This window comes from Gymnoscopelus braueri (assembly GCF_963280865.1).
Source record: "Gymnoscopelus braueri genome assembly, chromosome: 6".
NCBI classification, from domain to species: Eukaryota; Metazoa; Chordata; class Actinopteri; order Myctophiformes; family Myctophidae; genus Gymnoscopelus; species Gymnoscopelus braueri.
This window is the reverse complement of record NC_137607.1, coordinates 16066441-16209365: the sequence shown is the minus strand read 5'-3', so window position 1 is coordinate 16209365 and position 142925 is coordinate 16066441. Positions and strand designations below refer to the sequence as shown.

The 142925-nt window shown below is 41.2% G+C and overlaps 5 protein-coding genes across 7 annotated transcripts in view; 3 read left to right on the top strand and 2 right to left on the bottom strand.

Moving 5' to 3' along the window:
* Positions 1-3227: 3227 nt before the first annotated feature.
* On the top strand, positions 3228-17184 carry LOC308087330 (DEP domain-containing protein 1A-like). The gene is made up of 12 exons (XM_080431108.1): positions 3228-3417; positions 5243-5508; positions 6818-6962; positions 7752-7876; positions 8235-8365; positions 8483-8530; positions 9673-9810; positions 11100-12200; positions 14956-15128; positions 15422-15598; positions 16249-16449; positions 16832-17184. The coding sequence occupies exons 1-12, from the start codon at positions 3367-3369 to the stop codon at positions 16967-16969; spliced, it is 2694 nt and encodes an 897-aa protein (XP_080287234.1). The 5' UTR covers positions 3228-3366; the 3' UTR covers positions 16970-17184.
* A 6439-nt stretch (positions 17185-23623) lies between these two features.
* Positions 23624-37949, top strand: LOC308087600 (all-trans-retinyl ester 13-cis isomerohydrolase-like). The gene is made up of 14 exons (XM_080431568.1): positions 23624-24013; positions 24981-25063; positions 25788-25938; positions 28845-28952; positions 29691-29832; positions 30495-30642; positions 31699-31780; positions 32447-32579; positions 32838-32980; positions 33417-33546; positions 35646-35760; positions 35919-36013; positions 36916-37027; positions 37632-37949. Exons 1-14 carry the CDS (start codon positions 24003-24005, stop codon positions 37775-37777), a joined length of 1599 nt encoding a protein of 532 aa, XP_080287694.1. The 5' UTR covers positions 23624-24002; the 3' UTR covers positions 37778-37949.
* A 1133-nt stretch (positions 37950-39082) lies between these two features.
* On the bottom strand, positions 39083-50587 carry LOC308087596 (methylcrotonoyl-CoA carboxylase beta chain, mitochondrial-like). Of its 2 annotated transcripts, none has more exons than XM_080431560.1 (13): positions 50510-50587; positions 49563-49664; positions 48643-48816; positions 47403-47599; positions 46933-47111; positions 46158-46238; positions 45840-46018; positions 44664-44865; positions 44034-44125; positions 42928-43084; positions 40733-40855; positions 40294-40524; positions 39083-39504 (listed from the first exon to the last, which is right to left on the bottom strand). In XM_080431560.1, exons 1-13 carry the CDS (start codon positions 50527-50529, stop codon positions 39418-39420), a joined length of 1824 nt encoding a protein of 607 aa, XP_080287686.1. In that variant the 5' UTR covers positions 50530-50587; the 3' UTR covers positions 39083-39417. The 2 variants fall into 2 exon arrangements, with proteins under 2 accessions (XP_080287686.1, XP_080287687.1); XM_080431561.1 differs by having other exon boundaries at positions 48643-48813.
* Positions 50588-53146: 2559 nt separating this feature from the next.
* On the top strand, positions 53147-118446 carry LOC308087598 (formin-binding protein 1-like). 2 transcript variants are annotated; one of them, XM_080431565.1, is made up of 16 exons: positions 53147-53283; positions 88689-88804; positions 89874-89924; positions 92437-92584; positions 96067-96129; positions 97792-97896; positions 98811-98939; positions 100753-100899; positions 101458-101697; positions 108132-108241; positions 108779-108911; positions 109891-109985; positions 111398-111558; positions 114149-114186; positions 114693-114813; positions 118398-118446. In XM_080431565.1, the coding sequence occupies exons 1-16, from the start codon at positions 53257-53259 to the stop codon at positions 118403-118405; spliced, it is 1692 nt and encodes a 563-aa protein (XP_080287691.1). In that variant the 5' UTR covers positions 53147-53256; the 3' UTR covers positions 118406-118446. The 2 variants fall into 2 exon arrangements, with proteins under 2 accessions (XP_080287691.1, XP_080287690.1); XM_080431564.1 differs by lacking the exon at positions 118398-118446 and having other exon boundaries at positions 114693-115328.
* Positions 118447-125943: 7497 nt separating this feature from the next.
* The window catches only part of LOC308087595 (breast cancer anti-estrogen resistance protein 3 homolog), a 19044-nt gene continuing 2062 nt past the window's right edge, over positions 125944-142925 (bottom strand). The window contains exons 3-15 of the mRNA XM_080431559.1: positions 141991-142116; positions 141405-141521; positions 140299-140519; positions 139566-139666; positions 139186-139317; positions 137615-137806; positions 137052-137297; positions 136136-136572; positions 134105-134220; positions 132379-132550; positions 130746-130857; positions 129551-129754; positions 125944-128749 (exon numbers count right to left, since the gene is read on the bottom strand). Coding sequence (XP_080287685.1) covers positions 128571-128749; positions 129551-129754; positions 130746-130857; positions 132379-132550; positions 134105-134220; positions 136136-136572; positions 137052-137297; positions 137615-137806; positions 139186-139317; positions 139566-139666; positions 140299-140519; positions 141405-141521; positions 141991-142116 — 2355 coding nt within the window. The 3' untranslated portion in view covers positions 125944-128570. The remainder of the gene's footprint in view (positions 128750-129550; positions 129755-130745; positions 130858-132378; positions 132551-134104; positions 134221-136135; positions 136573-137051; positions 137298-137614; positions 137807-139185; positions 139318-139565; positions 139667-140298; positions 140520-141404; positions 141522-141990; positions 142117-142925) is intronic.

Genomic DNA, 142925 nt, shown 5'->3' with positions numbered 1-142925 from the left:
CCACTTCAGTACATTAATCTAATCTAAAAACATAGCTATGGTCCCATAATAATCTACTGTAATGTGTTGTTGAGCTGACTTTCTACTCATGACCAGCTGAGGGCAGCATTGTTCAGAAGAAGTACAGAGCTGAGTGACAGGGATGTGTGGTGTTGGTGTTGGTAGGATTTATTTAGCTAGTTGCATCTGGCATAAAGTAGGACTACATTATTATGATTAGTAGTAGTATTACTACTAGGCTACTATAGCCTACTACTATTACAATTATGATGTTTTAAAAATGTCATACTATACCTTTAATGTCCCAACTTTCTTATACATCTTGAGGCCTCCCTTCCTGTGCTTTTTTCTATTCCTTTTTTTGTGGTTAAATATCTCCCTTTCCTACCTGATCTAGGTCATTATTGTTCCAATGCATTTTGTGCACTGTTGTATACTGCTCACCTGTGGAGTAACTACAGGGCTAGCAGCATGCAAAAACTAAAGGTTGCATTATACAATGATGCTTTGTGGTTGCTGGTGAGGGTACCAAGAAGACACAGTGCCAGCCAGCTGTTTGTTAACTTGGGGGTGCAGGTGCCTATATCTGTAAAGCCCTTTTAAGAAATGTAATGTACAAAATCATGTGTCGTTTGGAAGAGTCTGACAACTGTGTTATTGTGATTTTAATCAACCCTGTGAAGAGTTCTAATCGGTTCTCTTCCATGATTTGGAGACATTGGACAGACTATGACTGTGAGCATATTATGTGGGCTAGCTGTAGGTTGGACTGATTTTATGTTTTTCATGTTTCGTTTCGTTATTTATTGGTTGTGTAGTTTGTCATTTGGTATAGTGATATGGACCTTGAGTCTGAAATAAAGATGGAATTGAATTGTACATTTATACTGTGTAATGCGTATGTTTTAATAGGTTGCTAATTAATATTGGGGTTTTTGGGGGTTTTTTCTGACTACTTTTCTATTTGTATTGAATTTTTGTTATGAATTAAGATGAGTGTAGAGAACATTCAGAGCATACTCATATAGGGGAGACCTATTCAGTCCCGACCTTTAGTGACCTATTCAATCTCAACCTTCCCATATATGGATATCCCCATGTATGGAGACAACCGGCCTACCCAAGTCTGACATCACATCATAGACTTCTATATATGGAGATAACTAACATACCCCTCCTGGAGGCCCATATATGGAGACTACCGAAACATCCAAGACTGACATCATAGAGTCTATGATGTCAGTCTTGGATGTTTCTGCTTTTACATTTTGTAATATGATTAAGTAAGTAGTTTATATAGGTAATATTCAGTGTAGAACCGTACGCCTGGGCGTAGCTCGCCGTGATAGTATAGGGGTAGTACTCTGCGTTGTGGCCGCAGGAGCCCCGGTTCGAGTCCGGGTCACGGCAGTTTATAAAGGGGCACTTTATGCTGCATTGACAGTCGATTACGAATAGTCAAATACATGTGTAATAAAACAATATTGGGTCTGTATTGAAAGGAAAATGTTTCACAAAACTCCTGTTAAATTGCAATATTCATAATATAGAATACGCTAAATGTTGGGACAAAGTGAGTCTATGACATAGACCCTATCTTTGGGCATAACTGACATCGCTTGCTCCATAATTATATGGATATGACTGACATCACCATAATGACACTAGCACTGCAACCACAAGTTTCCTAGGGAATTATGAGAATCACTTCCTGTCGTCAGGCATTCAATTCCATTCAACAGGAAGTGTTGACCCCATAGGGTTTGTCAATCTCAGCTGCACAGTCAGTTTTTATCACGTTGTTGCTGACTATGTTGCTTTGCTGCTGCTATTTGTGCAAATAAATAAAACAAAACCCAAAAACAAAATAGTAGGCTATGTACTGTCTTGCCTTGTTTGTGTCTTCTATTTATTTATTTTTCCATGAATCTTATTATTTTTCTTACATCAATGCCACTGACTTTGAGGCCCAATCTTGGCATGCATCCATCTGCTCTCTCAACAGGACTACTAGTACAGGACAATGCTATTGTTAAAGCAGTCAATCACTCTCCTCTGTGTGCATTTGCATGTCTATGGCAGTAGGCCTGGGATACCCATCCTTCCCCTCTTCTACTCTCATGATCCCCGTACTCATCCCTCTATCCCTCTTCTATCCCCCACCGTGGTTCCTTTCTCCATGCTCTCCTCTCCTCTGCTGTGCGCCTTTCTGGTTTTACAAGAATGCCCTCCTCCCACATTCCTGTGACTGTCCCCAAGTATTGGTATCAAAATGTACTTAAAGTACAAAAGTAAAAGTACTCATTTTGCAGAATGGCCCATTTCACAAGTTATCATAGGTCTAAAATGTATTTAAAAAATAGCAGATCTACACTACAAGCTTACATCGCAACGCATTGTGAGCTTGTAGATCTGCTATTTCCAAATGGCCGAAATGTATATGGCTGAAGTGGTTAATGTATGCTATGTAATAATAATCACAATCTACAAAGTAACTAGTAACTAACGTTTTCAAATACTTTTTGTTGAGTAAAAGTATAATAAAAGTATCCTAATATTTGCCTCTGAGAGTAGAAGAAAAAGTACTGAAATTTGGAAATACTCCAGTAAAGCAAAAAATACCCCAACATTTTACTTAAGTACAGTACTTTAGCCTTTAGGTTGCAGAATTAGACATTCTCATGTATCTTATGGAAGAACTGTTTTTGGCTGCATGCAAAGTTATATATATATTTAAAAAAAAAATATATATATATATATATATATATATATATATATATTTTTTTTTATACTACTTTTATACTATTTAAAATACTGCTTTTAAAAGTACAAATCTACTATTAGCCTAAAGGCCACATGTCGCACAAACGGATGTTTTGTTTGCCTCCCCCCTTCCCCCTTCCCCCCCCCCCCCCGACTGTGCTCTGAAAGCCCGGTTTATACTTCGTCGATCGACGGTTTCGCGGGCTGAAAACAGCCCGACCTACAAGCTCACACCGCGGCCTGGAGGCGACGCACTGTGAGCTTATAGGTCTGCTGTTGCTATTTCGTGCGACGACGCATAAATTACCAGCCACGTAAAGACTGGTGACGCAAGGTTACCAGTCACGTGATTCGCGCACCGTCCAATCATGTGGCAGAAAAACACACGGCTGGTAATTTTGAACAGAAGAACGCAGAGCATTCAGCATTCAGCATTGGGGTAGAGACTGGACTAAAGACTGAAGGCGGATCCATCCATGTGTAAAGTTAGTTTGTACAGTAAGAAGAGACTCTCAGTCTTTATGGATCGACCAGACACTCAGACAGTGGTAGGGTCAGATGATTCACATTTATAAATCATAACTTCATGTTGTTTTGATAAGCATGATGAGTTCCCATGTTATCACCCCGGGCCCCTACAGAGCCACTAAACTGGTAAGTTATAACTTTACATCAATGGCGAGCTGTAAACTAACGTAAGAAGTAACTGAACTTAGCGGCTAACACCCAATCTAGGTGATATTAACGGAACTACATGTTTGATTGACTGTGATTAGTAGTATCTTTTGTGTTAAACCGAAGCTTTTGCTGCTTTTAACGTTGGTGTGAATTCTAACAGTGGTGTAAAGTAACTTAAGTACATTTACTCAAGTACTCTACTTAAGTACAATTTTAAGGTATTTATTTGATTTTTAATGGTCAATACTTTTACTGTTTTCAAAAGATTTTTGATACATTACATTTTGAACATGTGAAATGGGATATTCTGCATAATGTGTACTTTCACTTTTGGTACTTTAAGTAGATTTTGATACTTTTGTTCTTTTACTCAAGTACATTTTGCATACGGGACTTCTACTTGTAACAGAGTATTTCTACATTGCAGTATTGATACTTTTACTTAAGTAGAACATGTGAGTACTTCTTCCATCACTGAATTCTAAGCTATAGACTAGAACACTACACCACAGCTGAGGGCATTTTGCTTTGAAGACTTTGGAGAATTATATTTTTTATTATTATGATTTAGTGGGATGCACAGAATTCTACATGAAGATGGATTAAGTAATAAATTGTGCCCAAATCCACATTGAGGATAAAGCAAAAATGTGTTCTCGCTCAAAGCTGTACTACAGTTGACATGGAAAGAATGCTACACCCCCACAAATACTGTGTGTGTGTGTGTGTGTGTGTGTGTGTGTGTGTGTGTGTGTGTGTGTGTGTGTGTGTGTGTGTGTGTGTGGACAGACACATTCAAGTAATTGTGAGATTTACCTTACTTACTTATTAGGATTATCATGAACCGGGGGCCTACATGCTAAAATCAAGAGATTGGTATTTATGTATTTCCTTTGGGGTCGGTGCTAAAAAACGTTTTAAGAAAGAACCCCCACAGTGAACATGAGCAGAATTATATCATTGGCTCCTAGCTAGGTCACACAGTCTGAACTTTCTGATGCACTATAAAATCCTGACTGTTAATTGAACACACATAAGGGTCCATTTGGTTTCCATTTGTAGACTTAAATTGACTGCTGGCTGTTTTCTTGTTCTCGTAACACTTAGACCATTCAATCCGGGAACATATCTGTGTCATTTTAGATTTCTTTGGCTATTCAAAAATAGCAGATATACAAGACTTGTGCAAATCTTTGAATATATATATATATATATATATATATATATATATAATTATTTTTTTAAAGCGAACATTTGTAACTAAAATCTTTGCTTCTGGGGGTTCCTGGAACAAAACATTTTTAGATGGGGATCCGTGGCCAAATATATATCTAAAAAATGTTTTCTAAATCCTAACAGTATGTTGCTATATCAGTGGTGCTCCAACCTTTCATTGTCAAGGACCCCCAAAATGATATGTATTTGGCCGCAGACCCCCACCTCAAAATATGTTGTTCCAGGGACCCCCAGAAGCACAGATCGGAGTTAGAAATGTTCGCTTTAAAAAATGTATATATATATTCAGATTTGCCAAAAGAAATTATGATTTTTCAAAAAAATGCATATCTACAAGCTCATAGGGCTTCACTCGGTGCAGCGCTATGAGCTTGTACATCTGCTATTTTTTAATAGCCACAGAAATCTTATAATGACACAGATGCGTTCCCGGTCTCAATGGATTAAATGAACACTAATGGTTTTACTGTGTGTAGGTAGGGAGATGGTTGCACTGAATCACAAAGTCCTGAGGTTCCTTGTTGTGCATAATTTACTTTGATAAAACTCTTTTGTTTCCCTCCAGTGGAATGAGGTGACCAGGCTGTTCCGGTCAGGCATGCCCCTGAGGAAGCACCGTCTGCATTTCCGGGTCCACGCCGCCTGCTTCACCGCCACTGCTGCCGTGGACTGGTTACACCAGCTGCTCTGTAGTAACAGTAACTTTGGCCCGGACGTTACCAGGCAACAGACGGTGCAACTCCTGAAGAAGTTTCTCAAGAACCATGTGATTGAGGACGTGAAGGGGCGCTGGGGAACAGACGATTTTGAGGAGAACACCATATTGTACAGGTATACGAAGCAGACAGGCGTCAGTAATGGATCTCATTGACCACTTGAACCCTAGCACCTGCAGGCGTGTCGTGAGCTTGCAGATTGGCTATTTTTGGTAAAGAGATTTATTTTCTGTAGAGGGAAAAAAAGAGTGCAGAGCCAACTCAGGTCGAGTTTACTAAGTATAGATGGTTTAATATATATCCAGGAAAGCATCTGTGTCATTTGTATATTTCTTTGGCTATTCAAAGATAATAGATATACAAGCTCATATGAGCTATGAGCTTGGTCGCGGACCCCCACCTCAAAATATGTTGTTCCAGGGACTCCCCAGAAGCAAAGATTTGAGTTACAAATGTTCGCTTTAGAAAATATATATATTCAAAGATTTGCACAAATGTTCATGATTTTTGAATAGCCAAAGTATAAAATAAATAATAATGGCTATAGCTAAAATCCAAAATGACACAGATGCGTTCCCGGATTGAGTGAGTTAGCAGGGGACTCCCTGAGGGGAGGGGAGAAGTTGAACCACTGTTCTAGCAGAAGGATAATGATGTGTTTGACAAAGCTGCAGGGCTAACTAGTGACGGTTGTCAAGGTTTTATTGTTGAGAAAATAATGGGGCCATTGTTTATTGACTCTTCCAGCAAGGCATTTCACAAACTAGTTACACTAGCAACTTAGTGTGAAATCAACGCTGTGTCTGCTCAGCTGTAATGTGCTACTCTGCAAACACTGGAGCCACAGCAAGCAAACTATACAACCTTTTCTGCATTATGTACTCGCAACTCAAATACTTTTTTCATATCAAACTTATATGCCAGTGGTTTTCAACCCTTTACATATCAAGGTCCATTATTTATTTGTCATTTGAGCCACGGACCACCGTTTGATGAGCCTCTGCAAGACTTAAGATATTTTATTTTGTTGTTGTTGGATAACATTTTATCCACAATTCCATGCTGTATTGATGTTGGTACCATTAGGAGAGATGATAGGCAAACGTTGATCAAAATAACTATCCTTCTACATTCTCTAATTGTGTAGACTTCTTGTAAATTAACTAGTATGTTTAACAATCATTTAACTATAAAGAGTGTAAAATGAAACCAAATCATTTTACACTCTTAAGAGTTAAAGATCTATAAGGGTCCATTTGGTTACCAACTCTCCATCATGGGGACCACCTGGAACTCCCCGGACCACTGGTTGAGATTGAGAACCACTGTTATACGCCAATAGTTTTAGATGGCGGTTCCATTGGTGATGCCACAATCTAGGCACTTTTCTGTCCTGTTTCCATTCCTTTTCTTTCTTATCCCAGGTTTCCAACCACCTCTCCTTTGAAACCCATTCCATGCCCGGCCCCAACCGCAGCCACTAGCTCTATTAAGAAGAGGTCTTCCTTCAGGGACAAGGATGGCTTCTTCAGGTTCAAGAGCATTAAGAAGCACGATAAAGAGACACAGGTGAGCCTGACTGGACCAACACAATGTCTAAAACATATATGTAACACTCCATTTGAAGATTTTCATGTATTCTTCTAACTGCTTACTCGTTTACCTGCCTACATAGTGCCTATCCACTTACAATGTTCATCTAAGAGCCAGGAGCCTCTAGTTTGAAGGTGGTAACGCTAATATTTATTAGGAATTTTGACACAGCAGCTCTGCCGGTACAGCGGGCACTAACGGACTATACTGTAGGTGGGCCAAATCAAGAGGGAGAACCCACCACAGGAACAATGGCTTTTTTACAGTTTGTCTGCCCTAGTATCCAGTCTATGCGGTTCGAGTAAATAAAGCAGAATAGGGGTGTAGTATTTGTTTACCATCTAGTAATATGGCTGCCACTAATGTGGCCACTAATGCATTAGTCAAACTTGCTCATTATCAGTGGAATATTGCCTCCAAAACCCACATCAGAACGCCACACCTATGGTGACTGTTTAAGACAGCGCGATGCGTTGTGAGCTTGTAGATTGGCTATTTTCGAGTACGCCTTATGTGGTTATATGTGTTTATTATTATTTTGTTTGCTTATAAGTTAATTCTTCTCGAATAGAAACTTTGATCAAATCTAAGTTTTTCAAATTGATTAGAAAATGTTTGCAAAATATCGGTCAAAACATCAGTAATTGGCGGTCTAGGAGTCTCCAAAATCGGGATTAGCATCGGACCCAAAAATGCTGGCAGTGGTCGGGCTAAAAATGTTTTATCTGGGCTTAATTTGACTTTGGCTATTGCTTACTTTTTCAGGAAAATGTAGATCCTGCAGTCCAGGCACAGGAAGAGGAAGTGAGTCAGCCAGAGAAGCCAGCCCAACAACGAGCACTGACCGAGGAGGATGAACAGGAGCTCTGGAGAGACATTACCCTGACACAGTACGAGCACACACACACACACACATCGTGTATTACATAAATATGATTTGAGCATGTCGAAACTGTAAAGGGAAGGGTTTTGTATTGCGCATTTCATGCACAAAAGCCATTCAGGGTGATTTACAATAGGCGTTTACAATGTAGTTACAATAGTCTGGAGTAGTCAGAGTTCAGTTGGCGCAAACCTGAGATTCTTTCGACGTTTGCCTTAGCCTTAGGTTTTGATAGTCTGTTTGGCAATATCATACCAAGAGATTTAAGCATTACAATGTATGGAGATTAAAATACATAAAGGGGTGTAAAATATGTTTTTAAATGACTTGCTGTGTGTGTGTGTGTGTGTGTGTGTGTGTTTCAGTCTACAGAAGATTCTGGGTCTGGCGTCACTAGATGAGGTTTTAGATCAGCGTCATGTTAACCCACAGAACATCATCCATAACGTGACCAGAGTCAATAAGCATGGAGTAGTCACACTGGACGACAAGACCAGTAAGTGTAATAATGGCTGGCTGACTGCTTGCCTGCAAATTACCTATAAATTACTTTAGTTTAGTTCTGTCGTTTACCCGTTCTACCAGTCTGACCTGTCAATCATCTGTCTTCTAGACGACCTCCCCCACTGGGTTCTGTCTGCCATGAAGAGTCTGGCCAACTGTAAGTTGCAGGAAGCACATTATACTCTTAATGTATCTTTATTTGTGTATATCAAAATTGTTATTAACCCATTAAAACCAGGAACGCATCTGTGTAACCACTTTAACCACTATTTTATACTAGGCTATTCAAAAATAGCAGATATACAAATGTCCTTGACATGAAAAAGTTTGAGAACATTTGATATTATAGCAACATAGGTTTAAAAAAAAAAACGGATTTAGAAGACATTTGTAGAATCCCCAGAAGCAAAGATTTGAGTTACAAATTTTAAAAAAAATGTATAAAATGTATATTCAAAGATTTGCACACGTTTGCAATGTTGCCGTATACAGTATGTAGCAACATTATTTTTTTGTAATTTATTTGAATAAAAAGTTAGATTTTTCAGAAAAGGTAGGTCAGGATTTAGAAGGCTTTTTTAGAATCGGCCTCAGGTCTAAATGGGTTAAGTACGGTAAATATCGGCAGCTACATACATCATGCTTGTTTGACCCATAACCTGAGGCTGATTCTACAAATCGTTAGCCTCCTAGCATAATTGCCTAACTCACTTTTTGGTCAAATTGACATTTTTGCCTTGCTCAATAAGGCCGGATGAATCAGCAGTTTTAGGAGAGTAGAGTTTAGGCAGATATAAATAAAGGCAGATAAACATGACTTAGGCAAGTCATCTAGGTGACTTAGGCAGAAAGTGATTTTTGTTTGTTTTATCTCTCCTGAAAACCTCAAAAATATGTGCTATGAGGCTAACGAAATGCTTTCTAAACCAGTAGTTCTCAAACTTTTTCGAGCAAAGACACCCAACATAATATGTATTTGGCGCCGGACCCCAATCTGAAAATGCTTTGTGCCAGGGACCCCCAGAAGAGACGATCTGTGTTAAAAAATATATATCCAATATTTTTGTTTTTAATGTTCAAAAATGGCAGATGTACAAGCTGTTGTATGACCTGCTATTTACCACTGTTCTACTGTTTACGTTGCTATATATATATATATATATATATAGATATATATATAGATATATATAGCTAAAATCTAAAATTACACGGATGCTTTCCCAGTTTTAATGGGTTAATAAATGTAATAATAATCTGTCTATTCCGGTATTATTGCTTTAACCTGTAGTTGCCTTTCAGGGCCGAAGTATGACAGCGGACAGCCGTCCTATCCGGGCTTTGAGAGAGATGTCTTCAAAACGGTGTCTGATTACTTCTACAGCTTACCACAGCCATTACTCACATACCAGCTCTATGAACTGTTTATCAACATACTAGGTAGGTACTTATGGGGGAGGGGGGCGTGTGTATTTGGACTCCTACAGAATTAGGTGCCAGGTGGAGTGTCAATCAAATGGTTGACTATTGATCCTCTACTCAGCGGGGATTTTATTGTATCCAATTACTGCTCATGATGGAACAATACAAACAATGCCTTAACAGTCCTGATTAGTCGTTGAGGACAGAGGATGGAGTGCACTAGGACTTCACTGAAGGCAACTGAAGTGTTTGTCCTTTTGGTAAAATTCTAGGCTTAGACAACACACACACAGCCTATTAGAACATGTTCGCACCCCTACTCCAAGCAGTTCAGTTTCAGAAGTGTTATATGCAAGAAAACGGTGTAAAGGAATTGCCAAGTTGCATTGGAAGCTCAGAACTTTCATGCTGCTCTTTAGTGAGAAATAAATCAATTAGATTTGCCAGCCAATTTTAAAGACGGAAAGACAAATGCAAAAGAAAAAAACCTGAATCATTCTCACATTAACTCTGGTGTAAGTGTTGTCCTGACATTAACACTTTGTCTTCACCCTGCTATCATTTACTCCCTGTTTTCCCTTGTAAAATAAATATACAGTATATGGCTGTTAACGCCTGGCATCAAAAGAGACTTCTAGCTGTCAATTAGGTACACGTTGCCACGACAATGGGAAGAATTTCAGCTTGAAATTAGTTTTAGTCTGCTACATCCAGTGGTTGCAGATTGAAGTTCCACCCTTGAAGATGCTACCTTTACAGATAATATTACAGTTTAACGTATCACTGACTAGAGCTCTCTTAAAATGCCAGTTGAATTTTCTTTTTAATCATAACCACTGTGTACTCTATGGTGGGGTGAGAAGGCAATATACAATTCTAGTTCTATATGGCCTTCAAAATAGATGGGTTGATAACTCGGACACACTTTTCCTACAGGGTTCTGGAGCACAAATACTCTAGATGTGCTATGTTGATGTTGTCACTGTATGTGCATTGACCTAACAGTGCCTGCTGTTCGTTTTTGTTGTTATTTATATCCTAACAAAGATTTGGGTTATTTTTCTCATTGAGCCTTAACAGTATTCTATGTGTGGGCCTGCTGTGTCTGTGTCTGTCTGACCAGTGATGATCCTGTATGTACTCAGTACATACTGTATGTATGTATGTTCGTCTGGTTTGAAATGACTAACGCTGCTCCTCTGTCCGCCACTGACATTCTGCCTGCAAACCCTCTCTCTCCCTCTTTTTTCCCCCCCTCTTATCTCGCTCCACCTCGGTCTATTTCCCCCCTCTATGTCACGTACCAGTGCTATGTGGGTACGTGGCAGCGCCCCCTAGACACCAGCGGGGCAAGCGCAAATTGTCTGACCCCCCTTCCTTCCCCCCTCCCGCCAAGACGCCCTTCCACTCCACAGAGTGTCTCCTGCTGTCACTGCTCAGGCAGGGCTCGTGCGACGAGACCGACTCGCCAATGAAAGAGGTTTTCAGCACCCGGGTCCGGTCGCGACTGCACGCTCTGAAAGGCGAGGCCGGCGCCGACAACCGCCAGTTCGGAGGCAGCTGTCTGAGCCTGAGCCAGTCACAACAACAACAACAACAACGCTCGGCCGGTCCCGCCAAGCGTCGCCCCAGGAGCTGCTCATTGGTGGACACGGTCCTGGATGACTCCGCCCCTTTCTCCCAGCAGCTGCTTCTGTCGAATGACAGCCTGGCGGTCGTTAGAGACTTAAAAGGCAGTCTGGATGATGATGCTGCTGCTGCTGCTGCTGCTGCCGCCCTGACGATCCGTAACGGTCCAGAGTCTGCATCGATCTCCTCCTCTACTAACGTACCAGAAGATCCCACCGGAAACCACGGTTTTGTCAATTCCACGGCAGCGATGTCATTCAAACAGAAGTCCCGCCTCCTGCGGCCGCGCAGCATGGGCAGCTGCCTGGACATCGTCGAGGAGACCAGGGAGGAGCCGGTTGCCATGGAGATCAGGGGCCAGTGCCGTGCGGCCAGCTGTTTGAACGTAAACATTCCTGAAGACCAGCCACGTTCCTCCTCCTCATCTTCCCATCCTCCTTCCTCTTCCTCTCGTCCATCCTCATCGTCTTTGTCTTCCTCCCGTACATCCTCCTCCTCCTCCTCCTATCCTGCCTCTGTTCTCTCCCGCCCATCCTCCTGTTCCCCGCCGTCTGCCGTGGCCAGAGCACCTCCTAGGTGTAGACCTCTCTCCACGACCTCCAGTCTGTGGACCCTCCACAATGCTGCAGCGCCTAGCTCTGGCGCTGCTCTTCTAGCCGCCCGGCGCACCCGCAGCTCTCTGGACGTGACTAAGCTGTCCCGGCCCGTTTCACTGTTCAAACCGGCCGCATGTCTGTCCGCCAGCTCCTCTCAGCTCACACAGCCCCACACTGAAAACAGTAAGACACCTCCACCACTGCCTGCCTCTGTTTGCCTGTCTGTGTGTCGTTAATGTCGATGCTGTCTGTGTTGTTGTTAATGTTGATGCATGTCTAACATCATCTAACATCTAACCCACTCTTGCTAGTTAAGTTGCTCAAGATTACTCAAAAAACCTCCTTTGAAAAAATACAATATACAATTTTTAAAACACGGTCAGGGGGTTGAATTGGAGAAGTGGAACAAGGAGTAACTGAGGATTTTCTAAAGCCTAATTTATACTCCATTGCACGACGGCATCACTTAAAAAATCACGTCAAAAATAACAGATTTATAAATAATAGATTAATAACAATTTGACTCGTCATTAGCTTCAGACATAGTGTTATAGTACAGTGGTTCTCAACCTTTTCAAGCGGTGAAAAGGTTGAGAAATAATCATATTTGAACTGGGGACCCCACATTTGGTTTGACTTCGTTCCACAGATAAATATTGTGAAAATAGACGATCTACAAGCTCTCAATGCCTGTGAGCTTGTAGATCTATTTTCTTAAAAGTCCTAAATTGTCACTTCACTATCATCTGTGGACCCCACTGGGGGTCCCGAACCACAGGTTGAGAACCACCGTTATAGTAGATAATATACTATAAATCCATTATTTTCGTCAAACGAGTAACACTGTAGTAGTCGAGCGTCAGATTATAAATGAAGCTTCAGGGTTCCCATGTAAGGTTTTGAATTGAGACATGAATGAAAACATTCCACTGCCAATCTGCCATTTTGGGGTTTTGTGATTATTGGTGCCATACAGCTGTAGGGTGAGATTACAGGCTACTAGCTAAAAGTCATTTCGAGCTGTCATTGTTGTTGGCATACATTTTAGTGAACACTAGTAGCCAACATCCTCTTCTTATGTAGTGAAGAATATAGCTTGTAAAAATGTATACAATTTTAACGTGTCGTGAAGTTTGTTGAAAACATGGTTCCTCTGGTGGTTTTAATGTATTGTGTCTCTAAGGATAATTTTTCCAAATATAAGAAATTCGATCTAAAAAATCTATTTACTCCAGCTATAAAGATGTAGCTTAATTAGGGTGGAGATGTCCAGTGAAAATGTTACAGAATCAAAGGAAAATACGTAGGTGAAAGTGCTGGTCATTCCTTTATAAGCTCAGTGAAACGGCACATTATAACTACCTTAACTTAGTTAGTTATAAAGTGTCTTTGTTATAAGTTGTTATGCATGATATTATTATTATGAGACGCATTATGATGCATTATTTATAATGCATTATAAATGTGATTATAATGCATTATAGACCCAACCTTTAAGTAAAGTGTTACCTCGTAATTAATAATGTGTTAATGATGTGTTGTTCCACTCAGTTTATAATGCATTATGACCAGCACTTATAAATCATATTATAAGTTATAATACTTCATAAACCTTGTTATAAGTTGTTATGCATAATTATGAACATTTATAACAAGCGTTATAATGCATTTAAGTGCATTATAAATTATGCATTACAAATGTGGTTATAACGCATGATAGACCTGACCTTAATATGAAGTCTTACCCATTAGATTGTCATCACAGCTACTCTAATTGACAACACGGATACTGTCATATGTATAAGAGAGACAATCCTATTAGGGCTACTACACTGCAAGATATTTGCTCCGATTATGCTGTCGGGGACCTTTTTTGGCGCTCGCCGTCAAAACCCCCGAGCGGACGCAAGATCGGACTCCGCTCGCCGCCGAGGTTTTGCTCGCTGTGTGTGAAAGGCTATGCGAGACGAACCCGGACGCGATTCCAGTGCTTGCCGATATTTGGCTTTGTCGCCGACTGGAAATCATACAGTATGAATGGAGTTGCACTCACTACCCGAGTAGATCCGTGCTACAGCCAATGAGAGCTCATTACAGCCAGGTGGCTAGGGGAGGGCCGCTCCTGCTCGCAACTAAAAATGTCTTGCCATTTAGTCCCGCATATTACCGTCCAGTCCTGTATAAGCCTGCAATATTTCCATTCAGATCCAAAAACATTACAAAACAGAATGAGAGAGTTAGCGAGGGTGGGGGGTTGTTTATTTGAGTGGAATTGTACACGCAGAGAAATGGTTTGTTTATTTTGCGACGAGCTGCTGCGCACTTAGAATTGGAACACATACGAGAGAGAGAGAAAGGGGGCAAGAGGCTGAGAGAGAAAGAGAGTCTCCGCTCCGCTGTACCCACCCAGTAGGGGAAATTATGTTCTCTGATTGAATGTAGACATAATATTCATATCTTGCTAAGTAAAGCACAGTGGGCGATTTTGCAGGGCCTTTTCCCGACTGCAAATAGCAAAATATCTGTGAAATATCTTCCGATCAATCGTATAGTGTGACAGCCGATTTCAAAAAGAGATTTGTGTAGTGTGAAATACATCTGATGACTCCCCGACGACTTTAAAAGTCGTACAGTGTGTAGCCGCCTTTATGTATTGTTGTTAACTGTAGTCTTAGTGATTAACTATAACATGAATTCATCCATTCATCCATCCATGCCTATAGTGAATGCGATGCAGCAGTGATGGATGAATGTGACTTTGAAGAGTGAATCAGTGTTACTCTTCTGATACTGTGTGTGCGTGCGCGCACATGCTTGTGGTGTGTGTGTGTGTGCGCATGTGGTGTGTGTGCTGTGCGGGAGAAAGAGGGCGCACACACCAGTGCCTATATCTGTGTCAATCTCATTAACCTGTCTTGGTCTGTGTGTGTGCGCGTAGGACTTCTCAAACCACAGTGCGAACGTGTGGCCATTGAGGCCCTGCAGTTGTGCACCCTCCTCCTCCCCCCTTCTTCCCGCAGGAAGCTACAGCTCCTCATGAGGATGATGTCACGGATCAGTCAGAACGTGGACATGCCCCGCCTACACCACGCCATCGGAACACGCACACTGGTGAGGGTGGCTCTCGTTCTTGTTTGAACTCTGAAATATGCATGCACACACATTTTTCTGTATATACACAATCAAAGAAGTTCAGAACCGTTTATATAATCCACTATGTATATTATTTTATGCCTTGCTTTTGTTTACTTTCGCCAAAACATGTCAGATGGTTGAGATTTCAGACTACAAAAAAATATGTGTTTTGTTTGGTTTTCTGATAGTATGCGTCTTCCTTAGTCTGCCACTGTCTGTGTAGTATTATCTATCATGTTTCCATCTAATCTGTTCTCCCTGTATTGCAGATGGTGCATACATTTTCAGCCTGTGTGCTGGGCAGTTCTGAGGAGTGTGATCTGGATGAGTTGTTGGCCACCAGACTAGTGTCCTTCCTCATGGACCATCAGCAGAGCATCCTGTCTGTCCCCGACTACCTGGTCCGTGCCGTCACTGAGCATGTGCAGTACCTCCGCACAGCACAGGTATATTCACGCCATGTAGGCTTCTCAAAGTCCTTGGGGGGGTTCCAGGGGGTCCCCAGCAAAGTGTGTTAATACAGCATCACAATCAGTTTAACCACTTCATCCATTTACATGTTGGCTATTCAAAAATAGCAGATCTACAAGCTCACAGCGCGTCACTTCATGCCGCGCTGCAAGCTTGTACATCTGCTTTTTTTGAACATTTTTTTTTAAATCCCGAAAAGTAACTGTTTTGGAGGCACACACACACACACGAGGCATTATATAGATAGATACTATTCTTCTTCACTTGTGTGACATACAGATTTGATCATTTGATTAACCACTTAAACTCTATATACTTCATTGTATGTCAAATAGCGAAAATAGCCAATCTACAAGCTCACTATGCAACATTGTACAAAAATGTATTTCACCCAATGTTTACACCTGTAAAGCTGTGATGTGAGAAGCTGTGGATAGGCTATTTTTTGCCAAATGTTCACCTATTTTTGCAGAAATGTTGCCTTTATTCTCAGAAGGTTCGCCTATTATGAAATCCCAGAATAGGGATGCTAATTTTGGGCAAAACAGGTCTCACAACACAAACACCTCCCCAGTGACACCACACCACCCTAGGGTTCTTTTCTGACTCTCCTCTCGCCCCATAGCTCCCAGCTGGTAGAGATATGAACGAGAGAGATCTCTGTGGCGGCCCGATGCTTCTCCACGCGTTCTGCAAGCAGATCAGCACCGCCGAGTTTGAAGAGCAAAGAGTGACGTCTTCCCAGAAGGCAATGGCGGAGCTGCTGGAGATCTTGCTGACTGACCAAAACATCACTGAAAAGGAGAGGCGCAAGAAACTCAAGCAGGTACCGTAACCCAGATGCTCTTTTATGTTTGGTCGACAAATTTTAGCAGTAGAGAATTCACAAATATTGAGCACAGGCAGCCATTGTGACTGTCTTAGTGACAAGACACTAGTGTGTGTGTGTGTGTGTGTGTGTGTGTGTGTGTGTGTGTGTGTGTGTGTGTGTGTGTGTGTGTGTGTGTGTGTGTGTGTGTGTGTGTGTGTGTGTGTGTGTGTGTGTGTGTGTGTGTGTGTGTGTGTGTGTGTGTGTGTGTGTGTGTGTCAGATCTACAAATATCTGCTATTTTTGAATAGCCAAAGAAATCTAAAATGACACAAGATGCTATCCCGGTCTAAATGGTGTTAAGTCGGGGGACTTATGGTGATGTTTTGTTTACCCACAGTTCCAGAAACAATACCCAGACATCTACAGCCGTCGGTTCCCTTGTTCAGACAGAGACGACAAGCAGGACGGGAAACCAAAGATCAAACCGCCCCTCCTCAGCATAAAAAAGACCAAAGTGTTCAGCATAAGGAACTGAGTGGTAATTTAAACCCAGAGTTAAACTATATACACTGGAGCTGTTAGTGGAGCGTGTATGAAGACCAAAGTACTTTCTGAACTGCGTCCAGATTCTTAGAGCATGCACGTTTGCAACCTTTTTACAGAGACCATCGATGGGCTTCAGCAACCTGGCTGAAGACAATCTTCCACTGGGATTTTATTCTTTACGTACAGTATTAGGGCATGGCAGTGGCGGCCATTTTCTGGTTCCATCATCGTTCCAAACCCCATTCATTTTTCCCATAGAGATTTCCAAAAATATGTATATCAATCATTGTGTGAAAATAAATTATTGAAAACCGCAAAACAAAAGGTATTTATTAAATATAGTATATCATATAATTAAATATAAAACAAAACTTTTTTCACAGAATAAAATGTTTTATGGTCATGATTCACCAGGATCCTGGATGGCTTGATTCTAGGCTTGAAATAATTGATATAAATATTTTTGGAAATCTCTATGGGAAAAATGAAGGGGGTCTGGAACGATGGAATGGCCAATGCTATGCCCTATACAGGTGGAACTATTGCAGACGTGTCACTGTTGATTGCATGTGTTACAGTAAGTTTGAGAAATCAGTCAGTTGGCGGACTTTATGAAGGAAAAAATGTAATTGCTTGTTTACGCAAAGGCGGGGAAATCAAGCTAACTAAAGCCTTTCTCTTCCTGAAATGGTAGCCACGGTTGTTGCGTGGATAAAAAAATTAAAGGTTGAAATTCATGCTGATGTCATCAGCAGGAAAACGTTCGAGCTATCCACACAGCCCACGTCTGAGACAGTAGACTGATTTATTATTCTTTTTACGTTATACAAATATGCAGCTGCTGTATAACGGGGAGGTGCTAAATTTAACACTGTGTGAATTTGGATGGGATACTTACATTGTGTGTGTGTGTGTGTGTTGAGGTGGGGGGGTTATGTGTCAGCATGTGGTTAGAGCAGTTTGTGACCACAGTTCAGCTCCCATCATTTACAGCCACCTGTATTGGATTCTCTCAGGTGTATTTGTATGATATTGTCATATTGTGAAATCATTGTTTTTACTAACAGTGTCTATGCACACGTGTTCTCTGGGATCCACATTTACAGTATGTTTCTCACAACCACCATTTTCTCATTTATATCCTTGCAACACAGTACATTCTTCAGTGTTAATTAGAATCTAACAAAATGGTTACATTTGTACATTCAGAGTTACAAATGGATAAATGATCACTGAGGATTTTACTGTGTAGCACGTCGGTATGTGTTGCCATGTGTGTTCGCACGATGTTTGGGATAGGATTTTAAAGGTATCACTGGGAAAGATTTGATGATAGCTTTCTTTAATTAGATAAATTATATTGGGAGCCATGCTAGACTATCATTACTTGCTTTACATGTTTACTAAACAATTTTTTTACATTTTTGTTTTGCATTTAATTTATTTTCTTAGACGGTGCTCACTCTAGACCAGAGCATCTGTTTCACATTTGGCACTGAACTTTTTCTTCTTTTGAAAATATTAGTTTTACACCATTTACACACCATTGCGTCATCTCTGTACGCCAAACGTTTCAGTGCAATTTTTTAACTGTTGGGTAGACATTTTACTCTTTCGGTTCAATTAAAACTCCAGATTTTCTTGTGTATCGGTTTTAATGGGATGTGGTTTATGTCTTGTGGCCTATTCAGACCTAGACTCTTCAGTTTTCTCAGTCTCAGTCCCCCCTTTCAGTTTGTGTTTCTGTTGTCTTGATCACATAACCCCGCTTACAGTAGTTCAGTGCTTCTCGACCTGTGGACTGCGAGGGTATTGCAAGTGGGCCCCCTAATTGGCAAAAATCTTAAAGGACGACTTCACCCATTTTCAACCTATCTTCATCCTCACTAATAGTCATGATAAAATGGTACCCTTTTTTTTTGTACCTGGTCTGTGTCTCCAGTAGGGCTGTGGACACTTTAAAAAAAAAACTACCAGTGACATCATTATTTGGCAGATTTTTTTTTTCGAACAAGATTTAAGATTTGTATTAACGTGAGAACAATGGCCTCCATTATAGCATGCTAACTTTCCAGGAATAGATAGCCTGCAGTTTCTAGTAGCTTGGATTCCCCATTGATGATGTCACTGGTAGGCGGGTTTCTGAACTGTCCACAGCCATCCTCTGAGACACAGACGAAGTAGACAAAAATGTTACCATGTTCTGAGGATTAGTGAGGACCTATTATATGAAGATGGGTTGAAAATGGGTGAAGTCGTCCTTTAATAATTTAAAGATTATTAAATATTGTTATATAATCAATTATATTATATTTTCAAGTGGGCCTTAATCCAGAAAAGGTTGAGAACCACTGCCGTTAGTTCATTGTTGCACTATATGAATGACCAGCATGCTTACACTTGTGTGCGTTTTACATGAATACACACAAGAAATTGATACTATAACTTTTTGTTTGTTTTAATCTGACGTGTTTCTTTACCAGGCACCTGTCAATTATCATCTTTATTATCCTATTGTATTGTCTACCTCAAAAGATGCGCACCAAGCAAGTTTGTTCTAATGAAAGAGGATTTGGACCATAATAAGCCATAGTGAAGAATGCCAACAGGTTAATTGGTTAACCAATATGCCATTACAAAAAGAAAAAAAATCCCATAATATTATGACGGTGTTTGCTGAAGAAATGTACCAGGCTATTATTTTTCTATTTATTTTGAGCTTTATGAAGTATTAGTTCTCTGATGCATGTACCTCTGTTCTTCAGATGGACTGTGTACTGTGTGTGTGCATGTGGCGCAGCATGTTAGCCCTTAATGGGTCCGTGTTTTCTTAGCTATTCATTGGATGATTGTACAATGAATATGATGTATACTCTATGCAACAATCTTGGGAAATAGTCTAAAGTAAAGTCGTTTTTATTATTAATGCCTCATCTCTTTTGTTGGCCATTTAGCTGCATGTCGGATACCACTCATGATGATCTTCTATTCTATGGTATACTGTATAGATTGATCATTGTTGGGAGAAAGAACACTGATTTGAATATAGATACAGTATATACTGTATATAAAATAAATGGAGAGAGCGATAGACCCTTTGACATTGTGTCACAGAACTAAGTATTATTGGGATGTGTCTCCTAGCAGAGATTTGCGCTCCACTGAGCACCCCTTTCTAGTGTTTAAATGTGCCAGGAAATAACTGCAAAATAAAATCATTCGGCCAGGCAATTTTATTTGTATAGCACATTTCAACAAGGCAATTCAATGTGCTTTACATAGAACATCAAGCAAAGGAAACAACGACATTAGGATGCTTAAAACAAAAGAAGTAAAAACTAACACATACAAGTACAGTGCAGAAGAGAAGGAAAAAAGTAACTCGAAGGCAATGGCACACAGAAAGGCCTTTAGTTGTGTTTTAAAAGAAATAAGAGACGCAGCAGTTTTCTGGGAGTTTGTTCCAGATATGTGGTGCATAAACTAAATGCTGCTGTACATTTGTGGTTTTAGTGACAGAAAGCAGACCCTTTCCCAGATTACCCTGATTGATGCGGTATCTACAGTACCGTTTACTTGCCCATATAAACCTGTATCTTAACTGCTGTGTTGTCTTCAGCGACAGAATTTCCCTTTGGATCAGTAAAGGTCATTCACACACACACACACACACACACACACACACACACACACACACACACACACACACACACACACACACACACACACACACACACACACACACACACACACAGGGAGAAAACAACCACCCCTGAATGTCTGCAGGTCAGTGACCCTGTCCTCCCTGAAGTCCTTTGAGAAACTGATGAAACAAGAACCTCGACACTCTTCTTGATCCGTTTCAGTTGACATAGGGCTTGGCGTACAGGATGCTACTGCCTCCTTCCTTGACTTATTATTCAAACACCTTGGTCAGTAAATCTTAAAACTGATATAACTACTTTGGTGTTGACCCTAGTTTGGTAGGTTGGATCCTTAACCTCTCCAACAGAACCAAGGGTGAGGGTGAATGAGTTCATCTCTCTCTCTTTCTAATGAGGGCAAAAGGGCAGGGGCTCAAGCCCCCCTTGGGCCCTATCTGTGCACATGTCTGCCTACACTCCTGCCAAACACACAGCCACAGATATAGATATTTGTGGTTTTTCGGTTCTTGGAAACTTTTGGTCTGATTGCCACTCTGCACTGGCACACTGAACCCCCGGGCCTTATGGGACACACGCCAAGTCTGAGGCCTTTCGGCCGTACGGTGTCGGACACACAGACAGACGCACAGACAAAGATACCCTGAATGAATAGATAGATGATAGATACAGCCTATTTCAGTCATTAAAATGTAGTGACATACGATAATTGTCTAACAGAACAGAACAGTAGCTCACAGTATGTCATCACAAACAGGATGCTTACATGTGGGCATGTGGCCAAATGGGGGTCAAGTTATGTTGTTATTTAAGTCATTCTTTCTTACGCTATTTTTGTTTTTAACAGCAACTTAGAGATCAAATTTAAAATGCATACTAGGCATCAAAACTTTACACAACAGAAGAAAAAAATACTGGGTCTGTAAAAAACTACTTTGATAACTCCAAATCTTTTTATTTTCTTTTGTAAAAATATTTTTTTTAAAAGGTGAAATGATTGCATTTATTTTCCTCAGACAAAGAGAGAATCCTACTGAGCATGTGCAGAGAGTAACCGTCATCACTCTTATCTTTGTGATTGGACGAACCTATGTTACAATTACCGCATTAAAGACTGAATGAAAAATATGTTTCTATACACTTTTAGAGCATATCCGTAGTCATAATTAACAATAGATGCCTAAATTGAATGTGTAAATAACTAACGTAAATCCAAAAGTAGCTCTCTCTTTATAAGGTTTTGAAGGTGAGACCCATGCACTAGAACCAGATTTGTGGCGTCTTTCACTTCAGCCACTCTCTGGAGCCAACCTCTGACTGTGAAAGGGTGAGAGAAGGTCAATTCGATTCATGTGCTGGCCATATTCTCTGCAAGAAGACCCTGGCTTCCCAACCAAAGTTCACCCCCCACGCCACACATGTTTACATATTTTACCCAAAGTAACTTCAAGTTCAACCTCAACTTCAATGTCACTTTTTTGTCACAAGTTTACAGGCTTAAAAAGAGTGGGTGAAATGAAGAGAAGAGAATCATAAACACTGGACATCATCACAGTACAGGACATGTCACAGCACAAACAGATGTAATCACAGCAGCTATGCAGACATGCAAAAGTGTCACTTTTCAGCTACAGTCACCTTTTTGAACCCAAATAGGGCAATTGTGTGACACCTGACCCGAAAGAAAACAACATGTTGTCACCTTTTTCACCTCTGGGCTGTTTGCATGCCTGGCTATGTAAAAGCCTGTTTGAACAGGTGAGTCTTTAACAGTCTTTCAAAAATGTCCACTAAGGTCACAGACCTTAGGTCTAAAGAAACATTATTGCATAGCCTTGGGGCAAAACTAGCCAAGCTCAATCACCCTTAGTCTTTAATCTTGTGGAGAGGCACAAGATAGGATGAGGATCTCAGAGTCCTTCTGTGCACATATGGGTTCTAATATTTACATGGGAGCCAATGCAAGGAGGTCAGAATGGGGGTTATTATGTGGCAGGATATCCTGCAGTTAGCCCTGCTATATGCAGTGAAAGTTCCCAGCAACAGGGCCTAGAATGATACATTACGGTTCTGCCTAAACTTTATTAATAAAACATTCATCTGCAGGACCCTTGTGCTTTCATCCATTCATCATTCTGTTCATGCGTCCATTTATCTATAGATCACAGAAGACAATACGTGTCATTAATGATTAATCTCTCCCCCCCCCCCCCCCTGTGTGTGTGTGTGTGTGTGTGTGTGTGTCTGTCCAGGTTTTCTCTCTCTCTCTCTCTCTCTCTCTCTCTCTCTCTCTCTCTCTCTCTCTCTCTCTCTCTCTCTCTCTCTCTCTCTCTCTCTCTCTCTCTCTCTCTCTCTCTCGTTGCTGGCCAATTAAAGTGGATTGTTGGGGTTTGTCTGTCTGGAACTGATTAGCTAGTCTTTGGGCTGTGGGCTCTGACTAGAGTCTCCCTCCACATACCATACATACAGCATACACACTGCACTGGCAACTTTACTAGCATGACCTAAGTGTTACGTGCGTGCATCTCTGCATATGTATGTGTGTGTGTGTGCGTGTGTGCGTGTGTGCGTGTGCGTGTGTGTGTGTGTTTGTGTTGTGTGTGTGTGTGTGTGTGTGTGTGTGTGTGTGTGTGTGTGTGTGTGTGTGTGTGTGTGTGTGTGTGTGTGTGTGTGTGCGTGCGTGCGTGTGTGTCCAGGTTAGCAAGTACCTTGTTCAGGGCCTGGAAAACATTGTGGAGGTAGCCAAGGGCCAGACGACTGAAAGGAGAGGAGACAAAAGACAGGCTGTTCTAACGGGCTAACAGGACCAGAAAGGGGAGGAGAGAGAGAGGGAGCAAGGGGAAGGAGAAAGTGGGGGTCAATGGACAGGAAAACATACAGTTGGATATGGGAAAGGGAGGGAGGAGATGGATAGATGGAAAGAAAGAAAGAGGAGAAGGCTGGGTGGAGAGGACGTGTTGGGGAAAAGGAGAGTGAGGGAAAGTAGGTAGAGGGCATAAAAGATGGATGATGATGAAGTGAGAAACTAAAGGAGAGGAGATGGACAGCCCAAAGACAGAAATGGTGAAAGTGATAAATGACAGAAAAGGGGAGCACAAGGAGTGGAGAGTTTAGAATAACACTGGGGAGGGAGAGAGACATTGAGAGGCAACAGAAAAGGAGGAGGAGAGAGAGGGGGAGGTGACGAGAACAGGGGGACTTTAGCTTCCATCTCTCTGCACAGGAAACTACACTGTGGTCTGAGAACAACACCAATACCAAACAGTCAGCTGCTCAGTGTGTGTTTGTTTGTTACTCTCACAAGTTATTATTTGTGAATGTAGAGGGTGTGTGTGGCGTGCATCTTTTTGGGGAAGCAAGATGGTCAGTCGGTGAGTAACTTTTGCCTTTTTTCCTTTCCATCAACATTGCCAGTAAAAGCAAAGAGCTACTTCAGCATTTTCTTCTAAAACTAAAAAACAGGAGAAAACTCAGACACAGAAATGTACCGCAGTATTCCTTCCCATGGATTATTCTAGATGTTTCTAGATAAATGCCAGGATTAGAGCCAGTTTGGATGAAGATATAACGGTCCTTTTTCCAGTTGTTTCTTTTTTCTTTCTTTTTTTAATCATTAGCACATTCTGTCTTCTACATGTTGTTGTTGATGTTGTTGTTTTGTAACTGCTAGAACAGTGGTTCTCAAAGTGGGGTGCAGGGACCCCCAGGGGTCCTTGAGGGAGTTCCAGGGGGTCCCCAGCTAAATGATAGATAGTTAGGAACCAAATGGACCCTTATGGGTCTGTAACTCTGAGAGTGTACAAATGGAACCAAATGGACCCACATTCCATTTGTACACTCTCAGAGTTAAATCAACATTGATTTTACAACATAAATTGGGCTCCCAGAGATAGAAATATAGGGGTCCGTACATAGCCTAATGCATGTCAAACTGGGGGTCCTTGAATAAAAATGGTTGAGAATCACTGCTAGAGCTGTACAAATCTTCTCTTATGGGGTCCCTGGCATATCTTTTCAAATGGGGGTCCACGGGCTAATACGTGTCCATTTGGGTGTCCTTGACATGAAACAGTTTGGGGAGTTGACATTAGGTAGAGAGGGATCCCCAAAAACTGTTGATATCACAGACCCTCAAATAGATTGACTTTGACACATAGTCCCACTAGTTACAATGTAATCCGTATTTTGGGCATGTCATTATTATAGGTGAACATTTTCAAAAACTTGTCAAAAGAATTCTAAAGTTCTCCGAAACACCTTCAGAGGTGAGGATGTCATCATCATGGGGTCGTCCCGGTCGTGAGATAAAAACTGACCCCATGCATTCTGTGTGTCCAGGATAGAGCATCCCGCTGGGGGCTACAGGAAGATATTCGAGACGGTGGAGGAGCTGAACGAACCCATATCTGCTGAAGTCACTGGTAGGCAACAACGTGTGTGTGACGGTTCTACCAATGGCTGCCGATTAAATGTGTAGGCACTGGCAGTGGTGGAAAGTAAATAAAGTACATTTACTATTGTTTTACTGTAGTGTACTTAAGTACAATTTTGAGGTATTTTTTACTTTACTGGAGTATTTCCATTTTTCAGTACTTCTACTTCTACTCCACTACATCTCGGAGGCAAATATTGTACTTTTTACTCTACAGTTTAACTACAGTTATTTGAAAACTTTAGGTATTATAGTTACTTTGTAGATTTTGATTATTATCACAAAACATACATTAACCACTTCAGCCCTATATGCATTTTGGCCATTTGAAAATAGCCGATCTACAAGCTCACAATGCGTCGGGATGCGACACATTGTGAGCTTGTAGATCTGCTATTTTCAAAAGATTTAAATACTTTTCGTACATTTGAAAACTTGTGAAATGGGACATTCTGCATAATGAGTACTTTAAACTTTTGGTACTTTAAGTACATTTTCATACCAATACTTTTGTACTTTTACTCAAGTAAATTTAGAATTCCGGACTTTTACATTGCAGTAGGCCTATTGATACTTTTATTGCGAGGAAGTAAAAATCTCTGAGTGCCTTGCACTTTTCTTCTCTTCACATTTTTATAAATGTTTACATACTCAAAATGCTCTCAAAACAGGTTATGTTTACATTGTTTTGTTTGTGTGTGTTTATTGTGTAGGTACTATACCGTCATGGCTTGGAGGCAGTGTGCTGCGGATGGGGCCGGGTCTCTTTGAGATAGGCTCAGAACCATTAAACCACGTGTTTGATGGACAGGCTCTTATACACAAGTTTGACCTGAAGGACGGCCATGTGACCTACTACAGGAGGTAAGCACACCGCTCACTACTGAATGCAGTTTGAAAGTTTCTTTAAAACATAGTTTCCCCATTATGTGGGATTCTGTGTGTAATTAGACCATAACAACATGGAACATAGGGTTAATTATTAATTATTGTAATTAAACAAAACTATGAGAAAGTAAAAGTCTACACATAGGTCACAAAATCGGTCCCGGCCACAAATCTTTGAAGTCTATAGATGGGTTTCCCGTTTGTAAACAAGAGAGGATGATGCGCGCGCAGTGGAGGGAAGAGCCTGTAGAGGGCGCTATTACCCGCAGCAGCTCTGGCCAAAGTACATTGATAAAATAAATGGTCTTCACCGGGTTTAATGAAAGTAGATTAAATGATGCAGTTTGTAATATCTTCTTTACTCAATAAAAATGATTTGTCGGAAGTTGGATCTGTCTGTATATAATAGCAGCATTATGCCTATTATGCCTATAATAGCAGCATTATGCCTATCTAAATCCCGAAAATAACAATAGAGTGAATGGCACTTCCGGGTCGTTCTACCTCCCGCATGCGCAGATTGCACACTCTGCTCTGTGATGACGTCGCGCGGAAACCCATCTATAGGCTCTATGCACAGCAGCCATATTATCACTTCCTTCACAGGTGTTACCAATGATACTAATGAAGGCTCTGTTCCATTTAGTGTAGCACAGTGGTTCTCAGATTTTTCAATTTCCACGACCACCATAACTCTGAGAGTGTACAAATGAAACGTGTGCATACGTGTGTGTGCATGCGTGTGCTCGGTGTGCACCCTTACGGGTCCAATTGGTTCTTTTGTACACTCTCAGAGTTACACACCTGTAAGGGGCCATTTGGAAACCCCTTAAGGAACCACGAGGGTCCCTGGACCCAAATGTTAGACCCACTGGTGTAGCAGAGTGTTTCCAGTGAGCCAACATGCACAATATCAGCACCCTGACTCTGTTTGACCAGAATGGAACAGAGCCTTCATTAGTATCATTGGTAACACCTGTGAATGTCTTCACAATATGGCTGCTGTGCATAGAGCCTATTACAGGTAAACAGAATGGGATATTAAAACCCTGTTTGACAGTCATTATCACATGACTCACAAGACCATTTGACCACTTAATTTTGTGCAACAAACAGTGACATTTGTAACATTTGCGGTGCCCCCTATTGGTGGAAGTGAAATTGCTTTTGGCTCTGTGTTGTTTAGAGGCCCTCTCTATGTGTGATTAAAATTTGGCGCAGATCGGAAACTGCATTCAGCACTTGTGTCGGGCCCCTAGCTCAAACTTTGGGAGCCAATCGGAGTGGAATCTGAAATTTTAGAATGCCAATCTGTTCACAAATAATTTCTGTTCTATTTAATTGTATTTGAACCCCATAGCTCTTTGACTGCAGCTGTCACTCCAACAGCTGACTCCCCCCCATGGGTTGGACTCCTACACCCTGTCAGCGGAATGTGTTTTAGTATGAACGTACATGGACGTTCTTAACTTATATGACCATTTAGGACATCTCTGGGACCTGTATAACAGGTGTCCAATATGACACCTCAGGAGGCTTCTGCCCCGAGGGGCTGCCCAGGACAGGCCAGGAGGTCTGATGCTATGATCCGTAATGCATGGTTCTCTGCTTGAATATTCTTCAATTAATTGTCAACACTTCACCCTGAGACTGGATATTAATTTTAATAATTTCCATAATGTTACGACCTAAGGTTCAATAGTTATAGGCCAAAACACGAAGCGCTATAGCACCACCATGAGGCAGATTTGAAAAATCCTTTGCCCACTGGGAGTCTGCGTGCAAAGTTTCATGCCTATCGGTCAAGCAGGGCCTGTAGCTGTTCACAGGACACAGACACACACTTTCTGGTGATGTGTTCTGGCACATCCATATATTCTGTTGCACAGCACCTAGAAAGTATCAAAAGAAAGAACAAGTCTGCACAACAGTATCACTAAGACCAGACTTGATTGATACATTGTTTGCTGATTGCATTAGAAATGCACTGCCCACTGCATCAGATTATTTCTAAGGAATGTGAAACACTTTAACGTTGCAAATGAAATAACCTGCTGTGAAAACAAATCAAATATACAATTTTCAAAAGTTTGGTTGTTGTTTTTTAGCCACAGTGTATAGACCAAAACTCCAAAACTCCAAAACTACACACACGCACACGCACACGCACACACACACACACACACACACACACACACACACACACACACACACACACACACACACACACACACACACACACACACACACACTCCTATCCCCACATTGCTTGCCTCTCACAGACTTTCTTTCCTATTCTGTGAATGCCCAGCGGATTTGTGTTACCGATGGTAGGATAAGTTGTTTAGCTGACAAGAAACTTACTAGAACTGGAATGTTGCTGGTTTAAAACCACCAATCTCTCACACACACACACACACGCACACGCACACGCACACACACACACACACACACACACACACACACACACCCCCACACACACACACACACACACACACACACGCACACGCACATTGTAGCTGTTGGCCACAAAAATTCCTTTTCCAATTCCTTCTGGAATAAAGTGGTTTGTTACATTGCAGGATTGGCTGTGTTGACGGATCCAAGCTGCATTCTAACAGAATAATGCTTAACCACAGAATTTGGATTGCAAGATCTTCTTCCTGCTGGGCATTCATTCATGGTGTGTGTGTGTGTGTGTGTGTGTGTGTGTGTGTGTGTGTGTGTGTGTGTGTGTGTGTGTGTGTGTGTGTGTGTGTGTGTGTGTGTGTGTGTGTGTGTGTGTGTGTGTGTGTGTGTGTGTGTGTGTGTGTGTGTGTGTGTGTGTGTGTGTGTGTGTGTGTGTGTCTGTGTCTGTGTGTGTGTGTGCTCTATGTGTGTAGGTTTCTACAGTCTGATGCATATGTGCGGGCCATGACAGAGAAGAGACTGGTCATCACTGAGTTTGGGACAGCAGCGTACCCAGACCCATGCAAAAACATATTTTCCAGGTAAGCCCCCAAACCCCAAACAATAGTCCAACACACTGTATGCAGTAGGTCAGTGGTTCTCAACCTTTTCAGGCCGTGACCCCACAAAAATAATCATATTTGAATTGGGTAGATGAATGTTGCGAAAATAGCAGATCTAACACGAGGCGTTGTGAGCTTGTAGATCGGCTATTTTCAAATGTTTTGCCTCTTTCTTATATCCTTAGTACAGTTTGTTGATTACTTTTGATGCTGTAATGGTAATTGTTTTTAGGTATTAAAAAGGTCTTAAAGGTCTTAAAGGTCTAAAGTCCTTAAATTGTCACTTCACTGTCATCATGGGGACCCCCCAAACATCATGTGGGGTCCCCCCTGGGGGTCCCGACCCAAAGGTTGAGAACCACTGCAGTAGGTAACCGTTTTGATGGGTCAAAAAGGTTTGCCAACCAATTTGACCGACACTTTATAAAATGAGGCACTGTACACCAAGTGTTAGGTTAACTATGCAGTTAATATGTATTTTTATGTCCAATTTAACTCATACACATATGACATCGGGAACATAATAACCAGTTTTTTACTTTGACTTTTTATATGAACATCTTTAGTGATTAGGGAGACTACATTTGATTTCGGACCACATAACATTGAATATAGAATGCCTTTAATGTTTCTCAATAGGTACTGTTTTGTAGAGAAAATCTGTCTCCCTTGTGCATTTGTATGTGTGTGACTGTGTGCATCTACGTGTGTTTGTAGATTCTTTACCTACTTTAAGGGGATTGAGGTGACCGACAACTGCGTTGTGAACATCTATCCGGTTGGTGAAGACTTTTATGCTGTCACAGAGACCAACTTCATCACCAAGGTGGATCCAGAAACACTGCAGACCCTGAAGAAGGTGAGAGCACATTGGCAGATTGGTATATGCACATTGTGATGAAACCTATTAGCTGACTTATGCACAAAATGCAGTGGTGGAAAGTAACTAAGTACATTTACTCAAGTACCATTTTGATGTATTTTCACTTGACTGGAGTATTTTAAATTTTAAATGATTTTACTTCTACTCCACTACAATTATTTGAAAACATTAGTTACTAGTTGCTTTGTAGATTTTTAGTATTATTACAAAACATACATTAACCACTTCAGCCCTATACATTTCAGCCATTTGAAAATAGCCATTCCACAAGCTCACAATGCGTCGCATGAGCTTGTAGATCGGCTATTTTCAAAAGATTTGTATACATTTTATACATTTGAAAACATGTGAAATGGGACATTCTGCATTATGAGTACTCAATCCTTTTGGTACTTTAAGAACAATTTTGTACCAATGCTTTTGTACTTTTACTCAAGTAAATGTTGAATTCCGGACTTTTGCTTGTAACAGAGTATTTCTACATTGCAGCATTGATACTTTTACTTAAGTAAGAAATGTGAGTAATATTTCCACCACTGACAAAATTCCATTCCCATTCCATGATAATTATAATGGACTTTTCAGGATTTTGTATTTTCTGACGCAACATTCACATGCACTCTGTGTGTCTGTGACAGGTGGACCTGTGTAATTACATCTCAGTGAACGGGGTGACTGCCCACCCCCACATAGAGGCAGACGGCACTGTCTATAATATCGGCAACTGCTTTGGGAAGAACATGAGTCTGGCCTACAACATAGTTAAGATCCCTCCCATCCAGGAAGGTGGGTCAATTAAGTGATTAAGCTGTTTATTAATTGATGATTATTTACTGATAAGCTTGTGACACCTTTATACTCATTATTTATATTTATTTTGTTATCAATAATTGTGCAAATCAGTTATATGTGAGGGTGAGCAATGTTGCCTTGTGAAGTGAATCAGAAAATATAATCTAAGACAGGGGTGGGCAACTTTGATGATGGAGAGGGCCACTATATTTCCACACTCACTCCAGAGGGCCACATTGCATATACTGTCTCTCCGTACTTTAACTTTTTTCGCCATTCTATGTCACACAAAAGCAGCAAAAAATTGCTATTTTTGAAATTTACTAATTTTTTTGTTGCTATTTTTTAATTGGAATCCTGAAAAGTGACATTTTTATTTTATTTCAAATGCATTTAGTTATACGTATGTTAACTTTATGAACTTAAATACAAATACATTGGACATAAAAAAGACAATAGAATTTTAATACTAGTCATTAATATTCACCGCCAAAGTTTTTTCATAATAAAATCACCCACTGCCAGGGTTTTTAATTTTTTTTTATAGAAACAATGTGAATTATTTGTCCGTTTATTTTTTAACATTGAAGTGAATGGATTTTTTTTTATTTTAATTTTTTTTATTTATTAATTCGTTAGGGTTAGGGTTATAAATGTATACTAAAAAATTAGAGAAACATTTTAGGAATTCAAAAACAGAATAATAAAAAAAAATTAAAAGGGGAGAATTCTCCCCTTTGGCGGTAAACACCATTGACTGAAAAGGGGAGAATGCGGTGAGTGTGTTAAGCTACTAATATAGACTGAAGTAATTAAAGCAGGTCATGTTTGCATGTTTGGAATTGTAACAGCTATTGCTGTAATATATATAATAATAATATATCAGTAATATTAGTTGCCCATGTACGATCTAAGAAAAACAAAGATAATATACATTTTATTAGACAGGGTCTAGTCTTGGATGATGTCTAATGTTATGTGTTGGTCTCTTTATTCTTTGTGAAATCAAGATCATGTTGAGTCCCTGTTTACCTTGTGTGTGTGATCCAGACAGGTCAGATCCCATAGAGAAAGCCCAGGTTGTGGTACAACTACCCAGCAATGAGAGATTCAAACCCTCCTATATACACAGGTAGGTTGCTAATTCTAAAAAAAACATCCTACATTCACATAATTCCGTTATGAATTCTAAAGCTTCCTCACTAGACCGGTTTTAGTGATCATTGCAAACTCTCCACCATAAACAGTCTGGGTACGAGTTACAAACCCTGATATACATGTTGGTCACTTTTGAGCTGAGCAGGATTTCTGAACCCTTCAACAAAGGATTGTCAGGAATAAAAAATAAACATTTTTTAACAGGTTGATTATTTCTCAACAATGAGAAATAATTGAATGTTTTATTTATAGTACATAGTGCATTTAGTAAAAGATAGAATATACACTGTATCAACACATCTTTGACACATATTTCATCACAAGTAATAGCCTACATGTGTGTGTTATCTCTGACAAAAGATGGATATGTTGATAATGAGAGCTGATCATGTTGATGATGACACCAATACTACATGGTACTGTAGTGCATCAGGATCATAGAATCTGACAAATACTGCAAAGACACTTAGAATTACAGGCGTTTTGTCTGACTTCATAAATGGATGATAAACTAATTGTCTGCTTGTCTGTGTGTTTCTACCAATCTGTCTGTCTCTTTCAATGTGTCTGTCATACATGTGTCCGCCTCTTGGTTTGCATGTCTGTCTGTCTGTCTGTCTGTCTGTCTGTCTGTCTGTAGTTTTGGTATGACAGAGAACCACTTTGTGTTTGTGGAGCAGCCAATAAAGATCAACTTGCTGAAGTTCCTGACTGCCTGGACCATCAGGGGAACCAGCTATATGGACTGCTTTGAGTCCAACGACACCATAGGGGTAGGAGAGGAGTGTGTGTGTGTGTGTGTGTGTGTGTGTGTGTGTGTGTGTGTGTGTGTGTGTGTGTGTGTGTGTGTGTGTGTGTGTGTGTGTGTGTGTGTGTGTGTGTGTGTGTGTGTGTGTGTGTGTGTGTGTGTGTGTGTGTGTGTGTGTGTGCGTGTGTGGTGCCGCGTGCCTTTGTTCTTGCATGTTCCTGACATTTATACACACACACACACACACACACACACACATATATATATATCGTATATATTACAGACATGGATCCACCTGGCCACAAAAGATCCGGCAGAATATCTGAGCAGCCACAGGTTCAGAACCTCAGCCTTCAACCTGTTCCACCATATTAACACCTACGAAGACCAGGGATTCATTGTCGTTGACCTCTGCACATGGAAAGGGTGCGTATATGTCATGCATGCACATGCATTTATGTATAAGTAAATAGTGAGCGACAGACTTGCAACTACACAGCAAAATCTGTAGAGTTAATTTAACATCTACACTCATGTTTATTGTGTATTACACACAATTAACTACATTAATACTAACCACTCAGTGTGTATGCCTGTAGTTTTCTAATGAAACAGTTGCAAATGACTTCCAGTGACTAACCCTTTTCTCTCTCTTTGTCTGTCTGTCTGTCTGTCTGTCTGTCTGTCTGTCTGTCTGTCTGTCTGTCTGTCTGTGTGTGTGTGTGTGTGTGTGTGTGTGTGTGTGTGTGTGTGTGTGTGTGTGTGTGCGTGCGTGCGTGCGTGCGTGCGTGCGTGCGTGCGTGCGTGCGTGCGTGCGTGCGTGCGTGCGTGCGTGCGTGTGTGTCTCTCTCTCTCTCTCTAGGTATGAGTTTGTGTTTAACTACTTGTACTTAGCGAACCTGAAGCAGGAGTGGGAAGAAGTGAAGAAATCAGCAATGACAGCCCCACAACCTGAGGTCAGACGATACGTTCTGCCTCTGGATATACACAGGGTAAGCACGCACACACACGCGCACGCACGCACGCACGCACGCACGCACGCACGCACGCACGCACGCACGCACGCACGCACGCACGCACGCACGCACGCACGCACGCACGCACGCACGCACGCACGCACGCACGCACGCACGCACGCACGCACGCACACACCAGCCTGATCTCCAGAGAATACCGTAACATTGCACGGAACGAGTGCACTTCATTCCGTGGATAGTCGCCTCGGAACTCCCAAATTGCGTGCATATGTACGGCGAGTCCCACAGTGGGCGTAACCAGTCGCAACACGGAAAAACCCGGAAGCAGAGCAGTCCGCACAATAAAATTTACGATTCTGTGCCTATCGGTACATAACTCAAACGGCGCTGAGTAGGCACAGGCGAATGTCACACCGTTCAGGACGGCAACTCGGTCGCCTTAGCTCCCTCGGTGGTCCTTCACGGGGTGACAATTCGCCTGTGACTGCGCGCCTCCGAAATGGTTTTGTCACAAAGGCAGCGCCGTACCATATGCACGCAATTCGGGAGTTCCGAGGCGGCTATCCACGGAATGAAGTGCACTCGTTCCGTGCAATGTTACGGTAATCTCTGGAGATCAGGTTGCACACACACACACACACACACACACACACACACACACACACACACACACACACACACACACACACACACACACACACACACACACACACACACACACACACACACACACACACACACACACACACACACACACACACACACACACACACACACACACACACACTTCTTGTATTGTTATTCGTATGGAGAGGCCAGAAGCATTTGCATTTTATTAGGTGCTGTCTAAGTGATGATAGTGAAAACAAAAGCTTTTGTTAAAAGGTTACAGCTCTACTACCCCTCCCTTCAGCTATTTAACAAACAGAAAATACGTTTTAGGTGGGTTGCCAATTATATCCAATCAGTAGCTGGAACATTTATCAGCTTTAATTTTATAGTGTACCAGTTCCAGTTCTTTATTTTTTTGTTTTGTTTGTTTAATCAGTTCCTATTTCAACTGTTTATCCTGTATGAGTTCTCTGTCCTGATTGGATGAAATTGGTATCCCGACCTGAATATGTATTTTCCGTTTACTAAAGAGCTGGAGAGACAGGGAGAACAAACACTCTATATAACAATGATTACTGTACTGAATATAGAGCTATTTAACCCTTTTCTTTTACACCACCCTTAAACCTAAGCCTAATCTTAACCTCAAAAGTCCTATCCCTAACCCCAACCAGAATCTTTTCCCTAACTGTAAGCCTAATATTTCGTAACCATAAAAATGTCCTGTTCCCTCATAGGGATCCATAAGGTCAATTTGGATTGATATTCCTATCCTTGTGAGGATTTTGGGTCCCTATACGAGGATAGTAATACATGGTACCACACACCACTACCAGTGGTGGAAAGTAACTAAGTACATTTACTCAAGTACTGTACTTAAATACAGTTGTGAGGTATTTTTACTTTACTGGAGTATTTCCAATTTTCAATACTTTTACTTCTACTCCACTGCATCTCAGAGGCAAATATTGTACAAAGTGAATGGCTCGGCGCTCGGGTGGCGCAGTGGTAAAGTGCCTGCCCACCACTGCAGAGGTTGTGGGTTTGAATCCACAGTGGTGCATCTGGCTTTGTCGAGCGTCTACACGAACACAATTGGGCCGTGTTCTGGGGAGGGAAGCCGGGGCGGGGAGGAGGGTGATATTTGTCACTGCACGTAACCGTACAGGCTGGCTGGGGCGGCACCTGTCAGCAGGGAGTGTTGGCGGGAGGAGTAGAACGAAGGCTCTATGGCCTCCCGGTAGGGGCTCCTCACTGGCAGATGAGTCAGTAGGATACAACAAATAGTGTGCGGAGGAATTAATTGTCAAAATGACTAAATTGGGGAGAAAAAGGTGTAAAAAGAAACAAAAAGAAAAAAGTGACTGGCTGTTTTCAAATGTATATATTGTGTGTGTGTGTGTGTGTGTGTGTGTGTGTGTGTGTGTGTGTGTGTGTGTGTGTGTGTGTGTGTGTGTGTGTGTGTGTGTGTGTGTGTGTGTGTGTGTGTGTGTGTGTGTTAGGAAGAGCAGGGGAAAAATCTGATCTCCCTGCCATACACCACGGCAACAGCTGTTCTCTGTAGTGATGGAACAGTCTGGCTGGAACCCGAAGTCCTATTCTCTGGACCCCGACAGGGTGAGACACACACACACACACACACACACACACAGTGCATCTTATTATGACACAGTATGCGTAAATCTTCAATGTCTCTCCCTTTCCATCTCATGGTTTCTCTTGCTGTCTGTCTGTCTGTCTGTCTGTCTGTCTGACTGACTCTCTCTTTCTCTCAGCCTTTGAATTTCCCCAGATCAACTATTCACGGTGCAATGGCAAGAACTATCAGTTTGCCTACGGCCTGGGACTCAACCACTTCATACCAGACAGGGTACAAGCATGTTCATTGTATAGCTTGGTTCTGCTTGACTTGTTATGAATGATTAAAATAAAACTATAAATAGTATACAAGAACATAACCTGGAAAATCAATGTGGTTTCCTTCGTTCCAATACATCTTTGTACTGGATTTAGCCATTTTAAGTTTTTTAAGGGGTGCAGGAAATGTCTGGAAATTTCGGATTAAAATTATTATTTGATTGATTATTATTACAACTACAATGGGAGAAATCTTTCTCAATTTCTCTGCAGTAAATTAAGTTAGCATAACTTAGTTCTTGTGAGGGGAAAATGTATACAAATTATACTTTTTTGATCTCAGTTCATAAATGTCCACCTCCTGGCTAAATAAGTTGGCAGCTGCCCTAACATGGCTTTCTCACAAGCAAATAAAAATGTGATTATCTTAAAGGCCAAACCGCACCAATGCAACTAGTCACAACTCCTTGCAACAAAACAGTTTTAAGGTCAACCGCACCAATGCATCTCCTTGTAACTGCCATTGGGGATACTGGTTGCAAGTGGTTGCAAGTAGTTGCATGTTGCAAGGAGTTGCATGGCGAATCATTGGTGTGGAGTGGCCTTTATAGCCAGGAATGGAAGACCTAACAAATAATACAGTACACAGTCATGTGTAAAGGCCAAACTGCACCAATGCAACTAGTCGCAACTCCTTGCAACAAAACAGTTTTAAGGCCATGTCACACCAATGCAACTCCTTGCAACTGCCATTGGGGATAATGGTTGCGAGTAGTTGCATGTTGCAAGGAGTTGCATTGGTGTGGACTGGCCTTTAGGAGACGGCTATTTGTAATGAATCGTAAAAAGTCATTAAAAATAAAAACAAAAACCACACACACACACAAGTACTGACATGGTTGCCTGTCATTGTAGATTGTTAAGCTGAATGTGCGGACCAAAGAGACATGGGTGTGGCAGGAAGAGAACTCCTACCCGTCAGAACCACTGTTCATACCGACACCGGCAGCTACAGAAGAGGACGATGGTAAGAGACAGTCACACAGTACGATTTGGTTCCATTTGTACACTCTTCAGAGTTAAATTAACACTAAGGATCAGTGTTGGGCAGCAACAAGTTACTTTTAATATATTACTGTAATATTATTAATTTACCCAGTAACGAGTGTGTAAGGTATTACTTTGCCAAAACAGTAATATTATACCAGTCCATTACTATGTAAAAATAGTACATATTACTCAGGCTTTATTTCATAGCCTTTTTGGCTAATTGGTGACTCTTATTATTATTCCAAAAAATATGATTCAGTTCTAAAAAGAGCTGGCTAAACAGATTGTGTTGTTGTACATCTCTCTTTTTCTTTTTCTTTTGCAGGGGGCAAAAGTAATATGTAATACAATATGTAATATAAGATATTACTCTTGATTCCAAGTATTAAGTAATATAATATTATTACTTTTTTAAGGAGTAATATGTAATAAGCAACATGTTACTCTCCTGAGTAATATTGCCCAACACTGCTAAGGATTTCACTGTGTACAGAGACACACACATGGACAAACATAGTTTGACACACAGGCTCGTATTACACAGGCACACACTCTCTGACCATGCGTTTCTGTGTCTCCAGGTGTGCTGCTGACCATCTTGGTAAAGCCGGGGGCAGAGAGACCAGGCTGCCTGTTGGTGCTGGACGCCAAGGAACTGAAAGAGCTAGCCAGAGCAGAGGTCAACACTATGATACCGATGACCCTCCACGGGCTGTACAAACCATGATCCTAAAACCCTGAACCACATCCTTCAGTCCAATTAATGGCCTTAGAGACACAGGCCAGAACGAGGAAGGTGTTGGGAAGGTCATGCATGGCACCACCATCTTTTGGCCTTAAAACTTTTACCCTATTTCAGTGGTGGAAAGTAAATAAGTACATTTACTTAAGCATTTCACACAGAAAGTTTGTCACTGCTTGTATTCGTGTACACATGACATATGGAATGGTAAAGAACCATTCTGTAACAACTATGTTTATGTAATGTATGTATAATGTATGTCTTTTCCTTCTAAAATGGAAGACTTGTTATAGGGTTAGTATGAAATATATAGTAGTTTTTCCGTGTTTACCAGGTATTTACTACATGTTTCAGAGAACTGTGGCATTGTCAAAACAAATTAAGAGTTGTTATCTTGGTATTAAAACCCCCTTCAACCTATGAATCAATATATCACTAATAAAAACACAGGCACATTAGCTATGTGATAGACTGCTTAAATAGCGGTCCAGAATTTATTTACAAACATGTTCTTTGTATTTTTATACAAATAAAAAACAATTGCATAACAAAGATTTTGTTATTGTTACAATACATTCGTCAAAAAGGCATGGACATAACGTCTCCACAGATATACAATTTGAAAAACACACCATTTGTTCAAGTTAGGATTTTCTCTGTACATCAGAGCGAAATATTAACAAATATTAGTGCTACGCTCCATAGCGCCAATGAACAGGCAACGTCCTTGCAGCAATTAATTATTTCTCCTCTACAGTGTTGTGTGATTTACTAATTCAAATTTACACAGACTTTATAGGGAATTGGAAATGAAAAGATTTAACCAAATTAACATAAACATTTTGTTTAAATTAGATTGTAATCACAAGTTACTTTAAAATGTAGAGAAAATCCCACTTGTAAACAGTCCCACCAAGCGCAGTGTTTTTCTAACCATCTTCACAAATATGGTGGGAATTGGCTGAATTTACATTAATTACTGCAGTATCCAAATCACGAATTACTGGAGGGGCTGTTAAAGATCCAGGACACACTTACCACTGGCCAAGGCATTGTTTTATACAGTTTGTCTTATACAACCCAGATCAGCCCAAAACGAGGTAGTCATTGGTTTCTGTGGACAAAACCCCACAAAAAGGCACCAAGCGTATGATTCCTGGAAGTAATGGATGTGGTGCAAAGTCAACCAAAACAAAATAGGCAATAACTGGCCACGAAGCAAGAAATGAATGGAAATTAATGAGATCATTGAGTGCAAGACTGAAATAATGAAATGTTACATTTCTGTGAAAGGATCTGTTACAAGTCAAATACCTTCTCATCATTCTTCAGTGATTCATTCCACTTTAAAAAATAAAAAATAGTGGAGAGAGAGACATACAGGGCACATTAGTGTTGATTTTGCAAAATAATAATAGTAAAATAACATGTATTTCCGAATTTGTTTCACTTCACAGCAGTAGGGTTACACCACATCCTGTGTATTAGTATACTGTTATATAAAATAAATAACAAATCAGGCAGATACCATCCTCTTCCAACAGGCGTTCGAACCATTCGTGCTTGACGAGAAATGATCCATGATAGACGTTTCTAGCCTGTGGATGAAAAGGAGTAGGAGGGTTCTAGAAGCGAAGTAGTGGAGTTCGCAGCCTCTCTATGGACAGCTGATACTGCTGCTGTTTGATGATATCCAGGCAGTCTCTGAGAACCTACAGACAGAGGGGTGGACATATAGACGAGCATAAACAAAACGGAAAGAACACAGAGAGATAGACGGACAGGCAGACAACATAAAGGCAACAAGATACTGTATAGCCACATCAGTACTAGTTTCCAAGTCTCGAGTCTGTTTCAGTGTGTGTGTGTGTGTGTGTGTGTGTGTGTGTGTGTGTGTGTGTGTGTGTGTGTGTGTGTGTGTGTGTGTGTGTGTGTGTGTGTGTGCTAGTAAATGCATCACTACAGCATAACAGCAGAAAGGCAGGAGGATGTTTTGTACATAGTAGTTATAAAGTACTATATCCTTCATGTACTTTCATATTTAATGTGCAGTGGTGTAAAGTAACTAAGTACATTTACTCAAGTACTGTACTTAAGTACAATTTTGAGGTACTTTTACTTTACTGGAGTATTTCCAATTGTCTATACTTTTACTTCTACTCCACTACACCTCAGAGGCAAATATTGTACTTTTACTCCACTACAATTATTTGAAAACTTTAGTTACTAGTTACTTTGCAGATTATTACATTATAAAACATACATTAACCACTTTAGCCCTATTTTATATACCGACGCGTTGTGAGCTTGTAGATCTGCTATTTTTCAAACATTTTAGTACTTTTACTTTCGGTACTTTTTAAATTCTGGACTTTTACTTGTAACCGAGTACTTCTACATTGCAGTACTGATACTTTCACTAAAGTAAAACATTTGAGTACTTTTTCCATAGAGTGGCATAGAGTGAAGAGATATATAAGTGTATAATCGTTCTACATTACCTTCCTGGTGTCCTGAGGCAGAATGACTCCGTCGTCCCAGAGTCGACCAGAGGAGAAGAACGCTGAGCTTTCCTTCTCCAGTCGTCTGTTCAACTCAAGCTCCTTCTTCGCCTGTTGTTCCTCTTCCTCTGTGCCAGGGGGCAGCAGCGAGTCACAATGACCCGGGGCCACCATAGACACTCTGGCATTGGGCCACAGGAACAAGAAGTTGGGGTCAAACGCTCGCCCGCACTGGAGAAAGACAGGCAGTGGGATTCAACTTCAGGCCGAACAAAGTTGAACTTTGGTAGAACCTTGGGTTGCAACCTGTGCATGATATAAGTCCAGAAATCTGTCTGGCATTAAAGAGCCTATGTGGAATGCACCCTAACCATTAGGTTAACTAGTGGCGCCAAGTCCAGATATTGTCGATCGTACTTATTTTGTTGGTGCCACTCACCATGGCATAACTGTCAGCACCGTGGCACCCTCCAATCACTATGGTGATTTTGGGGACAGAGGCGCACGCCACTGCCGACATCATTGAACCTTGTGCCTTAAGACGGTTGCTGTTGATTTCTGCCTGAAGGACACACACACGGACACACACACACACACGCGCGAGCACACACACACACACAAACACACACACACACACACACACACACACACACACACACACACACACACACACACACACACACACACACACACACACATTAAAGGGCCATTTCACCCCTGGAAGAAGTTTTCGGTCTTTTAATGAAGTTTAGGAGTCAAGAAACAAGATCCTGGGTTTTTTTTGTGAATAATCTGTGTTTTTAGATATCTAGTAATCTTCGCAATATTCGTGACGTTATTTGCATCATGAGAGATTGGTCTCATTCCTTTCCGCACTACATGTCTCGGCGTGTCTCAGTCAGACCATCTCAAAAGACAGCCCCAATGGGGTGTCCGTAACACTTTGTTCAACCTTCTTTCGCCACTCGGCCACTCCCATTAGCTGCGGCCAGCGGCCCTTGCAGAGTGAGGCATTACTTTACCTGAGTTATCTTCTGATAGTTGTACTTGAATGTTGACATGAAATAATAATCCTGTGTAGTGTTTCATAAGCGCAAGCTTGAAAAAAAAAATACAGCGTGGAGTAGCAGCGCTGGTAAACAAACACCGTCACGAAAGGCTAGGATCATAATACCAAGGATGTGACAGTGATGTCAATACTATGCGACACGGAAGTGAAACTGCATGAAGATACTTATATGTCCCAGTGATATGACATCACTAACGAATCCTTGGACATAATATGTAACTAGATGAACGTTTGCGAGGACAGCCAGTGTTGCCAGATATTGTGAGAGAAATAAGCAGCCAGGTCTATGAAAACAAGCCCAAAAGAAAAATAACTATGCCAAGAGCACTTTACCTAGACATGGGATATTATATATTTGAAAATTGCTGATCTACAAGCTCACAACGCTTCGCAACCCATTGTGAGCTTGTAGATCTGCTATTTACAAAAAGATCTTGAGGGGGAAAAAGTCCAAAATGTGGATTTTTTGCAAAATATTTTTATTTGCTTTTCAAAATGTGGAATATTTTTGACACATATTTGTTAGGGGCTCCCTGCCACAAATTATAATTTCAGATGGGGGTCTGTGGAAAAATACATGAACATGTTTGAGAACCACTGGTTTAAACAGCAATCAAAACATTTGGAAACAAGCCCAAATATCAACTACATTTTAGAAAGAAGCCGCTTATAATAAGCAGACATGGCGACACTGGCATGCTGTTTGGATGTTATTGTTGGAGATCACACCCACATGGAACCTCCCCTGCCACAAGGCACCAAAGCATTCTGGGAGTTGAAGTTATAGGCAGTGATACGCTGTGGTCCCCCCTGTGGTCCCCCCTGTGGTCACCCCTGGAACTTCTTCCAGGGGTGAAATGCTCCTTTAAGGTCACATTTTAAATTAAACACAAATCTGTAGAAGAGACATTTCTGCTGCAATGACCGCAAAACTCAGTCAGACATCAATGTTATTGTATTTGTTAAGCCAATTTACTTACATTTTATTGGAAGATTTCCCGACTTTCTAAACATATGAACACCGAGTAACAGACCTGCTACAAAATGGCATTATGCTAGATTTATAGCCCTCAACATTATCCCTTGCTGGTTGTGCTGTGTGTCTTTTTGAGACAGTATAATACCTGTGGTTGGTGTAGATCAATGGTTTTCAACCCTTTTCATATCAAGGTCCATTATTTATTCGGCATGTGAGCCACAGACCACCGTTTGATGAGATTTAGACTCTCACACCCAAAACCTAGAATATTTTGTTATCGTTGGATAAGGTTTTGTCCACATTTCCATGCTGTATTGATGTTGGTACCATAGGAGAGATAACATGCAAACGTTGATCAAAATAACAATTCTTTAATTAAGTAATGCAGATGTTTAACAATAATGTAACCCATGAGAGTGTCATTTTACACTCTTAAGAGTTAAAGATCTATAAGGGTCCATTTGGTTACAACTCTTCCCATCATTTAGCTGGGGACCACCTGGAACCCCCTCAAGGACCACTGGTGGTCCCCGGACCACCAGGTTGAGAACCATGGTATGGGTGCTGTGTTGAGACAGAATAATACCTGAGGTGTAGAGAGAGTGAGCCCTGGTGTGGGTGCCGTGTTCTGCAGGAAGATAAGAGGGATGTCTCTCTGGTCGCACAGCTGGACAAAATGGCAGCCCTTCAGGCATGCCTGGTTCGACAGCTCCCCGTTACTTGCCACTATGCCCACCTGGTGGCTAGCACAGCACATATGGTACACACACATACATTTAGCACACACAAGTATAAGTACAAGTATACACACATGTACACAACACAGACACAATCAAATTGCAATTATTGTGTGACCAAAGACCATTACCACAGTTGCTGTGGGTATCGAGGGATCAAGGGGACATTTTAAGTTAACTGGCCGTTAACCCAGTCAGTTAAGGTTTGGATTGGTTGCTGACATCAGTATGATAATCTGATTAGTAGTTAAGTCGGATGGCGGCTTCCTAATCTCATTAGGGTGTGGGTGGGTGGTCACTGGTTTTGTAGGTGTGGGCCAGGGTAGGACTGCAGCCTTCATCCAAGGTTTTACAGGCTGTTTACAGGGTCCAGTGAGGTTCATAACATAAGCTGATTTCATTCTAAAGCCTATACAGGATAGTCTGTTACTACACATTACCAAATGAGTCCTCTTTATTGTCTTGCAATCTTTTCCACCATAGATAAGACTCTGTCTAGTCCCTGTGTGTCAGTAAATCCATGTCACAAATTGATGTGCATGACACCAGTTTCACAGAGACAAATTATTGTTAATTGCTTGTTGTTTTGCTTCCAATTTATTCATATAGATTTTTACCATTTATCAGACAAATCATTAGCATAACTTATTATCTCAAGGTGTAAATACAGAAGAATAAATAATAACGAAAGACGTCAAAGTCAACGTCAAAGCACAAACAAAGTTAGTGTGTGTACATGTTTACCTATTTGTGTCTATGTACTGTATGTGTGCATTCCTGGAGTGTGTGTGTGTGTGTGTGTGTGTGTGTGTGTGTGTGTGTGTGTGTGTGTGTGTGTGTGTGTGTGTGTGTGTGTGTGTGTGTGTGTGTGTGTGTGTGTGTGTGTGTGTGTGTGTGTGTGTGTGTGTGTGTGTGTGTGTGTGTGTGTGTGTGTATGTGGTTGTGTGTCCTTTACCCATGTATTTTAGCGAAGCCAGTCACCAGTGTGGTTCCGTAGCGAGCTTTAAACTCTTGGAATCGACTCCCGTCCGTCAGCCGGCTTACTACCTGGACGGACAGAAACAATAACACGTCATCATCACTGTACAGGCAAGTGGGGAGATGATGAGACGCATTGTGAGCTTGTAAATCTGCTATTTTCAAACGATTGTTCATACAATTTGAACTTGTGAAATGGGACATTCTGCACAATGAGTACTTTTACTTTTGGCACTTTAAGTATATTTTGATGCCGATACTTTTGTACTTTTACTCAAGTACATTTTGAAAAATGTACTTCTACTTGTAACAGAGTATATCTACATTCCAGTATTGATACTTTTACTTAAGTAAAGACATTTAGTACTTTTTCCACCACTGAGTGAAAGGAGTAAAGTCTGTCTGTGGGTTTTATAAATATTGAACCACAGTGGAAAGTATTAACAACAGCTTTGAGACTAAAGAATAACTACACTGGATCTATTGGAACACAGGTTCTTTTTTCCATTTTCTGAAAAGTAATCGTTTTGGACCAGACAGCAACATTATGCAACAACCTTTTTCACCAGCCAGACACATGTATTCTCTGTAGTGTGTTATAATGTACCATTTTCACATCCATGCTATGGTTATAGTTTAGAGGAGCCAGTCCCATCAGCTCTTCTGAACTATTAACAGGCTCCTCCTTCCTTAGCGACTCCTCCTCCTCCTCCTCAGGGAGCTCGTAGTTGAGGGTGGATATGATGTTTCTGGTGTACTCATACGCCTCCTTCTCTTCCCAGGCAAAATGGTCCACACAACCACTCACCCTGAAACACAGAGACAAGGCGATAAGACAGACAGGCTTTTTCAAAAGATGCATCTGGATGTCATAAGGTCTTTAAAAGTCCAGATGCATCTTTTGAAAAGCCAAGCATACAATAAACAACCATCAGACATCAGTTGATTGTTTATCGCAATCAAGTGTGTTTTATTGCAATGGTTCAGGTCTTCCATTATCAGAGGAAATCACATCAATTCTGCCCTCCATAGGTTAAAAAAGGTTGTGCACCATCACCATGTCGTTACATTGACAAACTGGTTTGTGGAGCTTGCACTACATTTAAAATAGGGCTTCAGCCTCAGTGGGAAGCAGCCTTTTGAACCAAACTATGACAGAGGACCGGCCCGGACCGCTACCCGGGCACCCACGCAATGTAGACTGACAGCGTGTCGCGGGTTCGAGTCCTGATCCCGACGGCCTTTTCTGCATGACATTTCCTGTCAGCCTACTATCCTATGAATAATAAAAGGCATAAAAGCCCCAAAATAAATCTTTAAAAAAAAACAATAACTACTACAGAGGACCAATCAAATTGGTAAACAGAGACAGGTCTGTTTTGCCACTGCTATATGGACTCATTATTACACTTTACTGGATGAACGTAAACACATTCCTTTGCCTTCTCGGCTCATCATGTGACCAGGGGGGCTCGCTGGGTTCCTTAACCACTTTTAACCTGCCGTTCTCTATTTTTGGGCATATCATTATTGGTGGACATTGTCCGAAATTGTCAATAAAAGCAAAAATCTACAAGATCAACAAGCTTGCGTGAGCTTGCAGTTTGACTATTTTCACTGTTTGCCGTACAACAACGTATATAGGGGTAAAGTGGTTAAGCAAGGCAAGTCTGACGCATTCCTCATAATGCATTTTTTTGTTCAAGCTAAAACTGAGTATTTTGTTCTTTAAGGTGTTTTTTTTAAATATTGTATTATTATATCTTATTATTGACCTACTTACTCAGCATGAAGTGTGGCTCCTCCTAGGTCCTCAGGTGTGACTTCCTCCCCGGTAGCAGCCTTGACGAGAGGTGGCCCACCCAGGAATATGGTCCCTATCCGGTGGACCATAACGGTCTCCTCAGCCATGGTGGGGATGTAAGCTCCACCGGCTGTGCATGACCCGCACACTACTGCCACCTGCAGGACACAGTGAGAATAGTCACTAGCAGTGCCTGAACAGCTTTATGTGTACACTAAGCACTTTAGGCCTGTATCACACAACTATGCTGTGTTTGCTGTGCTGTTGTAGCATCCTACATTATTGTTATTATTTTACCTGAGGGATCTTCATGCCAGACAAGATGGCCTCGTTGTAGAACGTCCTCCCTCCCTGGTTCTTGTCGGGGAAGATCTCTGACTGGACACACAGACACACAAGTAGAATTCATTGAAAAGATTGCCAGTATGAATCAAACTCAAGCTGTAGATAACTACAAATGTATATCAATTGAACCATGCAGAAAAGAGTGGATATCTAAATGGAATTTGATGAGATGTTTGATATTTGTAACTCTGAGAGTTTACAAATGTTATTATCAAAAGTTTAAATAGAGGCGTAACCTAGGGCTGGTAAACGAATATTCGATATTTGAATATTATTCGAATATTGTATAAAAAAATATATATAAATATATATATATATAGACAATACAAATAACAATGTATCAAGTTATAAAAACTAACAAGATATATGTTTTATTGGATCCGAGCACTTGATACATTGTTTTTTGTATTGTTCCTGTCAAATAAACATAAAAAAACAATATTATTATATATATGTTTGTATAATAATAATAATAATATTCGAATATATTTGAATATCTGCAAATTTTTAAGACCAATATTCGAATATCATTTCTGAGGAAAGTTACCAGACCTAGGCTGGTAATCCAGCCTGACAGCGTGTTGCGGGTTCGACTCCCGATACCGATGACCTTTGCTGCGTGTTTGTGTGTGTGTGTGTGTGTGTGTGTGTGTGTGTGTGTGTGTGTGTGTGTGTGTGTGTGTGTGTGTGTGTGTGTGTGTGTGTGTGTGTGTGTGTGTGTGTGTACCTGGAGTGGTAAGAAGGCCCCTCCAGAGTCGACCAGGTAGACGCAGGGGAGTCGGTTCTGCATTGCCACATCCTGTGCCCGCAGCTGCTTCTTCACTGTGATTGGATAAGCCGTGCCACCTTTCACTGTGGCATCATTGGCAATGAAGACACACCACAGACCATTGATCCTGCCTATGCCTGGACACACACACACACACACACACACACACACACACACACACACACACACACACACACACACACACACACACACACACACACACACACACACACACACACACACACACACACACACACACACACACACACACACACACACACACACACACTTACTTTGAGGCAGTCCATATACTGTATTTGGCTACACACTCCCTTAACCCCATGGCTGGTTGTGATTCCCAAACACTGTATTTTTATTTAGCTTGTCGGTTGGTACTGTATGTATATCATCAGTAGTGGGTTACTGACCAGTCAGACAGCCAGCTGAAGGGATGTCTCCATAGGGCAGTCCCAGACCGGCGAACGGAGACAGCTCCAGGTAGTCTTCATCGTCCAACAGGAGGCGGAGGCGCTCCTTGACCAGCAGCTTCTTGTTTCTCTGAGTGTGTCTCACTATGGCACTTTCCCCACCGCCTTTCTGGATTTGCTCCCTTAACTCCACGTACCTGTGCGTGGGTATTTGAGAGAGAGACAGAGAGAGAGAGAGAGAGAGAGAGAGAGAGAGACAGACACAGAGAGAGAGACAGAGACAGAGACAGAGAGACAGAGAGACAGAGAGACAGAGAGACAGAGAGAGAGAGAGAGAGAGAGAGAGAGAGACAGACACAGAGAGAGAGACAGAGACAGAGACAGAGAGACAGAGAGAGAGAGAGAGAACAGTAAAATCCTCAGTGGTAATTTATCCAATTGGTTAGAGTGCACTCTCAGAGTTTAAAGGGATAGTTCACCCCCCAAATGACTTTTTTTTTCTCTATGGATTAGTCACCCCATGGAGACTTGAATGCATGGATATTGTTTTGTTTTTGTCGCATTCCTAAGCCAATAATTTGATGAACGGCAGCGGTTCCGGTAGGAGACACAAAGAGTCTCCTTTGTGTCTCCTACCGGAACCGCTGCCTACCGGTCCTCTGGTCATCTTATTATTGGCTTAGGAATGCGAAACAAAAACTAAAACATATCCATTAATTCAAGTCTCCATGGGGTGACTAATCCATAGAAAAAAAGTATTTTTTTGGGGTGAACTATCCCTTTAATCAACGTTGAAGATTTTACGGCGTAATAACAAAATGACAACATGATAACAGTCATCATATATTTCAAGGGCTTAACTATTGGCCTGCAACACTTGAAAGGATTCAAGCCAATTACTATACATTAGTGCTCTCCTACTTACTGTCACTATTCATGTTTCCCAGTGTAGTAGACTGCCCTCCGCTGTTGACATGTTCTGCTAAGTTTACACCAGGCTACTGTTATATCCAATTATCCATGGTTACTATTTGAACTAGAAAGTTAACTTAACCTATGTTAGCTTGGCACTGCCAGTTGGTACATGAAACCGGTCATACTGTATATCCCACAGAAGGTTCAGGGATGTGAATTTTTGATAAACTGGGGCTAAATCAGCATGTTTATGAAAAAAAGAACCGAGTAGAAAAAATTAGAATAATATACAGCATAAAACAGAGCTGGGAGGGACAGAACGTACTTGTTTTGGCAGGCAATACTGTTTCGGAGGTTAGCTTCATAGACATGTTGCTGTATAGGCTGGAGGGGTTGTTCCAGCACTGGGAAGGCACTGGGCAGAGCTCTCCCTCTCTTCCTCCTGGCTACAGAGCCCATAGAGCGGACCACACACTGGCCCTGCCCTTGACCTAACCTGCTTCATAGAGGGGAACACAAAAAAAGAAGCAATGTCATTATGTCACCAGCACAGATGTAACAATATGTATTAACCCATTAAGACCGGGAACGCATCTGTGTCATTTTAAGATTTGAGCTAAAAAAGCATTATTTTACACTTTGGCTATTAAAAAATAGCAGATGTAAGCTCATAGTGCGGCACCGAGTGCCGCACTATGAGCTTATAGATCTGCTATTTTGGAAAAATTATGAAAAGCTTCAGCTTCAGGTCTTAATAGGTTAAGCATAACTGGACTATAATATAGAATATGAAACTTCTGTTTTACTCTAGTGCGTCTCCTGCATGGTGAGTGTGGTTTGCCACTTAAGATGCTCCAATGATTGCCAGACAAAAACAGATTCTGCCAGTATATAAGACTCCAGGTATGTAGTTTTCTTTGCGTGTATTTCACTTACTAGCATTATTGTCATCACTCATCGTAAAAACCATTTCACCCTGGTTTGATATTGAAAAATTAACAGACTTTCTCCATGAGTGGTAAATGTCTGGTTAATGTCTATTTTATTTTAACCTGAATAAGAGGAGCTGGGACAGGGATGCCCTGTCGAGCTGGGCAGGGTGGGCAGTCTGGGGACAGGTGGAATGGACGTAGTGCTTTTTTTAATGCTGATGTTTCCAGAGCTATTTCAACCTTTTGTACACACACACACACACACACACGCACGCACGCACGCACGCACGCACGCACGCGCGCACACACTTACCAATTTTGCGTTTGGTCTCTTGTGATTCTTTCCCTCCATGATAGAGGCTGACAGTGAGGCGATAGCAAGGCAGGACACACTCTCCCTCTGCTGCATAGATTCCTGACAGGGAGAGGCATAGACAGGTGGTTATGGTAGGTATTCATTAATGGGCATGGCTGATACATGTATGCTATCATAGGTAAGGCTCAGTTTGTATGTAGTGTTACACGAAGTCAAAAGACATAAAAGAAAGTGGTGTCCAAATATATTATGATCACAACACGTGCAGAGGCAATGCAGGCAAGCATGTATGCACAGGCAGTGGTGTAAAGTAACAAAGTACATTTACTCAAGTACTCGCGACACATCGAGACGCATTGTGAGCTTGTAGATCTGCTATTTTCATTTTAGATTAGATTTTAGATTAGGTCGACTCTTAGATTTTTTTATACATTTGAAAGCTTGTGAAATGGGACATTATGCATAAGGAGTACCTTCTACTTTTGATTCTTTAAGTACATTTTGATACCAATACCTTTGTACATTTACTCAAGTAAAACAATGTATTCAGGACATTTACTTGTAACTGAGTATTCCTACGTAGCAGTATTGATACTTTTACTTAAGTACAAAATGTGAGTACTTTTCCCACCACTGTGACAGGTCATGTGGGGTAACTGTCACCAGGGCTCACTTGACTATATATATGAAAATGTTAAAGTGAACAGATTATTACAGTCCTATTGATGCAAACTAAATGCAGAAGCTGATGTTACAGCTACTTTATACACCAACTTGTTTGCCTATAATTACAACCATGGCTCAAAACAGCATAATGTAAAGAAAGTAAATCTATGCCAAAGGTCATGAGGATTTTAAAGGCGAGTGTATACGTTCCAGTGAAATAAAAGCGATCATTACATAAGTGCATGACTGTGTAATAACATACGTGTAATAGCTCTTACCTTGATATGCAGCTGTACATGGCAGTGATCTTTAAGAACTGCACGAATAGGAAATTCACAACAACACAAAACACTACATATCAGTGTTGCCAGGTTTTGCGAGAGAAACAAGCATCCACGTCTATGAAAGCAAGCCCAAAAAAAGAAGCAACTATGGTGCGACTATGGCACTTTGAACATTGGCTATTTGAAAATATATTTTAGATCTGCTATTTATTTATTTTTTAACTTTAAGTCATTTTAAAAATGTTGAATATTTTGTGTGTGTGTGTGTGTGTGTGTGTGTGTGTGTGTGTGTGTGTGTGTGTGTGTGTGTGTGTGTGTGTGTGTGTGTGTGTGTGTGTGTGTGTGTGTGTGTGTGTGTGTGTGTGTGTGTCCAGACTAGTGCCCACCCTGCCCAGCTCAACAGGGTATCCCTGTTCCAGCTCCTCTTATTCAGGTTGAAATAAAAGAGACATTAACCAGACATTTTATACCACTCATGGAGAAAGTCTGTTATTCTTTTTGCGTTTGGTGTTAATATCAGACCAGGGTGAAAGTTCTTACGATGAGTGATGACAATAATGCTAGTGAAATACAGGGAACTACCAATATTTACAAGCAACTTTACAGAAAAACAAGCCCAAAGTCACTTATAATACGCGGACATGGCAACACTGCTACATATTCAATAGGTGTCACACCGAATACTGCCGGTACGGAAACAACGGTGGGCGTAGAAGTTCCATCCACCACAGAACTGTAGAGAGAGGTTTTCGCCACTAGAGGGGGGTGTTCACTAATTAACGGGTCCGTCTTCTTTTCGGGAGTTGGTCGAGTTGACGGTTCAAGGGAAAATATCAATTTGCCAAGAAAAGGGATTATTTCAAACGATTAAAATTGTTCTGATTTGAAAGAATCAGAGGCAACCTTATCCATTCTGCAGAAACAAATTATCCAGTTATGTATCTCTACAAACACCTTTTCGAGAGACACTTGTGCCAGACTTAAATTAGGCTATAGATATTTTATGTTCTAATGTAAAAGTCACAAGTATATATTTTAACATTTCATTGAAAATACTTTCATATCGGAGTTGTCCCAGAAAGTGCAATTTATCATATTAATTTAGATAACAATTTCGTTTCCCTCCTTTTGATTTGGGGGGCCTTTAAGAGTTTCAGCCTCAGGGGTCAACAATAACACAATAGCCTTAGAACACAGTCAAATATTCAGTGTTAATTTATCCAGATTTCGGGGGACTTTAAGAGCTTCAGGGTTCATTTTCTGACCTTTGTTAACCTACAATAAAATCCAGGGGCCCTGGATGCTGTTCCAGGGGCCCTGGGTGATATGGCTGCATCTGGGAGGGGTTGAGAGGTGTGTGTTTGTGTGTATGTACTTACATCTCTGAGGCAGGGAGGAGGGAGCTGAGGTGTGTGTATTTGTCACAGTACGATTGGAAACCCAGTCAGATTGTATAAGGTGCACTCGGTTTCACGACGGAGGCGCGCCGCCTGAAGGTGACTTGAGCCACGAGAGGCACCGCCGTGCGAGCTTAGGTGAGCAAGTCGCCATGCCGAGCGTTGCGAAGTCACCTTCAGTCGACTCAGCGCCGTCCGAGTTGTGTATCGATAGGGACAGAATCTTAAATCATCGCCCCCCCCCCTAATCTCGGTACCTCCGGCTCCGAGACGTCATTTTTGTTTTTGACAGGGGGCCTTCCCCGCCGCGGGGGAGTGCGGGAGGTGAAGTCGAAGATACCAAGCACTCCTTTTTCAATCTTACTGGTTTTTCAATCATACTGTAACATACATCTCTGGTTGAAGGCAGGGAGGAGAGAGCTGAGAGGTTTGATTTGCATATACATGTACATCTCTGGGAGGGAGATGAGAGGTACTGAGGTACTAGTTTATGTACATCTCTGACCACTGACCAGGGCCACCCCGCCCAAGTCCCAACTCAACTGTAAACATTACGTTTATCTTCCCGGCGATTGGTTCGGGGCCCCCTCCTTTCAAGACAATAATAATAATTATTATTATTATCCTTATTATTATTACTACTTATCCATACCCGGGCCGGGATGTAGTAGAGGTAAAGAGGTAGGGGTGCAACAGTTAATCGGAAAATATTTTCATTATAGGCGTGGCGGAAAGCTTAAACACATTTTTAAAAGAATAATGAATTAGATCATTGAAAAAATAATTAAAATAGCCACAAACTCACGTGACAGATTGTGACCTTGTAGATCTGCTATTTTAACTTTTTTTGCACAATACTTGTGCGATGAAGTAGTAGGCTATAAAATAAGCCTAATGCTTAAATGGTTCATCATTCTTAAACTTTTTTTTTTTTTTTTTTTACAAAATAATAAAATAAAAAAACAAAAAAAAGCTTCACGGTTATTCGATTAATCGAAAAAGTCATCCCTAATCGCCAAGAAAATAAATAACCAATGTATTGCAGCCCTAAGGAGCGCCTGGGCCCCATTAATTAGACTTTCCGACTTTTTGTCAATGGCCCCCAAAAACTTGGGCCGGGGGCCCCGAGGGCACGGGGTCTCTGACTGGGAGGCCAGGAGGAGGAGGAGGAGGAGGAGGAGAGCGGAGCTTGTGGCCAAGGAAGTGACACACACACACACACACACACACACACACACTGGACTGGGAGAAGCCAAGCCAAAGCCAAGCGGCAGCCGAGGCGAGTTTGAGCGGGGAGTACGGCGTCAAATCTGGGGAGAACTTATCTTCTAAGTGGAAGCCGCGATGGGGCAATGGGGAACAGAGCTCTGGGTATGTATTATTAACACTGTATTAACCTGTGTGTGTGTGTGTGTGTGTGTGTGTGACTAAACTGCTGCGTTGTGTTCTGTGTTGACGTTCATGTTTGTTGTTCAGGCTTTTTTTTTTTGCAGACTTGGGATCCAGGGGAAGGAACTGGAAGGTGCTGTGTTACCTTTAGCTTTGTGTGGAGCGGCGGGGCTAACGTTAGCCAGCTAGCCCACTGACTACTTTGGCGCATGTTTGTTATATTTATGCACATGGTCACGTATTTCCCCTCTGAAATTACACTTTACTGTTGAAAATACGGGTTTTTTCTCCCCCCACGGCCGTGGGACGAAGTCTTAAAACGAAGCCAACGCACCGTGGGGACCATGGTGGTGACAGCGAATACCAAAAGACTCGCCCCGAAACACAGTCGCCCCCCGCGGCAAAACCGGCGACCGTAGCTATCCTTATTTTTAAACGTAACATCAGTAAAACTATGCCTAACTCCTAAACTTATTCCTTAACTTAATTAAACTATGCCTAACCCTAACCTCATTCCTAAACGTAACCTCAGTAAAACTATGGAAATGTATTCCTAAACGTAACCTCAGTAAACTATGCCTAAACCTAACCCTATTCCTTAATTTAACCTCACTAAACTATGCCTAAACCTGACCTTATTCCTAAACGTAACCTTAGTAAAACTATGTCTAAACGTAACCTTAGTCCTTAACGTAACCTCACTAAACTATGTCTAAACCTAACCTTATTCCTAAACATAACCTCAGTAACTATGCCTAAACCTAACCCTATACCTTAATTTAACCTCACTAAACTATGTCTAAACCTAACCTTATTCCTAAACGTAACCTCAGTAACTATGCCTAAACCTAACCCTATACCTTAATTTAACCTCACTAAACTATGTCTAAACCTAACCTTATTCCTAAACGTAACCTCAGTAACTATGCCTAAACCTAACCCTATTCCTTAATTTAACCTCACTAAACTATGCCTAAACCTAACCTTATTCCTAAACGTAACCTTAGTAAAACTATGTCTAAACCTAACCTTATTCCTAAACTTAACCTCAGTAAAACTATGCTTAAACCTAACCTTATTCCTAACCTTAACCTGAGTAAACTATGCCTAAACCTAACCTTATTCCTAAACCTAACCTCAGTAAAACAAATACAAGAACCGCTGGTGGCGAGCGGTCGGCGAAAAGAAAAATGGGGGTGACTGTGTTTTGGGGCGAGTCTTCCGGTTACCGGCTGAACAATAGACAAACGTCCTGCACACTGAAATGTCAAGTCAAGTGTGGCGAATCTTTTTGGCTTCTTTCTCAGGTTAGCTTATTGTTGTCTTTAGATAAAAAAGGCGTTGCAGTGATTTTGTTGGCTGATAGAGAGAGCAGCAGCATGTGTGTATTTATGGAGTATTATGTCCTAAGGCGGATTGGTGGATGTCACACCCTGTTTCAGCGATGGGGACTCAGGACAAGACAGACAGAAAGAATACCGTTAACGTGTGCAGATTGGAGAGAGAGAGAGAGAGAGAGAGAGACCCCCCAGTCCTTTAACCACTTAAACCCCTTAAATGGTTGAGTGGAGTCCCTCAGGGCTCAAATTCAGTATAGTAGCTAGTATATTTAGTTTTCTGTTATTGTACGGATGCATGGGGTTTAAGTGGTTATAACATCCACAATGGAAAATGCATCGGTATATTCTTTATGGATTTATTGACTGTGTGTGTGTGTGTGTGTGTGTGTGTGTGTGTGTGTGTGTGTGTGTGTGTGTGTGTGTGTGTGTGTGTGTGTGTGTGTGTGTGTTGTGGTCTGGTCTTGTCCCATGTTTTTTCCCCCCCCTACAACTTAAAATGTTAAAGCAGGGAATGGGTGGAATGGATGATATTCAAACTGTGAAGCAGCCGAATCATCCGACCCCTCATAATGCATATCCTATACCCCCACACACCCCCCACCCCTTTATAAGCAGATTACTGATCATTGATCAGATGGTGTTTTCTCACTCGACTAGACCAGAGTCACAGTCTCTGCTCTTGGTCAGATTCAGTAGATCTCAGGCTGTGTGTCAGTGTCTCACTTTTCATCCCGACTTACATCAGCCGGCTCCTTATTGGGTTGACATCATGTTTAAAAGAAAAATCGAAATATGTGCTAGTAGGTGACGTTGCCATTCTGGATATTTGTGAATGGACTAGTAGAATTGTATTTCACTTTAAAGGACAGTGTAGTAAGTATGACAGCCTGTGTGCTGCTGGGGTGTTGGCTATCAAAAGCTGTGGTCAGCTGTGGCAACCAGGCAGCACTCTCCTAAATCTGAGGTGTGTGTGTGTGTGTGCGCGAGTGTGTAGCGTGTGTGAAGCGTATGTGTGAGAGAGAGAGACAACTCTTCCATGTGCAATGGGAGCAGTGGTGTAAAGTACTGTAACTAAGTACAAGTACTTAAGTACAATTTTGAGGTATTTTTACTTTACTGGAGTATTTCCAATTTTCAGTACTTTTACTTGTAGTCCACTACATCTCAAAGGCAAATATTGTACTTTTACTCCACTACAATTATTAGAACATATTTTATACATAGGCTATTTGAAAATAGCCGATCTACAAGCGTTGTGAACTTGTAGATCTGCTATTTTCAAACATTTTAGTACTTTTACTTTTGGTACTTTTAAGTACATTTTGATACCAATACTTTTGTACTTTTACTCAAGTGAATTTTGAATTCCGGACTTTTACTTGTAAAATATATTTTTCCACCACTGAATGGGAGCTTACTTCATTTTCGTGTCCTTGGTTGTGGAATATGAGGATAGAGTAGTTATTAGTTGTTAGGCTGAGACAGACTGAGAGGGTACCAGAGGAATGAGGCCAGAAGATTAGCTTTCAACTTCCTTTCCCTCATATTGTAGCGAAGCTTGTGAGTTCATTCAGTTCATTTTATCTGAAAGTAATTGGATTTACTTTTTAACTTTTCCTGGACCCCAGGCTTCAGAAAGAATATCTTAGCAGTTAGGCTAATAGTATCTTCAGACATACAGTAAATGTAAAAATATTGGGTTCGGTTGGATGATACAGTATCATGTAGCACATTTATAACACTTTACTAGAATACTTTATATAGAGAAAAGTGCTCAAATTAGAGCTCTACTACTTTGAAGATGTCTATATTTGTTCTCATACCTAAAACAGGATTACTGTCCAACAGTGCCCCTAGGCTTCAATGAAAAAAGCTAAACCATAAACAAAAATAAACCAAAGGCAAAGTGAAGAAACTTTTTCCACACAAGACGTTACTCTAAATGTATCCCATGATGACATGATAGTTGGCATCAGTGGTGGAAATCACCATCATCTCACATACAACTCTTATCATCCATCTTAAAAGTCATTTGCAGGTTGTTCAGTGTCAGAATTTACTAATGATTGTCAATCCTATCTATAATTTACCCATTAAAACCTGAAGCCGATTCAAAAAATGTCTTCTAAATCCTAACCTATGTTTCTATGTCAGTGGTTCTCAATCTTTTTCATGTCAAGGACCCCCAAAATTATATGTATTTGGCCGCGGACCCCCATCTCAAAATATGTTTTTCCAGGGACCCCCCAGAAGCAAAGATTTGAGTTACAAATGTTCACTTAAAATATATATATTCAAAGATTTGCAAAATTTCTCAAAAATAGCGTATCTACAAGCTCATAGCGCGGCACTCGGTGCCGCTCTATGAGCTTGTATATGTGCTATTTTTGAATAGCCAAAGAAATCTTAAAATGACACAGATGCGTCCCCGGTCTTAATGGGTTAAGATTACAGACTGCTATATCATTCAGTCTAATACGAATATTATTTCCATAATTACATAATTTGCACGATAAAACGGATTCCAGTACTGAAACAGAGTTCTGACAATGGGTAGACTTCATAAACCCCAATAATCTGATTTGAATCTGACGCAAATGCTGTTGTTATGTAAACACTTTTATCTGTTCGTCCTAATCAGATTAAACTAATGATTGGTTAAATCATAGCCCGGTCAACACACCTAGATTCATGTTCTAGCCTTTAAGCTGTGTAAAAACATTGATCTGATTTCTCTCTCAGCTTGTTAAATGTGTGCATACTGTATGTCAAAAAAAGTTGAGATAGACCTGTTATTGGGGTATATGGCTTCATTTTGAACCCAAGTACACTGAAGATAATTGTGTCGTGTGCAACGGTGCACGTGGACATCAGCACTGAATTGGAGATTTATTTCAGGGACTCGGAAAGTGTTTTTTTTTGTTGTAAATGATTCACACTTGTGGAATATGATTATAAAATATGCCCCAGCCCATATCTTTGGAGCACCACTTCACACGTTTACAAAAGACATTGTCAATAGATGGGTATTATGTTTTAATGTAATTTCAAAACAATTTTAAGATGTTGGAATGGAATAAAATCACAGGAATTGGCACATGGGTGAATTTTAGTTTTACAGTGGATTCTCTTACCTTTGGTAGCATGGCCTACAACCTGCTAGTGTGTTTGTTCTGCTTAGTGTCGGAAGTACTGTAGCGTCTTAGTGTGTGCCAGGCATGTTGCCAATGAGGAACATCCTATTACTGGGCTGGCTTCCTGCCGCCTAACACACACACACACACCACACAGACACATGCACGCACGCATGCACAGAGGGAGGGTGTCTGCCTGAATGAAAGCTGTGTGTGCTGTGTGCTGCCACTGAGATGCTGCCATGCTGTGACCTGGTCTGTCTGTCTGCTTGAGGTGAGTTGTGGGCCATTGAAGTGAAGTATGGCTGTCTGACTGTCTGTCTGACTGAAAGACAAGAGACAGACAGGGGGTCCACTCTACCGACTGACTGGTCAAACTGAAAGACGAGGAGAGAGTATGAGCAGAGAGTCCAAAACTCAAACGTTTGATTTGCCACAGTCGCTGTTTCAGTCTCTCATTAACTACTTAAGCCCTATTTTATGCTTTGTTATACGATGTCATCGCACAGCGAAAATAGCCGATCTGCTTGAAGACCTTGTAAATTCCTTTAAAAAATTTGAAAAACTGATAGTGGTTGAAATGCACTAAGTAAATAAGACTAGTAAGTTAAGTTATCTTTTAGTTCTAGAAAATGGCAGGGCAAGCTTTTGTATAGCATAACAAAGGCAATTCTAAGTGCTTTACATAAGGCATAAAACTGCATTTAAAGTCCCATATTGGCCATATATTGTACATAAACACACTGTAGACCATTTTAACATTAATGGCATAATGTGTAGACTTATTGTTTGTTTACATTTCTCCAGAGTTATTAAAGCGTTACCAGATGCTACGAAATGTTAGTCAAACATAACTGCAGTCAATAAATCATGGCATTTTGTTATTACATCTTTTCTCCAGGGGTCTGTTTTCAGTTAGACAAAAACTTACTACACAGTTATATTTAGTGTGTTGGATTACATATCTCGAGCAAGTTTCAAAACTCTGCATGTTGATTTTCATACCGAATGGCTTCCTTGAAAATCAAACAAACCCAACTATGCCTTGGAAAACGGTCGGCGGTAATGTCAGTGTACCGTGAGTCAGTCAATGAGATAAACATGCCAGACAGGCAGTAGAGAAGGTTTCTGTGTGGTTAGTAGGGCAAGAGCTTAGTTTCTTAACAGGTTGAAGAGGGTGTGTGAAGTCACATGCAATGTAAGGGCATGGTTGCCCTTACATGCATTGGCATGCTGTTAACCCATTAATTCAGGGAAAGCTTCTCTCTCATTTTAGATTTCTTTAGCTATTCACAAATAGCAGATCTACAAGCTCATAGCGCGGCAATGAGCTTGTACATCTGCTATTTTTGAATAGTTAAAAAAATTGTGAAAGTATAAAATAATACATTATTATAGCTCAAATCTAAAATGTGTGTGTGTGTGTGTGTGTGTGTGTGTGTGTGTGTGTGTGTGTGTGTGTGTGTGTGTGTGTGTGTGTGTGTGTGTGTGTGTGTGTGTGTGTGTGTGTGTGTGTGTGTGTGTGTGTGTGTGTGTGTGTGTGTGTGTGTGTGTGTGTGTGTGTGTGTGTGTGTGTGTGTGTGTTTCTTGTATGATTGCAAGTGTGCCACTGCAAAGAATATGTTAAACAGTGAAATAAAGATGGAGTCTGATGGAGCAAGGGCATGTGTGTGCGCTAGCGTGTCTATGTGTGAGGGTGGATGTCTTTCTTAATTAAGGATGTTGTGTTAACAAAATGCCTTGTGGGCACATGGAGGGAGAGAGAGAAGGGGGAGGGGGGGGTGTAGATTGAGAAAGAACACAGGGAAGGAGAGACGATAAATAATGGAGAGACAGAAAAGTGCTGAAACAAGAGTGAAGGACAGAGGAACAGGTGTCTGTAACTCTGTATTGATGAATGGAGAAAGTGAATTCTGAAAGAGAACAGGCTTGTTCTTGTGGAATCATAAATGGGCATTCAAATAGTAAAAATCACCTGACCACATGTTTTGCATTGCAAAAGCACAATTTACTGTTAGGCATTCAGTATTTCTTAGAGATCTTCACACATTGCATGCTGAGTGAGCATGAAACCAAACAGACATAATAGCAGCTTGCATTGGATGGATTGCATGTGCTTGCAACATCAAGTTCTATTCAGCCTCCTTAACCTTGTTTCTGGTCGCTCACCCCCCCCCCCCCCCCCAATCCCACCCTTTTCTTTCTCCCTTGTCCGTTTCTCCCTCCTCCTCCTCCCACCCCCTGAAAACACAGCTGCCTGTCTTTTCCTGTTGACTCCTCTTCTAGAATGTGTTCCCCTCTTCTCCTCCTCCTCTTCTTCTACCCCTCATCTCCCTCTTTCCCTCTCTTCCTCTCCCTCGCATCCCCTTGTCCTCCCCTGGTTGCAGTCAAAGCTGGGTCAAACGACCCCGGCCAGCTGTTTGGCCATCATCGAATGTCCAATACTTACATTCTAAGAAACAGACGCAATCCCCCAAATACTCCAGCAGTTCAAGTCCTAACGGCGAGGCCAAAGTGTAGCTGATATATAGAGTTTGTAAATTACAAATTGTAATGAATTGCAACAAAATGCACATGGATGGATATTAACATTAATTTGTGTAATCCCCTGAGTCTCATCCATTGTCAGTGGATCAAAACCTTGGCTATTAAAAAATAAAATAAAATAGCAGATGTACGAGCTTGCGGTGCTTGTACATCTGCTATTTTTGAACATTTTTGAAAAATCTTGAAAGTGTGAAAACTGCCGATTTTAGAAGGCCTTTGTAGAATCGGCCTCGGGTCTTTAAGGGGTTAAGTAGGGCTGAGCGATATGACTTTTAATCAATGTCACGATTACCGACCAGGCGACCACCGTATGTGAACTTTTATTTTATTGAAAATGTTTTTTTTTTTCTCCCATGGATTTAATGATGACTTCACCATGATGTCAGACGTTCGAAAATTCATTTGGCAACCTCAGTAGATGCTTTGAATGTCAAGAAATGACATTCGGTTCAGCCTTAATTGCTGAGTATGAGTAACAAGCTTTCTTTCCAGGAAGTACAGATTGAATCACAGACCTTTTTCTCAGCACAAACAGCCACTCTAGACACACAAGACTCATTTACTGCAGGTATATCCACTGTTATCTGTCTGTCTCTCTTTTTGTCTGTAGTCTACTAGGCAGTCAGACTGTCTTCATGTCTGCCATCTGTTTATCAGTCCGTTTTTGTTTTATTAGACAGTGTATAAAAATGCAGGCTTTGGGGTGCATTGGAAAGTTGGAAGATGGCGTGATTTCCTTTTTTTTCTGCTGAATTTTCCCTGGATTTCCAAACCAGTCATTATGCTAAAACCTCTGCTGGATGGTGATCCTCGTGCATACTGTAGTGGTGTAACATGCTTACACACAATAACCTCACCATCTCCCTGGCAATACGTCGGTAACCATACAAATAGGGCCTGTAGGTAAAGATGATGATATCCTTTTTTTTGGATGGCATAATCTCTTTGCAGCACAGTATGCTCAAGGGGTTAAACATAGCCGTGATCAAGCTACACCAGGTACAAGCTGATGAGTATCTTTTCATCTTGTGGACTTGCAGCGAAAGCTAACCTACACACCTGCATTAACCCATTGAATCCGGGAACGCATCTGTGTCATTTTTAGATTTCTTTGGGCTATTCAAAATGAGCAGATCTACAAGCTCATAGCGCGGCACCGAGTGCCGCGCTACGAGCTTGTAGATCTGCTAATTTTGAAAAACCGTGAAACTTTGTGCAAATCTTTGAATATATATATATATTCTTTTTTTAAAGCGATTTCTTTTTACTCAAATCTTTGCTTCTTGGGGGTCCACAAAATGTTCACGATAAAAAAACAGATCTACAAGCTTATAGCGCGGCACTCGGTGCCACGCTGTGAGCTTGTAGATCTGCTATTTTTGAATAGCCAAAGAAATCTAAAATGACACAGATGCCTTCCGGGTCTTAATGGATTCAAACTGTGATACCGGTTGAGAATAGGTAAATGGCATTGCCCCCCCCCTTCCAGATTATTTTGGATTGTTGTGTTTTTTTTTGGTTAATTTTATATGCCTTTTATTTGTCTACTATAGGTTCTGTGCTGTACCAAAATTGCCTCTCGGAGGACTTTAAAGTTTTAAAGAACACACAGCAACTGAAACTATTAGATAAATTCACCGTCTCACTTCAGAAACCTTGACCCTGTCCCTGAAGAACACAGGTTGTACGTCGTCCAGTATGTGTATCATATTGTAAATGCGGAGGTGTGGGGGACATCAGCTGATGTCCTTGTGTTTCTGAGTGTGTACTAAACACATCAGCTGCCTGACGAACCTGCTGAGCTCCGCTGTTTTGATGGCTATCTGCTGCGTAGGCAGACCATACAAAATTACAGATTGACAGACCAGTGTAAAATGACCAACAGGGACCGACACTCGTATAAACACTCGTATAAATTGGCGTCAGAACTGGCTGACTGACACATGATCGATTGACTGGCTCACTTAGTGACTACAAAGGGCCTGATACGTGGACACAGTAAAAGGGTAAAAAAATCTGCTTAGTCATTCAGTCAAATTCTCATAGAAATCCAGTAAAAACCAACCAGGCAGTTACTTTGTGCTGCTTTCATGATTTAGCTACATTCTGGGTTACGTTCCAGCATTGTGTGAGCGAGGGTCACTGCGGCTGTGTGTGTACACTTCCCCTAGCTACCATTGTACCATAGATCTATGTTCTTGTGTGTGTGTGTGTGTGTGTGTGTGTGTGTGTGTCTGTCACTGCAACCACATGAGCCTTAACCCATTAAGACCTGGAACGCATCTGTCATTTTTTGATTTGAGCTAAAAAAGCATTATTTTACACTTTGGCTATTCAAAAATATCAGATCTACAAGCTCATAGCGCGGCACCGAGTGCCGCGCTACGAGCTTGTAGATCTGATATTTTTGAAAAATCGTGAAAATGTGTGAAAATCTTTGAATATATATATTCTTTTAAAGCAAACACTTTAACTAAAATCTTTACTTTTGGGGGTCCCTGGAACCAAATATTTTGAGATGGGGGTCCGCGGCCAAATACATATCATTGTGGGGGTCCTTGATATGAAAGAATTTGAGGACCACTGACATAGAAACATAAGTTTTTCAGAAAACCGTTTAGGATTTAGAAGACATTTTGCAGAATCGGAACCTCAGGCCTCAATGGGTTAATAATGATATGCGTGGTGTGCGGTGGATGCACGTTATTGTAACGTGTGTGCCAGCGCACGATCCATGGGCGATGGTGACTGTATGTTTCATTTTGACGGTCACCTCTTGTCCTAGATATTAGATGGTTAATAATTGCACCCCTTTTTGTTTCATCGCTCTCGCTCTAGCATGGGTCTCCGTGCAGAGCGAGGGCTCCTTATCCTCCTCATTATTACTTCCATGAGAAAACAAGTTGATGCCTGTACGACGTTTACCCATCAGCAATGTCAGCACAGACAGCAGTGTCTCATCATCGTTGGGTATTTTTGGTTGTGGTGGTGGTTGGCTCCAGGCCTGGCACACACACACACACACACACACACACACACACACACACACACACACACACACACACACACACACACACACACACACACACACACACACAAGGCAAGGGTGTCATGTGTCATCAGAAAAAAACAGGCAGAGGGCAGAAATCCGCTGAAAATGACTAATTTACTAGTTGCGGTTAATAGTTGTCAAATTGTCATTAAAGGGATAGTTCACCCGATTAGACACCCGATTACACATGACACATGACTTGAATTCATGGCGATTTTTTTGTTTTTTTCCTAAGCCCATAATTTGATGATAATAATAAAGATGCTTATGTATCCGGTAGGAGACACAAAGGAGACTCTTTGTGTCTCCTACCGGAGAGATCAAATTATTGGCTTAGGAATGCGACAAAAAGAAAAACATGAATTCAATGCTTCATGCCATGGGGTGTGTGTAATTGATAGGAAATAAGTAATTATTGGGGTGAACTACTCCTTTAAACTACACTTCATTAGAAATCAACAACAACTAAAACGACAGCATTGCAACAAAACACTTTTCATTGAATGTACAGCATGTTTGTCTAATAATTTTTGGCGAGCTGCCAATGAAGCCATGTAGGGGAAACTGTATACCTCGAGGACTTTCCTTCATACACCATAAATAGACATTATGTGACATAGTTCACATAGTTTATACTGTATACAAAAAGAAGTAGGACATTTCCTCCTCCCCCTCGCCTCTGCCCTCCCTCCCTTCCTCCCCTCCCACTCTTTTCCCCTCTCACTCCCTCTCCCCGTTTTTTTCTTCTCCTCCTGTCCTACCTTGCTCGCTCCCTCCTCCCTCCCTTCTCTCTTCCATCACCCCCCCCCCCCCCCCCCAACATACATTCTGTTTACATGGGAGAGAACAATGTCGTTTCTAACAGCCACAGCTTTCCCAGGCTATTTATCCCACTCAATCCGGGAACTCATTTGTGTCATTTTTTAGATTTCTTTGGGCTATTCAAAAATAGCAGATATACAAGCTCATAGCGCGGCACTGACAACTATTGTTGCTATATCAGTGGTTCTCAAACTTTTTCATGTCAAGGACCACCCAAAATTATATGTATTCGGCCGCGGACCCCCATCTCAAAATATTTAGTTCCAGGGACTCCCCCCTAGAAGCAAAGATTTGAGTTAAAACGGTTTGCTTAAAAAATATATATTCAAAGATTTGCAAAGATTTTTAAGATTTAAAAAAAAATAGCAGATCTACAAGCTCATAGCGCGGCCGCGCTATGAGCTTGTAGATCTGCTATTTTTTAATAGCCCAAAGAAATCTAAAAATGACACTAGATGCGTCCCCGGATTGAATGGGTTATTTTGACTGCTCCTGTTTCAGACCCCTATGAAATGCTCTGTGTGTGTGTGTGTGTGTGTGTGTGTGTGTGTGTGTGTGTGTGTGTGTGTGTGTGTCTGTGCACATTTGCCGTGCTGCATATCAATACATTCTCCGGAGCTGTTTGGGGATGGAGGGTTTTGTGGGTTACCCAGGTAACAAGGTCACTATGCTGCCTGTCCCCTGCAGTACTAGGGGCTACACTAGTTTGCCAAGATACCCCAGTAGTTAGTTACCCCCCCAGACCATAATATACTGTATGTCAGGTGGTACTTTACGATGGAAGTCAACACTGACTGAGATCCAATGTTTTGGGGCAAAACGCTGCTGCATTCTAACCCATTAAGACCGTGAACGCATCTGTGTCATTTTAAGATTTCTTTGGGCTATAGAAAAATAGCAGATCTACAAGCTCATAGCGCGGCACTCGGTGCCGCGCTATGAGCTTGTAGATCTGCTATTTATTTGATAAATCATGAACATTTGTGCAAATCTTTGAATATATATATTTTTTTTTAAGCGAACATTTGTAACTCAAGTCTTTGCTTCTGGGGGTCCCTGGAACGAAACATTTTGAGATGGGGGGGTCCGCGCCCTAATACATATCTAAAAATGTTTTCTAAATCCTAACAGCATGTTGCTATATCAGTGGTGCTCCAACTTTTCCATGTCGAGGACCACCCAAAATTATATGTATTTGGCCGCGGACCCCCATCTCAAAATGTGTTGTTCCAGGGACCCCGAGAAGCACAGATCGGAGTATATATATATTTATATATTTTTCCACGATAAAAAAATAAATAGCAGATCTATAAGCTCATAGCATGCTATGAGCTTATAGATCTGCTATTTTTGAATAGCCAAATACATCTAAAAATGATACAGATGCGTTCCCGGTCTTAATGGAATAAGCAAACTTCAGTTATCTATACAAAATAGTGGAACTTGGCTAAGATCCTTCAAAGACGGCATCGTTGTGTGAGAACAAGTATTGCTTGATTGAGATTCCATACAGTTTACTTACAGTAGCTTTGGACTGCAAACCGGTGTGTCCAGAATGTTCTTTCGAGATAAGATAAACCTTTTATTGATCCCTGGAGGGAGATAGCCCTGTGACCCCCACCTTTAGCTCATAATGTAGCCCATTCTTGTAAAGAAGTTAAAGTTTACTACGACGCTAGACCAGTTTAAGTTTATTAAGATTCATGAGATGAAAACCTTAAAGGGATAGTTCACCCCAAAAAATGCTTTTCATCTATCGATTAGTCACGCCTTGAATTCATGGATATGTTTTTGTCGCATCCCTAAGCCAATAATTTGATGACCAGCGGTTCCGGTAGGCGACACAAAGGAGACTCTTTGTGTCGCCTACTGGAATCGCTGCCGGACCGGTCATCAAATTATTTCAATAATTAATAATTAAGTCTGTGTGACTAATCGATAGGAAAAAAATCTGTTTGGGGGTGAACTATCCCTTTAAGATGTATAAACAACTTAGAGAACCAGTATAGTGTTTGTCCCATATTTTAAGAAGCATTGGCACCAGTAGAAGTTGTAATATTAGTGCTACTGGTGCTATACTTTCAAATCCTCAGTAATCTTCTATCAATTTGTAACTTTTAAGAGTGTACAAAAATGAACCTGTTAAGCACTGAGTATTTTAACTGTGTAGTGACAGAAGTCGTAGCATTATGCACAGATTTTAGCCTGGTATATAATCAGCCATGAGGTGATATGGGGTTAATGGTTAATCTACATGACTTGCATACACATTACACATTACACACACACAACGTATAAGTAAGCCATGGTGACCATCTTACACTGTTCTGTCTCTTCAAACACGCAATTCAACTTGAAAATACTGTATATAGCACCGATTAAGTTTTTACTCTATTCCTTGGTTACGGGAATGTGGGTGCATTTAGAAACTGTTTCTAATGCACTGTTTGAATAAAATAAAACACTCAATTAACCCATTCAATCCGGGAACGCATCTACAAATGTCTTCTAAATCCTAACAGTTTTCTGAAAACCGTATGTTGCTATAATATCAGTGGGTTCTCAAACTTTTTCATGTCAAGGACCACCCAAAATCATATGTATTTTGGCCGTGGACCCCCCATCTCAAAATATGTTGTTCCAGGGAGTGGGACCCCCAGAATCAAAGATTTGAGTAAAAAATATATATTTATCCAAAGAATTGCGCACATTTTCATGATTTTTCAAAAATAGCAGATCTACAAGCTCATAGCGCGGCACTCGGTGCCGCGCCATGAGCTTGTAGATCTGCTATTTTTAAAGTATGAAATAATGGCTATGGCTAAAATCTAAAATGACACAGATGAAGCCCTTTTCAAGAATCATTGTGTGTGTGTGTGTGTGTGTGTGTGTGTGTGTGTGTGGGGTGTTGCGTTTTTGTCTGTAATACTCTGTGCCGGTGTTTGCTTTAGCTCGGAAAAGAGGTTCGACCTCAGCAGGTTGGCTAGATCTACACTACAGTAGCTGTCTTTCTGTCTATAGGAGTCATGTGATTTGAGGGGTCAAAGTCTCATGACTGATTTAGATCAGTTCTCAGTCACTCACTGCAGGGGGAAAGAGGGGGGGGGTGTCCCACAGAACATAAAGACATATTTATACTGTTGTAGGGAATTATGTTAAGGGATATTTCCGGACGTTTTTTCCCACTAAATGCTGGGAGATTCCATCCAGCTATAAAAGAGATTCTATAAAGGGGGAATTCCACTGAAAATAAGGAAATATTTTCATAATTAAAGTTATTCTAATTCCACAGGAAATATTAAATATTTAAAGGAAATTAGTAATTGTTGTAATGAAGAGAATTCGCAAATATACAGTATATATATTTAACCCTTTAAGACCTGGAACGTATCCTGTTCTGTGTCATTTTAGATTTCTTTGGCTATTCAAAAATAGCAGATATACGAGCTGCTATTTTTGAAAAATCGTGAAAATGTGTGCAAATCTTTGAATATATATCTTTTAAACTAAGCGAACGATCATTTTCGGGGTCCTTGACATGAAGAGGTTTGAGCACCACTGATATAGAAACAAAGGTTTTTTTCAGAATACTGTTGGGATTTAGAAGACATTTTGTAGAATCAGCTTCAGGTCTTAATGGGTTAAACCACTTTATAAATAATTAATAACGTAAGGAAAATCCCATTCCTCTATAAAGGGATATTCCACAGAATTATTATTATACTGTGTGTACTAGCCTACCACAATCACCTGCTGGTATTGGGCTGAAGACTCAGCTACACACAAACTACGTTATAGCTATAAGGCCACATTCTAAATTCTGACTCTGATTCATGGAACCTTATTGAGCTGGTGACACATTGGGGATATTGAGGCATTTAGCTATGCTAAAAATGTGTGTCTACGTCACGTGCTTGTTCAACATGAGAGAGCAGGATGTAATGATGACTGTAGTAGACCTGTTCGACAGTACAACAAGCTGTGTCACTAGAACACACACACACACACACACACACACACACACACACACACACACACACACACACACACACACACACACACACACACACACACACACACACACACACACACACACACACACACACACACACACACACACACACACACACACACCCCCACACACCACACTCGCTCATGCAATACTACTCATACTCTCCCTCATTCAGGAAATGGTGTGGCAAATAGTGGATAACCACTGAAACTGATTGTGCTAATGTGTGTGTGTGTGTGTGTGTGTGGCTATGAAGCAAACCATTGCCTCGCCCCAGGATCACACACACACAATACTGGTTCCCTCTTCCTGTGTGTGTGTGTGTGTGTGTGTGTGTGACTGTGTGTGTGCGTGCATGCTTGCCTTGGTGTGTTACGTGGGTGTGACTGACTGTGAAGACTTGCCTTCCAGCTGTTTATGCATGGATCAGACAGTGTTGGCATAAGATGAGATTTGACAAGACTAGCCAGACGTAAATAGAACACGCTCAGTATATCAGCTTTTTCACTAGCATGATTCAAGCTGGTCTGCACCATGTAGTATGTTGGTGTGCTTTGTGTGACCTTGTGTGAACCTCAAGTCATGAATTAATCTCACCTTTGAGAGACAGAGACACACAATTGGTCACTCGGTCATAGACAAGACTGGCCGAGCCCAAAGACAACCCTTCTGGTCCTACCAGTCTTGTGGAGATCTAATCTTGGTCAATACAGCGTCTGTTGTCAAAGAAGTCAAAGGGAAAGGATGAACCGTAAAATGTTGAGTGTTAATTCAACCACTTATGCCCTACTTTATACTTTGTCATACGACTGTGTCGCAAGGCGAAAATAGGCGATCTATAAGCTCACAGCGTGTCTCATCGTGATGTGTTGTGAGCTTTTAGATCTGCTTGTTTTTGGAAACCTTTTGATAATTCTTGCCTATAATGACGTGCCCAAAGTAGGCCAGGTTTAACCCATTAAGACCTGAGGCCGATTAAAAAAATGTTTTCTAAATCCAAACAGTTTTTTGAAAAAGTTATTAAAAGTTATTTTTTTCACGATTTTTTCAAAAATAGCAGATATACAAGCTCATAGCGCGGCACTCGGTGCCGCGCTATGAGCTTGTAGATCTGCTATTTTTGAATAGCCAAAGGAATCTAAAAATGACACACGGATGCGTTCCCGGTCTTGGGTTAAAGTGGCAAATTCTGAGAATACTAGAACCAAATGTTTTGGTTCTTCCTCCAGATAGATTTTGGAGAGGATCGTGTGTGCAAGTGGAAATTGTGGCCTATAATGCTGGCACTAGAGGAAACTGGATGGGATATTATTGGGTAACCAAAAAATCAGTAGGGCTCATCCTCTGGGGAGCATGAAGATAAATGCACAGTGAATTCCGTGGCAATCTAAGGCAGTATTTTTCATTAAATTGTATGCAAGTGAAATACATGTTGACCTCGTGTTTGCGCTAGAAGAAAGGCCATGGGGGTCACCATCACCAAACAGTAGGGGCCATTGTCTTGGGTTCATGAAACGGCGCAGAATGTCATGGCAGCAGTTTTTGAGAAATGTTCCGACCGACAGACTGACATGGTTATCCTCATAGCCACGCTGCTAATGGAGCAAAGAAATATATACACACACACACACACACACACGCACGCACGCACGCGCGCGCGCGCGCGCGCACACACACACTAGTGCTGCACGATTCTTGCTCAAATGTGAATCCCGATTTTCCTCCATAAGAATTGAGATCACGATTCTCACACGATTCTCACACAATTCTCTTGTAAATATAAAAATATTAAGCAAAAATATATATATTTTTTTAATTGAAAAAAAAATCGTCATAATTTAAAATCGAGATCGCATAGGTGTCTGAATCGAGATCACGATCTTTTATCGATTAATCGTGCAGCACTAACACACACACTCACACTCTCACACTCTCACACACAGACACACAGACACACGCACACACACACAAAAAATCAGCACATTTTCTTAACCGGTTACCGTTAGGCCTTACCGATTCATTAATCATTAACCGTCAAGGAAATGTGTTCCCAAAAAAAAAGCGATATTTACCAATAAAAAATATATAAATACACGGGATAAATCCATCGCTGATTGCCAATTGCAGTGTATGTGCAAAACACGGAACTGAGTTGCAGTTGGCTGCGTGGTTGTGAACACATGCAGACACTTTTTTTTAATGTTTGGTTGTGCTCGGGTGTTGCGCTCTGAAAATAGCCGATCTACAAGCTCACAACGCGTCTCAGCGTCGATGCGGTGGAGACTCCACCGCATCATTTAGTTAAGCTGCCAGGTTGTTTGCTGTGTGTCTGTCGGACATACTCTGTGTCAATAAGACGGCTGATTTCACATTACACTCCTCATACTCTTAATTTTGTGTTTACTAGTGTTAGTATAGTGGAAGTCACGTGTGGTTACGGGTGTAGACTTTTTTTTACGGTTTGCCATTAGCCGTTAGTGTTAACCGGCTGCCAATTTCTTAACGGTTAACTGGTAACGGTTACTGGTTGGCCATCCCTAGATGGTACTGTAGTAATAGTAGACAAAACAAAAATCCAATGCTCTCATCATATCTTAAAAAAAGCCTTTATTAATGGCCTGCCTGGATTATGAACCAAACCAAAGTTTGAAGCAAATTGACAAGCACAGTAATGCTTTGTTCAGTTTGGCATTATGTCTTCGCACAGGCTACCATGGACAATAATATGACAACCTTCTGCCCTGACCCAAGAAGACTTGAGTAAAAAAAAGCTCAAAGCTGGATGTACAGTAATGATGGCTGACTTTTAGAGAGGTAGAAAAGAAAGTGCCCCAGCTGGTCATTTTTTTGTTGGCTGTTGATCTTTTGGGAGACGGAGAAGTATTTGGGTTGATTTGCTGCACTCGGCAGCTGGGCTACTTTGACGGCAGAGAGACTGTTTATAAAAGCGGTTTAGTTGAACCAAACATGATGGCCACTTGGCCAGTCAACTTGACCAGGGCTAGCACACACACTAAGGGGCAGTAGCTTTCCTGGAAAGCGTGGACGTTTCAACGGAAATAGATCAAAGATCTTCCTGCCTCCTTCCTGTCTCTCCAGAGATAAAAGGTTTGGGCGGGTTGCTATATGTCAGTGGATCTCAACCTTTTCAGGCCGTGACACCCCCCAAATAATCATATTTGAACTGGGGGACCACCCTGATAAGCACTTGGAATGTAGGAGTTGAGGCATCACATTTTCGTCATCCACAGATAAATATTGTGAAAATAGCCGATCTACAAGCTCACAACGCCTCGCAACGCGAGGCGTTGTGAGCTTGTAGATCTGCTGTTTTCACAATTTGTTTTATTGATTACTTTCGTCACAATAATGGTCTTTTTCCTTTCTTTCATTTTGAGGTATTAAAAAGGTCTTAAAAAAAGTCCTTAAATTGTCACTCCACTGTCACCTGGGGACCCCCTCAAAATCACGTGGGGACCCCCCTGGGGGTCCCGGCACACAGGTTGAGAACCACTGCTATATGTAAAAGATGTCCTCCATAGCTTCATCACAGCAAAGATGGCTAACATACTGAAGATCAGCTGGTATAGAATTATGCAATCATTCGCAAATACCTCATGACGCAATTTAGCATCTCTCTCTCTCTCTCTCTCTCTCTCTCTCTCTCTCTCTCTCTCTGTCTCTCTGTCTCTCTCTATCTCTCTCTTGTCTAACCAGTCAGTCAGGGTGAGTGTATGTGAGGCAGCCGGGGGAACAAGACAATAGAGGAGATCAGGTTGCTATGAAACCTGACCAGCTAACCCCAGAGAGAGAGGTGTGCCCAGGTGTGTGTGTGTATTTTCCACTGTATATCCAGGAAGAGGTTTACACAGGCATCGACTGGTTTTACAGTACCAAGAGAGGCAGTGGCAAACTCGGTGGGAAATCTGTGTCGATCGCAAAACCAAAACATAAGAGACCAAAAACCAAAACATATTTGTCTATTTACCGTTTCCCATTGTGTTTTCCATGGATTCAGGGCCTCATCTGGGCTGGATAGGAAGACGGGTTGGGGATTGGAAATGCTGTATTTCACCTGGCACCTGATGCAGCACTTAACGTCTGAAGTCGAACCCCCGCTATTAGTGTTAGCCTATCCATATATATAGCCTTGTGGAGAAAGTAATTTGATATTGTGCTTCACTGAAAGTCAATACTAATAACCACGGTGCGACATGCCAGATCTAAGCTACTTGACTTATCTGCCTATTTCACACATTATTAAAGGGCATTGATATCCCAAGTGGAGATAAATTGGATTATATCTGAGCCATTTGTCCCCAATGATCCCATAGTAATGGTCCATGGCTGAATTCTCTACTGTTCTCCCTCGCCATTATTAACCCATTCAATCTCTGTGATTTTTAGATTTCTTTGGGCTATTCAAAAATAGCAGATATACAAGCTCATAGCACGGCACCGAGTGCGGCGCTACGAGCTTGTAGATCTGCTAGTTTTGAAAAATCCTGAAAATGTGTGCAAATCTTTGAATATGTATTTCTTAAAGCGAACATTTGGATTCTTCAAATGTCTTCTAAATCCTAACAGTTAAACAAACAAAAAACGTACGTTGCTATATCAGTGGTTCTCAAACCTTTTTCATGTCAAGGACCCCCAAAATTATATCTATTTGGCCGCGGACCCCCATCTCAAAATATGTTGTTCCAGGGACCCCCCAGAAACAAAGATTTGAGTTAAAAATGTTTGCTTAAAAATATTTTTTCAAAGATTTGCACAAATGTTCACGATTTTTCAAAAATAGCAGATGGCTATGAGCTTGTATATCTGTTATTTTTGAATAGCGACAAGTATGAAATAATGGTTGAAGTGGTTACACAGATGCGTTCCCGGTCTTAATGGGTTAAACAGTTTGGGCCTACAGTTTGTATAGTCATTTCCTGTTGTGTGCTGCACATATGTATCTGCGTACAGTACGGTATGTGTGTGCATGTCCGCATATGTTTGTGTGCGTGTTGCCGCGTCCACGGGCCGCATTAACAGTGTGTTTATTGTGGTAACAGAGGTCAGATGATTAAGTCTGTGTCATCCATGATGTTTATCTCCAGCACATGACGCACACATGTTCTTCTCCCCCTCTCTCTCTACTCCGTCTCCATCTCTTTCTCTATCTGCGTCTTCTTCCTCTCAAACTGTATCGATACAGTTCTTTGCTGTTGAATTGGTTCCATTGTTTTCTAGGTCAATAGTAAGCTGTGCCATCTTTGTGCCGTTGTTGGCTAATAACTGGCTGACTGGTTAAAGTTTAACCGGGCAGTCACTCGGTTTGTGAATGACATCATGTTAAGAGAACTTGGTCGGTTACTAAAACATTGTTTAACCTGCGTGCCGATGGCCTGGCGGTTAAGGCACATGCCACATGTAGGCTCTAATGCAGCCTGACAGTGAGTCGTGCATTGGTTTTGACCTTTGCTGCGTGTCACTCCCTGTGTCTCTCTCTCCTGTTACCGGTCTTTCTCAACTATGCTATCCAAAATGAAGGCAGAAAACCCCCAAAATATCTTTAAAAATAGAATAAAAATGGTTAAACCATCAGTGAAATTAGTCACAGCGCACATCCCTAGTTTACAGCTGATTCACTTCACGGTTGCGCTGATTGGTCAGCTGCTGTATTATCCCTAGGGAAGATAAAGGCAGCTCTCCACCGCACCGATTTTAGTCCCGGCTCGACGGTGGGAGGCGTTGGAAAGCGTCTGCTGCCGACATCTTGATGTCGGATAGCTTCGTTCTGTCGCGTCCGGACCTCTATCGACCCGACGATGAGAAACCTAGTATTTTCAGTCTTTTGGCCGACTGGTAGAGCCAGTAAAGAGTAAAGGTTTGGTCCGAGCTGGCTTCGGTGTTGCCAGATTCTGTGAGTGAAACAAGCGACCAGGTCTACGAAAACAAGCCCAAAAGAAGCGACCAGTTTCACCACTTGTGCCCTGTTATATCAGCTATTTTAAAAATAAATCTTGAAAGCAAGCCCTAATAAAACAAGCCCAAACAAAAGCAACCAGCAACTATGAATATTTACAAGCGACTTTACAGGAAAACAAGCCCAAAGTCGCTTATAAAAAGCCGACCTGGCAACACTGGCAGGCCAGCCTGCCAGCTCTAACGCATTAGCACAACAATGTGTACCGACAATGTGTGCCGACTGCTTGTGCTGAACTAAATGCCAAATCTTGCCAACAGACTACCAGTCTGTTGCAGTCTGAAGTAGTCTGTTTGGTGGAGAGTTGCCTTAAGGCTCAGAACACTGGAAGCATCACCTCAGCGTCGCGGGTACATTGCTGCAACGTGTCTGGCTGTGTCCACACAATCAGCGTTTCTGGTGCGGTATAGTTCAGAGAAAATAAAGCAACAATATGAATGAATAGTTGTAAAAATAAAAAAAAAAGCATATTTGTGTGGGCCTTGAGGTGAAGAACTGTCGACCATAAGATCTCATTAGACGATTGGGACCTTACGGTATGTACTTAGATGAATGGTTTGTTCAACTAGAAACCTGGTCAGTTTGTAAATCGGCTATTTTCGGTGCGCGACACTGGCGTGCGACTAAGTATAAAATCACCCTTTAAAGTAACCTTGTGTTATTTTAAAGCGGCCTCACTGTGACTCACACAGTGGTCATTCTCTGATTCATTCAGTCCATTCATTTTGGTCTATGATTTGAATCAGACCGTCCCTTTTAATTGCTTTCGTGTGTGTTTTTAGCACTGCTGCCATAGAATAGCTTCTTTTAAAGGGGTTCACGCAAACGTTTCTATGCCAAGGATGAGGATCCCAAAATATCCCGTCATATTTTATTTATTTATTTCTTACCTTTTAATTTGGTCCCAGACTTAACCCATTCAATTCAGGAATGCATCTGTGTTATTTTTTGATTTTTAGCTATAACCATTATTTTACACTTTGGCTATTCAAAAATAGCAGATCTACAAGCTCGTAGAGCTTGTAGATCTGCTATTTTTCAAAAAATCCTGAATATGTGTGCAAATCTACGAATGTATATTTTTTTAAAGGGTACCTTTTTTACTTGAATCTTTGCTTCTGGGGGTCCCTGGAACAAAATATTTTGAGATGGGGGGGGGGGGTCCGCAGCCAAATACATATCATTTCGGGGGTTCTTCACATGGAAAAGTTTGATAACCAGTAACCACTGATATTATTGCAACAGAAGACTTCAGAAGCGTTTCAGAAAACATTTTTTAGAATCGGTCTCTCAGGTCTTAATGGGTTAAATATCTATTGCAAAATGTGAAAAAAAAACAAAACTCTTGAGCCAAAGCCCCTCACTTTGAAAACGTGTGCAGTAAGTAGTTGGTTGTATTATCTCTACTGACTGAGTACAGATAAAAATAGAGTCCTCCAGTGGTTTACTGGAGATGAAAGCCCACTGCTTCCTTCCTCCTCTCTGTGAGTGTGTGCCCCAGCCTCTCACATTACACCCTCACATTCACATAGCAGGCCCCCAGGTTGCCATTGCTGCCAGGGGCTACTGTGTCAGTACAGTATATCCCCCAACCACCAGGTCTGGGTTTTCTGGGTATTTTTGGGGGCTTTTCTGCCTTTTATTGGATAGTACAGTGATAGGAAACAGGGAGAGAGACGGGGAGTAACACGCAGAAAAGGCTGTCGAGGTTGGGGAATCAAACCCACGACTCGCTGTCAGGCTGCATTAGAGCCTATAATGTGGTATGTGCCTTAACCACTAGGCCACTGGCACGGGGGGTGCCAGTGTTGTTAACTCCCACCCCAATTTGTGGATATTGCTCAGGTATGGTATACATTCAATATACACAGCAGAATCCTTTCCATAAGACCCCACACACAACTTGATGAAATGCAAGAAAAGAAACAACGTTGTTTTACGTCATAATGAAAAAACAACCATTAATCCATTCAATCCGGGAACGCATCTGTGTCATTTTAGATTTCTTTGGCTATTCAAAAAAAAAGCAGATATACAAGATCTGCTATTTTTGAAAAATCGTGAAGATTTGTGCAAATCTTTTAATATATATATATTTTTAAACGAACATTTGTTAAATATGTTGTTCCAGGGACTCCCAGAAGCAAAGATTTGAGTTACAAAAAAATGTCTTCAAAGATTTGCATACATTTTCAAAAATAGTAGATCTATGAGCATGTATATCTGCTATTTCTGAATAGCCAAAGTACAAGTTAAAGTGGTTGAAATCTAAAATGACTTCCCCGGTCCCCCATTTCTTTGACATTCCATTCCATTTAATTTCCTCTTCATCTGTTAGGAATGCAAGTAAAGCAAGTAGGTGGGCTGCCTATAGAGTTCAGCAGGCAGGGTATATAGTCAGTGATATACTAACTACTGTATAATAAGCACCACAGACTTGAGGAGCCTTGCTTTATTGTCTTATGCAGGCATCAGTCACTGTAACGAGGACAGCGGCTTTTCAGTCATAGTACAAGGCACAGTGATCTACAGAGACACTCCTCTGAAAGGGAGAGAATGGGGAGTGAATTATCACTTGTTTTAGGTGTAGTATGGGCTACAGAAAGTGCAGTACCACACTGAGGCGACCATCTGATTTCAGCATGTTGTGACTTGTGACACATGTATGACACCTATATGAGCTTATACTTAGACATACTTATACTATATGATGTGTATTTAAGTAGGGATGGGTCCGAATAATAGAATATTCGAATAATCGTTTGTAGGATAAAAATTGAAGAAAAAAAAATCTGTTTATAGGCCAATGCAATGCTATTATTGTAACCTATGATAGTCATTTGATGAAAAAACTAAACAAATCCCCAGAACAATTTAATCCAAACAAATCATTCATCATTCAAATCAAATCCTGTGCTCTAATTCATTGAACTTGACATGAAAAGGGAACACATACAGTGGTTACTTACTAATGAATTGGGAGGAATGGAGATCAAAAAAGTTTTTAAGCATCACAGAGACAGGTTGTTGTCTTCTTCTCTGTACATAAACACACACACACACACACACACACACACACACACACACACACACACACACACACACACACACACACACACACACACACACACACACACACACACACACACACACACACACACACACACACACACACACACACACACACACACAATAGGCTTATTCCAGGCATAGTCTGGTGGTCTTCAGAGTGTTGCAGAGACAAGTTGACATTTCCCACCCCATCCCTAACTGTGTGTAATGTATGTATGTGTGTGTGTGTGCATACGTGCGTGATGCTCTGGAATGCCATAGCGTAATGAGCCTTTTGTCCTAGTTGAGGTTTCTATGCTAATTAACCTTGCCGTCCCCCACGGAATGCACAGCTAGGAGCTCTAGGGTTGTGTCTGGCCGTTCCGATTGGCCCTGGAAGACCAGTCCCTGTCGTCCGATTGGTCGGTTAGGTTTGAGTGTGCAGAAAGACAAAACAATTCCACGCTCTCCCAGTTCTGGGAGCCAAATGACGATTTTATTGTCTCACCCTCAGACTTGGGGGCTCATTAAAAGGAACTAGCATCCTTGTAATGTGGGAACACAACTTGTGACCCATTTTTGTGTCTCGGATCAGGGCAGGATACTCACTCACTTTTTCCCTTTAACCCCCACATGGGCTTGTGGTATCCTATCCACACTTAACCCATTAAGACCGGGAACGTATCCGTGTCATTTTAAGATTTTGTTTTGGCTATTCAAAAAATAGCAGATCTACAAGCTCATAGCGCCTGCTATTTTTTGGAAAGAAAAAGTCGTGAAAATGTGTGCAAATCTTTGAATATATATATACATTTTTAACTCAAATCTTTGCTTCTGGGGGTCCCTGGAACAAAATATTTTCAGATGGGGGTCCACTGCCAAATACATATCATTTTGGGTGGTCCGTGACATGAAAAAGTTTGAGAACCACTGATATTATAGCAACATTTTCAGTGTGTGAGGAGCCAACGTGATCTTTTAAGATTATTTAGTTGTCATTAATGTCTTAACTCTGGTGTTTTTCCCAGAAATTGCTGCAACGTAATACAATTATATATTTTTTATGATGACCTTTGATGTGGCGTTACTACGCAACATCTGTGTTTGTTGTTCGGCCCAAACTGAACCTTTTACGGTAATAATATCACGGCTTGGCAAAGTTACGACCTGCCTTTTGATTTTGACTGACTGTTAAATGACTTGAGATTAAGATCCCAAAGGAAAACCCAGATATAGATCAACGCTTAACCCATTAAGACCGGGAACGCAGCTCTGTGTCATTTTCAGATTTCTTTGGGCTATTCAAAAATAGCAGATATACAAGCTCATAGCGCGGCACCGAGTGCCACGCTATGAGCTTGTAGATCTGCTATTTTTTTGAAAAATCGTGAAAATGTGTGGAAATCATCGAATATATATATATATTTTTAACTCAAAACTTTGATTCTGGGGGGTCCCTGGAACAAAATATTGAGGTGGGGGTCCGCGGCCAAATACATATAATTTGGGGGTCCTTGACATGAAAAATACGTTTAAAAAAAAGATTTGTAGAAAGCCCAGAAGCAAAGATTTAAATGAGTTAAAAAAAGAAAATGTTTGCTTTAAAATATATATATATTCAAAGATTCAAAATGTTCACGATAAAATAAAAAAAATGCAGATCTACAAGCTCATAGCGCGGCACTCGGTGCCACGCTATGAGCTTGTAGATCTGCAATTTTTAAATAGCCAAATAAATCTAAAATGACACGGAAGCGGTCTTAATGGGTTAAAAACGCATGGATAGGCTCAGAACACCCTCTGCACACTCTGGGGCTTGTGAGCGTGTATTAGATAGATGGATAGATAGAGACCTTTATTGATCCCACAGGGGAAATGCTGTTGTCATGGCAGCACAGCAGTTCAGAATCACAGGACGGATACAAGAAGTCAGATCCTTGTGTGTACATGCTGTTTCAATAGTCCTCCTGTCCCACTTTCCCTTTCTGTCCGATGGCTCCACTGTTTCCTTTCTTTTTAAAAGTTGTTTTTGGAGTTCACAAGGAGCTCACAACCATGTGAGGCTCTCCCTGTTATTGTTCACATTCACTTCCTGTGATTATCATGAAAACAGGATGTTGTGGTGATGATAACGTGCCGCGGCGTGTACTGATAACACGTCACGTTAACATAGTCTATTTTTTCCCCTACACAGCAAAAGCAGTGGTCATTTAGGCTAACTCTTCAGAGTGTAATTTAAAGGGTATGGGTTAGGGCAGTATAACTGACAAAAAATCATCACCACAATTATTTTAGCTGAATATTGTAATAATCATGAGTATTATTCACAATTTATTATGATTTATATTATTATTTTGTAATGAGAATATTTTTACATTTAATATTTGTAAAGCCTTTCTACTTTGTGCTTGTCTTTTATCAAATGGTTCTTTTTGTGATTTTATTGTTCCATTGTGAGCCTCACTGGATGACGATGAAATGAGTTATGTGTGTGTATGGTTATTAATCCTTGTGTAATAGGGTGGAGACAACAAGGGCAAGTTGCAACAGCTGACCAAAATAAGATGTTTGAATTTTCAAGTTTGAATGTTATTACGTTACATCTCTGAGATAGTCTAGGCCAGTGGTTCTCAAACTTTTTCATGCCAGGGACCCCCAAATTGACACTTATTAGCCAGGGACCCCCATAAGAGAAGGTTTTTACGGCTCTAGCAGTGATTCTCAACCATTTTAATTTCAAGGACCCCCAGTTTGACATGCATTAGAGGCTACGGACCCCCATTTAATGGCATTTATATCTCTGGGACCCCAATTCATATTGTAAAATCAATGTTAATTTAACTCTGAGAGTGTACAAATGGAACCATTTGTGCACTCTCAGAGTTACAGAACCATAAGGGTCCATTTGGTTCCTATCCATCATTTAGCTCAAGTACCCCTGGGGGTCCCCGGACCCCACTTTGAGAACCAATGGTCTAGGCTAGGGGACAATAAAAATTAGGCTAGTGAAGCAACCAACGACCAAATAATATGAACAAAAATAATGAGTTTAACAAATATACTACACAACTAAAATATACCGTCTAAAGAAACAATAAACCGGCATAACTGCTGGACACATGGACACAACACAACGACACACAACCCCCTCCCTGCACCTACACCCACTCCGTTGCTCACACATTCCGACAACGCAACATAAACACACTCCCTTCAAAAGGGAGTTGCCACTGAACCCAGTGCACACACACACACACACACACACACACACACACACACACACACACACACACACACACACACACACAACTTTGAGCATTAGCTCTGTTGTGTGACTAAGACGCAGCCTCCTCCGTGCTGCCGAACGCTTCACCGGCCCCATACATATGCACTCTTTTTAACCCATTCAATCCGGAAACGCGTATGTGAATTTTTTTAGATGTCTTTGGCTATTCAAAAATAGCAGATCTACAAGCTCATAGCGCGCACCGAGTGCCGCGCTATGAGCTTGTAGATCTGCTATTTTTGAAAGATCTTGAAATTTTATTTTTTTTGCTTCTGGGGGGTCCCTGGAACAAACCATCTTGAGATGGGGGTTCTGCGCCCAAATACATATCTAAAAATATTTTCTAAATCCTCCTAACAGTATGTTGCTCAGTGGTGTATTGGTGGTGGTGCTCCAACCTTTCCATGTCAAGGACCCCCCAAAAATTATATGTATTTGGCCGCGGCCCCCCATCTCAAAATATATTGTTCCAGGGAGTCCGGGACCCCAGAACAGAAGCACAGATCGGAGTAAAAAATGTTCGCTTTAAAACATATTTATATTCAATGATTTGCATTTTATTTTTTAATAGCCAAATAAATCTTAAAATGACACAGATGCGTTCCCGGTCTTAATGGATTAAAGGAACAATCTGGATGTTACTGTATATATTGTGCAGGTATGGTTAAAGGTGCAGATATGGAGCTGTGGCTGCTTCATGGTGAGCCAGACTGTGGCTCTCAGCTCAGCGGTCTCCCGTCAGCGATGCTGTCATAATCCTCCTCCACCAACTATCCTACAATCCCCACAAGCTGAGAGCTAAGCTATGCTCAGTAATATGCTGTCATCTCCCCAGTGAGCCAATCTGACTGCATTCAGCCAGTAGCTACACAGGATGATGAGCTCATAGTACTCCCTTATTAATTCATGAAGAGACACACCACTACAGAGACAAGAGGCCCGACTTAACCACTGACACACACACGGTCACACACTGTACACACGAGGAGAGAAGACAAAAGAATTTTCAATGCACCGTCCAATATTGATCTATCGCGTTATGGCGTTTCCTGCTTTTCTGAGACGAAACAGACATAAGAGATGGACAGAAACCGATAACCTCAGTGGTTATTGGTTACCATAAAAGTTGGTTTGTAAACATCTACTATAAACCACTGTGTCTTGTCAGTCCAAAATGGTCAAGCCGAAGCACAGGTCTATTAGTAAATGACATGTTTGTTTATCATACTCATGTCTACATGCAGATCCTTCAAAAAAAAACTGAATATTGTGGAAAAGTTCATTTTCTAGTGTAATATAATTCAAAAAGTGAAACTTTCATATATTCTAGATTCATTGCGGATAAGGTGACATATTTAAAACCGTTTTTTTTTTTAAATCTTGATGATTGTTATACAGCTCATGAAAATCAAAAATCCATATCTCAAAATATTAGAATATTACATGAAACCACTCAAAAGAAGGATTCATAATACAGAAACGTCGACCATCTGAAAAGTATGTTAATTTATTCACTCGGTACTTGGTCTGACTCTGGGCTACTTTTGAACTAATGACTTCATCAATGGGGCGTGGCATGGAGGTGATCAGCCTGTGTGGTACTGCTGAGGTGTTATGGAAGCCCGTGGTTTGCTTTGATAGCGGCGCCTTAAGCTCATCTGTGTGGTTGAGTCTTGAGTGTCTCATCTTCTCTCTTGACAATACCACACAGATTATCCATGTGGTTCCGGGTCAGGCCACTTGGCTGGTCAGTCAAAGCTCAGTGATACCATGGTGGTCAGTACACCAGTTACTAGTAGTACAGTATGAGTACATAGTATACAACTGGGGGCGGCAGTGGCTCAGGAGTAGTGTTGATTTCGTCGACTAAAACTATGACGAAAAATGTTCGTCAACTACCTTTTTTCACTGACGAAAACTAAATAAAAACTAAGCTATGATGACTAAAACTAAGACTAAATATACTGACAATTTCGTCAACAAATAATAACTAGACTAAAATGTTAGGGAGGGACGAGTGGAGAAGAGATCCAGTAGAACCAAGACAAGTATGTTTGGTTGCGCTCAGGTGTTGAAAATAGTAGATCTACAAGCTCACAACGCGTCGCGCTGCGACACGTTGTGAGCTTGTAGATCGGCTATTTTCAGCACGCAACCAAGTGTAAAATCAGCCATTAGGATCCCATCAAGGCACCGCCAAAACACATTTTAGTCGGCTAAATCAACTGTAGATTAAAAGTCGACTAAAATCTTATGATATTTAGTCGACTAAAACTAGCCTAACAGTAAAACATTTCAGATGACTAAAATATGACGAAAACTAAATGGAATTTTATTCAAAAGACTATGGCTAAAACTAAATCCAAATTTGCTGTCAAAAATCAACACTACTCAGGAGCTAGTGTGGCCGCTTGGGAAGCAGAAGGTTCCCGGGTCTTTGAGCAAGAGACACTGAACCTCTGGCTGCTCCCCATGAGCAGGTTGGTGCTCCTTTGCGAGGTTTCCTCCGCCGTAGGTGTGTGTGAACGGGTGAATGTAATGCACATAGTAAAGCACTTTGGATAAAGGTTCTATATTATAAATGCAGTGCACCATTTACAAGGAAGTTTAAATAATTTGGTCTGCTCTGTGATGCCTTTTTAAGAGCCTGCTCTCTGCTTGCTGTCTTTGTGTTTGAAGAATATGATCGCCGGATACACGGTCAAGGAGGCAATCATCTCATGTTTCTCTTTGCTCTCCCTGTCTGCCACAATCTGGGCCTTACAGGCTGATATTACTACTGCTTCTTGTTTTAACCCATTCAATACGGGAACGCATGTACTGTGTAACCACTTAAACCGTTATTTTATACTTTGGGCTTTTCAAAAATAGCAGATCTGCAAGCTCGTACCTTGTACGAGCTTGTCTGCTATTTAAAAAAAATCTTGAACATAATTTTTTGTGCAAATCTTTGAATATATATTTCTTTTTAAACAACATTTTTTACTCAAATCTTTGCTTCTGGGGGTCCCTGGAACAAAATATTTTGATGGGTATCGGCGGCCAAATACATATAGCAACAATAGTTTTTCATAAAAATTTGACATTTGTTGAAACATTTAGCAGTTACAAATGTTCGCTTTAAAAATATATATTCAAAGATTTGCACAAATTATCTAGCCTGGTAAACCCTCCCTCCGGAAATCTCATTTCTATTTGATTCCTGGAGTGAGTCTGGCCTGATCCGCCTTTCTGCAATATTGGCTGTGCTGGAGTTGGGCGGGAGTAATACCGTTGACTGACAACCCCTTCAGCCAATGATAATTTTTCCCCTTCAGCCAATCAGCAGTTCACCAGTCTTAATGTGACGCGACGGGACTTTTGAGACAGCCATACCCAAAATGGGTTGCCTTTTTCGGATACAATGGTGTCACTGCCCGCCCCTACCGGTTCTCTAAATTTTTATTTTTAAATAGGCTTTGTCATGATTAATTGACCACATATATGAAGTTAAACAACTAAATTCTATCCAAACGATATCTTATAAGTAAATTCCGTGCCTCAAAATAGAAGTTAGAGAGCTTTTTGAAGTAAAAAAATAGCGGAGAATTGGCCGCACAAGAAAAAGATGGCTGCCGTTCGTGTTTTGGGCTCACTCGAACTCGCCACCTGATTGGCCAACGTAAGCTGTCAATCACAGAACAATGAGCGACGACGCTGATAGGCTCGGCCGTTTGGCATACACAGCCAATATTGCAGAAAGGCGGATCAGGCCAGACTCACTCCAGGAATCAAATAGAAATGAGATTTCCGGAGGGAGGGTTTACCAGGCTACAAATTATCACGATTTTTCTAAAATAGCAGATCTACAAGCTGGCACTCGGTGCCGCGCTATGAGCTTGTAGATCTGCTATTTTTTAATAGCCAAAGTCATCTTAAAATGACACGGCTGTGTTCCTGGATTGAACGGGTTAAGATGGCTGACCCCAGGACAGAACTAGGCTAATATATGTGATCCTTCTTTTCCTTGCACTTGAAATGGGGCCTCGCATATAAAGTTTCAGCATCTTCTTTCCTAAAATTGGTGAGTAATAATAAAGGCAAAAAAAAAACCTTACCAAAACAACCGTGATATGTATTTCTCCCTAATCAGTCCCAAACATTATTTTTATGTTTTCACAAATGTTTCTAATCATGCGTCTCTCTTCTGGTGTGGTCTATCTATTGTGAGCATGCAGTATACAGTGGAATCATGTACAATTCTCACAAAATTATACATTTGAGGACTTTGTGTTGATTGCATTAATTATCTGACTGAACCCTAAAGGCTAAATACATCTTGCAATCAATCAAATTCTAACCCTAAATGCCATTGCTCCTTATGTGCAGTACCCAAAATGATATTTTTTACAAACATGCACATGTTCGCTAGCATGCACTCTAGGGATGTGTAAAAGTGACCAAAATGAAATTTGATTACTATATTTCTATTAATAACGATTATTTGAATATTTTCATCAAATGACCATCCAAGTTACAATTACATCCAAGTTACAATAACAGCGTTGCATTGGCCCATAAACTGGTCTTCAGAAATAAACAAAGACAGTAGCATGTGCATCTTTTACATTATTGTAGCCTAACCCAACCATGAAAAATACGTTTTTCACACCTTTTCACATAATTTCTTGTGTATTTTTATCAAAAGTCCCTAAAATTAGATTTTGAATTACTTTCTGTAAACGCAACATAGAGAATAAATAAATATTACACTCACACTAGGTATTGCACACACAGCGTGGTGGTTACTGTGTTGTAGGGGGGCCGTGTGCAGGGGGCTGTAAAAGATGGTGTTTTTCCAGTTGAGTAGTTAGAGCTATTGCTGCTACCAGCATATCTGCCCTAGAGATAAACAACCCACACTATGACCTGAGAAACGGGAGGTATAGACGTCAGGTTGGTGAAATACATGGATTCATTGGATTGCGGTCGATCATTACCTTGCGGCAATCATCTAAAGCAGGGGTCTTCAACAGGGGGTCCGGGACCCCTAGGGGGGTCCTCAGAGCTACTATACGGGGTCCGCCAAATCTTTGTGTGACATGATTATTTATTTTTTTACACTAACCATTTTAACCCTAGCATCCCTTTTCTGAGGAGAACTTTGCGAGGCGTTGTGAGCTTGTAGATCGGCTATTTTTGGGCAAAGAGGTAATAGGCGTAGAGGGAAAAAAGAGCAGACCAAGTAAAAATAAAAGTTTAATCTGAAACACATAATATAGAGGGGGGTCCCTGCTTCATCTCTCTCTCAGCTAGGGGGTCCTTGGCCTGAAAAACGTTGATGACCCTTGATCTAAACTAAGACATGTGAAAAGAATCAAACATAGAAATAGCTAATAAAGAATGAAGTAGTAAATAATATGAAACATTTTAGAATAACAGCCATTGAATGGCAGCATCCACTAAAACATTTATGTGCTGTGACTGTCTTTTGAGATCCTGCCCAGATTTATTATGAAATAATTAAACCCTGGGGGTGCAACAAACCCTTCCCACAACATCTCTTCTTCAGCGTTTGACTGTGATCTTGGCCTTTTTTTTTTACCTCTTTGGCCCATTCCGGGTCACTCTATTGTTGATTATTCCTTCAACCCATTCAATCCGGATTCGCATCCGTGTCATTTTAATATTTCTTTGGCTATTCAAAAATAACAGATATACGATTTTTCCAAAAATAGCAGATCTACAAGCTCATAGCGCGGCACCGAGTGCCGCACTACGAGCTTGTAGATCTGCTATTTTTGACAAATCTTTGCTTCCGAAGGGGTACCTGGAACAAAACATTTTGAGATGGGGGTCCGTGGCCAAATACATTATCTAAAAATGTTTTCTAAATCTTAACAGTAGGCCTACTGTTAGGATTTAGAATATTCAAAGATTTGCAAAACATTCACGATTTTTCGAAAATAGCAGATCTAGAATATATGTAGATATTGTATATCTCCTATTTTTGCTATATTTTAGTATAAAATAATGGTTAAAGTGGTTACACAGATGCGTTCCCGGTTGTAAAGGGTTAAAGTTTCACAAAAATCGGCCCATCTGTTCTAAGTTATCTTGTTAACGATCAGATAAAGCAACATTACTGATTATAACACCTGCCACACGGATAAACAAGAGGAAGATGAATAGGAAAATACTCTCTGCAAAGAGAGAGTTGTGGAAAGTATAGGCCTTTTTTTGTGTGCTTTGCCTTTTATCATGTGTATACTTAATGTTGATGATGAAACTGTTCTGGGAATGAAGGACTGGTTTTCTTTTCACTTATTCTATTCTCTGGTTACTGGTAACTGGTTACCGTTGTCCTGTTCCTTGCACTCCTGCTTCTCACAAACATGATACTGTACATGGTTAAGCGACGAGCGTACATTGTTATGCTGTTGGACTCATTTCATTTAGCCTCGGATGAGACTGCAATATGCCTAAAATATGATGGAGAGGAACAGACGAGAATGTGGAAAGAGAGGTGTGTGTGTGTGTGTGTGTGTGTGTGTGTGTGTGTGTGTGATTTATGATTTTTTTCGTGTCTTGTCGTAAGACCCATCCCTTACGGGATTATAGGACACCAAAAACATAAATAAACGATATCACATTCACTTCCTGGAAACAGAAACTGCACGAGTAAAAAAGAAAATATTTGGTTAATACCCCAAAACAAATATACTGTACATCACAAATACATTTTCTTTGTCCGCTTGTCCCATGCTTTTTATAAATATTCTGCAAGTGCGAATATCTTAGGTTAAAAAAATCTCTCCGTGTCACTTAACCGTGTGTATGTGTGTGTGTGTGTGTGGGGAAATGCCCCACTTGTCAAGTCGCTGGCAGAAGTAGTACATCCATTTTATCTTTACGTTTGTGTCCACTCAGCTGAACCTGGGTTTTAATTACACTGATCAGAGAGAGAGACAGAGAGAGACCTGTTAGTCAGCATGTTTGCCTGCCTCTCTGTATTGCCTCTGCTAGGGTTTACACCTGGGAACTGAGGCTTGTGTACGCTTGCCTTTCAGACATCAGACTTCAGTCACCATAGACCAATTATCACAGTAAAAACCTCAGTGTTGTTAACTCAAGAGTGTAATAAACATTTTTACAGTTAGAGTTAAATGAACATTGAAGATTTGACCAGGGAGTTCACTGTCAAAGGTCACATTTTGGGTAAGTCGTGGGACATCTGCCCCCCAAATCCCCTCTTGAAGAAGAGACTACAGTGGATAAGATCCCACTGGGACTCCTTGATTTACAGTCAGGAATTGAATCAATTTCGTCCAACATAGTCTAGTAGTACACACGTCACAGAGACATCCTCAGTGCTAATCTATACATTTGTGACACAGTGTACAAATGTATTTAATTTGTACAGTATTTGTAGCCTCTCTAAATTAATCCATTAGCAGCTCATTCGTTCGGGAATGGAATGGGTTAACAGAGGATTTTAGGGAGGACCTGATAGCTGAGTGTTCAGGGCGCATACCAGTGCCTGACCGCCAGTAATCTGTTCGATTCGTGGCAGACCGACCGGACCATTAGCTTTATGTCAGTGGTTGTCAACCAGTGGTCCGGGGACCACCAGTGGTCCTTGGGGGGGTACCAGGGGGGTCCCCAGCAAAATTAGTTAACATAGCATCACAATCAATTTAACCACCTAGCTTTGGCTATTCAAAAATAGCAGATATACAAGCTCATACGCGGCACCGAGTGCTGCGCTATGAGCTTGAAGATCTGCTATTTTTTGAATATCTTGAAAATGTGTGCATATCTTTGAATATATATATTTTTTTTTAAAGCGAACATTTTTAAATCTTTGCTTCCGAGGGTCCCTGGCACAACATTTTCAGATGGGGGTCCGCGGCCAAATGTATATCAATTTAGGGGTCCTTGGCATGAAAAATTTTGAAAGCCACTGCTTTATGTCACTCCCCTGCTCTCGGCCCGCATTTCCTGTCTGTCTCTTCACTGTCTCTCTCTGAATAAAGCATGAAAATGACAAAAAGAAAAAAATTTTACAATCCATGCCCCTAACTTTAAAGTACTAACTTTACCTCCATCTTTTCTCTCTCTCCCACTCTGCCCGCCCCTCCCCCCCTTTCGTCTCCCTCATCCTTCCTTTTCTCTTCCTCTCCGCTCCAGGACCAGTTTGATAATCTGGACAAACACACTCAGTGGGGGATAGATTTTCTGGAGCGCTACGCAAAGTTTGTCAAGGAGAGACTGGAGATAGAGCAGTACTATGCCAAGCAGCTACGGTAGGTACACACACACACACACACACACACACACACACACACACACACACACACACACACACACACACAACCTAAAGACGTGCTGCTGGCAAAATTGTTGTCTTCATCTTTTGAACTCAACAACTCTGTTCTGTACACATTGAACCTGCTCAGCACAATAAACAATGTAACCCCTAGTATAGCACACACACACACGCACACGCACACACACACACACACACACACACACACACACACACACACACACACACACACACACACACACACACACACACACACACACACTCCATTCATGAAGCACACACATTCTGCACACAAAGGCAGTAGTGCTACAGTGCAGTAGTAGAATGCTCCACTGCAGGGGGTTATTGTTTTTGTGTTTGATATCAAAGGAAATCCCTGCAGAGTACGATGTACAGTACAGTACAGTGCTACTGCACGTCTGAACAACCATCAAAGATTCAACTCCCACAAGTCTTAACCCATTAAGACCTGAGGCCGATGAAAAAAATGTTATAAATCCTAACAGTTTTTCGGGGAAAAATATTAAAAAAAACATTTTCACGATTTAAAAAAAAAATAGCAGATCTACAAGCTCATAGCGCGGCACTCGGTGCCGCGCTATGAGCTTGTATATCTGCTATTTTTGAATAGCCAAAGAAATCTAAGATGACACAGATGCGTTCCCGGTCTTAATGGGTTAAGTGTGTGTGTGTGTGTTATTAGTGTTGAATAAGCGCCGGTAGACACGCACACACACTCATGCTTTCTAGTAAGGCTGTATCATTTGCATCCTGCTTTGCCAGTGTTGTTGCTCAGAGCCTCAGGGGATGGAAAAGACAGAGACTTTGATGGTTAAATATTTGATTCATCTTCAATAATGCACTCGCATCATATCAATCCTTGCTTTAAAATAGCTTTTCTTATCTTCCTGCCTGTCTATAATTTTCACTCACCTATACCTATGGTCTATATTCCACTTGCTTTCCACCCATTTGTCCAACACGACTTCATTCTAACCTGCTTGCCTTTCTGGGTCTCTCTCTCTCTCTCCGTGTCTCTCTCTCAGGAACCTGGTAAAGAAGTATTGTCCAAAGCGCTCTAAAGATGAGGAGCCAAGGTGAGTACAGTACATTACCGTAGAGTGGTTTCACTGTTAAGCTCTTTTAACACATAATCATGACACAATGGGTTCCTAGTGAAAGCAGAATTTAGTAGTAGGACGGTGTCACAGCAGGTCAATCCAATAAGTTGACTCTTGTTATGTCTAGGGTCTTCTGCTGGTGTTATGTAATTGACTTGAACATTTATTTATGATACAACCAGCAGCTTAACTTATCATTCCTACTCTAGCGTCCGTTTACACAGAAACATTAATGTAGGCTTTTCCTCACACACAAATAGGATATAAGGCAGTGGTTCTCAACCAGTGGTCCGGGGTGGTCCTTGAGGGGGTTCCAGGTGGTCCCCAGCTATATGATGGAGAGTTGGTAACCAAATGGACCCTTATAGATCTTTAACTCTTGAGAGCGTTTCATTTTACGCTCTCATGAGTTAAATTATTGTTAAACATCAGCATTACTTAATTAAAGAATTGTTATTTTTATCAGCGTTTGCCTGTTATCGCTCCTATTGGCACCACATCAATACAGCATGTATAAATCGTATCCAAGGATAACAAAATATTCTAAGTTTTGGGTCTGAGAGTCCGTGACTCAAATGCCGAATAAATAATGGACCTTGATATGAAAAGGGTTGAAAACCACTGATATATATATAAGGCATAAGCACCTACCATCTTCCCATGACTCTATACTGTCACCTTGGTTGCACTGCGTCAGGACCATTCTGCTGGTGTGTGACGCGATGATGATGCGACGTTCCGCCGTCTGCCGGTTTCACGCCAAACTAAAATGTAACAATAATACCGTAGTCGTGGGGAGAGAACGGGTCCTTAATGTTGTCTCTGCGCCCGGGCCAGGCCCCAGTGAGTATATTCCTGAAAATCCACTCCGCTCATCGCCTCGCTGCATTCCTGTTCCACACTGTGTCTGTCACACACACAGCTTCTCATGGCCCAATTCCAATGTCCTCCCTGAAGCCTAAAGCGCTGAACCCTCACAGACTTTTTAATTGACGTCACCCGGTAGGTGCTTGAATGTTAGAGAGGCTGCAAGGGCTCAAAATGGCCCTAAAAGAGACAAAGCACTTTGAAGCAGATAGTCCTTCAGAGAATTTGCTTTAAAGGCAGTGGGTGATTTAATCTGAGTGTGCTACTGTCTTTAGGTTATTCTATTTATATGAACTCTCTCACTGCCAACTAAGAACGACTTATAACGAGTCATTGTCATAACGCCATGGCTGCCAAGAACAACTTATGACGACTTTTATTTTTATTTTTTTTACGTTCAGCAGAAGATTTGCTGCTCCATTCACTTCTTGGTTAACTTATTACTTAAAAAAGGCTGTATCTTGGCTCCTGTGTACTTTTTTTTTTACTATGTATTTTTGGCCCAGACATGCTATTTTCAAAGGCAGACAATTAATGTCAACGAGGTCGCGATGACCTCGTTGACATTTGCGAAACCACAAAGTGAAACCCTCAGTGATTAGCAACCATCAGGGGATCGATTATACTGGAGATAAATATTCTGTGACTACTTGAAAAAAGGTAAGGAAATTGAAAAATCGCTGGCAGTGGGTGCATGCAGCCAGAAATAAGTCTGGCAGTAAGAGAGTTAATTTGTGTTCAGCTTCGGTTTTATATACTATTGCCTTTCAATTCTGAAGGTCTGCGGAGGACACACCGAATCTCTGTGTGTTTGGGGCTTCCCTGATTGGCCAAACCGGTTTCACAGAATGTTTTTTTCATACTGTATAATTAACTAATTGGCAATGGAAGAGAATGTACGAGAGCTGTGGTCATAGTGAAGGAAGTGAACAACAGCTCTCTCTCCTATTTATCACACACACACACACACACACACACACACACACACACACAGCTATTGTCAGGGAGGTGACTGTATCGTTTACGATAGTCAGTCACTCATATTTGATAATGTCTGTTTCTGGCGAATACTAATTCGGCAGCAGTAACGTCAGCGTTTTCTCACCGTCAGTTGATGCTTCATATCATAAGAGTCAAACCGCCAGGATCATGTTTATTTTTGGAACACAGTTCTTATATGTCGCGATATTAAACACGTCTATGGGAATTCTGAATGGGGAAAAGAAAACGTGACCCAGGTAGGATGCGTAAATTACGTCAGACTTCGTTGTTTTCATGTCAAGGACCCCCAAAATGATATGTATTTGGCCGCGAAAATATTTTTGTTCCAGGGACCCCCAGAAGCAAAGATTTGAGTTACAAATGTTCGCTTTAAAATTCAAAGATTTGCAAAAATGTTCACGATTTTTCAAAAATAGCAGATCTACAAGCGGACCCCACTTTGAGAACCAATGCTCTAGTCTATACACACCAAAACCCTCAGTGTTAACTCTTAAGAGGTCCGTTTCTACACTCACTAAATAACATTGAGGATTTTACTGTCTAGCAGCAGTGATAATGGTACGTTCAGCCACAGTGCATTTATGTGTTTTTTATGTGTTAACGTGTGTCTCTCCACCAGGTTCACGTCCTGCCTGTCGTTCTACTCCATACTGAACGAGCTGAATGACTATGCAGGGCAGAGGGAGGTGGTAGCAGAGGAGATGGGTCACAGAGTGTACGGAGAGCTGATGAGGTACAGCCTAGACCTCAAAGCTGAGAGGAAACACGTGAGTGCACCACCAACCTTTTTTTTAGGACCCACAGTTTGATATCTCTGCTGTCCGGCAGAAACCATCTAACTCCAAAATAGGGCTGAACGATTTTGGGAAAAAATCTAATTGCGATTTTTCTGACTGATATTGCGATTGCGATTTGATTGCGATTAAAAAAAAAATAATAATAATAATCTTTAACATTTTTTTAAGTCAAGCTTCAGTTTAGTATTCACTGTGTACGTTTAAAAAGTAATTGGAAGTAATGGAACATTACCAAATGGCATACCATTTATTTACTGTTCTAGATCCTAATAAATAAGGATGAGAACTAAAAGATATGAATTGCTTCATTGCTTCCAACATGTATCTTCCAAGTACTTTTTTTCCCATGTATATATTTAAACATTTAGCTGGAATAGAAATAGCTTATTTTTGTAAACAACCCAACATTGAACTTGTTAAGTCATTAACTTATGGCTCAAGAAGAGAAGCTTTTTCTGAAATGAAGTTCAATAAATAAAAATAAAATTAAACAAATAATTACCTTTTTGTGTAAACAATTCACAGCAGTGAAATAAGTAGGTATTTCACTTATGGCTAAAGAAGCATATTTACTGATATCCAGTATTTAGCTTATGTAGATTAACATTCAACTAAAATGTAGCCTCGATCTCCAGGCTTTTATTGTTTAGTTCAGCTAAAAAATGTAACACTTTTTTGTCTCACAAGGCAAAGTCCTCTCCTACTGTACATTGTATTACTACTACTCCTTGGAAGTGAAAAACTCAGAATACATAACGCAGTGGTGGAAAGTAACTAAGTACATTTACTTAAGTACTGTATTTGTACTTTACTTGAGTATTTCTAATTTCCAATACTTTAACTTCTACTCCACTACATCTCAGAGGCAAATATTGTACTTTTACTCCACTACAATTATTTGAAAACTTTAGTGACTACTTACTTTTCAGATATAAATTATAATATTGTAAAACCTACATTAACCACTTTGGCCCTATTTTATACCTAGGTTATTTGAAAATAGCAGATCTACAAGCTCACAACGCGCCGTGAGGCAACGCGTTGTGAGCTTGTAGATCTGCTATTTTCAAACATTAGTACTTTTACTTTTGGTACTTTAAGTACATTTTGATACCAATACTTTTGTACTTTTATTCAAGTACATTTTGACTTTTTACTTGTAACAGAGTACTTCTACATTGCAGTATTGATACTTTTACTTAAGTACAACATTTGAGTACTTTTTCCACCACTGTACATAACAGAAGTGACAAAGATACAGTTCATAGTCGCTTCTTTTGGGCTTGTTTTCATAGACAGGGTTGCTTATTTCTCTCACAAAACCTGGCAACACTGACCAGGAAGTGCTTTCCATCGTATTGTTTACATTGCATCCAACAGTAATAGTTTAATAATGATGGGAAAAATATAAGTTACACTTACAGAAACAAACATAGATAGGAGCAACACTACTACTACACTGCTTGTGTCGCACCGAAAATAATGTTTTACCGCTACGCGCGGCATCAGGGATTTGCGCAACACGGCCGTTCGACAAACTTTAAATACTCGTAGCCGACGGAGACCTAACTCTATGAGAGGGACAGAGAGAGAGAGAGAGGGGGGGGGCTCGCTGCCCTCTCGCTCCCTGTAGAGAGAGGCAGGCAGCCACTCTGGAGAGAAGGAGACAAGTCCCGCGGGTGCTCTGGGATTAATATGAATATTAAAATGATTTATTATGATAAAATAAAAAAAATCGCGGCCTTTGCGATTAGCTAATCGCGTGGTTTCAAATCGCGATTTCGGTTTGAAAACGATTAATCGTTCAGCCTTACTCCAAAATGTACATTTTTCAGGAAATGAAAAAAAAGTGGAGTTAGGAGGTTTTTATCATCATTGATAAGAACAGCTGAATGGACCTCCAAGCTCACAATGAGGTTGGAGGTCAAAAGGGGGTGGAGCCTGAAGTCAGCAAAACCGGTGGAGTTAGCTGGTTTAGCAGAAAGTTTGAGGATCTAATGGAGTTAGCTGGTTTTGTCAGAAGCTCTTTTTAATGCTTTTCATTGGTTCAATATTTTTTTTACCAACACACAGACGTAAAGGGTGTGGCACTGATTTATGGAAAAAAAATGCCGGACAGCAACGATATGCATTAGGCCATTGTTTCCCAAACAGTAAGTCGGGACAAGCGACGCTATTCTCACTTGTTTGGGTCCCTGGCAAACATCTAATTTCTATTTTGGGTCTTAAGCTAAAACGTTTGGGAAGCGGACCTGCATTAGGCCACAGACCCCCATTTGACACTTTTTTTTTCTGTCTCTGGGACCCCCCAATCTACACAAAAATCCTTAGTGTTAATTTAACCAGTTAACCACATAAATATTCCAAATTATTTAAAAAATAGCTGGTCTGCAATCTCACAACGCGTCCCGCCCGCAACTCTCATTATGCGTCGTGAGCCAACTCAAGCTCTAACTAGTTTCCTTACGATCGTACAGTTCCATATTTTATCCTACTACTGACCAGTTAATTGCACTGATTTAAAATTTCTGGACACTTATAACCCACATTTGGACGCAGACCCAGTGTTGGAATATCATTGCACTGTGTTCAACGTTCCTCCTTAGGAAGGAGCAGATGAACACAACATGTTATTTTATTTGCTTATCTTTGTTACAAAACATTCATAAGCTATCCTATTTTAACCCATTAATACCTGGAACGCATCTGTGTCACTTTTAGATTTATTTAGGCTATTCAAAAATAGCAGATATACAAGCTCATAGCGCGGCACCGAGTGCCGTGCTACGAGCTTGTATATCTGCTATTTTTGAAAAATCGTGAAAATTATTTTTTTACATTTTTTTCCGAAAAACGGTTAGGATTTAGAAAATGTTTAGAAGCGGCCTCAGGTCTTAATGGGTTAAATGTGTTGAATTCTCTAACAGGGAATACAAACCATTTACCAATACCAGCTTCTGTCATATTTTTTTTTCCTCTGCTACCTTCGATAACCATTTAGAGGGCTCTAAACTTGCACAATAACTAGTTGAAAAGGTATTCCCATAAAGAGTCCTATATTATTATTATGATGTGTTATGTACAGCTGGCGAGGTTCACTGAACTTCTGTAGATCTGTGGTTTGTGGCCTCAGTCTTTTTGTTTTCCTCAGCAAGGCTGTGTTTGTGGCCGCAAACGTTTTGATTTGAATTCAATATCGTTGCTGTCGGGCAGAAGAAACCATGTGCATTTTCTACTTGATCATAACCACAGCATCACACAAAACAAGCATCAAAAGTAGCAGATCTACAAGCTCGAAACTAGAGCTTGTAGACCTGCTAATTTTGCTATTTTTGAATTTGAATCCTGAAAACAAACAAAATGTATGTTTTGGACATTTGAGGTTTCCACCCGACAGAGGCGACATATGTGAATGTTTATTTGTGTGTGTGTGTGTGTGTGTGTGTGTGTAGCATCTACAGGAGGGCAGGAAGGCCCAGCAGTATTTGGATCAGTGTTGGAAGCAGATGGACAATGTGAGTACGGGAGGGATTTGGGGGGCGAGGAAGAGAGCCAGATCTAAATGTCACGCACCTTGTAAATGTGCTCTCTATGTTTCATCACTGTGTGTACATATATATGTGAACCTGGGATGCCATAATAATGTGGTGGACAACACTATCCCATCAGCTACCTTAAAACTGCCGACAGTGTCCAAGCGTGTTTTTCTCAATTAGCATTACTAACCAAACATTTATCTATTGGTGAAGGTTATTTTCATGGACTACTGTCCTAGTAAATGGAATACACAATGTTCCAAGTGTGAAAACACTGGCAAACCGCCTGGCCTACAGGGACCAGGGACATGGCCAACCCCTCCCCTACACACACACACACACACACACACACACACACACACACACACACACACACACACACACACGCACACGCACACACACGCCCCCCACTCCCCTCTGCCCAAAGTAGGTCCAGGGTACCAAATTTTGCCCTTATCAGAATTTGTTCCAGAGAGTGATTTTTGCACAATGAAAACACATTGAAAAGGCCGTTTAACCGCTACGTTAGCAAATCTTCTGCTAGATAACTTTTAGAAAGCATATTAAACATGTGGAATCGAATGGTATTACTGCTAGTCATCTGCTAGACATTCATGGGGCCTTTAACAAACCATGATGTCAGACCACAACACTGACCTATATTAACGCTCGCTCATGTTTTATGGGCCCACCAGTCATTTTCCCCATGGTGTACCCCAGGTGTATAGAATGTATTTGTGTGTGTGTGGTTTGTACATCTTTAGCAGTGACTATCTAACTGTAATGTCTCAACTATTCTGTCTCTGCTTCCCCTCTACTAATGCATCCCAGATGGTGCTGGCATGCAGGAAGATGTGTCCTCTGTCTCTCTCTCTCTCACTCCCCTTGCTCCCAGTTCCTGTGTCTCTCACCCCTCTTTCTATGAAAATGAAAAGGAACAGAGACAAAGCATTGTCTCTTAACCCATTCAGACCGGGAAAGAATCTGTCATTTTTAGATTTCTTTGGCTATTCAAAAATAGCAAATCTACAAGCTCATAGCACGGCATCGTGAAAATGTGTGCAAATCTTTGAATATATACTTTAAAGCGAACATTTCTAACTCAAATGTTATTGCTTCAGGGGATTCTACAAATGTCTTCTAAATCATTTTAAAACTGTTTTCTGAAACACTTATGCTGATATAATGTCAGTGGTTCTCAAACTTTTTCATGTCAAGGAGCCCCAAAACGATATGTATTCGGCTGCGGACCCCCATCTCAAAATATTTTGTTCCAGGGACCCGGGAGAAGCAAAGATTTGAGTAAAAAAACTATTGCTTTAAAAATGATATATTCAAAGATTTCAAGATAAAATAGGAAAAAAATAGAAAAAGAAAAAATAGCTGATCTACAAGCTTGTATATCTGCTATTTTTAATAGCCCAAGTTTAAGATAATGGTTATAGTGGTTAAAATCCAAAATGACACAGTTGCGTCCCCCGGTCTTAAAGGGTTAAGAGGATATATAAAAGATTTTTCTGTGTCCATGCATTCACAGAGTGCCCTGTCTTCTCTCCCTCTCTCTCTCTCTCTCTCTCTCTCTCTCTCTCATCTTTTTATCTGCCTCTCTGTTCACCCTCCTTTCTCTCGTTCCGTCTTCAGAGTAAGAAGAAGTTTGAGCGAGAATGTAAGGAGGCAGAGAAGTCTCAGATAAGCTACGATAGGTTGGATAATGACATCAACGCCACCAAGTCAGAGTGCGAGAAGGTACGGTACGCTGCTGGTTCCATCTGCCAGACAGACACTCTTAAAATAGTTATGTAATTAATCTGGAAAAAATGCTTTGATCTGATTGAGGTTTAGTATGATTTAATAAGGAAATGCTGACCTAGATTCTTGAGCTTGACAGTCTCTTCGATGGCCTAAATCTAAATTGCAGTGTAACTTAACTCAAACTCATCCAATTACACTGTGATTGCAGTGAGTAAATCATGTTCGTGTTTTACATTTCTTTGTTTCTTGGCTCACAGTTGTTGTGCAACCAAACATGGCTGTTTATTAGTGGTGGAAAAAGTACTTTACTAAGTAAAAATATCTATACTGCAATATAGCAGAATTAAAAATGTACTTGATTAAAAGTGCAAAAGTATTGGCATCAAAATGTACTTAAAGTACCAAAAGTAAAAGTACTAAAATGTTTGAAAATAGCAGATCTACAAGCTCACAAGGTGTCGCGATGCGTTGTGAGCTTGTAGATCAGCTATTTTCAAATAGCCTATGTATAAAATAGGCATAAAGTGGTTAATGTATGTTTCATAATATCATAATGTATATCTGATAAGAGATGTAGTGGAGTAAAAGTATTGGAAATTGGCCATACTCAAGTAAAGTACAAATACCTCAAAATTGTACTTAAGTACAGTACTTAGTTACTTTCCACCACTGCCGTTTATATATGATAACTAGTCAGCTGACCCACACTTTTGTTTACTGGTTCTCTTACTTGTTGGATTTGGCTAAAAGCTGGTGAAACAGTACTCTCACACAGCAACCCCCTTGAAAACGAGAGGTTATTCCTAGTAAAGAATTTCAATAGTCATCTACCACATGTAATAAATGCTGGGGGGGGGGGGTAATACTTTCCTAATATAAACGGCTGTATTGTTTGTGTTTTTGTTCAGGCCAAATCTCAATTTTATCTGCGAACTCACATGGCGGACGAGAGCAAGAACGAGTATGCTGCCCAGCTCCAGAACTTTAACGCAGAACAGTGGAAACACTTCAACAACGCCATACCACACATCTTCAAGGTAAACCAACACAAATTAACCCACTGAGCTGTGCAGAAATTGAAACCCTCAGTGGTGAAAGAAGTACTCCAATTTTTTTTTACTTAACTCATTGAGTGCCATTGACGTGTTTCACTAACCTGACACCGTCAAATGGAAGAAGCTTGCGACACACATTTGTTTCACAGCCTACTTCCCATCTGAGACTCCGGTTGCAGAATCGATGACAGACGGTTTTTCTTTTTTTCAAGCTACTAGGCAGGTGATTGGATGATCCCGCCCCTAGCAGCCGCTGATTGGTTCGAACACGCAGTGTTCGGGCAGCTTTACTCCCTGCGCAATCCCAGACCTCCTTCCTGAAATCAAATGCAAATGAGATTTCCGGAGGGAGGGGGGTTTACCAGGCTAGTGTTTCACGTGTTTTACTGCAATGGCGCAACATGCCAATGACCTGTTTGACGTGTTTTTAAAAAAAATATATTTTTTTTTGTTTGAAAAAAATGTTCAGAACCCAAGATATCATTATCTGAAGATTTGCTCCATCAGCTCCATCCACTCCTTGTTTAACTTATAACTGAAAAAGGCTGTATCTCGCTTCCTAAGCTCTTTTTTTTTACTTTGAAAAAATCTCTGGCACTGGGACAACATAGCCAGAAATAATTCTGGCACTCAGAGAGTTAAGTGAAAGTATCAATACTGCTAAATACTTCTACTAAAGTAGAAATACTCTGTTACAAGTAAAAGTTATTATTATTATTATTATTATTATTATTATTAAAAGTACAAAAGTATAAAAGCACAAAAGCACAAAAGCACAAAAGTACAAAAGCACAATGCGTCGTGATGTGACGCATTGTGAGCTTGTAGATCGGCTATTTTCAAATGGCCGAAAATGTATATAGCCTATAGGGCTGAAGTGGTTAATTGTGTTTTGTAAATAATAATCCAAATCTACAAAGTAACTAGTAACTAACGTTTTTAAATAAATGTAGTGGAGTAAAATCACAATATTTACCTCTGAGATGTAGCGGAGTAGAAGTAAAAGTACTGAAAATTGGAAATACTCCAGTAAAGTAAAAAAGACCTCAAAATGTGACTTAAGTACAGTACTTGAGTAAATGTACTTACTTTACACCAGTGGAAACCCTTAGCATTGGCGGTGCTACTGCCATGCTGTAACCATTACGCTTGCCAGACCTTATCCTCAACGGATCCCATCCTATCAAATCAAACATTCCCTGTGTCCCTTTTTCATTAACCGGCCGCCCAATTCAGCTAATTATATTTTTTAGCAGACTAAGTGTTCGTTTTGTTTTCATTATATAGTGTAATCAAACCACATTGGCTACGTGCCAAAGAGCCCAATACAATACCCACTATAGTTGGTTACCAGACAAAAGAGCTAGCACTGCTAAGAGACGTACTTTGAGCTAAAAAGCATTATTTTACACTTTGGCTATTCAAAAATAGCAGATCTACAAGCTCGTAGCGCGGCACTCTGTGCCGCGCTACGAGCTTGTAGATCTGCTATTTTCTTTTTATCGAGAAAATGTGTGCAAATCTTTGAATATATATTTTTTAAAGTGAACATTTGTAACTCAAATCTTTGCTTCTGGGGGGTCCCTGGAACAAAGTTTTTTGAGATGGGGGTCCGTGGCCAAATACATATAAATTTTGGGGTCTTTGACATGAAAAAGTTTGAGAACCACTGACATAGCAACATATATATTTTTTAAACTGTTAGGATTTAGAAGACATTTAGTAGAATCGGATCCTCAGGCCTTTTTGCTAGTAGTAGCCGGTGTTGATTCCAAGTTTTTTTTTTTTGCTACAGAACCTGCAGGACATGGACCAGCGTCGGACGGTCAAAATTGGAGAGACGTTTCGGAGCTTCGCCGAGGTGGAGAGAAGAGTCATCCCCATCATCTCCAAATGCCTGGAGGGCATGGTGACCGCCGCCAAAGCCGTCGACGATCGGAAAGTAAGTATAGAGGGGGAAAGAAAGACGAGAAAAGAAGGATGTGTGAGTGCAGGGGGAAAAAAGGAAAAGGGGAGAAAAGAGATGGAGTCTGAGAGAAGTTAAAGGGATAGTTCACCCCCAAAATTACTTTTAGTCACCCCATGGAGACTTGAATTCATGGATATTTTGTTTTTTTTTGTCACATTCCTAAGCCAATTATTTGATGACCAGCAGCGGTTCCGGTAGGGGACACAAAGAGTCTCCTTTGTGTCTCCTACCGGAACCGCTGCCTACCGGTCCGCTGGTCATCAAATTTTATTGGCTTAGGAATCGGACAAAAAACAAAAAAAATATCCATGAATTCAAGTCTCCATGGGGTGACTAATCGATAGAAAAAAAGTATTTTTTTGGGTGAACTATCCCTTTAACGCTGTCATTTGAACCTGTACCGAAGGAAGGAAGGAAGGGAGGGAGGGAGGGAGGAAGACAGGAAGGCAGGCTTTTGATAATGTTTCTTTACCCTGTCTGTGCATTTGTTTGGTCTGTATTGTCCTGACACACCCGCACCTCTTCCAACAGGATTCAGTCATCGTGGTGGAGTCCTTCAAGTCGGGCTTCGAGCCGCCGGGTGATTTCCCCTTCGAGGACTTCAGTCAGAATCTCAGCAGAACCGGTTCGGACGGGACCATCAGCACCACGTCCAAAGGGGACAGAGATGGTGGCGGTGGTGGTGGGGGCACGCCCGGGCCCCGAACCGACCCCAAACACTCCATGGGCAAAGCCAAGAACAAACTATGGCTGTTTGGAAAGAAACCCAAGGTACGGACGGGGGGGGGGGTCACCTGCTGACTCAAAAAGGCGTACAGGGTTGATTTTGACAGCAAATTTTGAATAAAATTCCATTTAGTTTTAGTCATATCTTAGTCATCTGAAATGTTTTGCTGTTAGTCTAGTTTTAGTCGACTAAATATCATAAGATTTTTAGTCGACTAAATCTACAGTTGATTTAGTCGACTAAAATGTATTGTGGCGGTGCCTTAATGGAGTCGTAATGGTTGATTTTACACTTGGTTGCATGCTGAAAATAGCCGATCTACAAGCTCACAACGCGTCGCAGCGCGACGCGTTGTGAGCTTGTAGATCGGCTATTTTCAGAGCGCAACACCCGAGCGCAACCAAACATACAATGACTTGTGTTTTAGTTCTACTGGATCTCTTCTCCACTGGTCCCTCACTAACATTTTAGGTCTACTTTTTATTTGTTGACGAAATTGTCACTATATTTAGTTTTAGTCATCATAGCTAAGTTTTTATTAAGTTTTCGTCAGTGAAAAAAAGGTAGTCGACGAACATTTTTCGTCATAGTTTTAGTCGACGAAATCAACACTGCTAACATACACTAAAATTTTGACCATATCCACATGGCGGCCATTTTGCTCTTACGTCATACTCGGAGGGGAGTAGGTGTATGCTTTAAGAGGGAAAAGGGCCCCCCGTGTGAATATGGTCGGAACACGCAACAACATGACCTATTCTGTCTTTCCTATGTATACTGCAGTACCTAAAGCCTGATTTATAATCCGTGGTTTAAATTAGGTGTAACAAACGCAGGAGGAACGTAAACTATACAACAACTTCCCGTCTCTCGCATTCCACACGTCACCCGCAACCCTTTCTTTATGGAGAAAAGTGCTTTCACATATTTTTCTTTTATTTCCTATTTTTTTTCCCCTCCTGCAATTGTGTGCTCTGTCAGTGTTCTGTGGCAGGGTTTTAGCCGGTCCTGTGATTTATACTGTGTGTGTGTGATGATAATAATATAGGCCAGAGCAAACCTAGCCTTTACCCGGATGCACGGAGTGGACCTTGGCCCTCTCCATAAAGGCTGTCGGTCAATCATTAACTATACCATCATGTGACTGTTCGCCAAGTAACAAGGAACTTGTCCTTTTTTTTTGTTGCACTCTCCAAGTTAAATCAACATGCAAGCATATTACTGTGTATAGTTTTAATGAAATTACATTGTATAAACAGTATATATATATATAGCCTACAGTAGTAGTAGTATTTCTCATCCCTAAAAGCTTCTGTTCCAGATAGAGGTCTTATGGGACTGCTTGTTCATGCAAAAAAAAGATGATGTCATTGGGACAGCTGAGACACGTGTCCAATCAATATTGACCAAAATGAACCGCTCCCTCTTAAACTCATGAACCAGAGAGCCGAATTTGCAATGGCGGTGATGTCATTGCAGAGAGGATGAAAGAGAGAGAGAGAGAGAAAGAGAGAGAGCAAATGAAATCCAATTCATACAGTATGTGGTTCTTCTGACCTTCCCCCTTGTATCCTCTCTTCACCCCCGCTGCCACCCAGTACCCTTTCTCCGCTCCTCCCGCCCCCCCTCCACCTCCCCCCTCCTCTTCCTCCTCCTCCTCCTCCTCCTCCTCCCACCCTCGCCACCACCGCCGCCCTCGACCTGCCACCACGTACGTCCCCTCTCCCCCTCGGTTCAGCACCGACCCCGTAGGCTACTGTCTGTCGGAGATAAAGACTACAGTACCCAGAATTCCATCTTTCAGGGTCCTGAGGAGAGGGGTGAGCCCGGCCGATTAAGGTGTTAGAGTGAAACGGATTGAAGTGATTTTTTCCTCCTCTCTCTCTCTCTCTCTCTCTCTCTCTCTCTCGCTCTCTCTCTCTCTCTCTCTCTCTCTCTCCCCCCCCCCCCCGTTTTTAGTCTTAACCCATTCAGTCCCGGGGATGCATCTCTGTCATTTCAGATTTAGCCATTCAAAAATAGCAGATCTACAAGCTCATAGCGCGGCACCGAGTGCCGCGCTATGAGCTTGTAGATCTGCTATTTTTGAAAAATCATGAAAATGTGTGCAAATCTTGTAACTCAAATATTTGCTTCTGGAGGTCCCTGGAACAAAAATATTTTACAAATGTTCGCTTTAAAAAATATATATATTTAAAGATTTGCACAAAATATTCAAGATTTTTCAAAAAAATAGCAGATCTACAAGCTCATAGCGCGGCAGTGCTATGAGCGCGGTGTGTCCGCGCTCATAGCGCGGCACCGCCCAGTGCGCGGCGGTGCCGCGCTATGAGCTTGTAGATCTGCTATTTTCGAATAGCCAAAGAAATCTAAAAATGACACGAGTTGCGTTCCCCCGGATTTGAATGGGTTAAAGTCCCCTTTCTTTGTTTCTCGTCCATTAGCTGCCCTTTCTCTGACTTTCTCTCTCATTCTCTCTCTCTCTCTCTCTCTCCCTCATTTCCCCTTTCCCTATCTCTGACCTGCTTTAGAATCAGACACGCTTGTGTTCCAATCACAGGACTATAGGGATCCTAGCTGATGGACTGTGTGTGCAGTGTGTGTTTTTGATGATGTGTGCTGTGTTTTTACCTTGGTTTGATGTGGTGGATTTCAGGGGGGGGGGGGGGCTTGTGTTCAGTGTTGATTTTGACAGCAAATGTAGGTTTTAGTCATAGTCTTTTGACCAAATTTCCATTTAGTTTTAGTCATGTTTTAGTCACCTGAAATGTTTTAGTTTTTGTCTAGTTTTAGTCGACTAAATATCATAGGATTATGTGGTCGACTAAATCTACAGTTGATTTAGTCGACTTAAATGTATTTTGGCGGTGCCTTGATGGCGTCTTAATGGCTGATTTTACACTTGGTTTCATGCTGATAATAGCCCGATCTGCAAGCTGCGACGCGTTGTGTGAGCTTGTAGATCTGCTATTTTCAGAGCGCAACACCTGAGCGCAACCGAACATAAAATGACTACTGGAAGTCCCTCCCTAACATTTTAGTCTACTTTTTATTTGTTGACGAAATTGTGAATATTAAATTTAGTCTTAGTTTTAGTTATCGTAGCTTAGTTTTTATTTCATTTTTGTCAGTGAAATAAGGTAGTCGACGAACATTTTTCGTCGTCGTTTTAGTCGACGAAGTCAACACTGCTTGACACTGACATTTCAGCAGTGTGTGGGGCGAGAAAACCAGGTTTGGTTTTGAAGCTAGTCTGCAATTCTGTGTGTGTGTGTGTGTGTGTGTGTGTGTGTGTGTGTGTTTTAACATGGCTCTGCTAATGATGTGTCAGTGTGCTGTGAAACAGAGCTGTCCGCCTGCCGGACAGTTTTTAACACCAACTACTCAATGTCACACCCCCCCAGCTCAGTTCCAAGGCTCAAACCGTTGTTGTTTGCTCAAAGTCATATCAATCCTGTCAGACCTACTATATGTGATCAGTCGTATAGTAGATTTAATCTGTCTAATGGCACTCAGAGAGAAGAACTGGCCTGGCTGAGTAGATGGCTGGTTGGCTGACATCCTGACTGTAAGGGCTGGCACTGGCTGGCTGGCTGACATTGTGCCTACTGCCTACCTACCGCACTGGCTAGATTAACCCATTAAGACCAGGAAAGCATCTGTGTAACCACTTTAAACCATTATCTTATACTTTGGGCTATTCAAAAATAGCAGATATACAAGCTCATAGCGTGGCACCGAGTGCCACACTATGAGCTTGTAGATCTTCTTTTTTTTCTTTTTCTAAAGAGAATCTTTTTAATTCAAATCTTTGCTTCTGGGGGGTCCCTGCCTGGAACAAAATATTTTCAGATCGGGGTCCGCGGCCAAATGCATATCATTTTGGGGGTCCTTGACATGAAAAAGTTTGACAACCACTGATATTATAGCAACATACGTTTAAAAAAAAAAAAAAGTTAGGATTTAGAAGACATTTGTAGAATCCCCCAGAAGCAAAGATTTGAGTTAAAATATATATTCAAAATTGTTCTAAAATAGCAGATCTACAAGCCCATAGCGCGGCACTCGGTGCCGTGCTATGGGCTTGTATATCTGCTATTTTTGAATAGCCAAAAGGAATCTTAGAAATGACACACAGATGCGTTCCCGGTCTTAACGGGTTAACATACTACTGTTTAAAGGGATACTTCACTTTCGGGCCGGGGACACATTTAAAAAATATATTAAAAATAAATGAAAAAAGTTATGGAAAATTCATGGCCCCCTCACACATTAGTAGGACACTGCGTGTCGTGAGGGGGCCATGAATTTTCCATAACTTTTTTCATTTATTTTTAATATTTTTTTTAAATGTGTCCCCGGCCCGAAAGTGAAGTATCCCTTTAACTGGTTGTTTTGGCTTAAGTAGCTGGATGGCTTTCTTTACTGGATGACTGGCAGGCGTGTTGATGTTTGATGTGCTAATTAATATGCTGGCGCTCCTGGCTGGCCGACGTACTGACCTCTAACATGCTGTCCATATTGTCTGTCTCTTTGCCTGGCATGGTTGACACATTACTGCTCAGTGGTCAGTCAAGATGGTAAGTGTGTTTGTGTGTGTGTGTGTGTGTGTGTGTGTGTGCGAGAAGTGTCATAATCCCGTATTTAGACCCAGTAAGTGCATGTTTCCCCATTATAGCCAATTAGCCAATCGAGTCAAGTCAACCCTATAACCCGTAGACCCTATAACTCCCCATAGTACCTACAGTAGTGTGAAAACCGTAGTGGTACTTAACTATTTGCCCTCCAACACTGGTTAGAATAGGTCCCATCCTCACTTCAGACTGACAGACAATATTCTCTAAAGGAGCTCCAAAACGGTGTCTCGTCATTGGGTACTTTTAGATTTTCTGAGGTTTGTTTTAGAGCTAAAAGGAGGCAGAGGTGAGTTAGTGTGGTGTGTGTACTTGGACATGATATAAGTCAACATATCGTTTTCATTTTTATCTGTTGATTCTGTGATCTGTGAGCAACGTGACCGGAAATGGCAATTCATTTCACTCTCGTTGTATATAACGTGACAGTTCTCAAAATCAATTGGCACATAAAGGAACACTAGACAAAGTGTATTCTGCTGCTAATAATAAAACGAGTAACACAAGCGGAGGTGCTTGTGTTACACCGATATTGGTGACATCATCGATTTTTTTGTTGTGCTAGAGAACTTCCGTCAAAGTAATATAGCATGAATACAGCCATTTTACCTTCCCAAAATTAAGCACCATGACAATTATTTTTATGTTTTGTCATAATACTCATGTTCATTTAGGTGCTGAAAGTGTGATTCTCTTTCTTCATACAATGAGATTGAATAGAATCCCTACTATCAGCTCCTCTTTCACAGATGCAAAAGATAAAGATGATCAACAGTATTTGGAATTACAGTATTATATCATGACCAGGTAGCAGTACAAGGATCTACCAGAGTGCAACTTCGCATTAACACTGAATTGTCTGAACTGACCTAGCAAGGAGTTGTCATCCTGCCTCAAAGCATTTAACCCATTAAGACCCGGAACGTATCTGTGTCATTTTTAGATATCTTTGGCTATTCAAAAATAGCAGATATACAAGCTCATGTTGATCTGCTATTTTTGAAAAAATCTTGAAAATTTGTGCAAATCTTTGAATATATATATATATAGTTTTTAAAGCGAACATTTGTAACCCAAATCTTTGCTTCTAGGGGGTCCCTGGAACGAAATATTCTGAGATGGGGTCCGCGGCCAAATAAATATAATTTTGGGGGTCCTTGAAATGAAAGTTCGAAAACCACTGATGTTATAGCAACATACGTTAAAAATATATATTTTGGATAACTTTTGTAGAATCCCCCAGAAGCAAAGATTTGAGTTACAAGTGTTTGCTTTAAAAAATATATATATATTCAAAGATTTGCACACACACTCGGTGCCGCACTATGAGCTTGTATATCTGCTGTTTTTGAATAGCCAAAGAAATCAAAAAAATTACACAGATGCGTTCCCGGTCTTAATGGGTTAACCACATGAACCCTATATACTTTGTCCGGGGGTCCCTCAGGAGGCTATACTTGGTCCCCTCCTCCCCCCCCCCCCCCCCCCCCCACCCACCCCGTCCACACCAAATCTCTTCACCGAAGATAGCCAATTGCTACAAGCTCACAAAGTGTCACGCTGCGACACGTGTAGCTTGTATACCTGGTATTTTCACAGAAGAGGAACGCTAGGGTTCATGTGGTTCAATGACATAAAGTACTGGAGTCACATGATATAAATGCTGTGTCAGAGAAAACCCCTTCCAGGCTACAAAGACGCATTTCTGGTGGGGAAAACACTGGGTATACAGTATATCCTTTTGCACTCCCTCTCTGATTAGGCATGGCCTATGAGAGTTTGTGCAGTGTGTGGGTGGGTGTGAAGAAGAACCCTACTGCAATGTCTTCTCTTCTCCCCACCAGGCCCCTTCCCTGGAGGATTTCAGCCATCTGCCTCCGGAGCAGAGGAGGAAAAGACTGCAGCAGAGGATCGATGAACTCGGCAAGGAGCTCCAGAAGGAGATGGATCAGAGGTATGAAATGTCCTCCGTTTAAAAAAGAGTCCTAAGCATAACTGCCTGCAGTACCTCCCAATCAATCCGGGAATGCATCTACAAAATGTCTTCTAAATCCTAACAGTTTTCTGAAAACCTTATGTTGCTATGATATCAGTGGTTCTCAAACTTTTTGATCTCAATCATCATCAATAATCAGTCATATTCTAAGGTGGAAATTGGAATTTCAATTTTTTGGCAACCTGTGCCGCTTGGAATCCCCGCTGTTGTTGGGCCTATTTATTATTGGGGCCTTAAAACTCGCCTCAATCCCTCTGCGTAAATGCCAACCGCCCATCAAGCAGCACTCCTCAGTGAAAGAGCTCTAGAAAGAGGTCAGGCACACTGAAATCCTGCTGCGTTTGGTGCAGCATTTTGAAGGACAACGTGGCCTAAAAAAAACCTGCAGTTGGTCACATTTGTGTGTGTGTGTGTGTGTGTGTGTGTGTGTGTGCGTGTGTGTGTGTGCGTGCACGTGCGTGTGTGTGTGTGTGTGTGTGTGTGTGTGTCTCTCAGAGATGCCCTGAACAAGATGAAGGACGTCTATGAGAAGAACCCCCAGATGGGAGACCCCAGCAGCCTGCAGCCTAAAATATCAGAGACCATGTGTAATATGGAGAAACTACGCTCTGAAATACACAAAAATGAGGTAGGAAAGGAGGGCGGGCGGGCTGGTGGGGGGGTGGGAGGAGGGTGGTGACGAAGGGAGGGATAGATAAAGCGAGCCACGTTGTAGGATAGAGGGAGGTAAGGTGAAGAACTGTACGTTCGGCTGCCGTGTGAAGTGATCGGACTACGAACCCTGATCCAGAAATGGTTGGAAACCGCTGTAAATAAACTAAACCAAGTGCTACAGTATGGAACAACAAGCAATCTAAAATACAAAAGGGAGGATGGATGGATGGACGAATAACAGGGAGGTTACAAAGAGGAAGGCTGTCCAAGCCCCCTTTTCTTCTTCCAGTTAACCTGATAATTGAGAAGTATTATCTTGACCTCTGTTGCACCCCGAGTCTGACTGGTGCGTGGGTCTTTGATGGAGCATGCAGGATTAGAGCCCCCTGCTGGTCAACTGCAGTAACTACAAGTACAGACTAATACAGGGTTCTTCAGCGTTTTTCGGGCCAAGGACCCCCTTGCTGAGAGAGAGATGAAGCAGGGACCCCCTCTATAATGTATAAAATTATGTTTCAGATTAAACTTCTTTTTTTTCTCCCTCAACACCTATATCTCCGAAGCTTTGTGAGCATGTAGATCAGCAATTTATGGCTAATGTTCTCAAACCAAGAAAAAACATAAAGGCAGTTTACTCATCAGTTTGTAGATAAAAGCAAACATTGAACTAATAGCTGCCAAAAAAAGCACAGTAGGCTTACACAATATGAAACATAACTGCATCTGGTCACACAATCGCTTGCATTAATACAATTATCACTCCATTACGCTATCATTCAGTGGCCACAGATTAGCCCACAGTTTAGTGCACACTTTCTGACATTTTATAGGTGACTAGTCCTGATAGTTGGTGCAGTGGCACTGATTGCACCGTCCAGTTACACCATACGGTTTGCTGTGTTTTTGCAGTGTAATGTTTTCATCTCTGTCTGTCCTTTCACCCCCCCCCCCAGTCCTGGCTATCGGAGGTAGAGGGAAAGCAGAGCTCCAGAGGAGACAGAAGACACAGTGCAGACAACCACCAACACACCCCTCAAGGCAGAGAGAGGTACACACACACACACGCACACACACCCCCACACACACACACACACACACACACACACACACACACACACACACACACACACACACACACACACACACACACACACACACACACACACACACACACACACACACACACACACACAGTGGTGTAAAGTAACTAAGTACATGTACTCAAGTACTGTACATAAGTACAATTTTGAGGTATTTTTTACTTTACTGGAATATTTCCAGTTTTCAGTACTTTTACTTCTACTCCACTACATCTCAGAGGCAATTGTATGTAATGTATTTGAAACTTTAGTTACTAGTTACTTTGTAGATTTTGATTATTATTACAAAACAACTTCAGCCCTATATACATTTCGTCCATTTGAAAATAGCAGATCTACAAGCTCACAATGCGTCGCCAATTGCGACACATTGTGACCTTGTAGATCTGCTATTTTCAAAAGATTTTAATGCATTTTTATACATTTGAAAAATGGGACATTCTGCATAATGAGTACTTTCTACTTTTGGTACTTTAAGTACATTTTGATAACAATACTTTTGTACTTTTACTCAAGCACATTTTGAATTCCGGACTTTTACTTGTAACACACATTGCAGTATTGATACTTTTACTTAAGTACAAAAAGAAATCCATCACTGCACACACACACACGGAAATAACAACGTCCATTCATAAAGTTGTTTGATTTTCTTATTATTACTCTTTTTTTTGCACAATGATATCCTGTGCATTTTTTTTTTTTATGATATATATATATTTTATAACTACATAGATACCACTGTAAATGAGGGTCATTCCTCAAGGTGAAATAAAGGTTTATGATGATGAAACAAGCAGTGGTGGAAAAAGTACTAAAATTCTTTACTTAAGTAAAAGTACCAATACTGCAATATAAAAATACTCTGTTACAAGTCCAGAATAAAAAATGTACTCGAGTAAAAGTACAAAAGTATTGGCATCAAAATGTACTTAAAGTACCAAAAGTAAAAGTACTAAATATTTGAAAATAGCCGATCTACAAGCTCACAACGCGTCGCACCGCGACGCGTTGTGAGCTTGTAGATCTGCTATTTTCAAATAGCCTAGGTATAAAACAGGGCTAAAGTGGTTAATGTATGTTTTATAATATCATAATTTATATCTGAAAAGTAACTAGTAACTGAAGTTTTCAAATAATTGTAGTGGAGTAAAAGTACAATATTTGCCTCTGAGATGTAGTGGAGTAGAAGTAAAAATATTGGAAATTGGAAATACTCAAGTAAAGTACAAATACCTCAAAATTGTACTTAAGTAAATGTACTTGGTTACTTTCCACCACTGGAAACAAGTGTTGATTTAATCCTGCTGCCTTCTCGACCCCCTCCCTCTCTCTCTCTCTCTCTCTCTCATTCCTTTAGTCCTGAGGGCAGCTACACAGACGACACCACCAGTCAGGAGCACCACGCGCCCCCGCAGCACGGACCCCCCCACGCCGACCCGCACGAATTTGACGACGAGTTCGACGACGACGAGCCTCTCCCCGTCATCGGACACTGCAAGGCGCTGTACTCCTTCGACGGTGAGGAAACTCGCTCTGTGCCGTCGCAAACGTTGTGATCGATCGCGATCGATCGCGATTTAACCCATTAAGACCTGGAACGCATCTGTGTCACTTTAGATTTATTTGGCTATTCAAAAACAAAAATAGCAGATATACAAGCTTATAGCGCGGAGTGCCGCGCTATGAGCTTGTAGATCTGCTATTTTTGAAAAATCTAGATTATTATTATTATTATTTATTTATTTTTCAAAAAAACTGTTAGGATTTAGAAAACATTTTTAACTCACTGAGTGCCAGAATTATTTCTGGCTATTAACACATTGACAGCCAATTATTTCAGATTTTTAGCTGTTGCCTGCCAGAGATTTTTCATTGAAAAAAAAAGTACTCAGGAGCCGAGATACAGAATTTTTAAGTTTTAAGTTAACAAGGAAGTGGATAGGAGTTTAAATCTTCGATAAGTCATATCTCCTTGGTCTTTGGGTCAAAAAACAAGAAAAAAACGGGAAAAAAACCAACGCAGATCTGCGTCTTTGGCAGCCAGGCGAGAAATTAATTAGAACGCAGATATGCGTCTTTGGCAGCCAATGTGTAATGGCCAGTATGATTTTGATTATTTATTTATTTTCAAAGTAAAAAAAAAGTGCTTAGGAAGCGAGATACAGTCTTTTTCAGTTATAAGTTAAACAAGGAGTGTATGGAGCTGCAAATCTTCAGATAATGATATGTTGGGTTCTGAAAAAAGTTTTTTTTTCAAAAACACGTGAAACACGTTAATGGCACGTTGCACCATAGCGGTAAAACACGTGAAACACGTTAATGGCACGTTGCACCATAGCGGTAAAACACGTGAAACACGTTAATGGCACTCAATGAGTTAAGAATCGCCTCAGGTCTTAAAGGGTTAAAATACGAACAAACAAACTAAACGGAGCATAATTATTCAGATGCAAAACTATTAGGAATGGGTATGTCTGTCAGGCAGAAAACCTCCTATTTCCATATTTTAACTTTTGGTGTTTTCTCGTAAATTAGTGTCCTACTTGATCACAAAAAAGCATCGAAAGTAGCAGATCCACAAGCTCGAAAATGCGAAGTGACACACGTTTTGAGCTTGTAGATCTGCTACTTTTTGAATCCTGAAAAGTAACATTTTTGGACATAATGAGGTTTCCACCCAACAGCGACGATATATAACAACCCAGCATCACGCATACATACAGTAAAGCTTCAAAAGAAGTCAAAAAAAAGATTTGGCTTGGCCTGGACCACTGGCGTAGCGGTCCAGGCACCTATAGGCTCAATGTAGGGTGACAGCGCGTCGCGGGTTCGAGTCCCGATCCCGATGGCCTTTGCTTCGTGTCACTCCCCATCTCTCTCCCCATTTCCTGTCAGCCTACTGTCCTATCCATAAACAGTGGTGGAAAGTAACTAAGTACATTTACTTAAGTACTGTACTTAAGTACAATTTTGAGGTATTTGTACTTTACTTGAGTATTTTCAATTTCCATTACTTTTACTTCTACTCCACTACATCTCAGAGGCAAATATTGTACTTTTACTCCACTACATTTACTTGAAAACTTTAGTTACTAGTTACTTTTCAGATGTAAATTATGATATAATGAAACATACATTAACCACTTTAGCCCTATTTTATACCTAGGCTATTTGAAAATAGCAGATCTACAAGCTCACAACGCGTCGCAGCGCGACGCGTTGTGAGCTTGTAGATCGGCTATTTTCAAATATTTAGTACTTTTACTTTTGATACTTTAAGTACATTTTGATGCCAATACTTTTGTACTTTTACTCAAGTACATTTTTTATTCTGGACTTTTACTTGTAACAGAGTATTTTTATATTGCAGTATTGGTACTTTTACTTAAGCTTGCTGAAACCAAACAAAGTTCTCTACAGACAACTTTGTTTTATACGGTTTGAGTGATTCGATTTAGTCACCTGGATCTCCGCTATTTGTTTTCATCATCATTTCACTGACGCTCATCCACTGCCAAGATAAACACCGGCAGGGCGTCACAGCCATTCACTGTGCGTACGACGTGACACCCTCACTCTCACAGATCCGTGATTTCATACCCCCCACTTTTTGGAGAAAAAAAAATATATATATATATATATTTTTTTTGATAATAAATCGGTAAAATCAGGCAAAAATAAGAATTAAATAACCTAACCCTAAAACCGAAATAAAGTAACCAAAACACGAAAAAACAAAATCCGCCCAAAAAACTTTTGAAAATACAGAATTTGTTTACATTTGACAGTTACATTATGTTTTTCACGCTTTTTCAAAAAATAGCAGATCTACAAGCTCATAGCGCGGCACTCGGTGCCGCGCTATGAGCTTGTATATCTGCTATTTTTGAATAGCCAAAGTGTAAAGTAAGGGGTATAGTCCACCGAAAGTCCATCCCCCCCACCTTCTGAGAGCCCGTGACGTCCCTGAACACCGGTAATGGAATGCGTTCGTTCGGTTTCTCAGCATTCTGTTCCCACCAAACTTCATTTCCGGAAGGAGTCATAAATACTGTGTATTGTTATGATAACACGTGGACTCACTCGCTGTGGTTTCACTGATTTCCAGGTCAGAACGAGGGGACGTTGGTGATGGCAGAGGACGAGGTGAGTGTCTTAGTTTTAACCCGTCTATTAATGCTCTCATTTATCGTTTGCATAACAATTCAGTTACATACAAACATGCGTTGCCCTCAGACAATACAACATTTGACTGAGACAAAGTACACAGCGAAATCCTGTTTATTTATCCATTTGTAACTCCCGGGCGACGCGATGTGAGCTTGTAGATCTGCTATTTTGAGAGGGCAACACCCCGAGCACAATCAAACATAAAATGACTTGTCTTAGTTCTGCTGGATCTCTTCTCCACTAGTCCCTCACTAACATTTTTGTCTAGTTTTTATTTGTTGACGAAATGTTGTTGTCAATATATTTAGTCGTAGTTTTAGTCATCATAGCTTCGTTTTTATTTCATTGTCATTCCGCAATTTTTCGTCATATTTTTTTTGTCGACAAAATCAACACTGACTTGTTAACATGTGGATTTGACTGTATTGGATGAAGTAAACCAATCGCCCGACTCTTGTTGTTGTTGTTGTCGTTGAACGCAGGTGCTGTACATCATCGAGGAGGACAAAGGAGACGGCTGGACCCGGGCCAGGAAGCAGGGCGGACAGGAGGGCTACGTGCCCTCCTCCTACGTAGAGATCACCATGGAGAAAAACAGCAAAGGTGCTGTCACGTACATCTGAAGCTACTGTACTGTGCTGCACAACCAACCACACACCCCTGCTGTCCATTCATCCATCCATCCATCTATCCGCCTCTCTCTCTTTCCTAAACCTCTCCTTCCTCTTCCTGTCCGAGTTATAACACACTGGAAAGGGGGGAAGGAGATACAGCGTCCGGATTAATGAACTGCATGGACATTCACCTGTCTGCCATTCAACCCCTTGCACCCCCCCCCCCTCACCGTGCTTTTCTCCATCCTGCTATATTGCTCCATTGTTCCAACCAGTGGTGTAAAGTAACTTAAGTACATTTCCTCAAGTACTTGTACTTAAAGGGTTATTTCACTTAAAAAACAACTTTGTGTCATTTTATCGTCTACACAGGCTTTTGAGAGCCCCCCAGACCGTTTTTAAGTTGCTTGATTCAGTATTTAGATATTTGATATTCATTTTATCAGACACGCCCCCTTCCTATACAAACCCATTGTAACTTCAAACTGCATTTTTAACATGTTAGATTCATCAAAAACACCCGTCCTTGGTTCTGGTGACTCACCCTGCCCTCCTAATACACGAGAATGAAAACAATAAAATACAATAAAGAAAATGTAATAAAATAAATGAAAAAAGTAATCGAAAAAACACGGCCCCCTCGTGTATTAGGAGGGCAGGGTGAGTCACCAGAACCAAGGACGGGTGTTTTTGATGAATCTAACATGTTAAAAATGGAGTTTGAAGTTATAATGGGTTTGTATAGGAAGGGGGCGTGTCTGATAAAATGGATATCAAATATCTAAATACTGAATCAAGCAACTTAAAAACGGTCTGGGGGGTTCACAAAAGCCTGTGTAGACGATAAAATGACCCAAAGTTTTTTTGAAAGTGAAATATCCCTTTAAGTACAATTTTTAGGTACTTTTTTTTTACTTTACTGGAGTATTTCCAATTGTCTATACTTTTACTTTCTACTCCACTACATCTCGGAGGCAAATATTGTACTTTTTTTTAAATTATTTGAAAACTTTAGTTACTAGTTACTTTGCAGATATAAATTATTACGTTATAAAACATACATTAACCACTTTAGCCCTATTTTATACCTAAGCTATTTGAAAATAGCCCACAAGCTCACAAGCTGCATCGCGACGCGTTGTGAGCTTGTAGATCTGCTATTTTCAAACGTTTTAGCAGTTTTACTTTTGGTACTTTAAAGGTAGGGTGAGTGATTTACTTTGGTTAAAATAAGTGTTAAATAGCTCTATATTCTGATAGTACTCATTGCTATAGAGTGTTTGTTCAGTAAAAGGAGTCTCCATGTCTCTCCAGCTCTTTATTAAACAGAAAATGCATTTTCAGTTCTGTTTACTAAAGAGCTGGAGAGACCCCTGTGACCGAACAAACGCTCTGTAGCAATGATTACTATCAGAATATAGTACTTCAACCTTTTAACAAAAACATATATAGTATATATGTACCAAAAAATATCACTTACCCTACCTTTAAGTACATTTTGATACCAATACCTTTGTACTTTTACTCAAGTAAATTTTGAATTCCGGACTTTTACTTGTAACAGAGTACTTCTACATTGCAGTATTGATACTTTTACTTAAGTAAAACATTTAAGTACTTTTTCCACCACTGGTTCTAACCATCCAACTCCGCATCCCTTTTGCTCTCGCCCCTCTTCCTCTCTGTGGAACGTGTGTGTGTGTGTGTGTGCGCGTGCGCGAGTGTGTGTGTGTGTGTGTGCGCGTGTGTGTGTGTGTGTGTGTGTGTGTGTGTGTGTGTGTGAGAGCACACGGACAACCAGAACGACAACCACTCTTGACAGTGTTTGAATGACTATGTATCTTATGAGGTGTTTCTGTGCACGGCGCGCGGGAAAGAGACGTTCCTGCCACTCGTCGGAGCTGCTTGTATAAAAGCCACACCTCCTAGCTATCGATCAAGACATTTTAGAAGATTTTATTTAATGTTTCAACAGCAGTGTATTGTTTGTTTTCACTCTTTTTTTTTTGTGTCAAATTCTTTTTTTTTTTTTTTGTAAACGTTTTGTTTTTAGTGGGAGAAGATGTTCCACTCCCTGATGTTAGGCTCATTGGATCAATACAGTGAAGACATGAGCGGATGTATCTATCTGTGTGTGTGTGTGTGTGTGTGTGTGTGTGTGTGTGTGTGTGTGTGTGTGTGTGGTGCACACGTGTGTGCATACCTGTCTGTTATTCCTGTTATTCACTAAATGTAGAACAACACTACTTAATTTTGATCCGATTAAATTATTACGCCATCCCATTCTATTTGAGAAGAGCAGGATGAAAAATGTATGTTATGGTTTTCTTCCAGTACATGCTAAAACAGTGTTCATGTCGTACATCAGTAGGTCAGGTTATAGCCAAGTTGTAAGGCGACATGTAGTATGGCGAAGTATAAATTACCCATCAGGAATATAGTCTATACTCTGCTCTGGAGTAGTTCACTGTAAAATATACTAATAGGAATTATTAGTTGGCCCAGGGCTGAGAGCCCTATTAACTTAAGTTAATTAATATCACAATTAAATCTGACTACTTAAGCCATTACGATAGTTTAAGTAAAATTTGTACAGCTGTTCAAAAGTTGTTCCAGAAATCTGGTGGTGTTTGTCCGCGGCACAAAATACAGTATCTGCTGTATACTGTCAAGTGCACCGTGTCTGTTGTCACGCGGTCATACCTGTATGAGTTCTCTGATTGTTTGTGTTTCACTCTTTGAGTCGTGCATGCAAACGTTTTGGTTATGAGCCAATGGCGTCGATCGGAATTCTGGCGTTGTGGATGGTTCCGTTGTGGTTCACTCCATGGCAGACCTAGGCATTCACCTGTGCATTTTCAAACAGAGCCACCAATTCAGAGAGCGTTGTACACAACACATGTATTGATATTTTACAGTTTTTCATATATCTTCCATACATTCCAGTGTAATTAAAGGTGAACTGATAGTGAGTAGTCTGTACCCACATGATGTGATACGTGTTTAATGACAGCACTACTTAGACAGTACCTCTGTACAAATATTACATCCAGAACTGCATTTATTCATCTCTGGTAATGTGTTCCAGTAAATATACGCTCTTCTTGGGGAATGGCTGTGTTCCGCGACTGTTAAAACATCGCCGGTCATGTTATACATGCCTTACACTTGCGCCTGTGTAGAGCATTGGTTCTCAAAGTGGGGTCCGGGGACCCCCAGGGGTCCTTGGGGGGGGGGTACCAGGGGGTTCCAAGCAAAATGTGTTAATTTTGCATTCACTCAATCATCGTCTAACCACTTGAGCCGATCTACAAGATCACAACAAGTCGCTTAGCGGCGCGTTGTAATGAACACAAATCTTGTATGGGGGGTCCCTGGCACAAAATATTTTCAGATGGGGGTCTGCGGCCAAATACATATCAATTTGGGGGTCCTTGGCATGAAAAAGTTTGAGAACCACTGCTGTCGAGTATGTATTTGAGTGTTGTGTGTGTGTGCATGCGTGAGCAGACATATTGGGTGTGTGTGTGTGTGTGCTATTGGTAACATTCTCTTTCTCCTGTGTGACTGCAGGTTCCTGAGGTCTGCAGGGTGGCCAGGCTGATTTGGTTGGCTGGTGGAGGGGCTCATGCTGATTGCTGATTGGTGGTGGTGTTTGAGATAGAGGTGTGGCTGACAGAGAGGGGAGGAGGGAAGGAGAGAGATGAGAGTGAAACCGAGGGGGGGAGAGAGGGGGAAATGGCTAGACAGAGAGAGAGAGGCAAGCTTTGGAGCCAGGTTGCATGTCTGCATGCTCATACATCCCTGGCCGGTAATACAACTTGAGGACATAGACCTCCATACGGGGCTTGGTCACGCATAATGTATGCGGGAGAGAGAACAGGTTTGTTGCTAAAACAAGCACTGATGTCAATACACATTTTGGAACTGGAAAGACAATGGTAGCCATTTTAGAAGTCGGACCCTACTATAACCCTGTATTAGTACTGTGACGTTTTCCAAGCAATTCCTCTTGGTGCAGGAGCAGCCATCTTATAAAAGGCAGGAAAAGGTCTATGATGGCTGTATAACAGCATTAGTTTTGTAGCAGTTGGAGGACAGGTGCAACTCCCGCTTCATCCATTCAATCAATCAGTGTCATCCATTTCCGTGATGAAGGTATGCCATGGCCTTTTTTTTTATATCTTCAACAGGCGTCTGTCAGATTGTGTGTAAAAACAGTACTGTTTGTCTTTCATCACAGCTGCCTTGAAAAACATTGACTAAACCATGTCAGCATCCCTCATTTAAACCAGTGGTTACCACAAACTTGAAACTAGCATGCCAACTTGCAGTTTGGAGCCAGCATGGGTTTCAACAAGGTACGCTAACATGGCATTTTTTTCCAGTTACGGTAATTGAAGTACAAACATAGTATTTTTACCCTTGTGACAAGTACCTGTTGAAGACAAGACTTTCTGACAAAAAATGTCAGGGCATGCCTTTGTGGTTGATAATGCTGTTTGTCTGGCAGCATGTTAAAACTACCACTAACAACGACATTGTTGCTCCTCTCAAGATAATATTCCATGCTGTCTGTATCTGTGCTCTGTTGGTGATGTCTGCCTGCCTGCCTGCGCCACTCTGCACCTCATGCCTGCTCTAATGTGTCACCTACATGTACATACAGCATGAACGTAGCGTGTTCTTAAACGTGTCCTAAATGTGATCCTGTTTCATTACACGGCATCTTTGACGGTAACACCATGGACCCACCCTGTGTGTGTGTGTGTGTGTGTGTGTGTGTGTGTTTGTGGGAGCGAGTGAGTAGGATCAGAAATTAAGGAGTAAAACACTGGTTAAAACCCAAAGATGAACAAGGAAGCAAAACTTTGAAGGGTTTAAAATTTCAGCCTGGGAGAGCATGAGAAAAAACAAAACAAGCATTAATGATCTCAAATGACAGGTCTATTAGAGATCTCACCAGTTAACCCATTCAATCCGGGAACACATCTGTGTCACATTAGATGTCTTTGGCTATTCGAAAATAGCAGATCTACAAGCTCATAGCTATGAGCTTGTAGATCTGCTATTTTTTTTAAATCACGAAAATGTGTGCAAATCTTTGAATATATCTATATATTTTAAAGCGAACATTTGTAACTCAAATCCATGCTCAAATCTTTGCTTCTGTTCGCTTAAAAAATATATATATTAAATGATTTGCACACATTTTCACACTTTAAAAAAATAGCAGATCTACAAGCTCATAGCGCGGCACTCAGTGCCACGCTATGAGCTTGTATATATGCTATTTTTGAATAGCCAAAGAAATATAATTAAATCACCAAGTCAGTGACAGCACCTGTACGTTGGCAGGCTGCAGTCCTTCTTTATAATTGACCCTTCAATTTCAAACGGACCATTCACCGTAGTCAATTAACTTACATGATCACAATTAGCGTCAATTAACAGGCTGCGGCCACAAGTGAATTCCATACATTACTTAAATGAATTGCTTGTAATACCATTGTGTTTAACATTTTAAAACATGTTGATAAATAATCTTCAATAACCACGTCACAGTTGTATGTATTTTATTAGCTTGCGCGAATGTGTTTGTACAGTGTCATCATCAGTTGGCTGAGCTATGTGGTGTCTGTGACATTGAATGCCATATAATCTATATCTAATGAGAGCATGTCATGTGGTCTTGAGTATGCCAACTCCTAACACCATTACCATTTAGATGAGAGCAGTGGACAGACGGCAGGACTGGGGGAAAGGCAATATAGCGCTACCTTTCTCCTCTTTCCCTCGTCCACGCCTTTCCGGTTATCTCCTCTCCTCTCTATTCTCTTATACTTTCACCTCTCCTCTCCTCTTTCCCTTGTATCCCACTCTCCTCCTCCTCTCGCTGGTGTCATTTTACCAGCTGACCAGCGGGTGGCGACCTTTTCTCACCACCACACCACCACCATAGCTCAGAATTGGATCTGATCAACAACAAACCAACAAACAAACACTACTACAGCGAGCTTAACTAAACCAGCAAAGAAGACAGAGAGAAGCCTTCCTGAATGTCCTTGCAGTCAGACTCTGCCTTAAAACTTCAACTTGTTTCAACCAGGGGACTGTTACTGAAGACATGTACACGCTCAAAACAGCAGGTTATCCCCCCTCCCCCCCTCTCCCCCTCCTCTGAACTACAACTCCCATAGTCCCCTGTAGGCTCCACAAGCTCAACCCCACCTCCTAGTGGCTGAAAGTAGCATCTTTACATGACAACATTCCTCCATTAATTGGTTGTATTTGTGAATGTGTTGGAACACGCATAGATTACACACTAATGTGCATATAGACATGAGAATGTGTGTGTGTGTGTGTGTGTGTCGTGTGTGTGTGCGTGTTTAGTTTAGTTTTTACCATTGAATGATTTGTACATAATTAACATCTTTTTTGCGTCATACTGAATGTGTTTCCATGATTGTTTTTGGGTGGTTTCTTTTTAATAGTTTTGACAGGCGGTAGCTCCTATCATAACGATGGCAAACTGCCCACTCTACGATGCATTAGAGACAACAAGGTTTGAATTGAACCGATGCACTTTGCCCTACAGTACTATTATTATTATAGCATTTGAACATGACTAAATAAAGAAATGAACGAATGACCGAACGAACGTATGAATGAAATGGTCCGTTATTTTGCTGAGAACGTTGTTATTGCTGTGAATGACCACTTTAGCTATAAAAGAGATATAGAGTGAGCGAGATGAGTCTTTTAATTTTCTTGCTTAATGGGTTTTTTAATACTCTGAAGCCTTTTTGTAACTTTAAGAGCAATGTCCCAATTTTGTTTTGCATGATTCTTTTCAAAAATGATTGTCTTGACATTTGAGTTAAAGGAGTAGTTCACCCTAATTGATAAAAAATAAGTACTTTTTTGGGTGAACTACTCCATTAATTCAGAGTCCCATTTTTTCCTAACGTTTAGACTGGTTTAAGCCTGTAAATCTCTGGTGACACTATCACACTCTTTTCTATGCTGTTGATTCAACAGGTCAGGCATTGTAACACAGTCAACATAACATAAAGTCTCTGATTCATAATATTCTAAACCAAAATGTGGTTCTTTTCCCACGGTCATTTTGGAACAGTGAATGAATATAGGCTGTGTTTGTAAACTGTGTTTCTTCATGAGAAGCTGTGAAATGTACAGAATGATAACCGTAGATATGGTTCTTAACTTGAACTTCAACTCCAACCATGCTGTCCTATACCGTGCTCTTAATGGGCCAGCTTCTGTCTGGGAGCATTTGCCTCCTTTGACCCATTAAAACCTGAGGCCTTCAAAATTAGCAGTTCTCACACTTTAAAGATGTTTTTAAAAAATCAAAAATAGCTACAAGCTTACACATCTGCTATTTTTGAATAGCCAACTCTACAATCAAAAATGACAGATGCTTTTCCGGTTTTAATGGGTTTTAAGGCAGAGTCTGGGAACATTACACTCATGCCTGATGAATATACTGTACCAAGGCAGTGGGTTCTGGGGACCCCCAGGGGTCCTTTAGGGGGTTCCAGTGGGCCCCCAGCAAAATGTGTTAATATAGCATACAAATCAGTTTAACCACCTTAACCCTATATACATATTTGAAAATTTGAATAACAACTAACCAATGAAAATAGATCTACAAGCTCACGACCCATTGTGAGCTTGTAGATCTATTAATTTTTTTTTTTTTAACTACACAAATCTTGTATGGGGTCCCCTGGCACAAAATCCTTTTCAGATGGGGGTTCGCGGCCAAATGCGTATCAATTTGAAGGTCCTTCTCTTTAAAAAGGTTTGAGAACCACTTTACTAAGGTGTCAGAGGACCCCAAAACAAACAAAACCACAACCACCCACAATTGCAAGTCTCTCTTTTGGTCACCTTCGTTTTCGACTCGGATTGAAAATGCTAAATGGTGAAAATGGTAAAAGCAGTATTAACCATTTGGCAAAATGGGGCCTATAGTAAGTTACACTGGCCTACACAGCAAAATCCTACTGTAAGTGTCCATTCTTTAATGGATTAATTGAGGATTAAGTGTATGGATAAAGCGGTGTACAGTAACATTAGCTTAAATGTGTTGTCATGCTGGTAGTGCACACAGGTGTACACCGTTCCAAAGTCTTTCTCTGGGTGATTGTCACTATAGTGTGTGTGTGTGTAGCAGTGAGGAACCGTAACCACACAGCAATGTGTTATTAACTTTAATGAACTGTGCCGAACCGACTAAATCACATTTCCTCTTAAAGGTGAACTCATGGGCCCAGCAGTGGTTCTCAACCTGTGGGTTGGGACCTGGGGGGGTCGCCAGATGACAGTGAAGTGACAATTGAAGGACTTTTAAGACCTTTGTAATACCTCCAAAAAAAGGAAAATACCATTACATCAAAAGTAATCCACAAACTATACTGTTAAAAACTAGTCAAACATTGGCCAAATTGTCAAATGATATAAGAAAGAGGCAAAGAAATTGAAAATAACCGATCTACATCGATCTTGTAGATCTGCTATTTTCATACTATTTATCTGTGGAACCGAGTCAAACAAAATGTAATGCCTCGTCTCCTACAATTCCAAGTGCTTGTCAGGGAAGGGGGTTCCCGGTTCAAATATGATTATTTTGGGGGGTCGCGGCCTGAAAAGGTTGAGAACCACATACAGTAGGTGCTGATGATTGACAACACGGTGTAGCATTAATGATAAATGAGCTATATGACACAAATGTGATCTGCCAAATGCCACTCTACAAACTTTGTTTGGTTTCTTTCTTTCACCCTGTATGAAAACTGTGAGCCGCATATCATTATCCACTGTGCTGTAATTCTGAATATTATGCAAAAGTATTTGAACAGAATATCTTAGGAATTGAAGATTAAGTAGGAATTGTGCAGTATAAGTACTTAATATGTACAACCAGTGCTTTTCTAGCCTATAGCAAGCTATACTGTGGGCGTGGTGCTGTTTCAACTCGGTAAAACCACACAATTTAAACCAGACATGTTCTCATCTCTCCTCTTGTCTTAGTCCCTCAGGGCTCTCTACTAGTGTATTTTCTGTTTCTGCCCTCCTAGGCTACATTAAATATCTTCGCTGAAAATAGCTGCGACATAAGCTTGTCGATCTGCTATTTTCTGTGAAGGTTTTTCCCCAGAATACAGATGCTGGGGTTTAGGTGGTTAACTACTATGCTATCATCAGTGTCCTGCAGAAACACTGTACTTCTTGACAATTCATCTTTTCACATGCATTTTTATATTTAACTGACTATCAATACATTTTATTTCTTCGCCGGATGCTGACGACAAATATGTCAAAACCCTGTAGCGTGTTTTTATCGTTGTATACAGTACATTGTAATAACCCATGGCAGTACTTTTTCTCCATGTTGTGCACATCACTTTTTACTTTGAATGTTGTCAGACACTTTCTGAACAAACTGCCCCCCCCCCACCCCACCCCAAGATATTGTTCTAATAAAATGAGCAGCAGTGAAAAGTACATTGGTTTACTTATTGTTCCATTGGCATAGGTAATACTGTAATGTTGGATGGTGTGTACAACCAGGAAGTGCTACCATGACTCTTTAATATAAAGGAAGCTGTGAATTCAGACCAAGTTCATGTCACAACCTTGAGGCATGGTTTTGTCAATAAAAAACTGTTCGTGTGTTAATCAGTAGTGGAAAAAGTACTAAAATTCTTTACTTAAGTAAAAGTACCAATACTGCAATATAGAAATACTCTGTTACAAGTAAAAATCCAGAATTAAAAATTCACTTGAGTAAAAGTTCAAAAGTATTGGCATCAAAATGTTCTTAAAGTACTAAAATCTAAAAATAGCAGATCTACAAGCTCACAATGCCTCGCAATGGGACGCTTTGTGAGCTTGTAGATTCAAATAGCCTATGTATAAAATAGGGCTAAAGTGGTTAATGTATGTTTCATGATATCATAATCTATATCTGAAAAGTAACTAGTAACTAAAATGTTCTAATAATTGTAGTGGAGTAAAAGTACAATATTTGCCTCTGAGATGTAGTGGAGTAAAAGTATTGGAAATTGGAAATACTCACGTAAAGTACAAATACCTCAAAATGTTACTTAAGTACAGCACTTAAGTCAATATATTTAGTTACTTTCCACCACTGGTGTTAATACATGAAAAATCTAAATGAATGACACTGACAGATTTATAATCTAAATATAAATATCTAAATATCAACTAACCTGCTTCAAAGATGTTCTGGTAGTACCGTATATAATTGCTGTTGTTGCATCATGGCGTTAGCCTCATGGCATAATTGCCTACGTGTTTTTTTGGCCAAATTGACATTTTTGCCAAACTCTACTCTCCTAACACCGCTGCTTCATGGTGCCTTATTGCATTTGTCTTCAGCCTTGCCATATGTCAACCAGAATGCTAGTTACATTCCAAAAATTACATAGGCAATTATGCTTTGAGGCTAACTTATTTAATTTGACTTAGGCAGACATGATTTTGAATGTAACAAGTCAAAATTTTCATTTAATATTCTTTCCTGAAAACCTTCAAAATATGACTTAGGCAATTATGCTATGAGGCCAAGAAAATGTTGTCCACCTCAATGCACAAACGGTTACTGATACAACACATAAAAATCATCCTCTACAGATTATATTGTATATTTATTATGTATTTAACATTAAAATTCATCAATATCTTTTTACAGTCAAGTCTCCTAGAGAAAATATATTACAGTCTAGTATTAACATGCCGATGCTTAAAATAATTATGTACACCTTTAGTACTTCACACAATGACTTTTACCAGTTAGACCATTAGGTCTGTCTTTACATAAAGTACAGAAATTCAGATTTGTAAACCTGTGGTATCCAGATCTGATGTTTAGAGGAAACAACAAAAGGTCTAGATTCAGAGGACTGGAAATCAGATTTTCTGTACTTGTATACACCCAGTCTGGGACAGGGATAACAAAACAAAAAAAAACAACATAATACATGTTAATGCTGAGATCATATTTAGCTAAATTCACATTAGCTAACAAAATACTCGTCAAGGCCATCTAAATGAAATGACTTCAATGTTCTTTCTTTTTTCGTTGTTGGTCAGATTTGTGCAAATGTTCTTGCATAAATAATGCCTAGGGTTAAGATCTTTGTTGTTGTTGTTTTGTTGCTATTAGTACAATAGGACAAACCAGATCTTACGATAAATGTCACACTATTATATCACACACAGTGTCATTCAATCCAAGTATTAACTATCTCACCCAAGATGAAGGGTTTTTCCTTTTATAAACTCAATGAATTGATCAGATGGTTTATCCATATTTAGCGATCAGCAAAAAGGATAAATCACAAAACTGGTCACATGAACTAATCAGAAGGAGCGAGTGCATTTTGCGGCAGCGGAAGCTGCCGCGGAACTGCCGGTGGAGGAGCGGCAGCTGCCGGCAGTGACTGCCGGCGGTGGAGCGGCAGCTGCCGGCGGAGCAGCGGAACTGCCGCGGAACTGCCGGTGGAGGAGCGGCAGTCAACTTCTTTTTTCCGCCGATAAAGTATAGTTTTGGACCATGACGGAGGCGCGCCGACTCAGCAGACCTTGAGGCCAAGGAGTCGCGCCCGAGCGCCTCCAGGCGCGAGTGCCCGCGACGACCGGCCGATGGTCTGCTAGTCGTCCGAGTTATGTACCGATAGGCACAGAATCGTAAATAATATTGGTGGGGACTGCGTTACACAAACGCAGCACACTCCCAAAGCTGGCGCCGCCGGCAGCTGCCGCAGCAGCTCCGCGGCAGCTGCCGCTGCCGGAAAATGCACTCGCTGTCCCTCGAACTAATTATGATTTTCCTATTTTAAAGCAGCCAAGAATCTCCATAGGGGACAACAGGCTAATATGACAGACATGTAGACCCCCCCCCCCCCCCCGCTTTTTTACAGGTTGTATAATACAACCTGTATTATACATTAACATTATTAAATATGTATTTCTGTTACCCATATACAGTAGCTCTGGCTCTGCAGGAGTGTTCGTCCCCTCCTCCTCTTACAGCTTTATTATTCCATTCTGTCTTTTTATACCAGGAATAAAAAACACTATTTAAGTGTCTAAAAGGGATGCACTGATATTTTAAAATGTTACTGCTGTTTGACACATTAAGTGTGTAAAACATTTCTTCATAATCGATAAGCAAAACCCTCCCCTATCACTACTTGTTGATAGTTAAAACACTTTGGTACGAAGGGAAATGCTCTTCATTGGAGTGCCAATGTAAAAACAAAACAAAAAAACATTTTATCCAAAGTACCTTGGTGGGAAATAAATAGACCAAAATTCAAGATGTCAAGGCATCCCTTTAAGTATTTGTTTCAGTAACACCGGCCAATCCCTTTAAAAAGGCGTCCATTTCTGCTACTGGCTGGAGTGGAAGTCAAACGTGACTTTTTTTTCCGTGAAAGAGGAAGCATTGCATTTTGTACTTTGCTGACATCCATACATCCAGTCTCAGAAGAAAATGGTTAATTACCTGAGTTATGACTAATGTTAACATACTGCAAGTCAGCAATGATAAATTGCTCTGTATGTACAGTATGTTGCGGTCAGTGAAATGTTAAACGGTTGCTGTTGTCATGTCATTCTGGAACCCAGGTTTCATTAAAGCATGCTGGTCTTCTAACCCATCACAAAATAACAATAATAACTCTGCTATGTATGTACAGTATGTAAGCCACAATATAACAATATGAACTCTGTAGATATACTGTACATTGAACGTGTGTGTGTGTGAGAGCTACATATTAGGTTCTCTGGCTAAATGATCCCCACAGTAAAAAAAATCCTCAGTGTTTAAATTATATGACATCATCACATTGCAAGATGTCCAACATAAAAAAAATAAAAAAAAATCAGCTGGCATTGAATCATAAGCTACATAGAAGTTACAGGTATAGGGAGCAGGTGCACGATGGAACAAACATGGCCGTTGACTATAATATTCCCACTAGTGGTCATATTCAGTCAGTCAGTCAGTCCATCCACAGCTCTGTTTGGAACTATTTCACCGCTTTTCTCCAAATCGAGCCGAGACATTATCAAAGTGGGATCTTCAGGGTTCCTTGGGGGGGGGGGGTCTGTAAGAGAGTGTACAAATGGAACCAAATGGACCCTTACGGGTCTGTAACTCAGAGAGTGTACGAATGGAACCAAAGGACCCTTTCGGGTCTGTAACTCAGAGAGTGTGCAAATGGACCCTTACAGGTCTAACTCAGAGAGAGTACAAATGGAACCAAATGGACCCTTACAGGTCTGTAACTCAGAGAGCGTACAAATGGAACCAAATGGACCCTTACAGGTCTGTAACTCAGAGAGAGTACAAATGGAACCAAATGGACCCTTACAGGTCTGTAACTCAGAGAGCGTACAAATGGAACCAAATGGTTTCATTTGTACACTCTCAGAGTTATGGGTTTTCCTTGAAACTGAAACGTTTTGAGAAACCACTGCACCACAGAACAGATCTATCAGACCTATCAGCAGGAGTGCACGCTACTGAGTAACACACTGTCTGTCGAGAGTGTTTCAAAACACACTGTGGACAACGGAGCGGCTTGCAGAATGTGTTTTTCCACTCCAACCGCTAACGTTACTCCAACAACAAACAAGGAAGAGAAAATATCTTTCTCAGAAAGTCCGTGCTCCTCTCTCCGCTCGTCAGATCTGGGTGTGTGTTTTGGGAGGGGGCTCCAGTTTCCGTGACAACGCGGTGAGGATGAGGGAGAACTTGTTGAAGCGATCGGACTGGTTGACGGTGGCTCCGCGGCTCCCCCAGAGCAGCCGCAGCTGAAAGTCTGTCTTGAACACTTCCAGGAGGTCTTCGTCGCACTGGAAGCCTACACACGCGCACACACAGTGATTGATTGAATAATTTAATTAAGTGTAAAGTTGCAAAGACAAGCACAGGGAAGTACACAGTTCAATGCAAGGTCTGTTAAGAGGATTTTAAACACAAGAAAGCACTATGGCTTGTTTCCATTGGGGTCCTTTGTACTCAATTCATCGAATGAACACACACACACACACACACACGCACGGACGCATGCACACACGCACGCACACAGACGCATTTGAAGAAATAAATAGTCTTCTCGAGTCTTCAAAGTTATTACCTAAATCTGCACTAATTCTGGAAGTCCACACCTACAGTGCACACACTAACATGGAGCCCAAAGTACAAAACAGTACTTTATGTATATATATAGTCGCTGTTGTGACGGGGAGAAACCTTGTGTCTCCATAATTCAACTTTTTGTTTTGTTTTGTAGATTATTGCCGTACCCACACAAAAGTTGCAAAAATTGCAGATCTACAAGCTGTTGTGAGCTTGTAGATAGGCTATTTTTGATCGGCTATTTTTGAGTGAAAGCCAAAGTGGTGACGTCTGTCTGTGGGTTTTGTTTTATAATTACTGAACCAATCAATGGATACTGAAAAGTATTAACAAGCGCTTGTGACTGAATAATAACTGCACTGGATCCTGTGGAACACAGGCTCTTTTTTTTTTCTTTTTCTGAAAAGTAACAGTATGGGATATACAAGGTTTCCAACAGGACAGCGACGATATATATGTATAGCTTGTGTGAGATCAGATGGGATTACATACAGTAAACCATAAAGGCTAAACTGTGGGTTACCTTGTAAAGCCGTCTGTGCGTTGGCCGTGTAGCTGTGTGCGTTGTGCGCAACGCCGCGGGCGGCCTGCAGGTGGCGCAGCATGATGTCACAGCCCTGCTCGCTGGTCTCCCACAGCTCCGCCCCCTCGGGAGTGATTGACGGCCGCTCCATCAGGGCGAGGAGGGGCAGCAGCAGAGGCACACACACCACAGGGGGGAGGGAGGCTGAGAATGACAACAATGTTTGTTTATCACACACCACAGTGTTTGTTTATCACAAATCAGAGTGAGTGGCCTTGTTTAACCTTTATCTACTTGTGTGACTTTTATTACGTGTGGCTCTGGGTGAAAGGCCTGGATATACCTTATTGCAACCCACACACTCTCACATACTCTCTCTCTCTCTCTATTACAGGCTGTTTGTACAGGGTTTATACTGTTGTATACTCTTTGTTCATCATTGATGGTACTTTTTGTTGCAATGTTTTCTTTCTTTCTCATTATATGAAGTGTATTCTCTCTCTCTCTATCTCTCTTTCTCTCTCTCTCTCTCTCTCTCTCTCCTTCTCCTACCTGCTTTAGGAGAGGAACACCTGCAGGCAATAACAATCAGGAGAGCTAAAGGAGAGCTGATGAGAACTGTATTTTGTTGTTTAGTGTTGTCGGTGCTTCTTAATGTTTTCCTTGCCTTTGTATGGCTGTATACGACAGTAACTCTGTAACTCTTAACTGCTGTGCTGCCTTTGGGCGACTGAGTTCCCCCTCGGGATCAATAAAGGTACAGTATCTACCTATCTATATATTTATCTATCTATCTATCTATCTATCTATCTACTGCAGTCGTGCATGCACACAGACTAGGCATGTGACGATTTATCGTAAATCGATTCAAATCGATTCAAACTGGTGACAATTTAAATCCATTTAATCAAAAATGTATCGCGATGTAAACAGCAGAGGGCGCACTTGAGACAAGACAAAAAAATAATCATCATTTGCTACTGTATTGAAAAGATGATAAGAGAAAACACAGTATTGTAAAAAATAAAAGAAAATACTGGATTTGTGTAAGAAAAAAAATGTGTCTGGAAACAAATTTTGTTAAAAAAATCTTGAAAAATCCAAGCAAGTGTGTGTGTGTGTGTGTGTGTGTGTGTGTGTGTGTGTGTGTGTGTGTGTGTGTGTGTGTGTGCACACACATGTGTGCTTCCAGTACCTGTGCCCTCATACAGGCTCTTGTAGAAGGGTTTAAGTGTTTTCTCGTAGTTGATGGCCGTCTGTGTGTAGCTCCTTCTCAGTGCGGTCCATGTCTGCTCCAAACGGCTGATCTACAAACGCACACATAGAACCACAGAGAAGCAACACTTTACTCTCTGACGAAGATGCATCGTTCGTTGTCATCAAATAACAATCACACAGCTGTGTGTGTGTGTGTGTGTGTGCTCCGGTTTCCTTCTGGGGATTCTGATCAATACAAATAGAGAGAGAGGAGGGGGGGGGCGGTGGAGCAGTCAAGAATATTATGTGTGCATGTTTAACCCATTAAGACCTGAAGCCGATTCTACAAATGTTTTCTAAATCCCAACAGTATTCTGAAAAAAAAAGAAGTTTTTATATCAGTGGTGCTCAAATGTTTTCACGTCAAGGACCCCCAAACGTATATGTATTTGGCCGCCGACTCCTATCTCAAAATATTTTGTTCCAGGGACCCCCCAGAAGCAAAGATTTTAGATAAAAATGCACTTTAAAACAATATATATTCCAAGTGTCCGGGTAGCTCAGTCGGTAGAGCTCTCGCCTTCAGACCACAAGGTCATGGGTTCGATCCCGGGCACCGCCAACTCAGCGCATGAGTAGCACGGCTTGGGTGCGGTAAGTCGTGCGGTAAGTACTGGGAGCTGAGGATAGGTGTGGCGCTCCACCTCAGCAATCCATCTCCCAGGGGTCTAGCGCATAGTAACGGGGACAGACTCCCGCGTGTTACTCGGCTGATACCGACAATAAGCCATCTCCCGACCTACTTACTTACTTACTTATATTCCAAGATTTGCACACATTTTCACGATTTCTCAAAAATAGCAGATCTACAAGCTCGTAGCGCGGCACTCGGTGCCGCGCTACGAGCTTGTATATCTGCTATTTTTGAATAGCCAAAGTGTAAAATAATGTTGTTTTTTTTGCTCAAATCAAGAAGTTCCAGGTCTTAATGGGTTAACCACCTAGGATTCAAGCGCGGGTCTGTCTCCTGCATGGGGGAAGCAAACTTCTACCGCAGTCCCTGGCAGGGCTACTCTACTGGGTATGACTGTAATTGTTTTCTTAGTATTATGAGTGTGTCTGTATTCAATCACATGAACCCTAGCGTCACCCCTATTCTTATCCTTGGGCATTATGTCATAGTAGGCCAACATTTGGTGAAAATGGCTATTATTGTCAACCACGAGATTTGGTGTAGAGGGGGAAAAAAATTAGAGGGCCAAGGACAGACCCCTGGGGGACTCCAGTCAGTGAGGTATATCGTCTCTTGTCGGGTGGAAACCTCATTATGTCCCAAACTGTTACTTTTCAGGATTCAAATTCTAAAAGTTTGAGCTTGTAGATCTGCTACCTTTAAGAGTCAAAGTACAATATTTGCCTCTGAGAGTGGAGTGGAGTATTGGAAATGGGAAATACTCCAGTAAAGTAAAAATTCCTCAAAAGTGTACTTAAGTACAGTACTTAAGTAAGTGTACTTAGTTGCTTTACACACCACTGTGTGTGTGTGTGTGCTGTGTGTGTGTGTGTGTGTGTGTGTGTGTGTGTGTGTGTGTGTGTGTGTGCGCGTGCGTGTGTGTGTGTGTGCGCGCTACCTGTGGCAGGTCCAGGGCCTTCATCAGAGCGGTGAAAGCGTACAGGTCACCCACGGCGTCCTTCAGCTCCATGGCGACCAGGATGATGCGGTTCAGCGTGGTCGCCCGCTCCTCCACGCTGCCCGTGCATCCCAGGATGTCCACGGCCACGCCAATCGCCATGGTGTGATGTCTGGGGGAGACCAAGCAGCAGTCTTTTTCACAAGCATTATGACCCGTAAACCACTTAAACCCTATATATCGTCACTGTCGGGCAGAAACCTCTTATCTCCATATTCTAACTTTTTGTGTTTTACGTAAATTAAGTAAGTAGCAGATCTGCAAGCTCGAAACGCACCAAAACACAGCCGAAAATAGCGTTGTGATCAGCTATGAGCTAGTAGAGCGCCAATTTTCACTGAATGTTCGCCTAGTTTGGCCAAATGTTTGCCTATTATGACACACCCATCAATAGGGAGGTTAGGGTTCATGTAGTTAATGTATGAATGCCAAGACACTTTCATCCATAAAACATCATACCTGAGGTCCTCATTGAAAAAGGCTGAAAGTGCTTATATTGTTTTGTACATTTTTGAGGTAAATAATTTGCCTCTGTATTGGGAATTGAGACGCAATGCACACAAGGTACTGATAAAGTAAATAAATGAATAATGAATGAATAACTTTTTGTATAGTTGTATATATTGCAATAATGTGTGGCTGTCACAACATCCCACTCCTGGACTTTTTCTCACGCCACACAGTTTGGGAACTACTGCCTTAAATCAAATGTTTTGTCGCGTGATGGTGTTCCGTGCAGAGAACGGCAGAGAATAGCAGAACCAACAATTTAATGCATCTGAGTCATAGGCTACCAGATGCATCCATAAATATGACAAGTACGGCGTTCAGATCCATGTCACACATACTGTACTGGCCAATCCAAGTCAAAGGTCACAGAAACTAAACCCAAGTCAAGCCGGCAGGCATGAAAATTGGATCAAAGTTGAATCATGAGTCCCCATGGACTCGCCACTTTATACTCCTCTCTGTGTGTGTGTGTGTGTGTGTGTGTGTGTGTGTGTGTGTGTGTGTGTGTGTGTGTGTGTGTGTGTGTGTGTGTGTGTGTGTGTGTGTGTGTGTGTGTGTGTGTGTGTGTGTGTGTGTGTGTGTGTGTGTGTGTGTGTGCACGTGCGTGTACAAATGTAACCAAATAGGATTTCTCAGAGTAGAACATCGCCATGAATGTCAAAAAACTGTTACTTTTCCACAAAATAAGGAACCATGTGTTCCAACGGATTCAATGCACTACTTAGTCACAAGCTCTTGTTAATGCTTTTAATTTTTTCGGTATTTATAAAAACCAGACTTAACCACTTACACTTTCATTAAAAAAAAAGAAGCAGGTCTACAAGCTCACGTGTGGTATCATTAATAGCTTATAGATCGGCTATTTTTTGCTACTTGACAAAGTAAACTTTAACCATTATTTTATACTTTTGTCTATTTTTGAAAAATCTTGAACATTTGTGCAAAAAAGTTTAATTTATGAAAAACTTTATGAAAAACTTTAACCAAAGTTTATACTTGTGGCTATTCAAAAATAGCAGATCTACAAGCTCATAGCGCGTCACTTCGTGCCGCGTTATGAGCTTGTAGATCTGCTATTTTTGAACATTTTGTGCAAAAAAGGCTGAAATATGGAGATTACAAGGTCTCTGGTCGTTCACAGAGAGTGCGTATATACCTCTCCAACAGGTCCAGTCTCAGCTGTTGACCGTGTGGCAGAGTCACCAGTTCCAGACCCGAAGCCACGCCCATCTGCTCTTTCACTTCCTCGGACACACCCAGTATCCTAGCAACCTGAGAAAACAAAAAGAGACACACATCCAACCAGGTTTTACAACACGTATTTTTTTTGGGAGGGGATTTTTGTTGGGGCTTTTTATGCCTTTTATTTAGAGAGGGATAGAGGGAAAGTAGGCTGACAGGAAATGGCAAAGGTCGTCGGGAACGGGAGTCGAACCCGCGACATGCTGTCAGGCTGGCATTGCAGCCTAGGGTGCCTGGACCGTCTGTCTGTCTGTCTGATAGACAACTGTCTGATAATCTGTCGTCTCATAATTCTATAATTGTGTGTGTGAACAGTATGTGTGTGTGGTTGGACAGCTGTTGTTTTTTCAGGGCTGTTTATGTCGCTGCGCTGTGATAGCGGCGCATCATGCGATTCTTTTTAATGTGAGCAGCAGCAACAACAACCTGGGCAGCAGGCTTAGTTTTAATCTAATTCTCTACAATACTGGCAGTCAGAGGGAGAGGAACTGCTTTTAAGAGCAGCAGTAAACATGTTTACCTGCAGATTTAGAGTGTGTGTCTATGTGTAACGTGAGTGTGTCTACCTGTACACTTGCATGCAGTTGTGTAAAGTAGCTAAGTACATTACTCAAGTACTGTACTTAAGTACAATTTTGAGGTACTCTTACTTTACCGGAGTATTTCCAATTGTCTATACTTTTACTTCTACAGCACTACATCTCAGAGGCAAATATTGTACTTTCCACTACAATTATTTGAAAACTTTAGTTACTAGTTACTTTGCAGATATAAAGTATTACATTATAAAACATACATTACTTTGGCCCTATTTTATACCTAGACAATTTGAGCAGATCTACAAGCTCACAACGCGTCGCGATGTGACGCGTTGTGAGCTTGTAGATCTGCTATTTTCAAACATTTTAGTACTTTTACTTTTGGTACTTTAAGTACATTTTGTTACCAATACTTTTGTACTTTTACTCAAGTAAATTTTGAATTGGGGGCCCCCCGACCCCCCACCCCTCGAAAATCGGCGATCGAAAATCGGCCAAAGTGGCCGTTTTCAAGATGTTTTGGCCATTATCTCTGGAACGGAAGGTCCAATCTTCTCAGTTCAAAGCTTGTTGGATGCGTGACTTTGAGGACGGTCACGCAATGACACACTCATAAAATGACACCTTTTCGGGATATTTGGGTTTTCTAGGGGAGGCGAGATCTTAGTTGGGCAGGCCTGTCCTGCCTCTACAGTGGGTACTTTTGTACTATTACTCAAGTAACATTCAGTGAACACTCATGAACACAGGCCTTTTGCTTCTAACAGAGTATTTCTACATTGCAGTATTGATACTTAAAGTTGTACAATGCAAAATCACAAATAACGATTTTTAGCAACCTCTGCTGGTCACTACCGTCACTGCATACAATTTCCGTATTCCTCGATTACCCAGAATTCCATTCGTTTTCACCGGAAGCCGGAAGCGTTTCAAAAAGCGATCTTTTAATTGTTTTATACTATCTACGGATCGTTTCTCTTAGCCAGTGGAGCATTAGTTACCATGAGCTGTGCTTTCTTTTTCTGTTCTTTTTCGATCTTCCAATCCTACATTCTCTTAAAATCAGCGTGAGGTTCCTTTTTGTTATTAGCGCGGTAGTTCCTGGCCAAACAGGAAACTGTTGCGGTAGTTCCTGGCCAAACAGGAAACCAGTGCATTTCCGCCTCCGTTTTCCGGCCAGATGACGTCATTTCCCCGGGAAAGTCCCCCCCTTCACCGTTCAATAGTAAATATATAAATAAAAGGCTTCCGGGGGTGAAATTCATGGAGTGGGTGTTGTGAAACTTTTGCCACTCACAAAAGATATACAATTTAACTTTATTTTTGTTGAAAACGTTACCTAGTATGCCTTTAAAGAAATGTGAATACGTATTCCACCACTGTTTTGCACGTATATGCATGCGTACCAGGCAGTCAGCCATCAGCAGGTGTCTGGCTATGCTGTGGTGGTTGTGGTCCAGCAGCAGCTCCTTGGCTCTCTTCAGAACCACCATCTCCAGCGGCTTGTTCTCCGGCGGCAGGAGACGGGAACCGAAGTCCGCCGGACGGAACGCCGACTCCGTCTCGAACACCGGGCACCGGAACGCCGCCGTCCTCTCCTTTTCTCTCCTCCTTTTCTCTTGCTCTTCTTCCCTCCCGCCGCCGTCCTCCTCCTCTCCTTCGCTGTTCTCCAGGGCCGCGATGGCGTGGTGATAGGAGCTCCTGTCCAGCGCTCTCCTCCCGCTCCCCTCCGCGTCGTTGTCCTCCTCTCTCCCTCCTGCGTCTCCTTCCAGCCCTTCTTCTCTCCTCAGGCGCTCCACGTAGCTGCAGGACGGTGGCTGCAGCTCGTGGGTGTGTGGTGTGTCTGTGATGGTGAGTGAGAGGCGGGGTTATTATTGTTAACGACGAGTCATTCAAATTAGAACTTAGAAAAAAACATTTGGCTTAACACGAGGCTATATAAAAACGAGGCTTTACAAAAAAAAACTATCGAAACTGTATTGTGTGTTTACAAACGAACTAAAACAAACTAAAATCACAGAGAAAATGTCCTTAGTTTTAGTCAGTATCCAATATTCTTCTTTTAAAACATAGCCAAAGATGCATTGTGAGCTTGTAGATCTGCTATTTTCAGAGCTGCCATGATGTACCCCATAACAATGAAAAATAAATGAAAACTAACACTAAAAATAGTTTAAAAAAAGAAAGAAAAAAAAAGTTAAGCCCTTTTCACAAAATAAAACTGAAACTTAAACTTAAACTAGCAAACCCACCAAAAAAACAAAAAAAATGAAATTGAAAACATGAAGTCAAAACGAAAGGAAAACTCAAAGCTAAAATAACCTTGGCAGTTGGGGGTGTGGTCTAATACGGCTCTAATTGGCCCCTCCCACTCCTGTGGGCTGAGCGGTGCAGGGCTGGGCGGCTGGCTGTCACTGTGTTCTGTGTCCCGGTTTGAATCCGGCGGCTGGTCCATGCTAGCAGGACGAACGGCAGTAGGCATCATGGTACTCTGGGGGTTGGCAGGGATCTGTAGCTGGTGCTGGAACTTCAGGGGCTTGGCTGGGGGCGCAGGGGGCACCATGGAGGCTGTGGAGCGACCAAAGAAGGGACATTAACCCATTGAAACCTGAGGCCCATTCTACAAATGCCTTCTAAATCAGTAGTTCTCAAACCTTTTTCGCACGAAGGACCCCCCAAATGTATATGTATTTGGCCGCGGACCTGAACGGTTTCCCACAATTAAGTGATAGATAAATAAATAAATAGTATCCCTTAACTTGATGATAGTTCATCAGCATTTGAAGTCATATTTAATAATAGTGGGTAATTCAATAAACTCAAAAACGTAATTATATTCCTGCATGACGACTGAAAATGTAAAGGAAGGTATAAGTGGTTTATACCTCCATTCCTCCACACACAGTTGGTGCTTTCTAATGGAGGAGCTGTAAGGCCGGTGGAGGAGGGCGAGGAGGATGTGAGATGATCCAGGGGATGGAGGTGGAGGGAGAGAGGGAGTCGCAGCATGGGCACCTTGCTGGGTTTGGGGGGCGGTTTGGGACACAGCTGGCTGTCTGAACCCCGGATGGCCTGGCCTGTAGACACAGAGAGTACAACATGTTATTTATCTCAGCCTCTCTGGAGTGTACTGAACCTAAAGAGATACGCTGTCAGAACAATAATAACAGACAAAGAAGGAGGAAGACTCACGACAGGCTCTCAGGTTTTTCTCAAAATGTCTATTTTGAATAACGTTTCAATCTGTCAACCTTCATCAGATCAATTGTTGACAAACAACACATAATGTACATCGCTGTTGTCGGGAATATGTCTCCATATTCTAACTTTTTGACAGATAAAATAAGAGAGGCAGAAGCATCAAAAACATAAGAGACAAACTGAAAAAAATCTGTGTATAAAGTAGGTAAGAGGGAGGATGAAAAGTCTGCTGCATACTCCCAACTGATGTCCGAAATGTGTTTGGACAGGGTAGGTAATTGAGGACAAAATTATGTCATTAAGAACGCTGGCAGTGCCTGTCAGAACAAAGTTTGGATGTTCTTGCACCTCTGAGATGTTCTAACTAGCCGAAGAAAGACAGAACATTGTGTGACTGTGGGCACTGGGCAGCAGTTCAAGGGTGTGCATGATTTATTTAGTTTGGTTTCTGCGTTCTGCCCAAGGCTTGATTCTGCTAGCAGTAGGAAGCAGCGATAGTTTTGAGACATTGTTAGATGAGGAGGTTAGGAGGTACTAGTCTCACATGCCAACCTCCAGGAGGTATAAAACACCTCTGAAACCATACATAGACGCAACCTGTCGCAGGAAATGGCAAGCTCTAGCCAATCAGAAAGACGGACCGTTTGGGTTGGCCAATCAGGGAAGCCGATGCATACAATCTCCCGAACACACCAAGAATTATTTCGGCCTCTTTCTCAGACCCACGGGCAATATGATTATATTACACGCCAAGTTTGAGACCGAATTTATGCCAGACACACACACACACACACACACACACACACACACACACACACACACACACACACACACACACACACACACACACACACACACACACACACACACACACACACACACACACACACACACACACACACACACACACACACACATTATAGTATAGATATCAACTCAGTTATCTTGCTTATCATAGACACTTCCATATCTCATATCCAGACCCTTGGCTCAACATAGTGGCTTGTTTTATATTATCTGAAATTGAAATCACTTGCTGAAATATGGAACCAAATATGATCCAGGATACTTTTAAATTGCATTTTTCCATTCACATGCTAATAATTTTGGGGGCAAATGAAAATACCTAGAGGCTTGCCAAGCGCCTGGACAGTAAGACTGATTAGTTTTACTTGCCAGTGGGGCATTCTTATTACTGAACCTAATCATTGTTGTTCCCAGAAACATAAGCAGACAAACGACCACACACACACACCTGCCAGGGGCTCTGTGGATCTCCGCGGGAAAGTGGGGCTCAGGACTGGCTCGCTGCCCGTCCGAAATACTGGAGACTTGGGGCCGGGGCTGGGAAGGAGTGTGTCTGGATGCTGGGGCTGTGATCTGGACCCTAGGGAGGGGAGAGGAGAGGAGAGGACAGGAGTTTTTTGATTGATTGATTGATATATTTTATTCGATCATGATAAAAACATGTCACATGTACAGTACGTAACATACAGCTGACACACTATAATCATTGTGGACCTTAGTATGAGGTGTGCATGAGGTCATGTAGTGTGGTGCTGGTGATTGCATGAATGCCTAGAGTTCAGGGTGTGCTAAGCGTTCTACCAATGAATGAGATGACCTATTACCTACCAAGAGGGAGGAAGCTTTCTGATTGGTGTGTCTTAAGGGGGCGTCGTCGCTCCTGAACCTGGTTGAGGCTTGCTGGTTGGCTGCCACACCTGTCCTTCAACCTGAGTGAAAAAAGTTTAACCATCATTAATAATATTTATTGGCACAAAAAAAAGAAGAAAAAAAAAGAAATGCATTGGAATATATTACAACCTTCTAGTAAGCATAAATTAAAATACGCCAACATCTATATCTATATCCATACAGTATGTCTAAAATGTATGAAACTCTTTTGAAAATAGCAGATCTAGAAGTTGTGAGCTTGTAGATCGAAGTTTAAATAGGGCTCAAACCGGGAAAGCAGGGTGTCATTTTACATTTTAGCACGTTTTTCTGAAAACTCTTAGGATGTAGAACAATGGTTTAGAACAGTGGTTCTAAACCATCTAAGACTTTTTGAAAAGTCTTGAAAGTTTTTGAAAAATGTTGAACCATTTCAAAATGTTCAACTCAAATCTTCTCTCCTGGGGGGGGGGGGGTCCCTGGCACAAAACATGTTCAGATGGGGGTCCGCGGCCAAATACATATCAGTTTGGGGGTCCCCTTGGCACGAAAAAGTTTGAGAACTACTGATTTAGAAAGCATTTGTAGAATCGGCCCCAGGTCTAATGGATTAATTGAAGTATAGTTGTGCATTGTGATTACTGATACTGAATGTGTGCACGTGTGTGTGTGTGTGTGTGTATGCTCTGACCTGAGCTGATTGCCTCTGCTGTCCTGTATGTGTGTGTGGTCATGGTGAGCGTGTGTGTTGTCGTGGGAGTGGCCGTTGGTGATGTTGAGGCTGAATCGTTTCTGGTTCCGCTTCTCCGTTAGCCCCGCCTCCCGGTGGTTACCGACCAATCCGTACTTCTCCTCCAGACAGCGCAGCGGTAGCGCTCGGTTGATAGGCTGGAAGATGATGGCCCCCACCACCTGTAATCAATCGAGAATCAATGAATGAACAATCAATCAAACAAAAAAAAATTTAGAATTCCAAATTCCCAGACAGACTTAACATAGTATTTCTACATTGCAGTATTGATACTTTTACTTGAGTAAATCATGTGAGCACTTTTTCCACCACTGTTGAAAACTAGTCTTTGTCCAGTTCAATCAGCTGAACTTTACCATAGTGATCTGTACGCACAGTTCACACGTTAATGAATAGATTGCTGCAGTTAATTGGATAATTCACCTTTGGAGCAGCACTGGTCAGTAATATTGATGGATGTGTTTACTTGAAAGCAGATCAGCTAACAGCTGCTCTGGTTGTGTGTACAGAAGTGTAAGGATCACGAGACCTCAATAAGAACTAATGTGATGTTTGGACAATTTCCCCCTTTCCTTTTTCTCATGGAGTAATTAGGGAATTTATTCTCCCAAAAGAATGAGCTCTTTTCCCAGATCGCAAGCTTCAAAGTATCGCTTGGACTGGATCTGCTATTTTTGAAAAATCGTGAAAATGTGTGCAAATCTTTGAATATATATATATTTTGAAAGAGAACATTTGTAACTCAAATCTTAGCTTCTGGGGGTCCCTGGAACTAAATATTTTACAAATGTTCGCTTGAAAAAATATATAGGCTACGAAAAAAAAAAGAATAAAGCAGATCTACACCGATCTACACCGAGTGCCACGCTATGAGCTTGTATATCTGTGAGCTTGTATATATGAGCTTGTATATCTGCTATAATATAGCCAAAGAAATCTAAAATGACAGAGATGTGTTCCCAGATTGAATGGGTTAATTGTATTGTATTGTATTAGCCTTTTGGCAGTGACTCTAAACTACGCTAATATGTCATATCTAAACCCACCTGCGAGACAGGTTTCCTGTTGCCAACGTAGTATCTGATCAGGGCGGGGACACTGTCGAACCCCTCCCTCTCCAGCCGGTACTCCACTCTGGAGTATGCTTCATTCAGTGTCACCACCTAACGAGGAATGGTTATAGATAGTTATTATTTTCTGTTACAGTCTGTTCAGCCACAGAATTATCCCTCCTCGGCACACCACAAAGACAGTCTTTTGTGCCTGCAGCCATCAGGCTCCACAACCACACTTGATCCCTATATGAGGAGTTAACACCTGCTCTGTCTGTTACTGACTACTGATGCTTGACAAAAATGAACAAAAATGTTCAAAAATAGCAGATGTACAAGCTCACAGCGCTGCACGAAGTGACGCGCTGTGAGCTTGTAGATCTGCTATTTTTTTAATAGCCAAAGTTTAAAATATGGCTAAAGTGGTTAAAATAACTGCAAGATTATTAACTAATTTTGCTGAGGACCCCCTAGGAACCTCCCCAAGGACCCCTGGGGGTCCCTGGACCCCACTTTGAGAACCACTGTTCTAAGGCATTATTGCCCAGATTTCTATCATTGTCTCAGTCTGCCGTCCTACCTGTTTGGTGATTTTAAAGTGCTGAGCGACATTACGCCATTGGCAGGTCAGAACGTAACATCCTGGGCTGGACAGTGAGTCACGGAGCAGGAAATCTCCATCTCTCTGCACCAGGTTCTCTGCCACCTAGAAATGAGCATATTAAAGAAAATTAAATAGAGGATAGCAAGATCAGTGACCACGTAAGCCCTGTTTCAAAAGTATTGAAAATAGCAGTGGTGGAAAAAGTACTCAAATGTTTTACTTAAGTAAAAGTATCAAAACTGCAAGGTAAATACTCTTGTACAAAATGTACTTCGAGTTCAAAAGTATTGGCATCAAAATATACTTAAAGTACCAAAAGTAAAAGTACTCATTATGCAGAATGTCCCGTTTCACAAGTTATCATAGTATTCAAGGATTTGCAAAAATGTTGACGATTTAGAAAAAATAGCAGATCTACAAGCTCGTAGCGCCGCACTCGGTGCTACGAGCTTGTATATCTGCTATTTTTTAATAGCCAAAGAAATCTGACACAGATTCTTTCCTGGTCTAAATGGGTTAAACTGCAAAACACTTTCAGAGGTGGAGAAAATGTGAATTTGAGGTTAAATGCAAACGCTATAGGGAGAGGCAATTGCCATATCCCCTGGCTGGGACGCCAAATGGCGCCCCTGAATGAGGATTTTTGTCCTTGTGTTTATAGTGCTAAGGTTTCATTAAATCTAATAATGGTGCACTATAGCTGCAATACTGATGGTTATTTTATGAGCACAGTACCAGCTGTCTCTTATAGATATGTGAGGCACCTCTTTATAAAGATGCTCATCGTATCGGTTTTTACTGTAGAATTAATAGTTTGGCTCTAGCATAAGCTTTATGAAACATCCAACACATCAGATGCAGGTCTGCTCTCTCTGTGTGTGTCTCTCTCTCTCTCTCTCTCTCTCTCTCTC

Bases quoted from the DNA above. Each gene is read 5' to 3' on its own strand.
- LOC308087600 (XM_080431568.1), top strand. The intron at 25,064-25,787 runs GTAGGCAACAAC...TTTATTGTGTAG, and splicing joins CATATCTGCTGAAGTCACTG to GTACTATACCGTCATGGCTT. The intron at 30,643-31,698 runs GTGGGTCAATTA...TGTGTGATCCAG, and splicing joins GATCCCTCCCATCCAGGAAG to ACAGGTCAGATCCCATAGAG.
- LOC308087596 (XM_080431560.1), bottom strand. From the start codon at position 50,529: ATGTACAGCTGCATATCAAG. The intron at 47,600-48,642 runs GTACGTTCTGTC...ACCCACGCACAG, and splicing joins AGTATTGCCTGCCAAAACAA to GTACGTGGAGTTAAGGGAGC. The intron at 40,525-40,732 runs GTGAGTGGCACC...GTCTTTCTCCAG, and splicing joins GTGCTGACAGTTATGCCATG to TGCGGGCGAGCGTTTGACCC.
- LOC308087330 (XM_080431108.1), top strand. From the start codon at position 3,367: ATGATGAGTTCCCATGTTATCACCCCGGGCCCCTACAGAGCCACTAAA. The intron at 9,811-11,099 runs GTAGGTACTTAT...GTCACGTACCAG, and splicing joins ACTGTTTATCAACATACTAG to TGCTATGTGGGTACGTGGCA. The intron at 12,201-14,955 runs GTAAGACACCTC...GTGTGCGCGTAG, and splicing joins ACAGCCCCACACTGAAAACA to GACTTCTCAAACCACAGTGC.
- LOC308087598 (XM_080431564.1), top strand. From the start codon at position 53,257: ATGGGGCAATGGGGAACAGAGCTCTGG. The intron at 92,585-96,066 runs GTGAGTGCACCA...GTGTGTGTGTAG, and splicing joins TCAAAGCTGAGAGGAAACAC to CATCTACAGGAGGGCAGGAA. The intron at 114,187-114,692 runs GTGAGTGTCTTA...CGTTGAACGCAG, and splicing joins TGGTGATGGCAGAGGACGAG to GTGCTGTACATCATCGAGGA.